The sequence below is a fragment of the Pyxicephalus adspersus genome, chromosome 11 (genome assembly GCF_032062135.1).
Source record: "Pyxicephalus adspersus chromosome 11, UCB_Pads_2.0, whole genome shotgun sequence".
NCBI lineage: Eukaryota > Metazoa > Chordata > Amphibia > Anura > Pyxicephalidae > Pyxicephalus > Pyxicephalus adspersus.
In genome coordinates this window covers 10,847,917-10,992,095 of record NC_092868.1, presented here as the reverse complement: position 1 = coordinate 10,992,095, position 144,179 = coordinate 10,847,917, and the positions used below count along the sequence as shown (strand labels likewise).

Sequence of the window (144,179 nt, the reverse complement as noted above, 5' to 3'; positions counted from 1 at the left end):
ACAGCAATATAAATTAACCATCTAGTTCTCTTGCTTTCATACATACTGCGTTTTATTGGGGTATCAGACAGAGAAGACAAACAGACAGGGTAATGTACACAAAATACAAGTATCATATAAAGGGAGTTTATCATACAAAGAAGGAAAAAAACATACAAACATAAAAAACAAACCAATATAAAAATACCATAGCTAACCAGGAGCTGAACCATGGAGAAATATTGTGGTGGCAAAGGTACACTGCATGAGTTATTTGTGTTTGTACCACAAGGAGTTTTTAAACCTTTCAATATTTGGTGACCTCTCTGGCTTGGGATAAAAGTTGAAGTTGAATGAAATTATACAACTTCTGGAGGCAACGGGTAATATAGGTGTCATCTTGCTGCTTTGCCTCCAGCATTACTCTAATAAAGATGAACAGGAGGCCGGAGATTACATGATCAATCACGGGTGAATAGGGGTGTATCCAGGAGGCAATTATTGCCCGTCGGGCAAACAGCAGGCTGATGTTAATACAGTCGTGTTTAGCTCTCAGAAGAGATGTGGGGATGTCTGCCTCTTATCAGTATTCAAGCAAGAGTAGCAGAGGCTAGAATGGTATTTCTACATTGGCTATGGAGCTAATAAAGGCAGTTATACTATTCCACAAATCATTAAAAAAGGGCAAAACCAGAGATGATGGAACTATGAGGCTGTGGAGTCTCAACATTTAGGGCATCCCAGGTGGCCCAGGTCATTTGGTTGTGTGGCCATACATACCCATGCAAAAAATTTAGAGAAGACAGGTTATTTATGGCAGAAGGGATATGCTATGTCTTTTATGCAATAAAATAAACTTACCTGCCTGTTTGAATGAATGAATGAATTCCCCTGCTTATACATGAGAGGCAAAGCTTTCTGTTCTGACCATTCAAGATGGCTGAGGATCCCAAACCCAGAAAAGCTCCAGGTAAAGATGTCAGCACCACCAAGGGAGTTAGGTGATGCGGAGAGAAAGAGAAAAGGGTGAGCAGACCTGTAGAACTCCACTCTATTAAAATTTCTGCAGAAACACTGAAAACTCTGCAAGTACATGGGCAATATTAGGCAAAAGGTATTATTGGCGAACTGTCAAAAAAGTGTTAGGATCCGTTACTGCATGGGGGGAATGTACCAGTGCAAAAAATATTAATAAAAAAAAACCTTAGTCGGGAGAGAGTCTTTAAGGTGAGTCTTTGAGGGCCACACTGAAAATTAAGAAACATGTTTACACTATAAAAATTTGGCTGGGGCAACACACACTTTTAATGTCTCATACTGGGAGACAATTGGCTACGTAAAAATGTCTGAAGATATCTATATATGCAATGACACATGGGCATACTCAATCGGCTGACAAACATTGTGGACTTCATTGAGGCAATTTTGTAGAAAAGCCACATACACATACTTTGGAATGGATTTGATGGAAATGTGCCGCCCCTCAATACAGATCACATAAATGTGAGAGAAGAAGTTATCAGTGTTTCCTCTCCTTTAACTGTCTAATCAATGGCTGGTAATATCATGTAGACGCAAAGATGCAAAGAATACTCAGGTCTTCTGATTTGGCAGACAGGGCTGTGTGATGTGTAATCTAAAGGATTGGAAAGACAATATTACAAATCTTTTGGCAGCTCCCTTATATGTACTTAATCTATGTATTTAGCTGTTTGCCTGGAGCCAACTTTAAAGGCAACCCGAGAGAGACACAGAGGAGACCATTATTGAACCTCATAATTTAAAAGCCTAAGTTGCATGAAAAAATAATAGGGATTTTGATATTCCTGTGATCTGAACACAGTGACTGTAAAGCGAACAGAATAAAGGAATTTAGCCATGTCCCAAATAATGGTACCAGATTTACACACACAGCACTTAGCTGGATCCATTACCAACGTAACAGCTGGTAGAAGCATTATTATATGTAAAAACCCCAATATTAGTGTCAACAGTTCTCTTTTTGCTTTGTAAATGTCAAGGTGATCACCATGTGCTGGTGCAAGGTCCACCCAATGCTGTAATAGTATGGTCACTCTCCTCTTCTTCCCATGAACTACAGACAGTTGTTCTTTTATCCAATCCACTGCACTGAATATCTCCTGCTGGTTGATTGACAGCCACTCCTACATCTAAAATATTGTTTTTGCAAGATTTCCTGGAAGTGCTCCAGAGTACAGCCCTCATTATAAACAGATGGTCTATTTATGCTGTGGTTTTACCAAGTATAATGGTTATATACTTCCACTCTCAATCAAATATGTGTAGCACCCTACAAGAAATTCAACTGTAGACATGTTGAACATTGAAGTCACACACCATGTTTTATGTAATATGCAAAGGAACTTGATGTTCAGGAACCAAAGTTACTTTACACTGTTAGGACTGGGGTTTGGTGTGTTAGAGAAGCAGTCCTGGTGTGGGGAAGATGGTGCTCCTGTGTCTGGAAGGAGTGCAGAATCCCAGCAACTGGCAAGATTGTCTGTGAAATCGTTTACGGGGAGAATAAAGGCCCCTTTCCTCCATTGTAATAATGTTTTTCCTCTTTTCCTGTCAGTATCCTGTCTTGAGGGTTTTCTACAAGCCAGCCTTCTTTGCCCAGTTACAGAGGTGGGCAGAGCTTTAAAAGTCAGGCAAAAACACAGGCATTTGCAAACTCTAATATAGGTGGTTTAGATGTTTTTTTAAAGCCTAGTTTAAAAAAAAATAGGCATTAAAAAAAGAAAAAAACCTACAATGTCTGTGCAGGCAGTTGCAAATGCATGTAAAAGCCTTTTTAAGCCTTTTTAAACATTTCACATTCAGGTCTATGGAGGTGGCAGAGGTGGCAAACCACCCCAGATGCTGCACTGAACATCCAAAAAACCGCATGAAAATTGCTGTGCTGTGTTAAAAGTGCTGAAACCTGAAATTTACCTGTACAGTATTATATAATATATATATTTATTATAATATAATTATATATAAAATAATCATTGCTTTGTATTGGATTCAATACAGTTTTTTTGTAATGAATCCAATATAAAATAATTTGAATTTCCTGCCCCGCCTCCCGCACCCACCAGCGTCACCGAGACCTCCTCGGTAACGTCTGTGCACACGCCGGCTGAAGATCAGAAGAAGGGGACGCGGCCAAAGGACGGGCACCGTCGCGCAGGACATCGTAGGACGCCGTTGGGACCAGGTAAGTGGGGTTTTTTATGTTTTTAGCTACCCCGAGTGTGGATCGGGGTTACTGCTTTCAACATGTTTTTTTTATCCCGAGCCACACTCGGGAATACCGCTAAGGGGGTTATGAGTTGACAGAAGGGACTGCAGGAGGGTTTTTTTTCAGTATATCAATTATGCTACTACAAGTGATTAATGAGTTGCAATAAAAGGGTCGTGGACAGTTAGAGCATATTACAAAGATGATGAAAAACAGTGCATACTAAAGGGGGAATCATTACAAAATTGAAACAAAGTTTACTGGGGTGATAGAAAGTGCCCACAATTATAGGGGGCATTACTAGATATATCTGGCACAAAACAACCAGAACACTAAAATTGATTTGTGTTGCTCTGTCCACTTTTTGGCGACAGGTTCCCTCCACCTGGCTCAATTAAATATCTGGGAAAAACACATTTATAGTTCTGTAGTATTTATGTCCATTTGTACACATGTTGTATTTGAAAAAGCGCCTCCTTTTTCCATTAACTGTTCTAATTTCCTTACTTTACAGAACGCCCGGATACTCAAAATATTGTTTGTGGTACAATATCTTCCCCTGGCTATGCGCTGCTCATCTGAGCTTGGACAGGAGGACAACCTGCAGGCTGACATTGAGCTGTCATTTAATGGTATAGTTGATAAGGGAAAAAACAAGGTGACCCGAGATGTGAAGGTGGGTGTGGATGACCAACAACTAGAATTTACTTGTCAAGGAACTCAAGGGGGAAAGACATCCAAGTGTAAACACGTTTTTCAGTAAGATAAATACTATACAATTACATTACTGTATTCATCCACTGATCAATATTGCTTCCTTGTACATTTTATACATTACATTTACTGAGTGTAAGTCAATAAACCCAGAATCAAAAGTGTTCACATAGCTGAGAATAGCTTTCTAAGGTTGGGCAATCAGAAAAAACTGTCAGTGTGTCCCACACAGGAAGGATGACAAAATATTCAATAAACTCTGATTAAAAATTCCCTCCCTAGATCAATATTTTAGCCAGTATATCCCATCAATACAAAATGTACACAATGCTTTATGCAGAGCTGTTTTTTTTTTTACTTTTCTCCTGTAGGCCTGCTACCCTTTGCTGACCCTCTCTCCAAACCCCTCGATAGAAGGCTTTTATAGCTATGTTCACAGTGGCTGTGAGGTTGGGGTTACTCATGTAGGGAACTCATGGGTGGCAGGTTTGAACCTACTGAATCTGAATTCCAAAAATGTATCCCCAAAGGCAAACGGGAGAGAGACAGAAAAAGAAAAAGAGAAAAAGAGGGAGAAAGAAGAAGAGTGAAGGAATGAAGAGGAAGAAAAAAAAGAAATAGAAAGAGAAAAGAGATAGGAGATATAATATATAGAAACATGTAATTTTTCAGGCTATACCATTTGGTAAAGTTGAGAGATTTAAAAGAATGACTGAACATGTTTTCACATATTTGTATTGTAATTGTGCTTTACAGAGTTCTAAATGTAAGGATTACTGTTGAAATTTTGAGGAATAATTGCTAAAAAATGTCAATATATAGATCATGAGTGGATAGAAATAAGTGAAATGTTATGCCAAGTATAATTCATACATAATAAACAAACATTTTTTATTATATTTTTTAGAAATGGGCACTGGAAATCATCGCGAATCTGAACTAATGTTTACACAAAAACCTGTGTGAATTAGACACAGATCTCTGGCTGTCTTATAAAAAATATAATGCTTAACTTTACAACAGCATCTATTTTGCTTTGCCTATAGCAGCCAAACATTTTTCATTGTCCTGCTTTAAATCTGATTGGTGGAAATATAATGTTGCACGTTGTTTTTACTAAATTAATCAATATATGTGCAATAAAACAAATCAGTAATTAAGTTTATTTATAAAATTGTGGGAAAAAAATTGTAGGTAATTTTTATATCTAAATATTAAATGGGAAGGGAGGATTGTGCATATATTTTAGGCTTCACATTTACCGGTGAGCTTTAAGGATACTGGTGGTAGTGAAATAAGTCAATCCCCAATTTCTTACATGTAGTTCTCCCTCATATAATTTAAACAAAAATAGGAAGAGTAGGAACTCCTTTGTAATGACTACAGTACATGAACACACAATGCATATGCACAGAACAGGACTTTTAAGGCATCCAATTAACAAACATCATTATAGAATTTAAATGCCAACAAACTTTATTTTACATCCGATGGAATATATTAAGTATATTAAAAACTTTAAATATCATGCATAGTGAAGAAACTTGAAACCCTATAGTCTCAAAAAGTTTTTACGCATTTCGCAGATAGACAGGTCTGCTTCCCCAGAAGTTTAGTTTGAGACCTAAGTTTAACCATAGTGAAAAAAGCAGTGCTTATTGTTCATTAATGTATACAACGTTTAAAAAGTCAAATGTTTTCTTCTTACCCACACATTAAATGGAATTATCCTATGCATTTCACTTTTGACCATACACAAGGGATACTGAGTATCTGAAACAATGCTCACTGAAAACATCATGAACTCGGAAAGTCACTATTAATAATTGATACCTATGATGGGGCATTGCTTACACTGTCCCATATCCCAGAGGTATTTAATTCCTTCTGACTAACTGATCCTTAGTTTACAAGTAAAGCAGTGTTGACTTTTAGGACCACTAAGGCACACTGGATTACCACACCTTTTGGGTCATGCTCACTAAAAGCTAAACATTACTGAGTACTTTAAAGCAGCGGTTGCCAACCGGTGGTCCACGAGAAAATTGTGGTGGTCCACGGTTCTAGTCGGTGCAACCCCGAGCGGGGGCACACAGGCCTGAGCCGCAGACCACATTCTCAGTACAGTTCCCAGGCTCAGGGAAGTGGGCAGACTGTATCTCTGGACACAACCCGCCCTCTCTCCCATTGCAGGCTCAGACCAGTGATGAGATAATGGGCGGGGTTATGTCATAATGACATCACTCTGGGGGAGGTTTCTCCCACTTTGAGTGACACCCGGCATGCCTGGTCAGGAGCCGGTGATTTTAGTGGTATACGGGACAAAAAAGGGTGGCAGCCACTGCTTTAAAGTACCCCTAAACATCCCACTCTCTCCTCTCCTATTTAGTATCCCTTGGTAAGGGCCAGGATAGCACAGATGGGGAGGAGTGGACTAGGTGGTCCTTGAAGTCTATCAGACGAGACATTTTTTGTGGGCTTAGAATACCTGTTGTAGTTTCTAATGCTTGATGTGTGGAAACCACACTGTGCAGTGAAAAGGGACTAATCATTTTTTATCACATCAGAGGACTACAGAACTATCCATGTATGTGCAAATAGAAAGCTATGGCTGAAAATCAGCTTTAAAAAAGCCAGGACCACATTTTAAATGTCACAACACCACTACATTCAATTTTTACAAAGTGGACGCTCTATAGTTTACAGGTAGTCCCCGGATAAAATATGAGATAGGTACTGTAGGTTTGTTCCTAAATTGAATTTGTATGTAAGTCAGGACAAGTACATTTTTTAAATGAATTCAATTAGGACAGATGTTTATCTCATCATATTATTAGGCAGCGTGGTGTCAGTTACTGTATAAAATCTTCACTATGAGTTAATCACAAACAAAGCAAGAAAAAAGCAAACTTTACAGAGCCTAGACATTTATTAACTTCTGGAGCAAGCTCTGCTTTGATATGCAAAAAGAAACAGTTTGCCTGGGTCATTAAAGAATTACAACCAAAAGACGTCTTCTGCAAGTCATGCAAACCGCCCCTCCCCCCCATCCAGCCTCCGTCCTGCACACAAGTGAGCAGGGAAGCCCCGTTCGTATCTAGGAGTCGTCAGTATGTCAGATGTCCTTAACTCGGGGACTACCTGTATTGATATTTCCTGGGAAACTGTTTGGTCATTGATTGCCGGAGTGATACTTTTAGGCCAAAATACTGCTGAATTAAAGATAAGGGGTGTAATAGTTCAAGGTTTATCATCACAAACTATGAATCAGGCTTATGGATTATTCCAGGATCACTGTGTTATTAAGCTATGAAAGGTCGATAGAAGAAATACCACTGGCAGGGTCACTGGTAATTAAAAGAAATGTGATAGAGAAAACAAAAAAACATAGGGGGTCCCAGGATACTTTTATGATAGCCAGTGCATGGTTTTCTCATTTTAAACAAATCATAAGATGAAGGTCGATGACAGAAGGTTGCTTACGATTTGTGGAACTGTGAACTTTAAGTTTCACCAATATTTCTCATTTTGTGAAACTTTTGAAAGTCAATTTTATTTTAAAAGTAGGTTAGTTAAAGCTTAACAGAAAAAAGGTTCAATATCACTGGTAAATATAGGTTGGGTTAATGATGATACTAAAGTTTGGAGATGAATTAAATTGTGTGAATACCACAATGGATCTCTGTTCATGACCCAGGCAGAGCTGAATCAAAATAAAACTTACGGACCCAGAAAAGACATACCACACATCAACCACACGTCTGATCTACCCATAACCCATCAGAACTCCCCCAAAAAAATGTAATCTCATGCTGGATTTTTTTTAGATTGCATTATTATATTAGAAATTGGATTAGAAGTGAAAATTCACTAGACCTTAGATGGAGAAGCCATCACTAAAATACTGTTACTGATATCTTAAAGAAGAAGGGTTTGCTCTTAATCATACTTTTCTAAAATTATAACGAATTCACTTTAGGTATATATGTTATTTCATTATTTCCTGCATTGTGACTCAAATATATATTCTAACTTGTGTTTCCCTACATCAAACAATTCAATAAAAGCTATCTTTCCATCAATTTTTAGAAATGATATGAGTCTTGGTTGATATTTGGCAATACCCAATTGCTAGTTTGGTAACTGAGGCCACTAGGTGTCAGGCAATACATGTCTAGTGTCCAGGGAACAAAAGCAAGAAAAACTTCTCCTAAACTTTGTTTCCTTTTAATAAGCATGCACAATTCAGTTTTAGCCATATCAACCTAAGTAAGAAGGAACACAAGCAAATAAATTAGGATAAAAACATGCAATGTATCTTCTGCAATAAAACAAACTTACCTGCCTGTTTTCAGTCTTTCATAAAATGTACACTGAATTGCATATTCACAGCTCAATGTACATTCACTGCATACCTCAATGCCAGGATGAATACATTACCTTCACATGTATGGGAGGTGCAGAGTGCCTGATTTACTAAAGCTCTCCAAGGCTGGGGATAATGCACTTTCATCAGTCAAGCTGAGTGACCCAGCAAACCTGGAATGGATTTCTTAAAAGTCATTTGCTATTTGTCTGTAAATGTTTTTGATTCTGGACCAGATACATTCCAGGTTTTTTAGACCACCCACTGAAGAAAGTATATTCTCTCCAGCCTTGGAGAGTTTTGATAAATCAGGGCCATTATTCTAATCTGGCCAATCAAGGACAGAAAATCCCAAACCCAGAAAAGCCCAAGATGAAGATGTCACCACACCAAGGGAGGGAAGTGAGATGATGAGTGGAACTATAGAACTCCATGCCATGAAAATTTTATGGAATTTATGGAATTTTATGGAAATGCTTGTTTCAGCTGAGACATGAAAATCTCAGAATACAAGCATGGCTAAATTTTAGTGGTTTTCAAGGGAGTATTGGCAAGTACTCAATATCAAGATGTAAAATGTGTATCTTTACTTAATTTAAAATGTATACAGAAAGATGAAAAGGCAAGCAAGCACCAAAGAAACAAAAAGAAAATGGTAGTTTCTAGTAAAATCTAAAGATTAATAACTTACTGCCAACATCCCTACTTTATTATATAAAAACAAATATTGCAAAGAACTTTTTGTGTTGGACTTTTAAGGCAGTACACGTAAAAAAATACAAATATAAAGTTCTTTTATTAATAACATCTTTTTTAAAACACTTACACAAGAAAATAAACAGGGAAAAATGGAGCTTCCATGTTTCAATGGTTTTAGTTTCAGTATATAGTTTGTGGCTGAATATACAGGTTGCACTGATAAGTATAGACTATAGCAGCCTAATAAAGAATTGGATAACAATCTTGAACATTCTGTCCCGTTTCCCAGATTAAATTTGCTTTATTAGGGAATAGTTATGTACAAAACGATTGAATGGAGTATACTAAAACAAAATACAAACAGACATTATTTTAACATATGATATATGCACGCAATAATAATAATGAATCGGAGAAAAGAAGTACACATACTACCAAGTTGAAATGATGCAACTTAAATCTGGCCAGGAAACAGCTGGAAGGCTATCACGACAGGAAACCAGACTCAAACAGAGGGTCTCAAGAGAGACCCTCAAACATAGCTAAGTCAGGTGTAGATTTATCAAGCAAAAGCAACGGAGAACCCCTGCAAAGATATAAAGAGATAAATATATATAAATATATATATATACTGTATAAATATCTACTAGATTGTAAGCTCTTCGGGGCAGGGTCCTCTCCTCCTGTATCACTGTCTGTATTAGTCTGTCATTTGCAACCCCTATTTAATGTACAGCGCTGCGTAATATCTTGGCGCTATATAAATCCTGTTTAATAATAAATATATATATATATATATTGTGTATTTATATATATATATATATATATATATCCATGTATCGAAAAAAGTTGTAATGGCATTATAAATGATTGCTAGTACAGAATATGCTGGTATATAATTCCAATATAATATGTATATCATTCATAGGGCGTTCCATATTGTCTAATCTTACCCATCATCTATTCTGTCCCAATCAACAATTTTTCATTTTCTTTGTTTATATGGTTCTTTTCGTCTGTTATATTAATTTTCCATACTTTTCTCCTCTGTCCTCTCACCTGTATTTCTGTTTTATTTTGTATCAATTTATATAACAACTGGAAATCAGTGTGTCCAGGCAGACCAGTTCATTTACCGGTACATGTCAGACAAGGACTGAACATTGAAATTCAACCTAAAACTGTAACTAAGCTCTAACTAAAAGATGTAGCTATAAAATCATAAAAATAACCATAGCAACACAAATGCTCGCATGAGTTATTTCAGGCCCAGTTGCCCCAGGGGATGCTGGGATATCTGGCACATTCCTGGCAGTGTCTGCCTTTTCTCCAGTGATAGGCAGGTATAAAGGTTTTATTGCAGAAGGGATATCACCTGCGCCTCTTTGCAATACAGACCTGCCTGATCTTCCATTCATAAAGTGGAATATAGTTCTGCTTGAGAGGTCAAAGTCACACAAGACCTTTGCGTGCTAATTTTCTGCCTGAGCTAACGATATACTCTCCCAGGAATGCTCTCATCCTCCCAGGAATTTATTTTTTTTCAGAAGTCATTCTAAGCTTATTGGATAACAGAAAGTCACTGGCTTGAAACACACTAAGGTGATGATAACCTAGTGGAAAAGGAGACTTATTCTCCTAGCACCTGTCAGGAACTGAGAAAATGGTATATAAAGTAAACTATTCCTGAGGAGCACTTATACCAATCATAACCTAGTCTAGCTGGTGACGCAAACAAATGTGAAGCAATTGCTGGTACTGTTGGACAGCTTTTGGTCCCCCCAATATCTGCCCCACCCATTCCCAATTTGAATAATCCCAGTAACACGTTTTTTACTCACCTACATGTTCCATCTCATGAACCTCTGCAAAATGGCTTTTCTTAAAGCGAAGACCAGTGGTTCATTCCCAGCACCAACTGGTCATGTGACTTCTAAACAGGATAGGCCACATAACTACGTATTTCGGTTGGTTTCTATTTTTTTATATTATTATGTTAATTATATTATAATAATTAATGTTCTCTTCCAATACTTACTCCTCTGCTACAAAGAGTTCCCCATCTACTATTTTTACCAATCGATGTGGCACTGTTTAAACAAGGATTTCTAAAGGAAAGGTTGACAATCGAAAATCCAACTATTGATAATCCATTTTCTTCAGTTTTCAGGTATGAATTTCAGATCACATTTTTAATACAAGGACTGTAGTACACTATTTGGCCACCTGTGTTTTGATGGCACTGTTCTGCAGAAACAGCTGTTAGGTCTTGCTTGCTATACTAAATACACGTTGAGATGTCCCTGCTGCCTGCTCCCTGGAACTGTTCCAGATGTCTACAGGTGCTGCAAGAGGAAGGTTGGCCTGTGTGTGGAGGTAAGTAAAACTTTAAAAAATCCGGAATTTTCGAAAATCTAACATTCTTCAGGTCCGGAGGTTGCAGGATTTTTGAATGTCAACTGTACTATCATCAATCTGTGAGCACTGCTATTCTCAAGCTGGCTTTAACCTTAGATAGCCAGTTCTTTTTAATTCTTAAAGGTACACTGTTGCGGTATTTAAAAGTAAGACAAATGTTCTCCTTGAGATAAAGTATGGTATACTTACCACCCATGTTGCCAATCATCTGCTGCAACTGTAAAAGAATCCCATTTATCTGATACACTTCGCAATTCCTTTGTTCTTCGGAGATATGCCAACACTGCATGCACCAAGTCCAAGGCTCTTCACTTATCCTCTGGAGTAAAAGCTGTGTGGAATCCCCCAGCTGATATGGAACTTTGTTGCTACTTTGGGCAAGGAAGCAGGCTTGGGTTAAAGGACTACTCAGTATGGGTGAAGGACACAGTACAGATTACTGGACAAGCAGGTATGCAATTCTGATATCCATCTTGCAGAAGCTAAGGTCACCAGAAACATTGTTTTAAAGTGAGATAATATAGGGAGAACAAGACAGATGAAGATAGAACTGAAGGCTTCCATTACCAAAGTAAGATCCTACACTGGAAAAACTGGTATCACCAGAAGATGAATATTACATACCACCTTAAGAAATGAAAAAATTAAAAGGCTGCATAGCCATTTGAACTTGGATATGGCCAAACCACTGTGAATGAACTCCAGTACCTGCAAATTTCACAAATTTTAAACATGAGAATAAAAAGTAGGAAGCTCCTTCTTAAGGTTAAGTATTTCCTATGCTTCTCAGGAGAAACTTCTTCCAATATAATTGCTTCCTTGTTCCCTTTTACAAACAGACTCCTTGTTAAAAAATCAACTTTGGCGAACTTCTGTATGGTCTATAAAAATGCCTATTGAATATATCATTTGACTTTTCTAGTGTTTGGTAAATCAGCTCCTTGGGCAAAGCTGGTGCACCACTGAACCATCATTACTTAACCTGGACTTCTGCTATAAAAAATACCTTGAGATAATGGCTGAAAAAGCCTTCCTGGGGCTGAAAAAAAATTCTGCTTGTAGGACATTTCTCTGTGTTGGCTGGGTCTGTGTGCCAACAATATTTAATAATCAAATGTGATCTGATGGCTGATGGTTCTTTAACCCGTACCAAGCTGGCTTCAGAACAAAGAGGAGTTTTCTTTTATTATTAGAGACAGAAAAACTATCACTGCTACCATTCGGAATGTTTTTTGGTGCTTTAGGTGGAGTAAGTTTGACATAGGTGGAAGTTGGAAGCACCTCTTAAGCCTTAAGCTGCGTACACACTTACAATAATTATCATTGAAAATGAACGACTAACGACCAATCATCCTATATTCGTTAACAACAAAAGTGCACAGCGATACTGACGAACGAGGATTGACGCTGGAAACGAACAACCATCCCGGCCGATCTGATTGAGCGATGAACGTTCACTATCTATTGTGTGAACGGTTGTTCAGTGATCATGGATGGTTCTGCAGTACACTTTTCTTTACATGTCACTTTCTTAATTGTTCAAATGATCGTATCTAGCGTGTGTACACTATTGCTGGATTATCTTTGAACGATCGTATTGTTATGATCTAATATTGCTATCGTGAAGTCTAATATTATTTAGAGCATGGAAATAATATTGCCAGCACATTGATGGGACTATAATTTAAGTACAGAATGTCTTTTTGCATTATTTTTATATATATTTATTTTTGTATTTTTTTAAGCATTCTTGAATACTCATCTGTTTCTTTAGGTTCTACACAACATGTACCCATATCTGAGTGGTGGAACGATAGTTGGCATTGTGATTGGATTGCTGTGTTATTTCTTGTAAAGTAAGTATACATGTCAGATGGCTTGTAATCATACTTTGTATCATGGTGTGCAGTATTTTGTGCCTGAAGATAAGGAAATATACCTAAGGAAAATGTTTTTGTACAGTAAAAACAATTGTTAGCAAAAGAAATTTGAGAAACGAAAAAATAATAAAATTTTTAAAGATGATAAAAGATAAAGAATAAACCATGACAAAAGGTGGCATGAGTACATAGAATGAGAAGATAATGCTGCTCATGTATGATAAACAGGAATACAAATGGCCATAAATGGAGGGTAAATACTTATAGAGGACTCTATGGGATAGTTGATGACAGCTGATCATTATTAAAAAAAGGATTAAAGATCTAAGACCTACTGTAAATGGTCCCAGTTAACCCCCTGTGCAGTACTCTTTTCTGTATTATCAGCAAATTCTATACCTAGGACAGAAGGTGACATGGGATGAGCAAGCGAGAATTTAAGTCGATCTCGCGGCAAATTCGGCCGTTCACTCTTACCGAATTTTAAGCGAGAACGGCCGGTGTAAATTCGCATATCAAGATTGAATTTAAATAAAAAAAATAAGAAAATAAAAAAATAAGAAAATACCCCCAGTTTTTTAGAACAGTGTGCGATCTGTGGCACTAGAGATTAATTAACCTCTAGTGCCAGGTATCGCACACTGTTTTCAATTAATGCAGCTGCGGCACATACTACAAGGCGGCAACAGCAATTAGGGGAGCGGAGAAGCTCTGCTCCATTGACTGCTGTTGCAGTCCCGTACTATGTGTTACTGGATAGAGTTTCTCTATCCAGGAACACAGTGTGAGTCTCACTGGCTGCTCATGAGTGAATGCAGTGTGGGAAAAATCAAAGGATAGAGTTTCTCTACCCAGGAACAAAGTGTAAGTCTTGCTGGCTGCTCACGAATGAATGCAGCGTGGGAAAAATCCTCTGATTTTTCCCACGGCCACGTTCATTCATAAACGCAAGCTGCATGACTCACTCTGGGAGGAGGAGTATCACGGCTGCACTTATGAATAGAGCCGTGAGAATCCTCCTCTCAGTGAAAGATCCCCGGGCACTACAGGTCAGAATGAGGGCTTGTTCACTGACAGGAAGATTCACATGGCTGTACTTATGAATGCAGCCGCGATTAAACTCCTAAAGCGATTTCCGATGGTTTTGCGGAATTTCGCAAACCCGTTGGAACTTCGAGGAAATTTTCGCTCATCCCTAAAGGTGACATTAAAGTAGAAGTACAGGAGAGAGCTGAGTAAAGTTGTCATCCCTTCTTACGGTTTGCATGCCTTGCTACACAGACAGGTAATTTTTTTATTTCCTGATTTAGCTTTCTAGGCCTTCAGTCTACCAATTAATTGGACTATGAAAAGGACTGTAATTTATTTCCAACAAGGTGACATAAAAAGCTATAAAACTCAGGAGATGTAATATGGAATATTATAATAATGTTCAAGGAACTTACAAGAAAATTCTGGTTAAGAAACTGTCATAGAGTATACATTATAATATACAGCTGTAAATTCAGATGACAAGGAGGGCAAATCTTTATGTTTCTCTTTATGGTTAATGCCTGCTGATATAAACAAATAACATGCATGCAACTTTTTATTTATGCAACGTATATTCCATAAAGCAATGAACAAATGAACAATGAACAAAAACATTTTCTTTATTTTTCAGAGGTCTGCACTGAAAACCGTCACCAATCTGAGCTATCATTTACACAGAAAAATGTAACTGGGCACATAACAGATCCCTGGCTGTCTTGTTAAAATTATAATCATGATCATCACAATGCCAGTTTTATTTTGTAATACCAACGTGCTCTACCTATAGCAGCCAAACATTTTCTGTAGCTCTTCATCTCTAAACTTGACTGGTATATATATATATATATATATATATATATATATATATATATGTAATGGTGCCAGGTGGGGCAAGGTCATTGGGCACTCAGGCCATTTAAGGAGAACCTGTCCTGAACACCATTGCCTGCTATAAGCCTCTGTGAGTACAGTGTGCTTGAGTGCGTTCTCTATGTCGGTTTATATTAACCTGTTTTGGCCATTACCATGGCGACCTGGTCTGATACCTGACTCTGCTTGAACTCTGCCAGCCCTGACCTTGGATTGTTTATGACCACTCTTGCCTGCTGCCTGCTCTGACCTCGGATTGTTCCTGACCTGTCTCTGCTTTACCCCTCGGTGCCACGCTTATTGGACTGATCACCTGTGATTAACCCTGTCTTGTTTTATGACTACTAATAAAGCTTGACAAAGGATTTTTGGAGTTGGTTGTGATTTGTGTGCCCAGGCGCATTACAAATATGTTGTATTTTCTTTGTTGTGTTTCTCTTCGACTTTTCTTTGGTAAATCTTTTTTTTTAACCTTTTTTGAAAAAATGTATTTTTGTTTTAATGGTGACTGTGGTCTTTTGAAGTGATAAGCAAAACTATTTTTCCTTTGTTAACACAGAACACCAGGCAAACCTATAAAAGTTTTTCACCAACCTTTATTATCAACTTTGAAATCTTCTTCTACTGCCAGACATATTAAATCACAAACCTTAGCTATTATGTATTGTGTCTGGGTGTCTTTCATTGACTAAACATGGCTATTTCTAGGGAAACTGTTGAGTCCTAGATTGTGGAAGTGTTATTTTTGAAGTAAATATAAGGGGTGTGCTATTTCAAAGTCTATCATCACAAACCAGGGATCAGACTCAGTATTTCCAGGACCACAGAATATAGTTAAGCTATAAAAGTGTGTGTGTTACCAGGGATAACTGGTAATTAAAGAAAGGGTGATATAGAGAAAACAGCAAAGCCATAGAGGGTCACCAGCACATTTTCCATCTAGCCAGCTCATTTTAAGCAAATCAAGAGATATAGGGAAATTTCACAATCTGTGGACTTATATTTCCCAATATTTCTGATTAGGGTTAAAAGTTTGAAAGACTATTTTATTTTTAAAAAATAGTAGGTCGCTAAAAGCTCTACAGGTAAAAGGTTCAGCATCACTGCTAAATGTAGGTTGGGCTTATGAGGATATTAAAATTTGGAGGTGAATTACCTTGTGTGAATTCTGTTATCGTTCTTTGTCCCCCTGGGGAAAGCTGAACAGAACAAACAAGCTTTTTACACAGTTTTTAGCTTCAATAATGTCAGACAGTTTTCAGACATCCTCATAAGAAATATAATAAACAAAAACGCGTTAGACGTTTACAATTAGTAAAAAGAGGTCCTTGAGATGTTAAAACTCAATGAAAACCCATTCTACTCACAATTACCCCACTAATCAACAATGCCACACCAATACCCCAACGATCCTTTTAATTTGGCACCATCAAGGACTTGCCACTTAGTATGACAACATTCAGTCCACAACACCATTGGTTTGACCAAAAAAGAAAGACAAATTACTAACCCTGTGCCACAACATCATAAGAACTATGGAAGGGAAGAACTAATTTTCTATCTCCAAAATGATAATACCATTATGAACCCCATATATTGCTAAGCTATATCGTCTCCCTCTTTTTTTTAGTCCAGCAGAGTCATGTGCCTTCTTTCTAGCTGTGCCCCTAGATACACCTATTTAGATTTCATTTCTGGGGCAATACAGTGGTTCCCACTGGGGTCTCAGCTTCAAATCTTATCTTTGTATGTTTTCTAATCCAGGAATTCTGGTTTGCTTCCACATTCCAACACAAACTGGTAGGTTCCCCCAAAATAGGTATGGACTTACACTATGACTATGGTGGGAATATTCCATTCCATTGCATGTGAGCTCCTCTTAGAGTCAGTTAGGGCCTTATTTATTAAAGCTCTCCTAGACTGGAGAAAATAGATTACCTTGGGAAAACCTGGGTAATCTAGCAAACCTGAAATGAATGTATTAAAAAAAAAACAAAAAAAATATTTTTTGGCAATTATTTTTAATTCTGGACCAGATCCACTCCAGGTTTGCTGGTTCACCCGGGTTCTTCCATGATAGTCTATCTAGTCTTGGACAGCTTCAATAAATCAGGTCCTTAGTGACATGATTATGTACTTTGATTTGCTGATTAGTAGTGCTATATTAAAAAAATAATTACACATTGAAATATCACTTGACGGAGTACAACTACTTTTTAAAATATAAAGTATTAAAATATATTTAGATTTGAACAGACCTTTTGACATAACCTGAATTCACCTGGTAAAATGACAGACTCTCTTTAAGATAAACAGAGCTTATTTTAATTTTAATATGCCTCGTAATCATTGTCCTAAGATTTTATCAAAAGCATTGACCTGTGAACAATAATCTATTACTTTCTAAAGCAACATTGCCTTCTGCATGTTGTGCACATGTAACTTCCTTATGCTACTTTCACATTTAATAGCTGAAGATTGTTTACTGGAAGAATGAAAAATAATTTGGGAGACTTTTCACTCCTAGCCATTGAACCAAATCCAGAGATAATAACACAGCCCCTGCTGTATATCCATGTCTTAAAGTATATCTGGCATAAAGTATATCTAAGGCAGGGGTCAGCAAACTTTTTTGGCTACTAAGCCATTTTAGGAGGTCAAGAAGCCACACTCTCTCCGGACTCTCTCTCAAACCGCCGGACTCTCTCTCGAATCAATGCATACGGAGGAGAGGGAATGTAGTAGTGACGGTTTTAAAAGTCAAAAGAAGATGGGTAGGCAACTTTGAAAAAATGTTTTTTGAGGGCTCTTTTAAAGGAGCAGAGAGTACAAACAAGTCAAATAGGATGAGAAAGACCATTCCAGAGAGTTGGGGCACCTTTAGAAAAGTCTTGGAACCGTGCATGTGATGGGATTATGAGTGAGGAAGTCATTAGTAGGTTATTGGAGGAGCGAAGAGAGCGGCTAGGGGAGTATTTTTCCATCAGGTCAGAAATGTAAGTGGGACAAGAACTGTGGAGGTATTTGAGGACAAGAGCACAGGAGCTTGAATTTGATCTTGAAGGTGAAATAAGAGATGTCAATTAAGAAACTACAAAGGGATGCAGCAGAAGAGGAGTGGTGGGAAGGATGGATAAGTCTGGCTGTAGCATTCATAGAAGATTGTAAATGAGAGAGTTAGTTTAGTGGAATACCAGAGAGGAGTGATGACAGTAGTTCAGTCGAGTGATGATAAGAGGAGTTTGGTGGTTTCAGGGGACAGGTAGAGACCGAATTTGGAGATGTTGTAGAGGGGAAAGTGACAGGACCTGGAAATGTTCTGAATATGAGGGGTAAATGGGAGGGCAGAGTTGAAGGTGATGCCAAGACAACATAGCTGAGGAGAGGGACGAATAAGAGTGTTGTTAACAGTTAGGAATATGTTGGGGGGGATTTGGAATTTGAGGGGGGAAGATGATGAGTTCAGTTTTATCCAGGTTGAGTTTCAGGAATCGCTCAGACATCCATGATGAGATGGCTGACAGGCAGCATGAGACCTTATACAGGACTGAGGGAGACAAGTCAGGGGTGGACAGATAAATGTGGGTGTCATCAGCATACAGATGGTACTGTAAGCCAAAGGAGGATAAGAGACTATCGAGAGAGGAGGTGTACTGAGAAAAAAGGACCGGTCCAAGGACTTGACCACACACAGGGAGGAGAATAGGAGAGGAGGAATTACCATTAAAAGAAACTTGAAAGGAGCAGATAGACAGGTAGTAAGCAAACCAGAGAGATCAGTGTCCCTGATATCAATAGAGTTCATGATTTGGATTAGAAGGGAGAGTTCAACAGTGTCAAAAGCAGAGAAAAGATCTAGAAGAAGGAGGAGGGAAAAAATGGGCAGCTCAAAAGCCAGACTAGAGCAGGTCAAGGAGAGACTTCGTGTTCAGATTGCTTGAGTCTTTTATAGACAGGGCGCTCAAGAAATTTGGAGGCATATGGGACAAGGGGGATAAAATGGTAGCTAAAAAGTAGAGAGGGGTCTAGTGAGGGTTTCTTCAGGATAGGGATAATGATGGCATGTTTGAAAGTGGAGGGGAGTGGAAAGAGAAAGATTGAATAGTTTGGTTATTGCAGTGGCCATGGTGGAAGAATGGGCATGGAGTAGATCAGAGAGATTTTGGTCAAGCTGACTGGTAGTAGATGGAGATGATGAGAGAAAAGAGGAAACTTTATCTAGAGTAACAGGGCTGAGGGAGGTCAGTGATGATTTACAGGTGGAAGGGGTGGGTATGGTTGGGGTGGCCCATTGAACAGAGACATCATTATGATCATATTTATCTCTAAAGTAGATGGCTATGTCTTGGGCAGAGAAGTTAGTTGTGTGTGGGAATAGGTGTGGGGGTTTAGGAGGGAGTGAATTGTTTAGAAGAGGCTGTGAGGGTTGGAATCTTGAGAGGATATGACAGCGGAGAAATAGATTTGCTTGACGATAGTGGGTGCGGTGTTAAAGTTTTGTAGCTTGTCTTTGTAGTCCATGAATTGGCCAAGGCTGAGGGGGGTTGCAGGTGAGAAGGTTGTGGTCACAAAAAGGAAATGGTAAGTTGTGAAGGTGGGTAAAAGTGCAGAGTTTGGAAAAATAGCACGTCTAAAGTGTGTCTGGCAATGTGTGTGGGGTTGTTTATATTCTGTGTCCAGAAGGAGGAGGTAATGGAGAGCAGTTTGACTGAAGAAGGATGTTTAGGGTCTTCCATCGCAACATTAAAGTCACCGAGGATGAGCGTGGGCAGGTCATAGGGGAGAATATGTGGCAGCCAAGAGCAGAAGTTCTCCAAAAATTGTGAATAATAGACAACCGAAACAATAAAGGGTAGCGTGCAGAAAAGACGGACGAAATGCACTTAAAAAGAAGTGAAAAGAAGAGAGGGTGGAGTGGGAAGGACGCTGTATGTATGGTTGGCGAAGAGAATGAGACCCACACCACCACCTACTCTGTTGCCAGGTTTAGGAGTATGTGTAAAGTGCAGGCCTCCATAGGTATGAATAACAGCAGAGGCGGAGTCTAAGGAGGAAAGCCAGGTTTCAGTGAGATCCAGGAAGTTTAGAGAATAAGAGAGAAGATTGTGGATTGAGTTTATTTCCAATAGATCTGGCATTACATATGCAGCCAGAGAAAGGGGGTAAGAACTTATGGGTAGGGTAAATGGGAATGAGGTTAGGAGGAGGGTGTATCTTGGTGAATAGGTAGGGAAAAGAGAGGGTGCGGGGGGACCAGGGTTGGGTGAGATATCACCAGCACGTAACAGTACAGAAAAAATGGTACGGGACCAAAGACAGAGAAAGTAGGAGAGTAAAGGAGCGGGGGGACAAGGAGTTAACAGACTGAGGAGAGGGAATAGAGCCAGCAGAGTGCTTAAAGGGTGAATGAAACATGGTAACAAATAGTGGTGAATCCCAGGAATACATTAGACAATGTGGCAAACTGTAGTAAAGGTTTTAGTGAGGCTTGTCAGCTTGTTGAGTTTCAGGTGTGGATAGGAAAAATTGGTCAGAGAGGTGGCTTGATGAAAAAGCAGTTCAGGATGGCAGTAAGTATGTTTTATTGCTGAAGGGCCATCACTTGTCCCTTTCTGCAATAATGTCCTGTCTGATCACTAATTTTGTAAAGTGATACTATAGTTTATCTTTAAGGATCAAAGTCACACAATATTTTTGTCTGCCAGTTTTTTTATAATTGCAAAACAAGTAATACCGCTTCCTGCCTGAGATAACAGTATGAGCATAATCTTATTGTAATGGTTAGCAGGAAATGCTCTCATCTTCCCAAGAATTCATTATTTTGTTTTAGAAGTTCTTCTAAGTTCACGGGCTCACAGAAAGGAAGTCACAGGCTTGAAAAACACCTATCTCATGTTAGTCTAGTGGAAAAGGGGACTTGTTATTGAAGCACCCCCCAGGAATTGAAAAATAGTAATATAAAGTTAAGTAAATATTCCAGAGGAGCACTAATACCAATCATAACTTGGTCTATGATAATACTGCTGGTGACCCAAAAGAACTTAAAGATGATGACCTTGAAGACATTGCTGGCATCGCTGGACAGATATTGGTTCTCCCATTCACTAGTTCAAAAATCCCAGTAACACACTTTTTTACTCACCTACCCATGCCATGGACCTCTGCATTGGTTATTCTTAAAGTGATAACCATTGTCCAGTGTTTGGAGACTGAGCCCACCACCAACTGGCAATGTAACTTCAAAGCTGGGTATGTCACATTGTTTGCAGGGCTTTTATTAATATACAGTATTTATATAGTACCATCATATTACACAGCACTGTACAAAGTCCATAGTCATGTCACTAACTGTCCCTCAAAGGAGCTCACAATCTAATGTCCCTACCATAGTCATATGTCATTACCGTAGTCTAAGGTCAATTTAGGGGGAAACCAATTAGTCTAACTGCATGTTTTTGGGATGTGGGAGGAAACCGGAGTACCCAGAGGAAACCCACACGGACACGGGGAGAACCGGCAAACTCCATGCAGACAGTGTCCTGGTTGGGATTTGAACCTAGGACCTAGTTCTGCAAAGGCCAAAGTGCTAACCCCTGAGCTACCATGCTACCTGGGCTTTCATATGATTAACATGGCTTTGCAATATATTCCCGCCTCTGCACATGAAACTGGGTTTGATGAAGCAGTTCATTATTGCTATGCCAGCTGAAGGAGACTGTTTCATATACCTCATTTTGGCATTTCCTGGCCTGTCATTTGAAAAAAAAAGTCCGGTGTGTTTGATGGTCCACAGATTCGGCAGCTCATCAAAAATGAACATTTTATCAGGACAATGTCAGAAGTCGAAAAGAATGCTTGGTTAGTATTCATAGCCATTGTCAAGGACTTTCTTGGAAACACACAAGCAAATAATTACACAGAAATTGTCCAGAAACTCTTGGAGAGCTACAAAATGCTTGGTTGCAATATGAGTATCAAGGTGCATTTTCTGCATAGCCATTTTTCTAACTTCCCAGAAAACCTTGGTGCAGTCAGTGATGAGCAAGGTGAACAATTCTATCAAGATTTGAAGGTCATGGAATGACGGTATCAGGGTAGATGGGATGTACATATGACTGACTATTGTTGGGGCATCCGGCGGGATTGTCCTAACACTGAACACTCCAGGAAAAGCTATTAGCGTAAATTTTTACCTTCACCACTTACCCAAATAATTTTCAAAGGTTTACTGTAAAAAAAAAGTCATAGAGTAACAATAAATCCTTTGTATAAGCAATATAAATTTAAATAAACAGTACATTCAAGTTATTTTTTCATTATTTTTTTTTTTTACTGTATGTAAAATTTGTATGTTTTAAAAAAAATGGAGGCTACCCTGTATCGTAAAAACTGGATGTGATAGCAAACAAATGGGGTCATTTCTGGATTCACCACCCAAAAATTAGTAAAAAACAAGTGTAGCATTAGCCACTGTAATCATCTCTCGTGTTTGCTTAGCTTAAGGGTAGAAAACAGATAAGAATAAAACAATTCAGCAGCAATGAACATCTTGGCAAAATAATCACAAGAGGAAAAAAAAGCTGCAATAAGCAAGATACAGTAAAAATATGTCGTTTTTGCAGCACACAGCAGACCTCATCAGTTTATGCTGGAAAACATTACAGACCAGCACCCATGGGAGCTTTACAACCCAATAGGTATCTTATACACAGAAGAGGCTGAACCGTGTGGGCAGACAAACAGAAGCACAGTCTAAACATCAAATAAAAGCTTAAATAAAATATCGATCAGGTCAAAAATGAAACAAGGACATTGGACTTGAATAAGGTTTGTCTTTTATGAGGTTGTTGGGGGGATCCTAAGAGGGGTTCAGAGGTTGGAACTGACATGTGATAGGCTGACATGAGGAGACCCAGGAAAATTATATTATGCTTACTCAAAGGTTTGGAAAAATCTGTGATAATCAACTTGTCATATCCTTACAGTCAGTTTACAGTCTACATCTTTTTTCACAGGAACTGCCTAGAGGAAAAAAAGGATTCAGCTATTTAGGCAGGTTATTGCGTAACCAACAGGGGTAAAAGACGCCTTATAAAAGCATCCAGAAGATCAGAATACACCCAGATCAGGGAAAACTACAAACATGGATCTTAGTCCCATTCTGTGCATCTGCATCCTTTTGTCCATCACATTAGGTGAGTATAAAAATAATTTTGCCAAATAAAATTTAAAAGCAAAGATGAGGTATATGATTAGTTGACTCTATCCAGCAATGGCATTGATCTTTAAAGTTGGCAATTCACAGCATCATGCTAACAAACACTTTAATAAATATTAAAACCATCAGGATATTACTAACGGAAAAGCTACTTCAGTAGGCATAATACTTTTGGACCTTGGACTCAAAATCATCAGTTGGACACTGTAAATTTGACCCAAAATGTCCCCTTTATGTATTTGGAGTTGCATCACCAGATACATTATAACTCATGGTAGATTCTTTTTTTACCCAGCATGGTGCTTGGATCCAGTGCCTCACATCAACAAATCCACACAAAGTGATACAACACTTGCAGGACTTTCAACTCTGTCCAGAATTGAAAAAAAACAAGTTTTGAGTTTAAATATATTTTAAAGTACTCCTGCAAGAGAGGACAGCATTAATGCCATACAGCTGGTATTATATGTAGACAGATCAGCAATGCCAGAATTTGTGTTTTTTTCATGAATCTTTTTATGGTAAACGTGCAACATGAAAATTAGCAAATGTTTTGTTTACATTGTAACACACAATTGCATTTTTTTCACACTCAGGAGCAGAATCACATTTTTATTGAATCTTTTCCAATTCTTTACTGTACGGTCTGTGAAAATGTGGAATCGGTCCTCTCAGGAGGTAGTTTTAGCAACTGCTATAGATTGCTTTTCTAGAAGCACAGAATAAAACTGGGTAATTAAGTTTAAAAGTAAAGATATCATAGACTGTTAACCCAGGGAACATTTGGATTGCTAGTTTGTGCACCAGTGTTGAGACTTTCTAATTCTAACATTAAAAAGTAATTAAAATTGTTTAGTGAACTTTCATGCAGAGTCTGCTAACACTTTGGTGATTATTCAGGTACATGCTTTAGTTTTAAACCGTAGAAGTTTTTGCTATAATTAAATCTTCTCTTTTGATTTGTAGCTCCGGCCTCTGCAACAGAACTTACCAAAAGCTCAAGAGGATGGGTCTGGGAGGGGAAATCTGTGTCTCTTCAGTGTTCAACACAAGTTGTGAATGCTACTTTTTCCTGGAAGGTTAATGAAAATGTATTACCTACAAGTGATCGATATCATTTTTTTAAAAACAAAGCGGGAACTAACTCTACTCTGACTATCAGTCCTGTTTTCAGAAATGACACAGGATCTTATACTTGTGAAGTCTTCAACACAACCGTGAAGGAGATCAGTAATGCCCAGAACATCAGTGTGGCCAGTAAGAAATATTGAATTTTTCTTTTTGTGCACATTGCAAATAGGAATCAAACTGTTATATATCATCAGTGACAGGGGTTGTTCTGGATTTTTTAAGCTTGTGGTTGTTTCTGGTGGGTGGTTGTTTTAAGGGAGGTTCATTGCTACATTGTGGTGATGCACGAGTAGTGTTATACTGTGTTTTTATTGTAAGGGGAATCCCCTTGTCTGATTTGGATGTGAGGCAATCATATATGTTCTTGGACACGAAGAGAACAAATGTTAGGCATTAACCGAGGGGCACGTCGGGTCAGAACTGTCTGTTGGATCACAGGAGTGTTGTGGAGTGGTAGGACCCCGGATAGGCCTCTGGATATCTTGGTTATTCATCCTGGAGGCCAACCCTGGTAGATTGAGTCCAGAGCCCCAAAACAAACAGCAACCCTGAATTGCATGCAACTATTTTTGGATTCCTTTCAATGCACACATTGTTTTAAGGATTCTGTGATCTTTATCTCCTATAAAAATATCTCCTGTCCAGGACCCAGGATATTTGTAATGTAAATTCTCATTTGTATACATTTTAGTTTTGAAAAAGCACCTTCTTTCTATTTTAACTGCTCTATTTCTTTTTTTACAGAACCTACAGATAGTTTAGCTATTGGTTGTATTGCACGATCTGGCACTGGTGGTGTTCTGCTCACCTGTTCCTGGATAGGAGGACAACCTGCAGCTATCATTGAATTATCATTTAATGGTACAATTGAGACAGGACTAAATAAAGTAGACCGAAGTGTACATCTGGATTATGATGCCCAACAGCCAGAATTTATTTGTCTAGGAAATCACGTGGGGAAGACAACTAAGTGTAAAATGACTTTTGGTGAGATAACAACCTCAACCCACTATACAGTTACTATACTACGTTTATCTACTTATCAGTCCCCTAAAGTACTCATTGCTGATCGCCTTGCACATAAAATTGTACATAAATTTAAAACTGTAGCTCAATACACCGAGAACCAAAAAAGAATGGCTTGACAGGGTTGGGCTATCAGAATATATTTTCAATTTGTCCTAAATTAGGAAGATGACAACATTTTCAGTAAATCGAGATTAAAATTCCCCAAATCATTACATTAGCCAGTATATCCTAAAGTGGAGCTAAATTCAGAGCTAATATTAGATATCTATTCTCATTTTCTTGCACAGGAATGTCAGTCCCCTCAGTGGCGCTGGCTGTGTCAGCTGGAATCCATGAAGCTGCCATCTTGTGTGTGGCAAATTGCCATGCCATCCTGTTCATGACTTTCTTCTAGCACACAGTCCTCCCTCCCTGTTCAAGCCCCGCCCACACTCTCTAATTAATCAGTCAGTGTGTTGTTTTCTGTGATTGGTTGGTGCTGATGTCATAGATACAGATCAGGTCCACCAACACAAAACGAAGATCAGGGACCCCATCCCACCGCCATATCAGACCCCTACACAGTATCATCAGTAACATCCTCATATGTGTATCCCCCTGTCACCCTAATCCAGGGGTCGTCAAACTCTGGCCTTTAGTTCGTTCCGGCATAACGCCCCCTGGAGCCACGGGTTGGCAAGCAGACCGGCCGGGGGGTCGTTAGGAACTACTGGAGCCAGAGCCGCTGTTGCTCCCCTATTTACCGTGGCCGGCGTTGATACTTCAGCTGGCGCGCTAAATAGGGAAGGCTCCCTGAAGGGAAATCCCTGTCCTCCGCAACGCATATGGAGAAGAGGGATTTCACTTCAGGGGGCGTTCCCTGGTAGTGGGCGGGCCATTGGGGCAGGACTCAGAGTCCGGCCTACTGTGTTCCCACCCACCCCTAAAATGGCCTAGTGGCCATAAAAGTTTGCCGGCCCCTGCCCTAATCAATAATGTTATTCCAATCTGAGTTGTCACCCTAATCTGTGTTGTCACCCTAATCAGCCTTGTCACCTCCAATTGTGGACCCCATTATCACCCTAATCTGTGTTGTCACCTGAATCCACATTGTTACCCTAATCCACCTTGTCATTCTAATCTATTCCCGTCACCCTAATCTATTCCCGTCACCCTAATCTGTGTTGTTACCATAATCTGCATTGTCACCTTCATCCACAATATTATCCTAATCTGTGTTGTTGCCCCCATCTGTGATTTCATGTGACCCCAATAAAAAACCTTCCATTCAGATGTACAGTCTCCCTACTGAGGAGCTGAGCTGACACCCCTCTGATCAATAAGCAATGGGAGTGGTGGTTTTAAATAACAACTTCCATTTTCTGACAGTTTGGGGGTTCAGCAATTTTAAACAAAAGTAAAACCTGGACATATCAGTATATAGTAGAATTACATCATCCATAAACCCAAGTTCAAAATGTGAGTTTAGGTCCACTTTATTACAAAATATACACAGAACTTTGAAACTGCCTTAAGTAATACTATACATAGCTATTTTCAATGTTTAGGAAGCTTAAACTAGAAGACAGCAACATTTTGTTAGAAATCCCTACCGCTAGTTAATGTACCATTCGTTTTACATCATTGCTGTCCTACCTGCATTCCAGATATACACGAGGCAATATATTATTAGTTCTTATAGGCTTCAGTGGTGATCATGATACCAACTAACATTGCTGTCACCTGGCCTGTTCCTGTTCCTGGCCTTTATTGAAATAGACAACAGCATATAGTGATTATGTGACCTGATTTTAGTGTACCATTTCATGGTACACAATTTATCATTGAAGGTCTTATATGCCAATGTTTGAGGGTTTTTTTTACTGCCATGTGCTTTAGATTTCATTAAAAGCTAAACTGGGTAGTTCACTATCCGCATTGCTTTTTTGCTAACAAACCATAAAGCTTGATTTGATTAGCTTGAAGATGGAGTGTTAGAATAGAATTAACACTCCATGGTTAGAAATGCCAATTCTCATGTGTGATGGAATCTTGTGACGCCAGAAATAAATGAACATTTATTTACAGAATTTCTTTTAATGTCTTCCCATCAGAACGCCCAGCCTCTGCGACTCATGACAACAACGCAATAACTTCAGTAAAAGAAGGAGAAAATATAAAGCTGACAGTGAGCCTGACATCTAAAAACTCTCTAATTCCTGAGTTCACCTGGGTCCGTCTCAATCCAGATACTGTCATCGAAAACAGCCAAAAAATCAAAGTAGAATCTAGGAGCTCTGAGTCTACACTTCTCATTTCCAGTGCAACTAGAAGTGAGAGTGGGACCTATGAATGCAGAGCTAGGAATGTCATTGGAACCACAATCTTTAAGTTCAATGTGAAAGTCAAATCAAAAGGTAAGAAAAAATATGGTGCAAAAAATATAAGTGCAAAATATATAAAACATCATTGAAGCACAGCTTATATTGAATATTGCATTTCTCTTTGGAAATTGTTAAAGCCCATTATTATGTCAGCACATTGATAGGACTTAATCAAAATCACAGTATTTTTATTATTTCAAAATTTCCTAACATAATTTGCTTCTGTTACAGGTTCTAATGTGTGATTGGATAACTTTCGTGTAAAGAAAATGAAGATAAGTAAGTGTACACATAAACACACTTTATACCATGATGTATTTTGTGCCTGTAGATAATTTAATAAACCTAAGAAAAATATTTAAAGATTAATAAAGAAGGATAGTGACACAATGACCATGAATGATAAAAAAGAACAAAAGCAGATATAAATGGAGGGCTGATAAGTATAAGGGACTTCATGGGAGAGCTGAATACACATCAATATGATAATGAGGATTAAAGATCTAGCACCTAAATGGTCCCAGTTAAACGCCTGAACTGTACTCTTTGCACTATTATTAGCAAAATCAATACCTAGAACAGGAGGTGAAAAGGTACAGCCAACAGCAAAGTATAGTTGTCATCCCTTCTTGTGGTTTGCATACCTCTGCCTTTCTACACAGCCAGGTAATACTTTTATTTCCTGGTCCAGCTTTGCCGGTCTCTAGTCAAAAGTAGTAATATTCTATAGCTAGCCGGACATCAATTACTTAGTATAGGTGTATTGTCCCAATCAATTGGTTTGGGTGCCAAAACCTTTGGTGTCCAGAAATTGGACATACCTAGAAGAAAAAGGGGAAAAGATAGGCTTCTCAAAAGACACCATAGACTTTAGGTAGTTATATATTAAAAGTGTGTAATTTTTATTATTATTAAGGTACAAAAGACTTTAAAACAATGATAGAGTTATGTTACAAGTTGGCATGATAAGGGACTTTATCCACACTATATTAGCTGCTAAGTAGGTTTACAGACTTGCATATATATCTTTTTTCTTCTTCGTCTAAGGTCTCTACTCTACTAGTCGGATTATGAAAGGGACTGTGATTCACATCCAATAAGATGTGTTGAAAAATGTAAATCTTAGAAGATATCATACATAGAAAAATGTAACTTTTCTAGCTATACAATTTGGTAGAGTTGTGTGAATCACAAGAATGACTAAATATATTTGACATATTTGTATATGCATTGTATTTGTGACTGTGTATTACACTTCTTGACTAATATTAAATTCTAATCTTATACATTGCTGTTGAGCACACTTGACTTGGGTTGTATTCCACAAATATTGTATTCTACTGCAACACAGTGCTGAGGAGCATCTTCACAATGAGATATGGAGCACGATGAAGCCGATAAAAGGTATAGGGTGGCAGTATCTCCTAGACGGTTTTTCCATTAAAGGGTTCCAGATCTCTTCCTGTCTCTGTGACATCTCAAAGGTTTTGGATTTCCCATGTTCTGTACAAGGAGAATTGTCCAAAAAAGATAACCAAAAGAGAAGGGTAGTAATCAAACCTGATAGCGGTTCTAACAGAACAAGGAAAGATGCTGCTATATAAATAAATAATAAGTTGAACCTGTCACATTCTATCCAAAATCTAAGCATTTCTACTTTATCCTAAACTACAAAATATAGACCACAGGCTGATAAAAATAAGTAAGCAGAATAAAGAAAGTTTATGCAAAGTATATTTCTTACAAAATTAAAAAACATTTTGTTTATTTTTCAGAGATGGCCACTGGAAACCATCACCAATCTGAGCTATCGTTTACACAAAAATCTGCATGATATGTTTGAAGAATTGGACAGATCTCTGGCTGTCTTTTTAAAATGATAATGCCTATTATTAAAATATTTGCTTTATTTTGTGATAGCAATGCGCTCTACCTATAGCCACCAATCATATTTTATAGTCCTCCTGCTCTAAACCGATCAGTAGAAGGCACTGCACTACTTGTTGTCTGCCTTACTAAATAAACCTATTTGCAATGTGAAATATCACTAATTGTGTCTTTATAACATTCATGACAATGAAACCGATTTCTAGGGTTGAGCGAGAATGCCTCTGGCATTCTCGTGAAAATTTCCTCAAACACGAAATTTCAGCAAACCAATTTCGCGAAACCATCAGATGAGGAAATAAAACAGGAGGATTCCCAGAGCTGCAGGAAATCTTCCTGTTCGGCGAGAGCTCAACCTGTCGGAGAAATAGAAGGCCGCTCTCGCTTACATTTTCAGTTAGCGGAAAAAAGTCACAGGATGACAACTAAAAAAGCCTTTCTAGGGCTGGAGAATGCCTGCAAGACGTTTGTCTGTGTTGTTTGGGTCCGTGCTGCGGCCATGCCTGGTTATCCGATACGGTTCTTTAACTTGTTCTAAGCTCTTCCTTCTGAACAAACAGGGTGATCTTTTAATATTTGATAGAGAGAAAAAAATCCTTACACTGTTACTACTACTTTTCTGAAGATTTTGCTGCTTTAGGGGGTGGAAGTTGGATTCTCAGCAACTCCTAAACCCTGTACAGATGTCAGATTTCTGTTGCTAGAAATTATGTTTTGTGATTATGTTCAGTGACAGGAGAATAAACAAGCGCAGTAAACATAGTGCTGTTCTGTTCTATGAAGAAGGGAGGAAGGATGAGCAAGTAGCACCTTCTTCCGTTTTTTTCCATAGGAACATACAGAAATCATCACTTGGTCGTTCATGAATCAATCAGGGCAAATAGATGAACAACAATGAGGAAACACTGTACACATTCCTGACAATCATCCAGCATTTGTATGTAGCTTTATTGAACATAAGCGATAAGAAACAGGTCAAAAATACAGCAGCAGCGAAAATCTTGGAAAGAAGTCTGGCAGAATAAATGAAAAGGACTCAAAGGATAGGAGAACAAGATTGCATTAAGCTACGTACACACTTCCAATTTTTATCGTTGTTAAACGAACGACGAACGATCCTGCACGATATCTACGAACGATCGTATAGCACCGATTCTGCACATACAGATAACGACACGATCGTTCGTAGATATTGTACACACAATACATACGATCGTTTGAGCGATACAGGGAATGAGGTGCACGACAGGAAGTGAACGAACGATCGTACACACAAACGATTGTCAACGATCGTCGTCCAATCCGATCCGCCGGTCTGGTCGTTCGTTTCCAACGACTTTCCTCGTTCGTTGGTGTCGTTGGTTACTTTTTTTACGAACGATTTTTGCCCAATCGATTGTTCGTCGTTCATTTTGAACGACAAAAATTGGAAGTGTGTACGCAGCTTTAGACAGACAAGATACACAGGCAACACTGCTGATGTGCACACTGGAACACGTGCTGCTGCACACAACATAGCTCCATGACAGGACCCCAATGCCAAATATTGGGGAAAACAGAGGTAAGACGTAGCATGCACCAGTCCTAACCTCCAAATCTGAGCAAAGGAAAAGCCCCCAGCTGCCTGGGCTGTGAAAATTTAAAGGGGAACCACAAGTCCCCAGAACACCCGATGGTATAAGGCAGGGGTCAGCAAACTCCGGCCTTTAGGCCAGATACGACCTAGCCAGTAGTTCGTTCTGGCCTAACGCCCCCTGCCTGATATGGCCTAATGCCGGCCAGATCTGCTAGGGGGTGTTAGGAACTACTGGAGCCGGAGTCGCCGGAGCTCCAGTGCCACCCCCTTGCTGTTGCTTCCCTACAGAGGAGAGGGATTTCACTTCAGGGGACGTCCCCTGGTGGTGGGCAGAGCCATTAGGGTGGGACTCAGAGTCCGGCCTAATGTACTCCTCCCCCCCCTGAAATGGCCTAGTGGCCATAAAAGTTTGCCTACTTCTGGTATAAGGCATTACTCTTGCACAAAAGCAGAGCCTATTCACACACCATGGGAGCTTTACAACCTCATTGGGGTCTTCCAAACAGGAGCCTACATTGAACCTGTGTGGGCAGACTAAAAGGAGCCCAGTCTAAACATGAAATAAATAAATAAAAAATAAATAAAAAAGATGGGAGTAATATTGTCTTTTATGAGTTTACTAGAGGTGTTCCTATGTTGGAGGGTCAGAGAGTGGAACTGAATAGTGGTAGGCTGACATGGGAGATTCAGGGACATATAGGCCTATGAAACGTGTTGGCATCTGTGATAAAAGTGAACAATATATTATTGTATTATATTACCATTATTTTGGACTCAACATCATAATGGAGCTTTGTTGTTTTCTAGAAATTTGACCCAAAGTTCCGCCCTTTATGTATTTAAAGCTGTGTCTCAAGAAATATTATAACCCACCGTAGATTCTTTTATCCAACATGGTGTTTGAATCTAGTGCCTCCCATTTACACGTTTACACAAAGTGTATGACATGGATTGATGTAGGAATCATAAAATATACTTTATACAAGGTTTTTGGCTCATACCAATAAATGACAATTGTATATTGTTACTTGAAAACACCCTTAAATAGGCATATTTATGTAAATAGGTTCCTAGAAAAAAGGTTCTATAGGGTGCTAAATGTATTCATTTTATTGATTGGTTTGAAAGGTAGAAAGTCCCATCCTGGATTGTTGCTTTTTATTTATTCTAAAATTTTTGCTGTTATAAAGTTAGAACAATAGCCACATTAGATTGTTCTCACACATGTGATAATAAAAGTTCCATCTATAGCAAGAATTCTCTTTTCCTTTAGAAGGGAAATACATTCAGCTTGGACATGATAAATATCGGACAGGACTTTCAACTCTGTTCAGTCTTTAAGAAAAAAAAGAAAAATGTTTGGTGTATACATATACATATAAACTAGAATTTATTGTAGAAGAATGAGCAATGGCACCATCTATGTTTGTTTTATGACATGTTTTTTATGGTAGGCTTGCTAAATAAAATTAGAAAATGTATTGCTTACATCAAATATGTGTTCTAATGTTTGTAATGAATGTTTTCTAATGCTATGGCAATGCTTATTATGCAGTTATAATGCAATTCTAATGCTAATTGTTCAGTCCAATCAAAAAGTGATGATAAAACTTTTTATAAATGCCACAGAATTTCTCTGCCTAACAAAATCAATGTAATCCCCAAATTTTACTTTGGGGACTGCATTGATAAAATTTCTAGCTTGCAGAATCTGGGTATACACAGTTTACATGTGTATGCTGCACTGTACATTCAGCAGAACTTGAATCACACACAAAGGAGGCTAAGAGCCAAGGAACTGCAAGGTGGGCAAGGAAATAGAATGTATGGAAGGGAGAATTCGATTTTTGAGATCATAGTTCATAGGGATCTCGAAACCAGTCAAATCTACTTTTCTGTCTGAGCTATGTGTGGATACCACCCCCCAGATGTGGGGTCTAAGGACCGGCTGCAAGGTGGAAAAAGACTATCGCCAAGGTCCTCTGTGTGATGATCCCACCGAGACTGGTGATCATATGCTACTTGGATTATATGGACAGATCCCAAATTCTTTAATTCATTTGTTCCCACCAACTGCAAGTGGATCTTCGCTGACTACTTGGTGGAAGTGTCCAAAAAGACGAGGAAGTTCCACAAGTTTGCTCCCCGCTTTTCCTGGCTCAAGATCCAATTCACTCTGGCATAACTTTTCACCTGTCAGATCGCCAGGGCCAATGCCATACATTCATCACAGTTCATGCTCCTGGACTTACTCACCTCTCCTTCTAGCTCTGGTGTAGGACTCCTTTGTTTGGCATTGCTTATTACTTGCTGTACCATGTTGCTTTTTTGATTCTTCTACTGCCTCCTTGTGGATGGCTGCACCCATTCAATTTTCAATGGTTTAAATACTTACGTTGTTTAGCTTTACCAACTGTATTACCCCTAATGGCATTTAATGTCCTGTGGGTCTACTGAAATGTGAAGGGTTCATGCTTTATTATTAAGCATCTGGTAGTGTTAAGACATCTTAAGCAACTTAAAACTGATATAGCCCTACTGCAGGAGAGTTACCTAGACAGAAAGGATATTCCCCGCACATGACTGGGTCCGAAGACCTTGGGTTCTCCACAATCTCAGTACACCTCAGTCGTGCATTTACAGGTTTTGTAAATGCAATGCACATTCATGATATTTGCCACCAAAAATATCCTTTAGAGCAGCAGTCGCCAACCAGTGGTACATACAAATCCCAAGCTCACGGAAGTGACTCTCCCACTCTCCCATCGCAGGTTTAGATCTGCCACGGGAAAGTGGGTGGGGTTATGTCATGAAGTCACTCACCGATCTCCATTGCAGTGAGAGTCGGAAAGCTCCAAGGTGATTTTGTTGATTCTAGATTACCTCTTTTTTGCAAAACGACCCTAAATGTAAACATTGTCTGGAATCTGCATGGCTGGAGTATACTTCCACAAATGCTGTTCATAGAAATGACCCTATTTTATTCTGGCAAGCAGGCAAGGCTTACCCGAGGGGTCAGACACTTTTTTATATATCCTCCAAATAGAAAGCTACACAGACCCAAAAATTTCAGGCTTTACAGGATCTGCATCAAGCCCAGCAAATCTTAACGGATAACCCCAGGCAAGCAACAAAACAAGACTAGTATGCAGAAAAATGCCAGTTTGATAGCTGGGCTGCAAGGTATGATCAATTGAAGTCACAAGGACCTAGCTTCCTATCATTTCGGGAATAAGTACCTACTCATGTTCAAACCCTATTCGCTACAAATGGCATCAGACATCTGATACCAAAGACCTAAATTACCATTTGGCTCCAAACCTCACCGATCTCACATTCTGAGGTTCTGGCAGCTATCTCAAACAAGTCAAATGGGCTTCATAGATGAATTTTGTAAGATGATGAGGGAGGACATTGCTGATGATTTATGTGTATTATATACTACCATGTGGGACAAAGGAGACTACTTCCCTTTTGGGTCAGGTCACATTTAGGTAATTCTCAAAAAGGGAGAACACCAGATGCCCCCAGCCCTATCTTACCCTATCCATAGCCCTATCTTACTAATTACCCTGCATGTTAAGGTTCTTTCTAAAATCCTGGCAGATTGTCTGGCCTCCTTTTTATCCCCTAAGTGGGTAGATTTGTGTGAGGTCTGCTGTTACCAATATCCGTAGAGTACTTTATATTTCCCCATAAAGGTACCAGAGTAGAGGCTAGAGTCCGACTTAGGGTCTTTGTCTAAAAGTATGGACACAGGAACATAAATAGTCCCTTATTAGATATCCACTTCTCTGTCATCAGATAAACCACCAGCACATCCTGCCAGATCCACTATTTTACAATGTAAAAGTTGGGCTATTGTGGCGTAGTGAAGGGTAGTGAAGTGACCTCATCTGATCTATGAGGTGTAATATATAACACAATAATTAATAACCTACATATTTCCATCACAGAACTCCATACAAAGTGGTAGATTGCTGATTCATAGCCAGATTATGGTGAGCATTTTGAAACCATGAATTCCTCTCCTAGGCTTCAGAAAAGCCTTGAAACCCTTTGTAGCCTGTCCTGGTGAACGATAAGCCCCAGATTTGCCTAGCCTGGTCTAACTTAACTTCATATTTTCGGCTAACTAAAATTCTGGTGGTTGGCAGTTCCTAAAACCTGAACCTGTAGGATTATGAATCAACCTAAAATAAGAGCATCCTAGGTTTGCATCATCAACTATGTTAACACATCCTTCCTATACTTTGCTCCCATTGGATGGGCCTACTAGTGACTCCTCTGGGTATTGACATAGAAAGGGCTGTGTAAATCTAACATGGGGATGCTTTCAAATATACTATTGTGATGATAGAGGACAACGTCATTGACAGATTAAGTGCTGCAGAGAGCCCAGTGACTCTTACTAATAATATAAACTTTATAAAAGCAATTTGCGCCAACGCAAAAAAATGTTCCCTTCATTCCCTTTTATTTTACACTGTTGCTATTGTTCATCTATTGTTCTTTGATTAGTCTTTATTTTTCTATTTAGTCTATGCACATGTGTTTGTTGTCTTTTACTTGACTATGGTAGCCCTGATGCCCCTTCCTCCAACCCCAACCCCCTCACCTTTTCAGCTGTCTAGCCCCAATAACTGCACACACCACTGTTGGAGAAACACTGGCTGAAACAGCTGATCTTTATTATACAAAACTTTAAATATTTCCTAATACCTTTACTTTTTTTTGCATAACATAAATAACAATAACTTAACAAATAACTTAACCATATTAACAATTTAACACCCAAATCTTTTTGGCTGCCTTTACTGGAAGGCCTCAAATCACCAAAAATGTTATGCCAACAAGGTCTGCCAGGGCCAGATATTTTTGGCTCCCATCCACCAAACATTGCTCAGGTGCCAATATCCGCCATATGCAGACCCCTCCCCTCTACACCTAATAACCTCTTGACCACCTTTTTACCACCTTCGAGGACACCAATACCACTGATTCTTCCCACATTCTTCACTGCTTTCCAAACCACCGCCTTCCAGAAACCCAGTCACCCTCTATTCCCAAACTTAAATCCATACCCTCTCCCAATACCAATAACCCTAAAACATAGTGGTGGGGGAGTGGCAAACTTTTTCCCTACCAGTCCTCAACTGCCTTGCCCCAGCCCTCACATTGGCCTTTTTAAACTCTCCTAACCCCTTCTTCCTCCCACCTCTCCTTCCAGCATTTTCTTTAACACTTTCACTACCAAGGGGCCTTTGACACCCTGTCATGCAGTCCCTGCGCCTAACTTTTCTTGTCTCAGGCTTTATTAAATTCTATAAAATGGTGTAAGCTGAATCTCTAAATGGTCTAAGTAGGAGTGTAAACTGCTCTCCTGAACACTACTATAAAAAGTGAATTCTGAATAATCCTTGTCTGGAGTGGCAGTGGTTGAGACAGACAGTACTAAATGAAGCAGAAACATAACTGGGGTTGTCAAGGGTAACGGTTCGTGCTTCTGTCTACTCACATGGTTGCAGTCTACCTGTGAGTGTGTGTTAAGCAATGGTTGAAGATTGGTTAACCTTGCCCAGTGATGGCCCTGCTTAGCCTACTGGTGTGTAGATTGTTGCTGAGGGTGCTGGAAAATCTATGTGCAGGGTGTGAGCAGAGAGGGTGATAGTTATAGTACTGGCTGTGCTGAGTATGCCAAGCTGCACCACACTCAGGATCTGGCTGTCATGCTGAGAAGGCCTTTGATAATGTCAACATATAATGGCAACATACATGGTACTCCATCATATCTGCTTAAAGGGTCAGTTTACACAACTCCCTGTTGCTAAAGTCCCAACCCCTGGGTATCTTTCTTCCCCAATACCCCATTACCATGGTACCAGACAGGGATGCCCTGTGTCCCCCGTTTTGTACCTTAGTGTGAGGCATTGCTTCATCTACATCCACGAGATGCAAATGCATGACCAGGGGGTCCGTTCTGCTTTTTTTGCAGATGACATCCTGCTTTTTACACCAGACCTGAGTCGTGACATTCCTGCCATACAAGCTCACTTGGCCTTGTTTGGGACCTTTTTGGGTCTAAAAGTACATTTTCATAAAAGTGAGATTCTCACGCTCACACTTCTGAGATCCAGGGCTTGGTTATCTACCTCACCCTTGCCATGGTTAAAATCATCACTTGCCTAGGTATCCATATAAGAAAACTCCCCACCTCCCTGTAACATAAAAACTATTTCCCACTGGTTCTGAAAATCCAACAAGAATTACAGCTTTGAGAACACCTTCACTTAACTTTTCTTGGCCGGTGTCACCCTATAAAAATTATGTATTTTTCAAAGTTACTATATCCAATGCAATTATACAAATGTGAATTGCTTGAATTCACCCTACTCACCCAAATTTGATCATGTAATTTCTGCCCTTTAAATGATCTTAGGGAATGTGCTGCTTATGCTTATCATAGGGAAATGCTGCAGGCAGAGCAGCAGGTTGACTCCTATGTTACCCACTCCCTCCAGAAGTTTATTCCAGCCATGTCGAGCTTGAGCCAGAGGGATTATTGAAAGGTTTAATTATTCCTACTAATACATAATTAATGTAAGCAACTGATGCACTATACTGCTCTTCTCTCTTCATCAAATGTTTCTTTATGGTTTAGCTTTGAATCGTTTGCCATGCATTTAAATGTATGTATATTTTTTTATATTGATGTGTCTCATCCAATTTTTTTCAAATGATCTTTTAATTTTATATGCATTACTATACACTGTGTTTGTTATACTTGTCTAAAACCCAATAAAACATATTTTTTAAAAAAAGTGTTGACATTAGTGGGTAATCTTTAATGCAGAGTTTGCTAACACGTTGAGATTTTTCAGGTATATGTGTTCGTTGTAAACTTATCAAGTCTTTGCGTAATAAAATCTCTTTTGATTAGTAGCTCTGGCCTTTACAACAGAGCTGACCAGTAGCTTGACAGTTGGCCTGGGAAGGAGAATCAAAGAACTTCCACTGTTTAACACCAATTGGAGATTCTTTACCCGCAAGTGATCGACTCCCAATTTTCAATAGGAAAATTTTGAAAACTTACTTTACTTTGATCATCAGTCCTGTCTACAGTCCCTAAACGATATCAAGATTTCCTACAAAACAGAGTGCACAGGATAGGAGAGCCGCGTTGATTACACTGGGAGAGATAATTTTTAGTTTAAAATTTTAAAGTATATAGAAAAGGGATTGATGGGATGTCCAGGACAATACAACTTCAAGAAAAGAAGTGTGATGTGCAGTTTCTAGAAACCAGGCAGCCAGCACCTTGCTAGCTGCTCGACTACCCCTACCTCTACACTGGTTCTTATTCAACCAGCATTTGAACATTTTACAGTAAGTCGCAGCAGGAGATACTGAACAACTCCCAATCACCCCCATTTATTCCTTATGGGTGGTATTGGTTCATGGTGTGAGGAAACAGTAACCGCACTGCAACCTGTCTGAACGAGCAATTAGTGTGAACACTGAATAAGAGGGAAATGTACTCAGCTTGGGCGTTTGACCACATTGTTTATTTAGGTAGAAACAGCCTCTGAGCACTGCTATTCTCTTGTGTTGGCCATAGTGCCAACTGCATTGTGTTGGCAGGTTTCCCCTAAATATCCAATGCATAATAACCTTTTAAATTTGCAGTGTTTCTAAATTTAAAGTAACATGAATGTTTTAGAACATGAGAAGAAGAGATGGCATTCCTATTTGTCTCACCATCCATGTTGCCAAAATCTGCTACAACTGTAAACAAATCCCCTATATCTTATATACTTCTGATCTCTGCCAACCTGGACTTAGCCTGGCAGGCTCCACACATTTCTGTTGCTGAGAATTTTATGGCTGTTATCTACCCAACACCCAGGAATCTTCTGATTATTAGTCTGTGATTGCTCATATACCTGTCATGTATATACTACGCAATCTAAATGTTATGTTTCTTTGATTCACTAAAATTATGTAATATGAGCAAAACACTAAACAATTTTAGTTGTATTCATTTTAGTGTTTTGCTCATATTACATGATTTTAGTAAATCCAAAATACATTACATTTAGATTGTGTAGTACATGACAGGTGTATGAGGGCTGGGCAGAAGTAGCTCCATCCGACACAGTAGGACTCACGCACGCGTATTTATCTAATCAGTTAGACTTCTCAACTCATTTAAGGACGAGCTGTAGGCAACGCGAGTCCTGGTTTGGACAGCTGCCACCAGCTCTTCCTCCTTTCCCTTCCACTTACGAGTAAGCATTGTTTATCCCTACCATAATACTAAACTTAAGCCATTATTCATCGCAATAAATATATATTTTTTTTTTATCTGGTCCAGGACTACCTGGGATATTCTTGTTATACTGAAAAAAATTTCCCAAATTTTCCATAAAACTGGATACTAACTATACGTTTTTTATTAATTTCTTCAATCAATTACACACTATCATGCATTAAATTTGCAAACCTATATTGATTATTATGTATTAATACTATCAAAATTAATCTTATTATAGAAAAAAAATATATATAAAAAATCAGTCAACCTTTTTCATCTCCATTACCGTAGGTAGGCCATCTTGTGGATTAATTACATATTACACCATTTTGGTTTAGGAAATTCAAACAACAATGTACAATGTAAAATTTTGGCATTTAGGTTCAGCGTAAACTTAGACCTCCTTCTCCATCATCGAACAGATTTATTTTTCCTGTATTAATTATTGATTATATTTTGTCTTTATTAAAATCAAAGAGTAACCCTTATTACCCCTAATTAATTTTTACTTTTTATCCCTTACCTACAGAATAATCAAGAAACTCAAGATACCACTTTCTTCACTTTCCGTTTATTATTCTTGGTGAGACCATATTCATTCGGCAATAATTGGTCAATAATCACTTTTATATCTTACAAGACAACCGTTCAAGTAAAATTGAACTGTTAACCCTATACTTTTCTTCTGTTCTGTTCTTTTCTCTCATAATAACTATCATTTTTTACAATCATATGTTATATTTATTCATAAAGCATTCAACTGCACCATTCCCAGTGTTTGAAATTTGGGTTGAATCCACTCTCTCATTTCCTCTCCCTGAGGTCAATAAACTAGGTGAGCCAACACTATATAAATATATATATATATATATATATATATATATATACATACATCTTTGCCTTAAGATTGTGGGATAATTTCTTTTCATTAGATTTACCAGTATAAACCTATATCTATATGGTCTCTTCAGGGTCTCAAAAATCCTCTGAGGAAGCCCACTCGGGGCGAAGCGCGTCAGTTGAGACATGAAGTGTATTTATTGACCCACTTTTGGATGTTTTACTTATGAGAATGTTTTAGCAATCTATGGCTAAACTGTCATAGACGTTTTATAATTGATGTTTTGTATAAATATATTTTAGTGAACAAAATAAAGTATTTTAAATAACGTTAGATTCCCTTGCCTTAAAGAGCCGCTTTTCCTCTATCTCTCTTTCTCCTGTTTTTGGACTATTAGATTTTGGCTCAGCAACCACTTCAGTGGTACTCTCTAACCATACCACTGTGGGATTAGTTTTCCTTGATATAGCTATTGGTATTCTTTGATATAGCTAAGCTATTTTAGATTTTTTTGTTTTCATGGTGGAGGTTTTCTTAAAGAATCAGTCAACTTAACAGTTATTTTTTAGGATATTGGTGGAGCCTAATGAGTTGAGTCAATCCCCAATTTCTTACATATAGTTGTCCCTGTTAAAGTTCTTCAAACAAAAAAAGAGATTAGAACCCCTTTGTAATGACCACAGTAGGTGTGCAGACACAGTGGCCCACTTTCATCAGTGAACCTGGACGAACCAGAAAACCACTTTTTAGTGGTTTGAGTCCTTGGGAAGCTTCAACCTCTCTACCTGTCCAGGTGCTGGCCATTACTGGAACAAAATGATAGGCAATCCATATAATATATACTATATCAAAATCTCCTCAAGAAAACATTCAAACTCATGCGGATTTTACTTGAAATCCTATCAGAAGTGCAAATCTACCCCTAGGTATATACTAGCACTAGAGCAGCCATTACTAAAAAAACTGAGACTGAGATATTAAAGAAAAAGAAAGTGCCGTTCTGAACTATACTTCTCTATAACTAAATTAATTTGCCTTAGTTATACACCTTTCATTATAGCCCTTCATTATGTCACTTGTCCTCATTGATAGAAATGAGCAAGCAAGATTTTTAAGTTCGATTACAGTCACAGGCAAAGTCGAGTTCACAGGCAAACTGAACTCATATGACCTCTCAATGGAGAGTCTCCATTGAGAGGTAATATGGGTTCATTAGTATGCCTGCGGTCACAGCTGATTGGAGGCACGCGCCTCCAATCATCTTTGACTGTCCAGGGGTTTCCACGCTCCCTGGGCCGTACTTATCAATGATAATTACACCCCAGGGATCATGGGAACCTGGATGGTGACAGCTGATTGGAGGCACGTGCCTCGTATTTCTTAATATGTGACAATACGATTTGATAAATGAGGCCACTAGGTGTCAGGCAATACATGTCTAGTGTCTATAGGCCAAAGGCTGGAGACAGTTTCCTTAACTTTCTAAGGGTGCACATACAGTGTCTGCTATGTCAAACTGAGGGAAAAGGGATATAAGCAACTAATTAATTATAAATATCTAAATATATATTTATATAGGCATATTCTTTATTCCATAGACATGCTTTTTATCTTCTTGCAATAAAACAAACGCACCTGCCTGGTTGCAATTGTAGAATGAACACAGACTTGCACATGCACACCTCAGTGCATATTCTCTGCATACCTTATTTCCCAAAATAATTAAATACTCTATGCCCATGCATGGAGGTACATTATTCCGGTCTGCCCAATCAGGATAAAGGAAGATCCCAAACCCAGAAAAGCCCTGGGTGAAGATGTCAGCACAACCAAGGGAATAAAGTGATGTTGATAGAAAGAGGGAATGAGCAGAACTGCGTCCCTCATCAATTGTACAGAAAATGCTTATTTCTGCAGAAACATTGAAATTTCTCAACAATACATGGGGGTTATTAGACACAGCGGAAACTGTTTTTCAGGGCTAATAGAAAAATATTTTTTTAAAAAAAGGTAAGGGGATGCAGCACTGCCAGGAGGGATATCTTTTTTCAATGATTTGATAGGAATATTAAAAAACTAAGAGAAGCAAAAATCATGCATCATTTATCTATTATAAGGCTTTGGTGTCAGTAGAACTCATGGAATATATATACATATATACACATGACCAGGGTAGCTCGGACCTTCTAGCCCATCCTTTATAAACACCGTTGTCATAACTACCGCCTACTTCCAAACCTCCCCCTGCTTACCAGCCACTCCCCCCCATTAAATACCCCAACACAAAATCTTGGATTTTAAATTGGCTGGCAAGCAGCCGTTTATTTAAAACACCATTAAATAAAGTTAACTTTCCAAATAATTAACAAACAAATATCCAAATAAAATAAATGCCAAATAAAATTACATTTTACACATTGATAAGCATACATTAACATAAATTAACACAACACTCCATTATTAATATAATTATTATTAAAACGGGATTATATAATGTTAACATATTACATTGAATATAGCTTAATGAACCAACAACTTAATTCCCCTTTTAATAATACATAACCATTACAACAGTATCCATAATGTTATCAAACTCCCAATTATACACCCAAACAACCAAGCTGCAGGTCTCAGAAGGCAAAATCCCACCCAACAAGAATTTAACTCTTCCAACATCTCCACCTTGGCCCCTAGCTGCCCAGCACTGCCTTCAGGAGCCATAATCATCCGTTCACCATAAAGGGGGAGACCCCACCAAAGGGGATCCCCCCTGCCAAAATCCACCACTTTTCCAATACACTGAATCCCTGCCTTCCAAGACCCCAACCGCTAAAACGAACCCACCTCTCAACTCTACCTAAACATAAGAGGGAGGGTGGGTGGGAAACTTTTTCTTTCCAAAAGAGGGCCTCTCTCTATCATCCAGCCCTTTTAACATCTCCCATTCCTAATCTCCTCCTCTCCCACGTTGTATACTAGCCCAGCCCCCTCTAGCAACACTACCTTTTTCTTAACCCCTTAAAAGCTCTGGGCTAGGCCTAGCACCCGGTCATGTGGCCCTGCGCCTAATTCTTATGGCTACGGTCCTCTCTCACACCCTGTATATAGAGGGCTGGATTTCTCATACAGCCACCTAGAACATGGCCTATGATGCCAAGGTAACTTGGCATATGTTCTGTCTGGGTCCCCACAGCTTCCCCTCCTTACCTGCATGACAGCATGGGGACAAAATGAAACAAAGCTTCCACCTGACATCTAGCTATGAGAGAGACATGTACACGTTAATGTATATATCCGCGAGAGACGTGTACAATAACATCAGCAGTAGCACAGTGTGATAGCTGTGTGACTCTAAAGGCTGCTTGCCATATTCTGCAGCCTAACAACCCGATGTGTTCAAACTTTCATATTACCATTGGGGCTAACAACTTGGATTTTCAGGGTACACTGAGTACCCTATTAGCACCCAAAATGTCAGATATCACAAGTATAAAAACATTGCTGTTTGAAAATCCCACCCTGTAAAAGCCATTAAATGCCCAGGGCCCTTAAATCGGACATGCTAATTGGGGACCCCCAGGGCCACCTACATAGCAAGGAACATTGGGGTGGAACCCTTAAATTAATACCCTCTTACTCACAAATGTATACCTATCAAATCATGCTACCCGGTCCGCTTCTCTTCCCTGAATCCAAATTTCTGTAGATTGGGGAGGTGTAGTAATCCAAAACTGTAGGTGTGAGTGTAGGATACCTGCAGCTAACTCTCTTTATTTTTGTTCGGACATTTATCAACTTCTCGTTTTAACTTTCAATAACAACATCTAGAATTTGTAGAATGCCAATCTCTGGTTTCATTATATACTGCCATCCTTTAGGTTTGTATTATACCTCTATATCTCTAATGTCAGTATATACTGCTAGTCTCTTAAATATGTATTATACTTGCCTCTAGTGTCACCTCTCTATTTGTATATTTGTGTATCATACATGTGTATATATTTATGTATTATATATTGTATATTTGTGTACAATAGATTTATATATATCTTCTGTCTCTCACAAGTGTATTAAACCTGCCTTGTGTGTCATTATACACTTCCTGTCATTAAATTTATATTTTCTCTGCTTCTGGTATCAGTATATGATGCAAACCTTTGGAATTTGTACTGTGGAAGGCTCAGTTTCTAGAATATTGCATGTCTCTGGTATAAATGTATGGTCAGCTTCCAGTTTTAGAAAAAGATAACAAAAGCAATATTTATCACCCCGTCAGAGGTTTATTGTATAATAAAAATAACCTCTGATGTCAGAATACACTGTCCATTCTTGGTTTTCAGGTCTAAAGCATTCTATTGGAGAGTCAGCACCCCAGCAGTATTATTAGATGCTCACCTATCAGTGACAACAAATTTATAGTTATTGTACATAGATATTTAGAGCCATATGCTAGGATGGTGTTTCATTAAAAACTGACCTTCAAGCTTCAGTCTAACACAGGTTCCTTCCGGAATTAAATCGATTGTTTCAATTTCACTGCACACTGTCAGTTTCTCACAGTATGCATTAGAAGCTGCAACAAGTCACATCCCATTTACAATACACCACACTCACATCACAAGCAAGCCATCACATTTCCTAGGCTGAGGATATCCAGCATTATCTAACCAAGGGGTAGGCAAACTTTTTTGGCCATTAGGCCATTTCAGGGGTCGGCGGGAGCACAGTAGGCCAGACTTTGGGTCCCGCCCTAATGGTTCCGCCTACCACCATGGAACGCCCCCTGAAGTGACATCCCTCTCCTCTGTATGCATTGCGGAGGAGAGGGATTTCCCTTTAGGGAACTTTCACTATTTACCTCGCCAGGAGCAACAGCAAGGTGAAAACTGCAACCTGCCTAAGAATGCCAACTCCTTCATACCTACACCCACCCAGGAGGGCATTTTAACATCACCTCTCAAGAGCCAGCCAAGTCAGGACTGAGGGCATTTGAAAAGAATACTGAGTGCTGTGATATTTTTATGAAGCTATGTATATCACTGCTGGTTTCTCCTAACTGCCATGATCTGTGCCAATTGTATAGAGAAGGGAGACCCAATTATTACTGAGAATAAAATAGCGAAAGTAATTAAAACAAAGAGGTTGTATATAAAAATGACATTGGTATTTCTATATATAAAATAGATTGTCATTATTATTATTATATTGTTAATATTGTTATAAATTATCTACCCCAGCTGTCACTAACTGGTGATCCACTGCTCTGACCGGTCTGCCCCCGCAGAGTCATAAGGAGGGTCCCGCTTGGGGGGGCGCACCAGCCAGAGCTGCAGACCATGTCCCCAGTACAAATTGCAGGCTCAGGGAAGTGGACGGGTTATCTCTCTGGACACAACCCGTCAATTCTCTCATCAGAGGCTCACACCAGGGATGGGGGAGTGGGCAAATTCTGGCACCATGACTTCAATATGGGGGAAGTTTTTTACCCTTTGAGTGACACATTATTGGTAAATTTAGTGCTCCGTGGGTCCGAAAAGTTTGACGACCACTGATCTACCCTATGACTAATGAATTGGTGCTTTCAGAAAATTGTGATCCATAAACAAGCAATCTATATATATAAAATTGGATGTATGTGTGTGTGTGTGTATATATATATATATATATATATATATATAAATATATATATGTTCCGCCATCACTCCCATGACGTATGGAGACATTTCAACCAAACTTGCTATACAAATGACTGAGACTCATGTGAGTGCACCAGTCATCTTTGTACAACGCTGTGTATACGTCAGAGCTTTATTGTATATACGGTATGTATGTGTGTATGGCATCACTAGGAAACGCATCGAGACATTTAAACCAAAAATGCTAGACATATGACTCAGACTCATGTCAGTGCACCGTTGATCTTTATGCAGCGCTGTGGTATATGTCAGAGCTATATTTGGTGATCACTAGGAAACGCATGGAGACATTTCAACCACACTTGCTATGTTCCACCATCACTCGGAAACGCATAGAGACATTTAAACCAAACTTGCTGGACATATGACATGATCATTGTACAGCACTGTGGTATATGTCAGACGTATATAAATATATAATAATAGTGTGTGACTGTGGGGGGACATTAGAGTGTCAGCTCCTCTGTACTGTCTGATGGGTTCTGCTCAGTGTTTCATTGTACAGCACTATGGTATATGTCAGATCTATATAAATCTATATATAAAATTGGATGTATGTACTGTATGTATGTGTGTATGTCATCACTTGGAAACGCATCAAAACATTTAAACCAAACTTGCTAGACATATGACTCAGACTCATGTGAGTGCACGGCTGATCTTTGTACAGTGTTGTGGTATATGTCAGAGGTATATTTACATGTATGTATGTGTGTGTGTATTGCTCAGTGACAGTGTGCCTTTTGCTTATATTTTTACTACTTTTTTTTGGACTGTAATAATGCCTTAGAGAAAATGTAAGGCATATGGCCCAGTGCAATCAAAGGCAAAAAAATTAAACAACACCATGGATAAGAAAATCACTATAGCTTTATTTGATTCCTTTTCCTTTAAAATATGAGATTACAGTAAATAAATACCCAGGCAAGGCCGGGTTATCAGCTAGTAAGGAATAACTGTTGCATGCCGTTACAGAATGCAGCTGATACATTAAAAGTAAAACTTAAAAAAAAAAATTCTGAAGTTCTGCGTTCAAACTCTTCAATCCAATCCCCACTACGTCTATATAAACTACTGTAGTGCCTTGGCACCCCTCCCATTTATCTTGCAATTCAATGGCAAACCACGGTGACTAAATAAACAATTAAATAGCAAGACAATCATTTTTTTTTGGACTGATTTTTATTATTTTTCACCCATGCTTGCATAGGTTCCTAAAGAAGCAATTCTTTGTAAAACATATTGAAAGTTATTATGATGAAATATGTTACAAGAAAGTTTGGACAATTTTAGGATATGGATATAAAAAAAATGTATTCCTAGACTCCTGCGTCTACCTTTATTTGTACTGTTTTTTATAAGGGTTGTATAAAGATTTATGGTTATTGCCATCTGGTATTATTGATAATTAATACATACTATTATCAAAGTGTTCTTTCGTTGTTGTCAGTCATATCCCTAAGTGTCTATAGTTACACAACTAAAATATTTTGTTTGCTGCCAATGAACAAATTTATATTTCTGATTAAATCTATTAAGCATTATTCTGCTGCTCAGATCTGATCTTTCCACACCTATCTTTAGTCACATAGCCTCTTATAGTAAACAATGAATGGTGCCAATGTGTGTACTTTTAGTTGTATGCAGACAATACCAATTAAACTTTTGCGTATTGATGCTTTTTTTTTTTAAATGAAGCAAAGATCAATCCAACCACTAACATCAAGAAGTAAACATGACATGGGTGCTAGTAATGTGCGGTAATGTCAGCTACAGAGAAGCAGCTACTAGACCTCTCAGAAAGTAAGACAGCTTTATGGGGCCATTTCTCACAACCAGAACAGGCAATGAAAAAGACTTTATAGCTGATGATTAAGGTACGTAGTACTTTGTGCTGGCCCAATACCAGAAAAAAATAGAATTGTTTTCAACAGTTGGGTAGGTGAGCAATTTTTTTAGTTAGCTTGTGTGTGGTGGGCTGACCCTTCTAGAATAACTCCAGCCCAGAGTTTTTGAATCAGGCATGACATGATAAGCAATGGGTTAGACCATCTGTAAATTATTTTTCAAAGGCTACCTGCTGATTGGGAAGATTGCACCTCAATTCCTTTACCAATAATCACCCTGAACATAAAGAGGAACCTCCAGAATAGGGATGCAAACAGCAGTATAATAAAACGGTGTGGCTAACCATTGCCCACACTACTGATAATTCTACAGCTAAAACACCTTACTAGAAATGTAACTTTATTGCAGATACTGTATGCATTTTACTTTGAATACTTCCCCTTCAGACAGCACAAACATTCCAATAAAAAAAAAAAAAGAATCTACATATAGACAAGGCTACAAGGTATGGACTTTTAACTTCTACATGAAACTGTCATTATTTTACTTTTGGTTTTTGTATATCATGATACAATTACTAAATCTACTAATACTGAAAAAAGCTACCTAGAATAAAAAAAAAAGTCCAGGGCTGAAAAAAATATGTCATACAGATGTTTAACTGTTTAAAGTCATTCTTTCTTACAACCCCCCAACTAACCATATACATTAGACTTTCTAGTCCCACGTCCTATTTTCTTTATGGAGCAAGAGGAGTTGTTCTTTGAGTGTCTAAATCATTGTCTGCCTGACATGGTCACTAGCTTTTGGCTGTCTAGCAGCAGGATTCTCTTAGGATCCAGATGAGAAGCGGGCAGTGAAATCAACGAAATTTCACATCTGCAACACTGGATAATCAATTTAATGGACCAAAGAATAGCAATGGTAAGATAAATGGTGAATTAAAATGAGTATATCATGTTAACACGGTAAAAAGGAAAAGTGGAAAAACTGCAGAGTGGACCTATTATCACATTTTCAACAATATGTAAAAGGGTAGCTTGTCTTTTTACAGGATGAACAAGATATCCCAGGAGGCCTTGGGATGCTCACATTTGAAAAAAGTCATACTACCTAATCACAATGCAAGATCAGAAGGCTTTAGAAAAAAACAGGAAAATGGAAGAAGATGAAGATGGCGGCTTTGGATAGAACGGTGAGTCCTAGAAAGAAGAGAGAAACCCTGGATGCAGCATGTACATTTGTAAGTGCTGTCATCCTTGGTGTGTTATTGTCAGCATTAGCAGATTAGAAAAAGAAAAAAAATGCAGCCACCATATTTACAACCGGACTTTGCAGACATCACTCTCCATATGCTTGTTTCTGATTTTTGGAATGTACCGATGGCCAGGATCACAATCACAAGCCTGAAGCTTCCATACCTAGTGGCCATGTCACAACAGGGTCACTGAAAAACTAAGCACGCCCTGTAAAAGAATAATATCTATGTCTACCTTTCCCTTAGCCCATGTTATGAAACTCTGCTACTTCCCTTCTCCCTGGAATACCTGATTGAATACTTGTTTCCCAAATCTTATGTTGTATGTCCTATCCTACAGGTAAAAAAAAAAAAAAGTTAAGAGCGAAAAGAAGCCAGGAGTTCATTTGGTTCTGTTGAGCGATGAAGGATCAATTTTTAGAAGGACTGACGCCTTGATTCAGTTAATCTTTGCACATATCAGCACATTTCTACTTTTTCTACTTTACACACAACAGATGCAAATGAAGTATTGGTGTTGTAAATATGTTATTGGTGGTTCCATGGCATACACACACAAAAAATGAATCACCTTCCTCATTGCTATCTTTATTACCTGTTAGCCTGGATACTATCACACAGGCACACAAACTGCCACAGCTTGGGAGAACTGTCCCAAGATCCCTCTACTGCTGGATTGAATAATGTTCTTCCTCTGGACCCTTATCTTCTCAGCAGGTAAGGTGACCACCTATGGAGGTTCTGCTTGTTGGAGTATATAAAGCTGCATTATTAATACTCCTATAATAATTATTATTATTATAATAGCTATATTAATATTATTTAATTAATAATAATATTATAATATCCCCATATTATGGAAATTGTTTTATAGGATTCAATTTATAAAGCATTAAATCTAACATACATAACACATTCTCTGGGGAAAACCTGGAAGAGTCTCCACCAGAGATTGTTTAATAAATGTCAGATTCCCTGCTTTATAAATAGACCCCTTAAAATAAGTGTAAACCAAAACTGAATGATAAGTAGCTTTCTATATCACTATTCATCTTTACCTAGTGCCAAATGTTTGCTGGCAGAAAATACTATTTTCACCTTTTTGCATACCAGTTTTTATCTAAATGCATGTATTCCACCAGCTGCTTTATAATACTATGCAGAGTAGGTTACCTAACCCACAATGGCAAAACTGGTCTACACAACTAGTGTCATCATGGTAGATTCCAGTGCTGGTTTTTGGGTATGGCAAACTCAGAAATTGTCCAGCATCCTCACTTTCTCTGGGGGCCTAATTGACGGAACACAGGTGTACGAGCTGCTAGAATGATGTGCCCCACTTCATATTATCCCAGAGCCCCATTTTGTCTATGCTTACCAACTGAAGGTCATGCAACACAAAAAAAGCAGATGGGGGACCGGGACATAGCATTGCCACAAAATAGTAAAAATGTGTTCCAAAATGACATGTTAAAGATTATATGAAATCTTAGTGGATGACTTACATATACTTAGCTTTTGAAAAGAATGTAATCAAACATTTTAATTTTTTATTCTACTACTTGTCACTGGTGTTAGCACTGTATTTCTATTATTTTATGTTGTATTATGTTATGTCTGCATTCTAGGCAGGTAATTAAAGCACAGACTGATCTAATTACATACACACACTTGTGATTAAACACACATCAGTGCATGTGCGCAGCTTTCCAATTGTTCTTAAACAGAACACCTTAAAATACATTAATAAGACATGAATAAACACATGCACAAAATACATATAAACCAATATGTGGGTCCCAACCTGTATTGTAACTAGTGTGAAAATAAATTTACCTGAGATTACCCCCTGTAATCACCTTTCTGGTATGTGTACTGGTTATTACTTGTAATAGTAGCATTCAGAATATTGATTTCTTCTTTAATTTTACATTTTTATTTCTATTTCCTCTCTATTTGTATATAGACTGTGTGGTCAATTAAATGCAAACGATACAGCTTGTAATAGCCTCCAATATGTTTCTGCTTTTTTATCACCTTAAGCTTTTTCTCATTTATACCCACATTAACTGGCGAGTTTATTCCATAAAATCATATTTTGAATGAGCCAGCATTTGAGCTTCAATTATATTTCTAATCCTTTATCTGGGGACATACCTAGAAATCAGTGGCCTTCTGGCAAATCATAGTAATAGTAATATAGTGTATCCTCTCCATTCTTGGTGAGCTTTAGTTATTCAGGCTCATTGGGCCCAATTTATTAAAGCTCTCCAAGGCTGGGGAAGATACACTTTAATCAGTGAAGCTAGGTAATCCTGCAAACCTGCAATGGATCTGGTCCAGGATTGAAAACATTTGCTAACAAATAGCAAATGACTTTTAAGAAATCTATTCCATGTTTGCTGGATCACCCAGCTTCACTGCTGAAAGTGTATCCTCTCCGGCCTTGGAGAGCTTTAATAAATCAGCCCCATTGTGTCTCTGCTGTCTCCATTGCTGCTTAAGCCCGGTTTCCCCAATGGATTGAAAACCTTTGCCAAATATTAGCAATTTATTTTTTAAGAAATGGATTCCAGGTGTGTTGGATTACTCAGGTTCTCCCTAATAGTCTGTTGTCTCCAGTGTTGGGAATCTTTAATAAATCAGGCCTTAAGTATCTAGGAGCCACTGTTGTACAATGAACACCCAATTAGAAATTTAGAAAGACATATGTATTGTTTTGATTTTACAGATGTGCTATCAGTATTGGCTCAATTTAATTCACATGTTGGTGGATCGGCTTATCTGTATGCAAAAAATACAGAAGTGACTTTACAACATTATATAACCTGGAAGGTAGAGGGTGTTACAGCGGCAATTGCAAGTCTTTCCCCTGGTTTGACTGCATCATACAGTGGCAGATGCACTGCAGGAAAATGTCAACTTTTTTCCAATGGGACACTCAGAGTTGACCAGCTGACAACCGCAGATAACAAAACGTTCATCATAACCACCAAGCTCGGGAATGTAGAAGTAAACGAACAGGTCAAGCTTGACATATACAGTAAGTAATTATTATTTTCTTAGAGAACTTTTTTTTTTTTCACTGCATTAAAGAGAATATATACTGTATTTTCCTATTAATATTAGCTAACATTTATAATATTATTATTAATATTAATAATAATATTAATAAAAAACAGGATTTTTATAGCGCCAACATATTACGCAGCGTTGTACATTGTAATTAGGGTTTGCAAATGACAGACAAATACTGACAGTGATACAGGAAGAGAGGACCCTGTGCCAAAGAGCTTATAATCTCGGAGGTGGGGGAATTTCACACACAATAGGAGGAGCGATATGTAGTGGTGGGAAGTAGTGACGGCTTCAAAAGACAGAAGAAGGTGGGTTGGCAAGTTTGAAAAAATAGGTTTTGAGTGCTCTTTTAAAAGAGCAGAAAGTAAGAACAAGCTGAGTAGGACGAGGAAGACCATTCCAGAGAGTTGGGGCAGCTCCAGAAAAGTCTTGGAGCCATGTGTGTGATGAGGTTATGAGTGAGGAAGTCATTAGTAGGTCATCGGAGGAGCGAAGAGAGCGGCTGGGGGGGATTTTTTTTACCAGGTCAGAAAGGTAAGTAGGACAAGAACTGTCGAGGAATTTGAAGGCAAATCACAGGAGCTTGAATTTGATTCAAGGTGAAATGGAAGCCAATCAAAAGAACTGCAAAGAGATGCAGTGGAAGAGGAGGGGAGGGAAGGATAGATGAGTCTGGCTGCAGCATTCATGATAGATAGTAGAGGAGAGAGTCGGGTTAGTGGAATACCAGAGAGAAGGATGTTACAGTAGTCCAGACGAGAGACGATACGAGCAAGCAAGGAGTTTGGTGGTCTCAGGGGACAGGTAGGGACGGATTTTCGAGATGTTGCATAGGTGAAATGACAGGACCTGGAAATGTTCTGAATATGGGGGGTAAATGAGAGGGCAGAATAAAAGGTGATACCAAGACAACATGCCTGAGGGGAGGGCCAAATAACATGTATATAGTGCCGACATATTACGTAGCACTTTACAAAGTCCATATTCATGTCACTGGCTGTCCCTAAAGGGGCTCACAATCTAATGTCATGGCCTTAAAATATTTTAAGGACAATTTTGGAAGGAAAGTCAAAGAACCCAAGTACATGTATTTTTTTGGATGTGGGAAGAAACCGCAGTACCTGGAGGAAACCTATGCAGACACAGGGAGAACAATCAAGCTCCATACAATCCATACAATAGTGCTACAATGTCAAGAGTGCTAACCACTTGACCTCTTTAGGAGTCAACTGTGCTGTAACATTGCAGTGTTTGCCTTCAAGGAAAGCTAAAGTTGTTTGGAATCAATCTATATATCTGAATAAATCCTCCTAATTATCTGTCTGGGAAAGTAATTAACTGCTCTAAACCTTTTACCCCTTGGGTATAAATATCAGTTTGAGCTACTGAGCTTTATATATATATATATATTATAATACAAGGTAAAGAGACGGAGGAAAACATGAAAAAAGCAGCTGGGAGCTCCTCATGTTTACTAAAGAAAAGATAACATAATATTTCATATAGGTTTTTTGTTGTATTTTATTTATACATTTTTATTTTGTTAGCCCTGTTTATAAAAAGCAAAAAAAAAAATACACAAAAATACACATATTATATACTATCTGGCCAATCATTTATTTACATTTTTCACTTTTTTGTTCATTTACACTGTTTTTCACCTACAGCTTCAAAAGTTAGTAAGGCTCCTAAATTATATATATTTTTCAAAAGGACAGAACCTGGAGATTATAGGATGGTGCTTTTTTGTTTGTGTCAGAGAAGGCACACTGTTGTTTGTTGATTAGTTTTTGACTGGAGGCGTGCACTGCATTTCAGAGCACTGACTTTAACACCTTCTTTCACATTGCGCCGGATACTGAAGAGACAAGGCCATATTTATCAAAGGGGATCTGCCAGAGGAAAGTTTTCAGCTCAGCCCATTCATAAAAGTGGCAGCAGACCAGAATATCACTTTTATGTGTGGGTTCCTAGTGGAAACCCTTTATAGAGGAATATTATAGTTGGAAACAAGGCGTCAACTCTGTTTTGATGGCCATAGTTTTGGAATAGTTTGTGCAACAAATTCATGTGTGATTGGTCTGGTGTCTATAAGTAGCAGAAATTTCCAGAACTTGCTAATGGCAAGGTTGAGAAGTGGCTAGCTTTCAGGTTAAAAGTAACAATAAGAAATGAGGCCATGCTGAGTGTATTATTGCCAGAATTACCATGTGTAAAAAAAAAACATAAAAAGAGAAACCCAATACAAACACCCTGTATATAGCTTGTAAAGTTTTGCAAATCATAAATGTTTCCTTGGGCAACAATTATACATCATATGTTTGTAACTTAAATATCTGAATTCAACTTTATCAAACTTGTAGCCTATACAGCAAGAACTTTATTGGGTATGGGGAGTGGCAGAAATTGGAGTGGGAGGTAATCAGGTTTGCTGCATGCATGTATACTGGCAAGGAATGTGTTGATAAAAGAAGAGAGAATATTGAGCAGAGATAAACTTGTCAGTCAGCTGCACCTCTTTAACTGTCAATCAGCAAATTTGGGGTAGAGAGAGGGAATCATTGTATGTTTGTATAGTACGTAATGCCCCCTGGCTGCCCTGCGTGGCAGGGATTTGTATTTCCCAAGAATTGTCGTTCAGAAAGGCAAGTATTTAGCGTAGGCAAAACAGCTACCATAAGTAGATTTTATCTAAGTGTTTAGTCTTTTCTGAGTGTTTAGTCTTTGTTGTATACACAATATGGTTAACCACTTCAAAGATTTCTGTTTACGTAAGTAAACAAGGGGGAAACAATCAAGAATGTTTTGAATCTTTTGAATTAAATTGAATTTATTTAAGTTCTCCAAACCTGCATCTATTCCAGGTTTGCTGGATCACCCAGGTTCTCACATGATAGTCTCAGACAGCTTTATTAAGTCAGACCCTATATGTTTTAATCCGGTGAGGTTTGTTAGCTTGGCAATTTGTAAATGTTTTATTTTTAAAGCATGCGGTCCTAAAGTCACCTGAGTCTTTAATAGTATCAGTACACTTAGTGATATATAAAGTTCCAAGTATCTAGGTTCTGTGAAATTTTGAACTTCCTTGTACTGATATCTAACTGTTTTTAAATTATCTGAGCTTAGTGTTTGGAATTTGAACTGATCAAGCCCGTTTTTCATTGAGATTGCTCTTCCTACTTCCTTGTATTACTTTTTCATTTGTTATTACACATAGAGAAATGTTTAATACTCCTTGGTAATAAAATGATTAATTTTCACCCAATATGACCTCTCTTCCAATAATAAAAGGGCAACATCTTTATATAGTTTGTTCTTCCTCTGTCTCTGTCCTCTTGACTTTCCGAACAAAGTATTGCTACTTTGGTTATCCCAAGTGTGTGCATGGGATAAGTATAGGGATTGCATTGTGAGATTGTTTAACCGACAGAGATTGGTATTAATGCCCCCTATACTCTGTTAAGCACACTGTAATTAAATTGTTGCTTTATACATACAAGAAAAACATAAACATGTGCAAACACAGTACTTCTACACAATATATACAATGTAAACCTGAACTCCAGTCTTACCCAGAGTCCTACAGGGTCGTGCAGTCTCCTGTCCTGTACTACAATTGTGTACTCTTGGGTAGCATGGTGGCTCAGTGGTTAGCACTCTGGCCTTTGCAGTCCTAGGTTCGAGTCCCAGCCAGAACACTATGGAGGGTTTCCTCCAGGTACTCAAGGTTTAATTGGCTTCCCCCCAAAAAAATTTACCTTAGACTGTATAAATGACATATGACCACTGTAGGGACATTAGACTGTGGGCTCCTTTGAGGGACAGTTAGTGACATGACTATGGACTTTGTACAGCGCTGCGTAATATGATGGCGCTATATAAATACTGTGTAATAATACTCTAATTTTAAGGCACATTGCAAGCATCTAATTGTTTGTCTTATCAGCTACAGCAAGTCAGATAGATATATTTCCTCATCCTGATGCTGTAGGACATTTGGGATCATCTAGCTTTATCTTCTCAGCACTACTATCCATAGCCCATCTTTGTTATAGAAATTCAGCTTCACAAATAGGCATACCACAGGTCCCATTTTCCAGAAAGTTGTGTTCAACACCCTGCTGGCTCCTCCTAGCATCTATGATCTGTCAGTATTGCAAAAAAGACCCAATTAATGTGTCTATAATAATGCACATAATTAAAAGAAAAAGGTAAACATAAAGTTTTGTTAGTATGTTGATAGAAGAATAACCAAAAGAAGCAAAAATTATGTAGAATAAACTGTAGCTGTAAATACCAGGTTTACTCAAAATTCATATCTTTATATTTGATGGACATTGGTGAGTTAACTCATCAATCTGGTTTGTATAAGTCCTGGTGACTTGGGTGGGTAGATCTAGCCATAAAGATTCAGTTTTTTTTTTCCTGACTGCTAAAGCCATAACTGTTGAAAATGTCAAGCAAAGAACTTGAATTGCTCCAAGATGTTTCATGAATTCTTATGGAACATCCCTATTTAATGTACACGGCTGCATAATATGTTGGCACTTTATAAATTGTGTATAATAATAATATTAAGTTAATAAAAATACCATTTCATGTGGGGAAAATGTGCAAGAAATATTGCTGGGAAACCAGCTGAGCCCTGGTCCCATAAATAGACTATTTAAATTTATAAAACCTTGAATATGTTCATCACTGATTATTTAAAAAGAAGTTCTGTTTAGGCCTTTGATGATGCGGATTAATACCATTATGACCACAAATAGAGAACAATAGGAGCCCAATAGGCAAGAGAGCATTTCCAATACTTGAAATAAATGTCCCCCCACCAGGAGTCTCTCATGAAATGATAAGTGTCAAAGTGACGTAATTGTCAAAATAAAGGCACAAACACAATGTTCTATAGAATACACTCTATGTTTTGGCCATGGTCATGTAACATGACAATATTGAACTGCTTATTGACCATTCTTAGAAATCTTCTCACCATGCGTCTAGAAACAAATACCACAGTGTACAGGTTATCATACTTTGGTGTTCTTTGTGATGATCAGCAAAAAAAAAAAATTTAAATCAAAATATGTACTGAAAGTAAAGGAAGGAATAAACTGGGCGTGCTAGACTGCAATGCCTTACAGCGCCAGCCAGAAAAGCATATCCAAACAGCAGTGTGAAGTTCTAGAAATATTGTCCTATCTCTTCCTCATGTTACAAGGTATACAATTTCCTATTATTTTAATATTTGCTAACTTGTTATTTCTTTACTTTTACACAGACCTACTCACTCCCCCAACTCTCACTTCTTCTTCCTCCATTCGACCAGTAAATGGTACCACCCTAAGGCTAACATGCAATGCGGGTGCTCAGACGGTGCACAATGTCTACTTCTATGTAAATAGCCAACTGGTAAATTGCAGCATGCCTCATCTGTCCTGCAACGATTCCAGCCCCATCCTGAATTTCAGTCCAATCCTGGATATTGACACTGGAAACTACAGCTGTGTTATCCGGAATCCAGTAAGCCAGAACAGCAGCACACATCTATTTGTAAATGTTGCAGGTGAGACACTAGGAGAAACGTCAGCTTAGGCAGCTAAAACAAACCATATTTCTGTAAGCTAATGCAGCTTGGTCCCAGACCTGAAATTTTGGATACTGGTCTGCATGCTGTACATCTGCTAGTGAGCGAAAAACTCAAAATTGTTGACTGCTGTGTCAGGAATTAAGGGAAATCTTCCAGCTAAATCTTTGCTTTGTTGAGAATTGTCAAAACATAGATATACTTCATGTAATTGTAAAAGATTTCTGGTTAATACAGTTGTAAGATTTGCTGAATTAGGGGAAGTTTATTATATTTATTCACTGTAAATGTTATACTTTTTTTCTGATTGACAGTGCAAGTTTCTGAAGTGACTCTTCGTAATAATGCAACACGTCCCATCACTGTGGAGAAGGATTCTGTGGCTCTGACATGTTCATCATATGGAACAGATGTCAGCTACAATTGGACCTTCATGGGATCACCATTGCCACAGAACAGCCGATATCGCCTTACCAATGATAATTCCACCCTCATCATCAGTCCTGTGACCAGGAATGATCAGGGGGCTTTTACTTGTGGAGTCACCAACTATTTAAATGGTGGCATCAGCAATGAACTCAGCCTAACCTGTAAGTGCTCATTAGCTTTACTAAAGAATTCCTGTTGGCTAGGTTAATAAATTACTATTTATCTGTTTTTAAAACTGTTGTTCCAGCACTAGGAAGCACTGTAATTCTTAGCTGATGCTGGACTGGAAGGATATGTAGAAGCATTTTATTGATCCTTTTGTCTTCTGCATTGCAAGTTCTGCTTGTGCAATTAATGAGGGTCTTGTGATTTGCTCCCTAGGGATGTAACTGACAGCCTTTGCCCGTTTCAGGGTGTGGTGTTCTTTATCGTAAAGTGAATTATCTTTTCGGTCCAATGAACTTCACATAGGAGTCGAGAGAGAACAAGTACCTGTGGTCTGTTACACAGGGATAGATCAATGGAAATGTCATTATGACAGCCAGCCTAAATGATTCCATGATTTTGGTATTCAGTTGGTTGGATGTTATGGCACACATGTCCACTATATTCTGCCCTTCCAACTGTTGGGTGTATGAATGAGGTGAACCACAGGATCATGCTGAAAATTAAATCTCTTGTTCTTTTTTTACTTTAGATTATTTTGCAATCCAAAAGTTTTATTGAATGAGTGATTTGATCAAAAGTGTAAATCGGTCTGTGTGAAATATGCTTTTGGTCATTGAATTTTTTCTTAATAAAGTGGAAGAATAATCATTATTATAAGTATTTCTTTCAGAAAGAACTAATGCCCCCTGTGAGAAAAAAGTAGGGTACAATAAACCTATTAAATCACCCAAATATATCCTGCATAATTATTTTATTTTTGACATTACCTCATTGATCATTAGTTCAAGCAAACATTCTACCTCCTGTTGAATATAATCTACCCCATAGTATCAGTGTGCTAGCCAAAAAAAAACAAAGCTTTACCTGACTCACAGGGGTATTATTTCTTTATTGAAATGCATTTCTTCCTTTGACCCTGGATCCTCTCATTCCATCCTATTGATCCTAGTGGTCGAGAAAAAATTGAGAATAATGTTTAAAATCACTTTACTTCTTGTATTTAAACAGTTTTTTTTATTATTTTGTGGTTAATAAAATAATTGTTTTTTTATAAAGTTATTTGTTATCCAGAAATCAATTGAATGTTTAAAAGGTGTCTTTAAAGTCCCCTTTTCTTTCCTTCCTTCTTTTGCATTGTATGTTTAACTAATGGGATGTAGCACCTTAATATAGTATGTAATCGCCGTACTTTAAAAAATATAATTATCTTGTATTTTGGTCAATGGGACAACTGCAACCAAATGACCCTTTCATGGTAAAGATACAGTGCACCTAAAATAGTGCTATGCAAAGTATGCCATGAAATGATGGGCATGGTGAATGATAGGTGTTCCTGAAGGACATGGTTTATTGTGTCAAGTATTTTCACTACTTTCAACATTAGCTTTCTTTGGCTTTCAAAGCACCTTTGGGGTGCATAAAACATTGGATATGGAACAATTCCCTTTACCAGATGCTGTGTTCACAGGTTTCAGTGGCTGGAAAGGTAGCTATATGTATGTGTCACTGGTTGAGGTTCCAGTCTGATTCCAATCTGATTGATCTCTAAATGGTGTTTCTTTGTGCTGCTTTTTCCTCTCCCAGCCTAAGCTGAGTTGGTTACCCAAAGGTTGGTTATCGTGTAACCTTAATCTTCTAGCTACTGCAAAGAATGTTTTTTTGTGCTGCTTCTTTTTTTCCTCATGCCTCATTGTCTTTTGTTTGTAATTACAGGGCTACCAGATGGGCAGATTACATGTGATGGTCAGAGATCAGACCAAAGCATTTGGCTGCACTGCCTCTGGCCTGGAGGGTATCCACCTGCTCAAGTTCAAATGATATACCAAAGTCTAAACATAACACAGGTTGATGAAGTTAGAACTAACGTACCAGTTTTCCAATTCCCCCTTGGAATGCCCCTGTCTTGTACTGGAACACATCAGGGATCAAGTCAAAGCTGCTTGTTGGTTATCGGTAAGACATTTAGGAAACATGTAGGAAACGTATAAATCCTACTCTAAGGATTATTAGAAAAGGTATTGCCAGTAGTAGCCAATAGTTTTCTAGCAGTTTTCTTACACAAAATTTAACACAATTTTAAAATATGTAAAGTTTCACACCTACGCATTTTACCATTCATTACGTGAATTCATGTGATTCAGTGCCATTCATATATAATAGCAATGTAAATATTAGTAGCTTCCAACACATCTGGGCAACAGCTCATCACAATGTACATTGTATAATCTCAAAACATCCTCACATGAGTGTTTTGAGATTATACAGTTAGCAAGTAAAATATAAAAGAACTTTCAGAAGTCTGCTAACTATTGTCTATTATGTGTGCACGGCCTAGGTAAAAAACTTAGACACTTTAAAAATGATGGAGTTGATTAGTCAGATTTTGGAATGAAAGTAAACCTTAATCAGTACTCAGTGTCACGCTAGGAGGGCCTGAGCCTGTAGTTCAAGGTGAGCAGGATAATGCATGGTACCAAACCAAGTCACTCGCCAGGAAAATAGTCAAAGAAGGCCAGGGTCGAGGCAGGTAGCAAGCAAGAGTGGTCAGGAACTAGGGGTCAAAGACTAGAAATTTAGGAGACACCAGTGACACGGGGATCACCACAGACAAAGGAGACAGAAAGAAGCGACGGGAGGCACAGGTGACACAGGATACACAGGGGTCACTGCAGAGACAGAGGAACACTGGAACAATCAGGGAAATAACAGACTGTGCAACAAGGGGTTAACACGGGAGCTGGATTTGGAAAGCACTTGATTAACAGACAGTTGTAGAGGAAATGTTTAGCAGAGCTAGGGGTCTCGGCACATAGTGGAGACATGTTGCACGAACACTGATTGGTGTGTATAATCCAGCTAAAAAGCCAAGGGCAATTATAAGGCTATTTCCTGATTGGCTGGTGGGGGGACGATACTGATGAAATCTGAAAGAGCACACAGGCCTGGGCTCATAACTCTCTGCATTTGCAGGAGAGAGGCGCCGGCACAGGAGGTAAGTGCGACACCCAAATTTTCTTTTTAGTTTCTTTCAAAAGTATACGGTATATTTAAATATGTGGAAAACATAAATAGAGTTGCATAAAAGAACATCTGTTAAGTGGGTGTCCTATCAGAGCCCCCAATTTGGGCCATGTTGCCATGTAGCAAACCGATGTGGATTTTGGGGCTGTCTGGTAGTAGATTGGGGCAACAAGGTATTGCTTTTTATTAAAAACTCATTCTATTTACTATCTTTTTTATCACTTTATTATTTCTCACAGGCATTACACTACTGCTGTGAGTTATGCTAACCATATAAACTACAGTCTGACTGAACAACTTCTTTAGGACCTACCAACAACTATGTAATGCAAAAACCTGTCTGAATGGGTAAAGAATAATTAAACAGTTGATATTGGTCTCCTTAGTACATAGCTTTGGTACATCTAAAGTTTTTTTATTAAAGGGTAAAGGATAAATTGTAAGGTGTAATATACAATATCATATTAAGTCATACAGGACCATTTCACTGAAAGTAAAGTTGTTACTTTTCTTTTAACAGTTTCTAGGAAGTGTATACCTTCAACTTGTTTTATTTATCTTTCAGATACTCCACAATATCCAGGGTTCATCAATGACAGCACAAGAGCTGGAAAAAAGGGTAGCAGTGTCTTTCTCCCTGTTACCTTAGGCAGCGGAAAGGCAGTCCAAGTCTTCCCATCAAAATTTTCTTGGTTTAAGCTGGAACCAAACTTAACCGAGCTGTTTAATGGAAAAAATATCTCTGTTATTTCTGACGATTATTCATCATTTCTGATTGTGCATTCCATGACAAAAGAGATTACTGGTCATTATATGTGTAAGGCTGTGAATGCCATTGGAACCAATTCTTTTACCTTTAAGGTGGAGGTAGAAAAAGGTGAGCTTTTTATAAAGGGCAAGAGAATATTTTTACCAGTAAAATCTGGGGTTGTGGTACTCTGTGTAATATGTAGCAGGAGATTATATTAAAGGTAGCTCAGGTGGGTAATAGAGCCTTCCTCACTATTATGAAATATTGCTAGTGAAAGTTATAAAAAAACACTACAGTGGGGGCATCAAAGCGATGTCTGACAGATACCAATTCATCCTTTCTGGGTGCCTCTATTTACAAAACAGCACAGTGATTACACCATGCAAGAAATGGATTGTGATCTTTAAGCAATCTGTCTGCGTGTCAATTAGGGCCGCTACACATGGGCTAAATATTTTACTTTCAAACTATTTTTTATCTGATGAAAAGACCAAATCTGAAGTGAATCAAAAGTAAGATATATTTCCAACCTATTGTAACTTACTGGTTTATTGACAGACATGTTGATAAACCTTGATTGATAGTACACGTTCTGTGTGGACAAATAAACAAAATTCAAAAAGGTAAAAAAAAAGATTAAAATGGCAAATTTTTGTACATATGTGTTCCGTCTTTAAAAGCTTCTGACTGATTGGTTACTGAGGAATCGGATTGGAGTAGTTGGTTATTCACAAAATTGTGTAATGTGACTGAATTTCTCAAGCAAACCCATTCATTTCTACATTCAGTTTACATCAGTTTGCAATGACACCTGGGAACACTCATTTGGCTGATGTAACTGATGTAAACTGAATGGTAAAAATATTTCATATTAGTGAGGAAGACTGCACTAAAATGCAGAACTTTTTTTTAAGGTCAATATAATTTTTAAAAATATCACTTAAGATTCCCAGCGCTTTTGCTGGTGCATCAATATGTGCATCAACTGCCGTTGTCATTGCAATTGGGACACATAATTAGCTTAAAACAATTAGATACCAAATTGGGAACCATAGGGAGGAAGACTTTTGCATATCGTTTTATTATTGGTCCTTTACAATAAATAAGGTTGTTTAGGTTGTATACTTTCCTCCTTTGCTCTTTTAAAGGAGAAAAATGTTGTCAGGCGAATTTTCTAAATAGTAAAGTTAAGGCTCTGGTCCAGCACCAGCGGTCACCAGACCCCAATCCCCCTATCTACCTCCGCACTCTTCACCTATAATAAGCCTCTCTCAGCCTCAGGAGGCTAGCTGCACCATTCCAGTAAAAGGTTGCCCTCAGGACTTCTGTGCGCAAGGGTGGCATCCAGGGAAGGATCGTCAGAAGACCAGGAGCTCACAATAGAAAGACAGGGGACATAATGGAAAATCGGACAGTCCAGGGTTAGTGACCAGGTGATCCATAGATAGTACAGTACAGAAGAGTCCAGCAGTAAAGGGTCAAGGAAACAGAGCCAGAGGTCATACAAAGGTACTCCACCAAACAAAGTATCCAAGGATAAGTCAAAGCAGAGCCACAGACAAAGGTGGGTCCAGGCAGTAACTAATCACAGTATCAGGAAACAGGCACAGTCAGTAACAAGTAATGCAAACAGTCGCAATAATAGCAGGTCGGCTACACTAAATGCTGCAAAGGTAACTAGTGACTGGGAGCCGAGAAGCTTTAAAGGAAACGAATCCAATGACAGGGCAAGATCATAGCCAGGAACTTTTCTGCTTATTGGCTGTAGCACAATGTCTCAGTTTATGTGCAGGGGATGCTGAGATTGGTACACACATCTCTGAGAGCAAAGGACAGACAGCTAATTGCCTGATCTCTTTTGATGCTGCAAGTAAAGAATAAACAGGGCATGCTGGACTGTGGTGGATTAGGGTGCAGGATCACGGGTCAGATAATCATCTCCTAACAGTAAGGAAATATTTCTTGTACACTAGCTAGTGTTGACTTCTATCCTTAGCTAGTCAGTAAATAATATATCTCACATGTGCTTGATAAAGGACTCCATAGCATAAAGCAATGGTACAAAGTGGTCCTTATAGCCACCATGGCTTATATTCAACATATCAAATGGGAAAATGTGGGTTGCTGTGTATTATGTCATAATAATACATAGAAAAGTGGACTTAATAACATTTGCTTTGTTCATTCTTTGCTTACAGAAAATGCACTTTCCGGAGGAGCCATAGCCGGAATAGTGATTGGCTGTTTTGCTGTTTTGGCATTGATCGCCATTGCTGTCATCCTTGTTAAGAACCTGAAAGGTACATGGAGACCATAATGTACTGTAAAAGTATAAACTATCTACAAGGCAGTAAGGTGATATTCACTAAAACATTTACAACGAATAAATGTATTACCATAATTTTAAACACATCTACTTGAAGGATACACTTGCTGTAAATGTTTACTGAATGTCATAGTTATTGTTTTTCTATATACCCTTTAGGGAGGAGGAGTTAAATGATACGCACCAAATGTTTAGGCAGATATTTTGTTTCTGTTTCTTAGTTTGCCTTATAGCTAGTTGTGCATTAAATTGTAAGCTACCAAGATTGTATTGAATGTCTTGGCCAGTTTCTTTTATTTCACCTCAGAATCAAATTCAAACTATAGTTGTTTGATCTAAATCAATCTGCTTTTCTTATCTCATTTCTGGCTACATACAGTAAATATACCTCTAGCTGCCCTATCAATTTTCTCAATCATAACCTCTTTCCCCCCACAGCTCTAAGACTTCTCCAGGATTAATCCTATTCCTTTGAATCTCCACCCTCATCTTATTGGGATTGTTCCTACCTTATTTCCCCCCTCTTCATACTTAGTCACTCATCCTCCTCTCTCCCCAAACCATCACTAATTATCCACAGTTCCATTCACCCTACCTATTGTATATTAAGTACCCCCCCTTTTTATGGTAAATGAAGAAACGAGAAAAGACAGGGTATTTAAGGTGCAGAAATATACTGAAAAACCAATGGTGGATCGAACACATACAATGTTATACTTCACATTTGTATACATGTGTAAATTAATCCTAAATTTCCTTCCCCACTGGACAAAATGCAGTGAGGGTGCAAAAACTAGACAATGATTACTTAGCGAGCAGAAATTAGGTAAAAGGAGAGGTAAATGTTGTGTCTGACACGTTTCACCTATTTTGGCTTCCTCAGGGGACTTGTGGACATCGGAGTGCAGCTGTGTACAGAAAATAATAAAACATATGTTGACTGTCTACATACATGCAAAAAATAAATAAATAGATGAACATTCACAATGTTGAAAGATAACACTGTAATAGCAAGTTCTAAGTACAATATAGATGGTTTTCTAGGGAACATATGCTATTTACTATGAAGAATAATTTTGTATACAACCGTAGTAGTAATAAAGTTATGAATATTGTACATGAACTTTGGGTTGACTCAAATTGTTGGTAATAAACCATACTATAAAACTGTGCAAGTCTTATTGTATGCACGCATGATTCATATAGTAATTAGAGTAACAGTTCCTTATGATGATGGTACACATTTACAGATGCAAGGTAATACAGTACTTACGATTAGAAGCAGGGAGATTCAAAAAGAATCATTGCTGTGATTAAATGATGAGAAGACATCAAATCAGATGCTGGGAATCATAGATATTGGGTAAAAATAAAAACATTTTTTAATTGTATACAAAATTATTCTTCATAGTAAATAGCATATGTACCCTAGAAAACCATCTTTATTGTACTTAAACCTTGCTAATACAGTGTTATCTTTCAACATTGTGAAATGTTCATCTATTCATTTTATGCATGTATGTAGACAGTTATTATATGTAATATTATTTTCTGTACACAGTTGTACTCTGATGTCCACAAGTCCCCTGAGGAAGCCAATATAGGTGAAATGCGTTGGGACACAACATTTACCCCATTTACCTCACCTGGTCTTTGATCCACCATTGGTTTTTCAATGCATTGCTGCACCTTAAATACCCTGTCTTTTCTCATTTTTTCATTTACCATATACTTATTAGGGTATGCATTACAGTATTTATTAGAGGAGGTGAATTGGTGTAAAACACTATATTTATATCCCATACCCCCTCTTTATATTGTACAACTGATTGGGCAGGATCCTCATTTCCTCTAGTTTCATTGTTTATTCCCTATTTTATTGGTAATTATATGTCATATATGAAGGTTTACCATCTTTAGTCTTTTTATTTATTTCTCAGGCAATAGTCGTACTTCACAGACGGTATGTAATGTATCTGTGTTTGTATGTGTGTGTGTGTGTGGGGGGGGGGGGTGTTGAAGTCATAATAAACCACTAAAAACAAGTAAATTGGAATATAGAAAAAAAAATTACACATAGATGAAGATAAAAAAGAAAAAGGAAAGGCTTTTAGGAATTTCTCATTTTCACTAACAGGCTGTAAAGAGAAGGCACCACACAAAGCCAGGGGCACTTGAATCGGGTATTAATATGATCCATTATTCCACCCCAAACAGCAAAAAAAAAATCTTAGTGTGTATGTTGCCCCAAACAAATTTGGGCTGATTTATTATCTCCAAGACTGGAGAAGATGCTGTTATGGGAGAACCTGGGTTACCTAATCCTTAGGTATTAGTTGGCAAATGTTTTCATTCCTGAGCCAGATTCATTTCAGGTTGCTGAATCACCCAGGATCTCCAATATTAGAGTATCGTCATTCTTCCCATATTTACCACAATATGCATGCAAATTATACATTCTTTATTATCAATGCAATTGCTCATGGGGAACCCAAGCACACTATAGCTCTAAATATTCTTCAGCTTAACATGTTTAAATGTTGCTCCTACAGCAACTAAGAATGACATTAAATCTCATTTCTTTTTTACTTAGCAGACACTTTCTCAAAATTGTCAAGCTGAACAGTCTCAACATATTTATGAGGTATGACACTGGTATATACTATGTTAAGTGTATAATGCTTTACAGCTACACTGCTCACAGTCCCCTTTTGACTCACCTCTATATAGATAATTTAATATTAGGAAGTCCAGCTTTTTGCAGTACTACGCTTCAGGCTCATACAACTTTATCTGTGCAGTCTGTTGGTGAGCACATGCTTATAGTGACTATTACTTAATGACACTGTGCAGTCCCTTCTCCCCACCCTTCCACTGACTAAATACTATCCCTTGATTAAATATGACATATATACATAGCTTGTCCAAAATATATAAAACAGATTCTCCTACTACCTGCACAAATAAATGGGTTTCAGGACTCCAGTCTCCCATGTCCATAATGTACAGCGCTGCGTAATATGATGGCGCTATATAAATACTGTGTAGTACCGGTAATATTAATATTAATAATAACAATGGATATTGTCACTTCAACCAGGCAGCTTGAAGCTTATTGATGCAAGAAACCCAATTGGTCTGTTGACCTTGCCTTAGTGGCAAAGTGGTTAATGACTTGGTAACAGAAGGAATGTCTGGAGACCCTTGGTAATGTGTGGGCAATTTCCCTTGCATTTGTAAGAATAAATACAGGCGTGACTGGCTCCATGCAATACAAATCTAGTAAATTGTTAATGAGTAAACTGCACAATGTGAGTGTAACTTTTCTTTTACTTAGTGCATCTGTACATCCCCTCTTTTGACATCCAAAAATCCATGTCCCTGAACCAAACACAGTTTTTGTGTATACTTCATCCTTGTGATCTAAATACTGTCTTGAAAGTTAACATTCCTGGAAACCGCTTACTTTGGCTCTAATAACTTAAAAGTTGAGCTAAACTCCAACATCAGAGCTAATATTAGATATTCATTCTCACTTACTTGCATTGGAATATCAGTCCCCTTAGTGGCGCTGGCTGTGTCAGTTTGCATCCCCTAAAAATGTAATTATCAGTTACATGTATTGAAGTGGCAATCTTGTGTTTGGCTAATTGGCTTGCAATCCACTCCTGACCATTTTCTCCACCCACTCCCCTTCCTCACTGCTAAAGCTCTCTGCCCAGGCTTTCCAACCAATCAAAAAGTCAGTGTAATGTCTTCTGTGATTGGTTGGTGCTGATGTCATAGATGTTACTACAAATCGGGTCCCCACATTCATCTGCCATATGAGACCCCTGTACAGTATGATCACCCACCATCTTCCTCTGTGAAGCCTGTTGTCATGTTCATCTCCATTGTCACTGTCATCTGTGCTGTCACCCTAACTTGTGTTGTCACCCCCATCGCTGAAGCCCCTCGTCACCCTCATCTATAACACCTGTTGTAACCCTAATACACATTGTCACCCCATCCATGGAACATTTTGTTACTCTAAACTGTCTTGTCATTCCTATCCATGTCTGGTGACCCTAATATTTTCTTTCAGGTGTGAAATCTCCTTGCTGAGGAGCTCTGTTTGACAGTTTAGGAAGTAAAGAAGAGTTAAATAAAAGTAAAACCCGGACAGATCAGTATAACATGGGCTCAAATCATCTATAAACCCAAATTTAAAATGTGAGTTTAGGTCCGCTTTAATGGATAGCCACGATCTACTCCAGACAGCAGTTGTATAATCCCTTATACCTGAAATCATTATTTCTTCTGGCTATGCCTGCTCAGTGAGCTCTCATTGATTTGTGTTGGTGGGCCATACATGAGTGTGCCTGTATTTGGGGGGCCACCAAATACATGTCTGAAAGGGGTCACTGTGCAGACAGCTATGAAAGTAAGCTGCCATGGTGAAGTGTTTCTAATATACCAAAATAGTAGATCAGAATAGCTAAGGAAGGATGAGTAAGATTTTTTTTTAAGTTTATGTAAAAGCAAACTTTTAGTTTTAGATATAGTGAGGATTGTGATGTATATAATACTGAGAATATGATGATATATAATATTTTGAAATATAAAGTAATATATTTTTTAAAAAATGTTTGCATTATGCATATATTATAAACATTTTCTAACCTAATTCTATTTTACTTATATTGCAGAGAAACCTTTCATCAAATAATACTAATACTTATTCATAAACAGGTTGTCAAGACATCTGCCTGCTTGTCGTGCTGCAGGCACTGAACACCTGGGCTGTCATGAACTTCCATCCAGCTCCATATTTAAGGACATATTTAAGGACTCTTCCCTCCACCAGCCCTTGCCATATTGTCTGCTCTGATTATCCTGCTCTCATTCTCGTTCATGTTGCTTATAGCAAAAATCCAGCCCTGCTGCCTGCACAGTGCTGGCAGTAGAATCTGGCCACAAACTGATCGATGAGATGCTGAGATTTGTGATTTGATGTTCGAGATGTGCACATTTGAATTCTGCCTAGAGAAGTATCACAATCAGGTGTTGACATAAAGGAGTATGGAGACATACTGGGCCTGATTTATTAAAGCTCTCCAAGACCAAGTGTGCTGGATCATCCAGGTTCACCCATAATAGTCTATCATCTCCATTTTTAAAGCACCTTTATAAGTCAGGCCCATTATGTATGAGAATGTATTCTCCGATCACACTAAAGAATTTTTGCCAGACTTATTTAACCAGGTGCATGATTTTGTGGCTCAAGATCAAGATCAGGGCAGATCTACCACTGCAGATCTACCACCATAGGTGTTCCACTAATTAATTAAATGTCCAATCTATTTACCAGAGGATCATGAGATACATATATATCTATCTATCTCTCTCTCTCTACATATATATACATATATATATATATATATATATATATATAAATTTTTAAATCCTTAAAAAGGATATAAAAACTATGTTGGATTGCACTGATTGGCTTAGAGCAAGGTGTTGCACTTAAAAAAACACAAACATAATTTTTTACCCTACATAAAAGCGTTGTCTACCCTTTTATGTAAAGTGAAAATTCTGAGTTTAGGTACACTTTAAACACAGATAGGGGGCCTGACACAAGTATTAAGACAGTTCTCCAACACTGGACACTGTGTCTGAGCTAAATAGCCAGTGTCTATCAAGAATTATCTCCTAATTGGCAGCAGGAACGGCAAAGCAAATTAAACCTGGAAGAGCAGGCGATACTATGTTCAGAACTGATTGCACATGCAGGAGAGAGGAGCCAACAATAGCGAGGAAAGGATAAGTGTGACACAGACCAGGGTCCACTCAAGAGTAGCACTATAATGTAAAAACTCAAAAAACTGATTTTTTTGTACACTGCCCTGTCTGTAGCCTCTTCATCCACTGTCCAGTCTCCTGCCTTGTCTCCTGGCTCTCCAGCTGCTGCCCAGCCAACATCCACATTGTCACAGTCTACCTCCCAAATTACTTTGACCCTGCAATGTTCCAGTATGTTATTTTCTACAAAACTAAATATTGTGGCAGCCTGCTGCCTGACAACACCCTGCAATGTTTCCACCTGTTGTCCACAGGCACTCTGCTATGCTCCAGCATGTTGGCCAGGGAGACTCCAGATCTCCTATCCAGGTGACTCCTGCCAATCATGAATGGATGTTCCTTGGATTTTTGTGAGCAATTAGGAGTGTCTGGAGCGTAATAGGTAGTCAGGGGTTCTGTCTACTTTTCCTGGTGGTGGTACTGAATACCCAGACTATCAATAAGTTCTTCCAGCTACAAGTTAGTGGCCTTCTGCAGGACAAATTGATTATGCATTCAGCTGGGAGCTCCCTATTAACGGAAAAGCCCTTCCACGAGTCCCTGCCAAATCCCCTGCTCTATTTGGCCTATTTGATCCCTGGTTCCTGACCCTGTTCCTGACATTATTATGGACCCATTTTGATCCCAAACTGCTGTCCCACCTAGCATGTATTTTGTTGTTTATTGATATCTGTATTTACAAGTGTGGTGTTTTGGTTGTGCTTGAGTTTCTGGGTTTAATCAATGTGTTTTTCTGGTATACTTTTAAGTGTTTAATGTACAGCGCTGCGTAGTATGTTGGCACTATACAAAATCCTGTTTATTATTATTATTAATAATAATAATAATAATATTAACAACAAGTGTATATATATGAACCTTTTTCTCAAATAAACACTCGTTGCACCTTCCGCTGTGTCATGTTTCATCATTCTATTAGAAACAAATACATGCTTATATGCAAAATGAAAAAAGGGCAGGATGTATGTATATAAAAATATGGAAAGCATTTGTTTCCTTCTCATTCAATGAGATTTTACTGTAAAACAGACATAGAACAGCTGTTTCCGACAGTTATTGAGTTTTATAGTGTTTATGGTAAATTAATTTACATCTGTGCTAAGGGAATTTGTAAGTTTGAATTTATTATCAGGATTTTAAATGTATGTGGTGTGAGTTCTAGACAGATAGTGTCCCGCATGCTATGTAGCAATGACGCTAGATGCCACCTCCAGTATCACTAGGGAACTAGCCTACAAGTTATTGTAAAGCCGGGTTTGTTTACATTGTCCGTTTATTTGAAGTTATGTTCAAGTTTATTTGCTATTGATGGTATTGTGTCAAAATGTGTTTCAAACTGGGAAACACAGCAGCAGGCACTCACCAAATGTTGAAATAAACATTTGGGGACAAAGCTTTGGGTCACACTCAAACTTACAAGTATTTAAGTGGTAAGCAGCAGTTCCATTGCTCAAGGAAAATGACGCTCCAGGAAAAATGAGCTGAAATTAAATTAGGAGCATAACACTAAAGGAAATGGCAGAAAATTACTTCATGGGTGCTTCCATGGATTAAAATTGCTCAGGGACTGGTGCATCAATGCATTGTACATTTTTTAATGAATAAGTTCCAGCAACTTTTGCCTTGCACCTCTTATATGAAACATAACTGTGTATGACATTTAGTTAATGGATTATTTAAAAAAAAAAACACCTTTGATATAGCAGGTAAAATCAGGGCTTCGGAGTTGGGACAATTTTAGGGTATCTGGAGTCTGAGACGGCAAAAAACTCTACTGACTTCAATTCCTTTTAAATGTAAAGCTGGGTACCCTCGTCCAATGGTTCTCGCCCGATAATCAGCTCAGAGCCCATATTGGAAGAGAATATGGCATGTGTACAGCGCGCACAGCAGGGTGCCACTCCGTCTTTCTCCCCCTCCCCTCTCCATAGAGAAAAACGGTGCTGTATGTACAACACTCGTTCATGCATTGTGCAGTCCTTAGTTATGACAATAATTGCACATGTGTATGTATTTTAAGTTGTTCTGAAAACAGTATTAAAAAGTTGTAAACACAAAATCATTTCAAAATAATAAATTAAATAAATTTAATATATATATATATATATATATATATATATATATATACTTATAATATACTTATAATAAAATATTATACTGTAAAATAAATGTTCTTGAAAGACAATGTACTGCTTTTACACATATAAATCCAGTGTGTTGCATTCAATATAGTTATTTTGTATTAAATGCAATACTAATGGATTTTGAATTTCCCGCCCTGCCGGCAACATACGCACACACCAACATCACTGGGAACTCCCCGGTGACTCATCAACTGCTGAAGACAGCGAAGGAAGGAGACAGAACACGGGAAGGAAGAGAGTGAAAGACGACGCGGGACGCCGGCAGATCAGGTAAGACTCGATTCACTATTTTTTCCCATAGGTTTCCCAACCCCGAGTGTGACTCGGGGTTACCGCTTTTAGCATCTTTTTTCTAACCCTTTTTTCTACACTCGGGGTTACTGCTTAGGGGTAACTCCCCTAAGCAGACTCGGAGTGGATTTTCCATGCAAAAATCAGTATTCGCAAGTCACACTCGGGATACCTAAAAACATAATAAAACCCCATTTACTTTGCTCCGTCAGCATCCCCCATCAACCTGCTGGTCCCCGCAGGTCCTGGGGATATGTCCTTCTTCTCCGATCTTCAGCCGCAAACTGCAAAGACAATCCCCAGAGTTTCCCCGATGACATTGGTGCAGGCCGGAAATTTAAATATTTTTGTATAGGATTCAATACAAAATAGCTGTGTTGAGACCAATACAAAGAAATCTTCATATTTTATATATATATTTATATTATTTATATTATAAATGCTGCTGTACAGTTATATTACGTTTACCTTTTTTTAATTTTTTAATATATTTTTGCTTTTTTTAAAGTTTATTATTAAATTGAATTTATTACCTATTGGACATGTTTCCGTGAGTTATGCCTAAGAAATATAAGCCTACATGTAAAATAAATTTCCATGCAAAAAATTGTACCGCTTTTTGCATGAAAATACAGACAGTATTAGACTGCTAGGGGGGTTAATGTATACAACACACAGGGCTCAGAAAGTATTTAGACCCCACTTATTCCACTTTGGTTAAGCTCTGTCAAATAAAGGGGAACTGTCGGTGAACAGTCATTCAACAGGATGGATGTTATGAAGCTTTCATCCTAGGTAGCCATCTTGGATACTAGCTGGAATTGCATTCCTAGGTATAGTTATTTTATTTTGTTATGAACCCATGGGGATTAAAATTTAGGTAGTGTTAGCCAACAGTGTACTCATACCTACATTTTCAGTTTCCTTTATTCCCCTGTTCAGAAGAAAATAGGGTTCAAGGAGGGAAGTGGAAAGTTATGTGTAACAAGCCATGGCAGCACATATAAATGTATTAAAATTGTTCTTGATTCTTTTATTCCTTTTTATGTTCCTGAAAAAAACAATTGTTCTGCCATCTTGTCTGCTGTAGTATTTATGACTATTATGCCTGCTTCTCCTGCTGTCATCAGGCATGGAACATTCCCAAAGCTGAAGGGAATGGGGTGGTGCAAGGGGGGAACCGAATAAATGTTGTCAATTGCTATCCTCGCCCCCTAGACCAAATCCTAAGTGGCCTTATGGGAATTCCAGCCCTGTTTATATCAGTGTTCATTTGATAAATGATGCTCTTTATATTGGTGTTATTAGGATGAATAATGTACCTTTTACTGGTGTTATTGGATAGATATTTAGTCCCTTAAAAAGTGTTAAAAACAGTCCTTTATACTGTTGTAAATGCCATAAATAGGATTCCTCGTTTTGGGGTAGTTAGAAATATTATTGTCGATTATTTCTAATGTCTATTGTTACTGGGACATGTATTAACCCTTTTACATTGGCATTATTGGTGTACATAATGTTTCTTACTATTCAGGGGAAAAATGGACCAAAGAATGTTGATGACCTGGCTTTCCATTATTACTGGCACTATCCAATCAGCTCCATCCTCCCATTATGTCACATGACCTGGCTTTCAAAATAATGCCACTTGCCAACCAGCATCCAGTCAGCACCTTCTTCCTATTATGTCACGTGGCATGGGTTTCAAAATAACTGTCACTTCCCAACCAGTATTCAGTCTGCACCATCCACCCATTATGTCGCATGTCCTGGCTTTCAAAATAAGTGACACTTGCCAACCACTCACAACTTGCCAACCAGTTACCAACTTACTTCTATTATGTTAAATTCCATCAGTCTCATTAGCCAATCAGCATTCAGTCGACAACATCCTCCCAATATGTCACATGACCTGGCTTTCCATAATTACTGGCACTATCCAATCAGCTCCATCCTCCCATTATGTCACATGACCTGGCTTTCAAAATAACTGCCACTTTGCCAACCATTTGCTACTTGCCAACCACCATCCAGTCAGCACCTTCTTCCTATTAATGTCACGTCCTGGCTTTCAAAATAACTGTCACTTGCCAACCAGTACCCAGTCTGCACCATCCCACCCATTATGTCACATGTCCTGGCATTCAAAGTAAGTGACACTTGCCAACCACTCGAAACTTGCCAACCAGCTTCAGTCACAACCTTCCTCCTATTATGTCACATGACATGGCTTTTAAAATAACTGTCACTTGCCAACCACTTGCCACTTGCCAGTCAGCATCCATAAGCACCCTCCGTCTATTATGTCATATGATCTAGCTTTTTATAATTACTGGTACTTGCAGAAAAGCACCATCTACCCATTATGTCACATGATGCACTTTTCAAAACAACAATAATAACCTTGCCGACCAGCCCCAGAAGTTTGCTTTCAATAAGCCAATCAACGCCATCCTCCCGATATGTCACATGACCTGGCCTTTAACACTGCTGTCTCACTAGCCAATCAGCACTGAAAGAACGTTTGTGCTTAAGCTGTGATGTCATAGCACAGAGCATATATAAAGGGCGAGCTCAGCTTTGACCTCATCATTAGCACTTGTGCTTGCTCGCTTGCAGGGTGTTTCTGAAATTTTCACAGCGTTCTTTAAGAATGGATTTTACATTGCAATTGTGTTTTGCTCTAGTTGTTCTACTTGGAACAATTGTTCGATGTTCATATGCGGCACCAGGTAAGTCATTTTTTACCTATTAAACCTATGAACCTGTGTCCAGATTATGGATAGCCTGAAAGGGCCACAGCATAGGCCAAAACCTCTGTGGCACACCTCTGCTGTGTGTTTCCATTAGAGGTCCAGCAATGAGATGCTGAGATCTCCATGCCAGTAATGACAAAGGGCTATCAGGGAGCACAGCAGCCCTCAGCTAACTGCCATTACTGGTAAGGAGATATCAGCTATTGCTGGACCTCTATGGGGACACTCAGCAGCTATTCCTAATCTGAAAGCTCTCTTTACAGGCTATGTTGTGATGTTTGAGAATGAATAGCTTCACAGTGCCAGCAGCTAGAGAGACTTTGAGGGCTTATTTTAAAGCTCTTTTATTGATCCTTAAATTTGTGTTTGAAAAATTACTTAAAAGGAGTAAAGTATAAAAGTGTGATATATTTCTGTAACTATATAAAACACATGCAATGTAGAGACTAGAGAACAAAACTATAGTCATAAGAAACAAAATAACTCTTGTATCTCATTACCTTTTAGTTTTTGTCATTTGATCTGGAGTTAACAATTATACACTGATCTTGTCTGGTGTAAACTGGGTATATTTGTATTACATTACAGGTTTCCTGGGTATTTAGACCTAAGTTGGAAAGTTACTTTGAGGAGTAAAAAGCATGAAAGCATGGACATGTGATATATGTATGTATATATGTAAAAACATGCAATGCAGAAAACTGCACCAGGAAAGTTTTTAGAAAAACTAAATAGCACTGGAAGCTCATAAGAAGGCTACATTACAACAGTATGGCCATTTTATCATCCTTTATTACATAAGTAGGCTCCATCTCTAACACAAAGGCTCCCAATTTAAGTCTTGTAACTCTCATTTTCAGTGGTTGTGTTTTAAATACCAAACTTTCTCCAAAAGGGCAATAAAATAGTCATGTGCATAGCCATCATTAATTGTCCCGATGATTGCTTATTACTGATTGGGTGTAGCAAAGGTGTATGCCATCATTCAGGGTTCATTCAGGGTTTTATTACAGCCCTCGCTGTGGAGATGTAGCAGTTTATGAGTGATGAGTGATGAGTAAGCCCCAACTACCTTTACAATTAGAATTTATGTCCCGAGCTACACGGTCTAGAACCATTTGTGCTTAGAAGTTATACCAGTCTTAGTGAAAATGCTCCCTATTATGAAAATATGAGAACAACGCTCAATTTATGCTTTTTTATTAACCATACTTTTTATTTGATCTTTTTTAGTTGCCGTATCGAACCCTCCTGAGGATCAAACTCAGGATTTTCCATCTAATAATTTTCCATCAATTTTGGAAGAAATTTATACAGCTGCCACTGCTATAGACATGTATGATGACAACACACGGGGGATGAAGAAAGGCAGCAATTCACTTAACTCTCTTGAAATGGATGAAGGTAAGTGTTTAAAAAAACAAAAATCCTCGTGTATTGTGTGTAGTTCTGTGTACAAAACTGGTCATTTGTATGAGTAACAGTGGCACAAATGAAAATAAAATAGCTCTTTTGGCACCTCTAGAAGCTATAGGTATAGCTTCCATTTTGCTAGAAAAGACTGGAAAGTATTGTTTAGCCAGAGGTGAAGACGAAGAATTGTATACACATTAGATTACCGATCTTTACTGCCTACTAACCTATATTCTATATATTTTTCTTTAGATATGAAAGAGATTATTAGTGAAAATATAGGTCCTCATTCTATGAAGCGTATGCTGGAGTCCTTAACAACAGAAGAATGCGACCGTTTGTTGAGATACCTCTCCAGACCTTCTAGAAAGAATCGGATCTTGACCACAGACCAATGCTACAAGAAAATGATGCACTGGTATATAACAAAGGCTGATAACACTGACGTGGACTATTTGTATAATGGTTTCCATTATATCAATCGAAAAGATCTTGCTAACGCTCTAGATGAAGAGCTTGATGAAAATATTTTAGAACAGTATGATAAAATGAAAGAAAAATTACCAAAGACAGAAGAAGAATCCTCTGCAGAAAATAGCAAGAATGATGATTTGGATGAGGATAATAGTTTGAGAAATCTACAACACCCGCAAGATTTACTGCCCATTGGAAACATGAGTTTAGTATTTTTTCTGCGTCTGCTAGTAATAGCTTTAATTATATTTATTATTGTAGTTTCATGTACATGTTGTGTACTCAAACTTAAAGATAATATAGGCAGACGCACTTCTGAATCAAATGAGGGACAATGCACAAGCATATCAGATGTTGCAACTATCCCCTGATACTACGCTTGTGATGTCCAACTGTGGGAAAAAACTTACACAGTTAGCATGGGCTCCAGGACAATATTGTCAGAAAAAGAAGAACTAGACAACATTCAAATCAAGACGAAAGGATGGTGACATCAGCCTTGCTGTGGTCGAAAGCTGAAAGGATGAAATTAAGGACAAAAAATAAGAGAAATACGTCACCCCCCTATAAAGAAAAATACTGCAGCTCACATCAATGACTACATGGATAAATTCTTTGTCCAGGGACAATGTCTGATCGCCCTTTTGGGGGTCAAAAGGGAATTTTCTCCCCCTATAATATTTATGGGGGGTTTTTCGCCCTTTTCTGGACAAATACTTAAAGCTGCTATATTTTTTTCAATCCCTTCAATAAAAATATCCTTATACCCCTTAAATTGTGTGTGTGTATATATATTTACATTGCCTTTATAAACTGTTGTATTAACCACCTGTAATTACACTGAGGTCTAGATTTCTGTACCAAAAGTGATCCACTGTTTTTCATGAATTTTTTTTTTTAAATTGTAGACCTGTAACTTACAGAAATATGTCCGAACAGGGGTTCTAGTAGATAATATGAATATAAAAAATGTATTTACTTTTATTTTATTTTTTTGTATTGGATTGGATACTGGAGTTTGTATTCAATCCAATACAAAATGAGCGTTTGAATTTACCAGTTATGTACTTTGTATTAATTTTATATTATTTTGTATTGGATTGGATACGCAAGTTTGTATCCAATCAAATACAAAATATAAATTTGAATTTCCAAGTTATTTACTTTTATTTTATTTTATTTTTTGTATTGGATTGGATAGGGAGTTTGTATTCAATCCAATACAAAATGACAGTTTGAATTTACCAGTTATATACTTTGTAATTATTTTGTATTGGATTGGATACAGGAGTTTGGCTTAGTCTACACGGACTGTTTCCCCAGCGTTTAACCTGAGGCTTTTAAAGCCCATGTTTGAAGTCCCCATGCATTCCAATGGGCTAATCTACACCAGGACGTTTCCTTCAGGCACGTTTTTGAGCTTTATTTTAAACGTTGCTTGCAACGTTTAAAAAATTAAAACGCTGGTAAATCGCAGGAAAACGCGGGAAATCGCGGGAAAACGCGTCCATTGATTTTAATGGGAGCGTTTTCCTGCGTTTATGCATGCTAGAAATTGTCAATAAAAAAGCTTCCATTGATTTCAATGGAGGCTTTTACAAACGTTTTAACAATATTGCCTGTGTCCTGTGTCACTATTCCATGTGTCATGCATGATTAATTACATGTACTATGCTGTGATAAATTAACACCTATGCCTGGCACGTGTGAAGATTGTCTGCCATTGTGTTTGCTTTTGGTGCTATTCACACCTGCAAATGATGTCATTCATTATCACTTGTGTGTAGTCATTGTCTTTAATTGTGCTTCACTTTGCACTCTTTTCACTCTTTTCTGTGTATACTGTTACATTTATCACTGTACGCTTGCATGATCACATTAGCACATGTATGCAGTGATGTATGTACTTCCTGTACTTGCAGAAATCACTGCCCAGGGTCACAGTTTGCATTTCTACCAAGTGCTAAAACGCTTGTAGAATCGCGGTAAAACGCGGATAAACGCGGCATAGACGTTTTTCAGCTTTTTCCAGCATTTTAAAAAAAGTTTTAAAACGTTAGAATAAGTGCATAAAAACGCTTATAAATGCAGTAGGAACGTTTACATGCCTTTTTACAAAACGTCCATGTAGACCCAGCCTTTGTATTGAATCCAATACAAAATGTTTAAATGAGTTTCAATTTGAATTTCCTGCACACGAGCCGACGTCATCACGCACGCAGGGAGAAGCCGTCCGTTTTCTTTTTCTCCGCTGGACGGGTTCTCGTTTCAGAGATCATCCGGCGCTGGAAGAAGAAGGACGTGGACGATCAGCGGGACCAGGTAAGAAGCCAGCCGGCACCTTGTGTTCCGCCGGCCGGCCGGCATCTTGTGTTCCGCTGGCCGGCTTCTTACCCGTCCCGCTGGCACCCGACGAAGGCACCCGACGAAGGCACGCTGGAGAGGGAGATCGACGGATGACGATCGACTGAGGACGACGCTGGAACACGAACATAACGCTGGATGAGCACAGCGGGACCAGGTAAGTAAGGATGGGAAAAAACTCGGGGTTAACCATCCTAGCCATTTTTTTTTGCCCCTACGAAGGTCGGGCTTAACGGCTAGGAGGTTAATAAAACAATAATACTTATTAAAGACAAACAATTTTGTTGATTAACGAAAAGAATGTGGGATGTTCATCTAGCAATGGCAATTATCTCCTTGCAAGGAAAGTTTGTGCTTGCACATGATTGGATAGCTTATCCAATTTTCTCAAATTTAGCATTTTCTCACATTTTACTTATGAAATGCTCTAACATGTTCAGTGGAAATAAAGTTTTACAAAACTCTTGTAACAAATTTTTTGTAAGGGCAGGCTTGTTTCCATTGGTTTCAATGAATAATCTTGGGAATTTTAATAAACTAGAAGGTGATGTTGTTTTTTTTAATAGGGGCGGTTGCTATGATGCTATAATGGTTACTAAGGTAAACAATAATAATCTTAACAACAATAGTAAAAATACTAACATTTTCATGTTAGTATTTGTATTATTGTTGTTAATATTATTATTGTTTACCTTAGTAACCATTATAGCATCATAGCAACCGCCCCTATTAAAAAAAACAACATCACCTTCTAGTTTATTAAAATTCCCAAGATTAGTCATCCCAAGAAAAACAGCTAAATGTAAAAGCTTTTAGGTTCTGCTGTCATGTCTGCTGTAGGATCTATGGCTGATATGCCCGCTCCTCCTGTTATCATCATGGAACATCCCCAAAACTAAATTGTCATGCAGGTGAGAAGGGGGAGTTGGGGGGTTGCCAGGGGTAACTAAATAAATGCTGTCTATTGTTACCATGGCACCCTTGGCCATGGCCTAGGTGGCCTTATGGGAAATCCAGGCCTGTTTATGTCAATGTTAATTTGATAAATAATGCTCTTTATATTGGTGTTATTGGGATAGACAGCATTCCCTATACCAATGTTAATGGGAAGATATTTAATATCCCCAATAAAGTGTAAAAAACAGTTTTTATACTGTTGTTAATGCCATTAATAGGATTCCTTATATTGGAGTAATTAGAACTAATGTTATCCCCTTTATACTAATATTAATTTCCTGCAGTTACTGGTACATGTATTGCCTCTTACATTGGCATTATTAGTGTACATTACTATTCAGATATTTAATGATCATTATATCGGTGTTAATAGGATAAATAATATCCCTTGTTTTAGTTTTATTGGAATAAATGATTTACCTTATATTGGTATTAGGAGTTTTATTAATTAACATTTTTTAATGCTTATAAAAGCGTGAAAACACAGGACAATGCCCCCCATTGAAATCAATGGGCACATTTCCCTAATTTTCAATTTTTTAAACATTGCAAGAAGCGTTATCTATAAGGCTCAAAAACATGGCTCAAGGAAACGCCCTGGTGTAGATTAGCTCATTGGAATGCATAGGAATTTTCAAATATGGGCCTTAAAACGCTGGGGAAACATATAGATTTAACCTTAAGGAGCATTTTTTAGTCCATTATTTATTCTATTAACATGGATATCGGGGTTATTAACCTCTACAGCGGTAACCCCGAGTGTGACTTGGGGTAGAAAAAAGATGCCGGAAGCGGTAACCCTGAGTCACACTTGAAGTATGTAAACCTATGGAAAACAAAAGTCCTTTGCGTCTTCTTTCTTCCTCCGGCCGGCGTTTTCTGCACCTGATGAGTCACCAGGAGTTCCCGCTGATGTCGGTGCGTGGGGACATTCCAGGCAGGGCGGGAAATTCAAATCTATTTTTATTGCATCCAATACAAAATAACTGTGTAACTGTATTGAATGCAATACAGTTGATTGATATATGTAAAAGCAGTACATTGTTAAAAAAAAAAAAAACATTTTTATTATTATTTAGATGATGATTTTGTGTTTCAAACTTTATTATACTCATACTATTATATTATACTGTAAAATAAATTTTCATGAAAAACATGTCTAGCTTTTAGACATAAATCCGGACAGAAATGAACTGCTGAGAGGACATAAATAAGCAAGATGTAGACAGAATTGTCCTATGTAGCACATTAAAATGCATTGGTTAAAGTAGCTCGTTCAATATGTATAGGCTGCCTGGGCTCCCTAATGTGCAAACACAAGAAATTTTCCTTTTTTTTCTCAATTTAACACAAAGCATTATTGTACATTGAGTTGTCAAGTTTGATGCTCGCTATGCTAATGCAGATTATCACAACACATTCACATCTTCTTTATCTTACTTAAAGATATGAAATTCACAAATAATACATCATCCTGTGCAAGGAAAAAGGAGACAAGATTGTTGCCCTCACATTGGGACTGATTTATCAAAGCTCTCCAGGACTTGAGACTAACATGGGGAAAACACTGGCTAACTTTTTAGGTCTCTCCAGAGGTATTTGATAGGGTTCAAGTCAGGGCTATGGCTGTGCATCCACAGAGTTATCCCTAAACCACCTCTGTGTGGTCCCCGCTGTGTGTGCTTTGGGTATGGCCTGCCTGATTGTGGCAACTTTGAACAGTCCCTGCTGCTGAAAAACATCCCCACAGCATGATTCTACCACCACCATGTTTCACTGTTGGGATGGTAATAGGCAGGTGATGAGCAGGGCCTGGTTTACCCCTGACATAAAGTTTAGAATTGAGACCAAACAGCTCAATCTTGGCTTCCCCAAACCAGAGAATCTTGTTCCTCATAGTCCGAGGGTACTTTGGGTACGTCTTTTGCAAACTCCAAGTCAGTATTCATGTGTTTTGCACTAAGGAGAAGCTTTCTTTTGGCCACTCTGCCATACAGGTGTGTTTACTTTCTAAAGCCACTGTATATCAAAACATGCTGTGTATCTTAATTGGGAGCCAAAGAGAACATTGTCAAGGTGACAGAGAACAAAGAGGGTAAAAAAGGGGGGCAAGATCTGACATAAAGTTCCCTAGACAGCTCATTAAAAAAAGGGCAGGATGAGTACTCAGGCCTCCAAGTCTAAATTCACACCCGCTGTGAGGTTAGGGTGTTATTACCTCTTCCTTTTCCAGGAACAGCTGCCTCTGGGGTATGCTACATGTTGCATCCCCCTTAGCCAGCCCCTAAGCAAATGAATTGGGGTATGTCTATACCTGCTTCTACATACAACTTGTCACTCGCATTTATTAAACAAACATCTGTTCATGTGACAGCTGGCAGGCGTAAGCCGTACTAGTACCTCTCACTGCTGCCCCTATTCATTCGCTATGGGGCTGCCGCAGGGAGTTGTTACCATGTAGCATCGAGTGAGATCAGTTCCCCACCGCTTGTGTGACCCTAGCCTGTGCTGGGGGACCACCATATGTACCCCATCTGCCCTCTTTGTCCTCAAACTCTAAAGCAAGGTCCAGAAGGTATTCAGATAATGATTCCTGTACATTATGGTAAACATGGCTTTCAGAGGGTGAATTTCTTTTATTTAGTGGAAGATGTGTACCCAATACTGATTTTTTTTATGTATTCTGGTGAACACAGAGGCTTCATACCACCCAACAAATGAAAGTGGCAAAAAGGGACAAAGACAGACGGAGCGTGGTCCAATGGGTGGAGCAATGTTTAACTACTTAAATAAAACCTAGTTTACAACATTATTAAACGTTGGTTCTTCATATGTTTATCAGAAAGGATAAAGAAATCAGATGTCTTTCTTAAAAGTGACTCGTTTTACAGACTTTCTTCACACTTTTTACATCATCTACTATGCAAGTCTAATGAAGCCGATGTTTCTGTGAAACGCGCCACTTTATTAAACTGCAGCAATTTAACCGCCATTACTATATACATTCTGACCAACATATGAAGTAGCTTTCCTTAAAAAATGTTATAAACTGTGTTTTGTTTGTTCTTTTAAATAAATCCAAAACGTTGTTCTACTTTTTCTGCTACTCTTAAAATGAAGATCAGGGCATTTCCATAAACCCTTGTTTGGGGATCACTGTAGTATTGTCATTACAAAGAAGACACACAGTGGCCATTTAGGGAACTGCAACTACAATTACCTACAGTTCTTCTCTATGTGTGTATTGTTGCCATCTAGTGGTAGTTTACAGAATTGCATCCGTGTGGAATCAGCTTTTGCAAAAGCTCTCAGGAACAATGAGACTGACAGCTAGAAAGTTGCACTTGTCCCGACGAAACCGGAATAAATGGGAACTGTGCACAAACACAAAAGTTTAAAACTAGAATCAATCAGAATGTCTTTTTGAAATAATTTTATTGCATCAAAGAACGTTTTTAGAATTTTTAAATGTGCTTTAGATTTACACATAAACCACTCAGCAATATGTAACATTTGTTCTCTTTGCTTATTTTATTGTATTGGGAGTGGTTTTACCTTATATTTACCAGTAGGTGGCAGCATGACACCACCGCGCCCTGTCTGTAGTTTCTATCTTGCAGTCACCTCTCTCTGCCAGGACGAGAAGGGGGCGGGGCGTGTCCTGCTGTCAGAAGCTGGATGACGGCTCGGCAACATGGCGCCGGGCGGGGAGGGGGAGGAAGGATCCGCTACAGGGCAACATGCAAGTAAGTGTGTATTATAAGGAGTTGTCGGTGGTGGCTGAGGGAGGCCGGGAGGGGTCTGTGTGCCTTCTATGACTTATACCCAGCCCCGTGTATGTATAATGCCATTGTGTCCTGTAAACAGTCCTGACAGGGCGGCTGTGTGCTCTGTACAAGGGGGGCCCCAGGTGTTGGCCCCCATTCATGTGTACAGGGGCTGGCCATACATAGAAACCTCCCATGGTCGCAGTCGTAATGGAGCTCTCTACAAATCGTGAAAGCTTTCTGGCGATCGTACGTTGGCAGTCATGTGATCGAGGCGGCGGTGGAAGAACCGCTGGTAAATGCCAATGATCACCCAATGTGGCGATGGTGTCAGCTGGTCACATGACCTAGGTGATCCGCACAGGTAGTGAAAACTGCGCTTTGCTGGCGTTCATTCCGCTCCTCCTCTTTATAAATGGACCTTTATCATGTTAGCTGGTTTGTAGTGTGAGCTGTACTCCAGCCTGACTGCGCTACGGAATATGATAGCGCTATACAAACATTGGAACAGATTTGGGCACTTGCCGTGGTACTTGCCTTCCGCAAACACATGACAGGTCCTCTTGTATAAGAACCCTCCGCCCAAGGCTAACAATCACTTTCCCTGTTTCCTCTCCTCTCTGTTCCTTTGTCGGGGCCCTTGGTAAATACCACACACTGCCCAATTTGTGCCTCTTAGGTCAATATAAGTGACGCCAGTGATCTTTTTGGCTATCCGTAAGGGTGACATTCATCCCACTGACCACCATGTTATTTTACTGGAAGCTGTGGGTATAACCATGTTATTTTACTGGAAGCTGTGGGTATAATCGTAGAATAGGTTCCCTGAAGACCTGAATGTTATTTCATAGGCTTCCTCCAAGATCAATAAACGTTACTGTTGCACCCCATACCTGACAATATCCGCTGCCCCTTCTATTTGTTTACTTCTATAGGAACATTAAAATTCCACATATCTCTATAAAGAGGGGAAACTCAAATCATCCATCTGCCTGCCCTATAGAAATCAGTGGGGCTGTACTGCACGAGTGACCCCGGATGTAAACAAAGAGAAGGGGTCACTGGGATCTACCTGAACATTATCCCTAAAACTTTCAGAACATGTGCCTAGGAGGAGTTGCTACAAGCTGGCAGCCCCATAGAATCCATGGGGGGGGGGGGGGGGGGCAATTCAGTTTAGTACTCCTCGCTGTCACATCTTTATATATATTGCAGTGTTCTCTCTAGGTGCTTTTAGCTGGGCGCACCACCCGGCACTTTTCAGTAACCACCTGGCTGTTTTTGGTTGGTTACAGAAAAGTTGGGTCAACTGCCAACAGCTTCTTCCCACCCAGCTTAAGAAAAGCCCTTATTTTCCCCTAGCTGATTGCGTTTACACATATCTTTGCTGGCACCACGTACGTGTTATAAATTGCTGCCTGTTTATCAGGTATTCCACCCTCCTGTGTATAGAAAAGCAATGTATGCATAGTTCAGTGACAAATCACTACCATATCCTGTTCAGCTCTACATCCGGCTATCTCTGACCTGCCAGCCGCTGTGTGTCATTGTATGGTGTGGCCGCCAGCATGGAATGCGGGAGAAGGGTGAGATTGTTACAGGTGACAGGTATGACCAGTAATACTATATTCTTCTCATAGTAATACAATGACTGTCTGCTTGGCACTGAACAGACCTAGGCTGTAAACAAAAGTTTGTGCTAAATGCAATGTGTGCAAGGTATCTTATTTACCAGATTTAGCAAAAAAAAAGCCGTTGATCTCACAGTCACCGAATCTATATTAGGTGGGAACTGTGTCCCCGGCATTACATTGGGAGAGGTAAATCAGTGTTTAACCCAGAATTCCTTTTAAGCTGGTTGGGAAGAAATGAAGGCGGGTGACAGCCATTGTGACCCAACTCATCAGTAACCACCCACAAACAGCCGGGTGGTCACTGAAATGTGCTGGGTGGTGCACCCGGCTGGTAGGATCTGAGGAGTTAACAAAAAAGTTGGTTTGTGCTTTGAGGGAAGCTGTTGCTTTATCCTAAAACTAGGTGAAGTAATAAACCTAACTCCAGGCAATAAGAAAAAAAATCTATCATGGGTCTTCCCCTGCACAGTGAGAATAATTAATGCTCATTGATGTCTCGTATACCTGCAATAAGCACTTTTATTTACCAAATTCCCTGGCTCCTGCAGTCTCTTTGTTGTGGGACCAGGCACCTGAAGTCTCATCCTTGAGATATCTTGTGCTTCGGTCGTCATCCCCTACAACTCAGGACTAATATTTCTGGATTGCAAATGGGTCCCACACATAACCCAGATCATCACGAAGAGATGATGATGTAACCAAAAGTGAATAATTAAAAAGTTCCCTTGCAAGAGACGACACTGCAAGGGTTAAATAAACTTTATATATTGAGGTGAGATTGTAATGGGGGCATTTTCTTGCCTTATCCCCTGCTCCCCTCCCTTGGACACTTCAGGTTGTTCCTGCAGCATCCTCTTGCATTGTAGGCAATGATTTCAGATCTTGTGATCACAACATAGAGCAACTTAGGCAAGGAACTTGTTGCACAGAGAAGGAGCCTGCATGTCCGTCTAGGCCCAGAGCCCACCAACCCATAAAAATAAGTATTGATGGGAACTTCAAGGACTGCTAAAGTCATTTTTAAATTTCTCCTTAAGTTCAGCTTTAATGATTTTAGAATCTAGAGTCTAAAAAAACTCCCAAACATCTCTACCTAAGGCTGCCTTCTAACCTCTCCTTCTGCCTGCAGTGCTGAACATGGCTCTATTTGTGAGAAATTCCCTGCAGAATTCCACTTGTAAGCAGACATGTGGAAGTCCCTGCAATGCTCACTGGTTCTTCCCACCAACCTCCTATCAGTACAGGATACAGAAATGATCTACAGAACTAAACCCATTTATACTCACTTGTCCATGTACTGTCGGGGGTATGGCCATCTTCTTCCTTCCTCTCTTCCACATTCTGAGCTTTGTCTATATTGATTGGTCGGGCTGGGATAAAGTAACTCAACCGCATGTGTTCGGAAGTTCCTCCAGTCCCATCACCTGCAAGGTATGCCAGGATTCCCGGTTATTTCTTGCAACAAAATTAAATTTTACAGCTAAGCAGTGACCATGATGGTAAGAGCAATTATTACAGAAGGGACATCGCCTTCCCCTTTCTGCAATAACCACCTGCCTGATCCACAATTTTCAAAGTGGGACTTGAATTTCATTTTATTGGACAGCCTGGTAGCTCAATGATTAGCACTCTGGCTTCTGCAGCACTATTACCGAGGTTCGAATTTCGTCCAGGACATCCACATGGAGTTTGAATGTTCTCCTCGTGTTTGCGTGAGTTTGCTCCGGATAGTCCAGTTTCCCCCCACATCCAAGAAACATGCAGTTAGGTAAATAGGGATCTCCACATATTAAACCTAAACTGTATTAATGACGTATAGGACTATGGTAGGGACAATAGATTGTGAGCCGCTCTGAGGGACAGCTAGTGACATGACTATGGACTTTGTACAGCACTGCATATTATGTTGGCGCTATATAAATACTAGATAATAATTGGGAGAAACCTGTGAGGGCTGCAAGGAACCAAGAAGTGAAGTCCTTGTGCATTTTAGAACCTTGTATGTATTGTTTCCTATTAATGTGTCTGTAAGTCAAAATGCTACAAGTACAGTACATCAGTATGTTTCTTTAGAATACTCATGTGACTTAAATATATAAAAATGATATCTTCTAGAAACGGGCAAGCCTTGAGAAAATATATAGTATAATTTAAAAAAAAAACGTTTGAAATATTGATTTACATTTGCCTTTATTTGTGACCTGATCTGAGGCATTTTACATTCATAGCTGACTCATTAGTCATTCTGTGATCGTTACGTCACTGGTTGTTGTATGTCAACAGATTAAACGTGTCTGTCAGTTTACGAGTTGTTTGTCTGTGAGGTGGATGATGATCAGCAGGATTGCCTATGGATCAGGATAATAGCTGGAGCCTTGCTTTAAGACGTGCACTACTGATATTTGTCCACCAGGTGGCGATCAATAAATGACATATGTGATTGATGACCATAAGTTATAAAATATGTGAATATCTAAGTTTCTCAGCCTGGGGTTCTTCCAGAAGTTGCTAGGGGTTCCTTGAGCAATTTGTGCCTCTGTCAGTTAGCCAGAAGATCATTGGTGTTAATGATATATGTAAGCGTGACATTCTTCCCACTGGGCAGCAATGTAGGAGGCATTCTTCCTACTAAGCACCACACTAAGGCTGTGGGTCTAGTAATTATGGAAAGGGTTTCCTGAAGAGCTGAATGTTATCTCACAGGTTTACCCATGTATGTTGGAGAATACTGGTGTAAATATATATATTCTGATCAGTAGTGAAGGGTTGTATCCCTTCTCTGATTTATAATACTGAGACACTTTCACAGAATATAAACCAAAATAAAGTACATAACTAGATTTTTGTTTATCATTTTTGTATTTTGCAGAAATTGTAGTTAGAAGTACCCCCTATAATGTGCAAGGGTAGTTGTTGTGTCTAGTTAGATGTTTTCACATTTACATTTTATCTTTCAGCGTTTTGCATGAACACACTAGATAAGGAATTGCAAACATTCAGCATCACACAGGAGTGAAATGTGACAGGATCCTTAAAGTGGAATCATACTCCTGACACTCATCTGCCCCCATTCCCTCATAGAGCGCTGCCACCTCCTTCTTTTTCTTCCTATAGACAATCTTTGGGCTGTCTTGATTGGCTAGGGTGAGATGATGTAACTTCTGCGCAGACGTGTGGGATTTTGTTCATTCCCAACACGTACAGAGTTATTCTAACAACCAAAGCTGAAGATACACCTGTGCAGCTCAGACAGGTAGGAGTGATCGTTGCAGGGGGGACATTGCCTGGCCCTTGTCTGCATTATTGACCGGCCTGATCCTGGATTCCTAAACATGGAACTTTAGTTCCACTTTAAATTGAGTCTGTTCCTTTGTACCTTTGTTGATCATTGCCTGCGTTTTGTGACACATTTTTTAGATGAATTTTGTGGCATGGTCATTAAAGTGTATGTATGGGCTCCTTCGACCCTCCCTACATATGTAGGCACCAGGGTATATGTTTAAGAGGGAATAATGAGAGAAGGTTATGGCTCTGAGTCTGTTGCAGCTGCTGATATCATATCCAAGAGGGCAGCATTCATAAGCAAATTCAGGGCATTTATATGTATACCCAAGGGAGATTTCTATAGGTAAATAACATGCCTAAAACAGGCTAATGCAAAAATAATCTTATGAGACTGATGACCAGGTCTCTTTAACCACAACCTCTGCAGAATTGAGAGTGAAAGCACCCTCATAGTATATATATATATATATATATATATATATATATATATATATATATATATATATATATACACAGAGAGGAGTGTGATATATAAACAGTGTACAGTTCACATTCCTGGAAATCTCCATTTTGTCATTCCTCCTGGATCACATGACTCATTCCTGGAATTCCATCCCTGTTGTGTAGCCAGATCTGCAGGTACAACAGCTGAAAACGTCTGCCTGCCTTTCCTTTCACTGACTGTACAGGGAAACCCCTTTCATGACCAGGGATATTTGGTAAATTCATAGGCAAAGTGATTACTTTTACAAGGTTTAGACTTTTTTATTTTTTCTTCCTGCATTTTATACACACTGACGGTTTGGAGACTTGAGACGACAGTTGGTCTTGGCCAGAGTGAAGAATGGTCTTTTGCCTAAAGCAGACCTAAATTGAGAATAAAAAATCACCCTTACCTCGATGGCACTGGACCTTCCCTGGATCTGGTCTCACGTCATCCTAGAATTCCTCTTCATCCCGTTGCAGAGGAAGCGCGTTGCCATCTTCAGTCTTCTCTGGTTTTCTTCTTGCTACGTCACCCGATCTCGCACTGTACTGCAAGAGATGCAAGAAATCTTGCTGCGCATGTGTGGGATCGGCATTTCTTTTCCCTTAGAAAAAAAATGCCCCTTCTGCACATGCCCAGGATCAGGCATGCGCAGAGGGAGCAGCCGGAGGCTCTGTGCTGGCAGTCATTCGGCGGCGGTGCTGCACCCTTTCTTTTTGTTTAAAGTGTTGCACTTAAAAATGTCAAAATTTTAAATTTAGGTCTACTTTAAACTCCCTAGCGGTTCATTTCTTTCTGGATTTATGTCAAAAAGCGGTACATTTTTTTCATTGTAGGCCTGTAATTCTTAGGCATAACTCACCAGAATATGTTCAAACAAGAATCTGAGTAAAATAAAGTTTGAAACACAAAATAATGTCATAATAATAGTAAAATTTAATAATAAACTTTAAATAAAAAACACAAAAATATGAGGTTTTTAGGATTTTTCTCATAAACTAATAAATGACTAATAAACATCCGGGGTGTGATATATTTTGAAACAAGGGAAACACAGAGTCCAAAATTACAATCTGGGCATTAGAACCGTGTTTCCTTTCTTATTTTTCTCCCAGTGTCATCACGCTTAGCACAACACACCACGCACATCCTCATTGGCGCTTCTTTTCTTGCGCTTGGTGGTATGTAGTCCATAAAGTGGCGACCAGTCAGGCGTTCTTGGTTCACCACCGTGGTATCATGGCGTCCAACGTCCAATACGTTTCTGCTCTTTGATATTTTAGACATAGGGCCTCACAAATTTGCCAGATAAAATCATGGTGAAGTACAGGCCTGCCATTCTTTGTTTTGAAAAGAATGAAAGCATTCCAAAGACATTGTTCCACCAGATGCCTAAACATTTTTTTTATAATATTTTCTCTGTTGTTTTCTAACAGCAGGATAAAAAGTCATCGCCTGGTCAGCTCTATTAACACCCCCCATGGTGCTGTTGTAGTCCAGAACAACCTGTGGGTTCAAAATGTCGTTCCCTTCTCTTGTTCTAGCCATAGCAGTGGCGGCGTTGTGTACAGTGCTCAAAAGGCACACATCCTTTTTGTCATGCCATCCCAGGGCCATCATTTTTCCTTTTTGCCAGGCAACTATTTCTCCAGTTTTCAGCTTTTGTTTGCTAAACATGGGTGGCATTTCTCGCCGATTTGCTCTAACGGTGCCATAGGCATCAGTTTTATGCTTGATCAGGAACTGGGGAGCTGTAAAAATGATCGGTGGTAACACAATATCCTTGATTCAGCAATGGCTCCATTAGTGACAGCACAGATGATGTCGCCACTCCATAGCTGCTGAATCTGGGGCTAAACTTTGTGCCTCTCCCAGTGTAAATGAGGGTGTTCCATATGTACCCTGTTGCTGATTCACATAGCATGAATGACTTGACTCCAAATCTGCCCCTTTTAGATGCAATATATTGGATCCAGCTGAGCCTCCTTTTGTAGGCCATTAGACTTTCGTCAATGCTTACTTCTCTTTGGGGGACATAGCTGTCTCTGAAGTTCTCCAACAATATCTGATACAACTCCCAAATTTTTTTCAGATTGGGCGCAGGATGTGTGGTCTCATCAAATGTTTCATTATTTTAAAAATGTAGAAACTTCATTATTCATTATTCATTATTCATTATTTCATTCATTATTAGGCAAAAATGGTACTCAGACATGACTGTTCCAAAAAAAAGGGGTAGCGATCAGCCTATTAGTGGACCAATACCACTTCTTCAGGGGCTTCCCCACCACTCCCTGCAGAATAGTTAGGCCCAGAAACAGCCAAATGTCCTTTTCAGTGACATGTTACCATTTTCTGGTCCTGGAAAACCTGCTGGATGTGGCAGCTAACTGTTGCTTGGCGTACCTGTTGGTTTCCTCAACAATTTTTGTATGACTTTGTCATTCAGAAATAGCTCCAGGTACGCCAGGGGGTTGTGCTCCACCTCTACTTTCAGACCAGGCTCCCCAGTGAATGGGAATCTTAGGAGTACCGGCTGAGGCTGACTGATATCAGTAGAGCACCAGATGCGGATGTCACTAACCTCAGTGTCCGAATCGCTGTCACTTTCTGTGTCCGATAACAGGTTTCCAGGGTAATCACTGTCACTTGACTCTACTTGCGATTCCAAGTCGCTCTCACTGTCTGCAAGTTGTTCATATGCAGCCTGACTTGAGAGACGCCTTTTGGATGCCATGGCAGAGGTCAGGGCTGGCAGCAGGCAAAAATGTCAGAATCCAGGCAGAGGTCAGGGCACGCGGCAGGCAGAGAAGTGGTCAAAGTCCAGGCAGAGGTCAGGGCAGGCGGCAGGCAGAGTCAAAAAATGGTCAAAAAATGGGAGGTTAAAGTGCAATCATAGACTCACCATGGGTGATTCAGACAAGCCGGTGTTGCATATGCAAATTTACCGGCCCTTACCTTTCCTGTACACAGCACCTATTTTGTTCTATGGAGAAGGGAGGGGTGAGCAAGCAGAACTGTGCCGTGTTCTATTCCATTGACATGCAAAGAGGTTATTCTCAATCAGATGTCCATGGATCCTCTAGAATCAATGAATGACATCAGGGGCAGCTGAACATTTGTCAGATTTTTGCCCAAGGCAAGCACAACTGTGCTGAGCAATGGTTATCACACATGCATTTGCAGCCTTACAATAACAATTGCTCTGTGTGTTCATATAGTTATCACTGCTCCCATTGGTTGCTGGAAGTCAGCAACATTTAATGATTTACATTATCTTGGCGGAGTAGAGCAGCAGTTGGACTGGTTAAAGGTGCATACACACTTCCAATTTTTATCGTTCAAAACGAACGATCGATTGGGCAAAAATCGTTCGTAAAAAAAGTAACCAACGACGCCGACGAACGAGGAAAGTCGTTGGAAACGAACGACCGGACCGGCGGATCGGATTGGACGACGATCGTTGAACATCGTTCGTGTGTACGATCGTTCGTTGATCGTCCATGGGCTGAGCATGCGTAATGAACGAACGTTCGTTCACTTTCCTGTCGTGCACATAGTTCCTCTATCGCTCAAACGATCGTATCTATTGTGTGTACAATATCTANGAACGATCGTGTCGTTATCTNTATGTGCAGGATCGGTGCTATACGATCGTTCGTAGATATCGTGCAGGATCGTTCGTCGTTCGTTTTCCAACGATAATAATTGGAAGTGTGTACGTAGCTTAAGGGTACATGGTGATTATGCCAGGTAACGATTAATTATAGGGCGATGGTTTGCATGCTCATTGACTAGTGTGTGGACACCTTTTAGTTACAATGATGTCAGCTGCTGTTATCTCAGAATAAGTAGCACTCATAATATCTCACCTTCTTCTCTTCCCTTCAATATTGTCATTTTTCATGGACCAGCTAGTAGACTAGAGAACCTGAAGGTAACCAATATGTTCTCATGTCCAACCACATTCTGATATTCATATCCATCGCTGGGCTCCGCTATCTTCCTTCTCTCCTGTCTTCCAGAGACGCCCATACCGGGATGGTTAATTCCTGTGCAGGCATGGTGGGAGTTCATTCATCCCTGGAACATACAAGGGAAGCTGTAATTGAGCAGCTCAGCTTTTTTGACATTTCAGGCAGGTAATACTAATTGTTGCAGAAGGGACATCACCTGTCTCTTTCTGCATTAATGATCTTGCCAGATTGTGGATTTTGTAAAGGGGGACTTCAGTTCCACTTTAAAACAAACCTTTATTTTGGCCATCCCCAATAGTATAAACTGACCTTTCACTGTATTGAGTGCTGGAAGCTGTAGGAAATACTGGACACATTTGGCTGTGCCTGTTTGCCTGGCCCATATGCCAAATACTTCCACAACCCAACCTTTGCTCAAGGATGGGGCTTCCTGATATTGGAGACCAATACACTTAACCCTGTTTGTGCCTTAATTTACCTTGTTGTCAAATATTGGCTTGCAATCTACAAGTGGCATTTAAAGGAAGTACTAATGAAAAAGGGAAATCTCTTGATTGCTGTAATAGAGTAGCCCCTTCTACAGTTAGGTCCATAAATATTTGGACAGAGACAACTTTTTTTTTCTAATTTTGGTTCTGTACATTACCACAATTTTTTTTTAATGAAAACGCAGATGCAGTTGACCTGCAAACTTTCAGCTTTAATTCAGTGGGTTGAACAAAAAGATTGCATAAAAATGTGGGGAACTAAATCCTTTTTTTTAACAAAATCACTTCATTTCAGGGGTTCAAAAGTAATTGGACAAATTAAAAGCTGATAATAAAATGTTCATTTCTAATACTTGGATGAAAACCCTTTGCTGGCACTGACAGCCTGTGGTCTTGAACTCATGGATATCACCAGATGCCGGGTTTCCTCCTTTTTAATGCTCTGCCAGGCCTTTACTGCAGCGGCTTTCAGTTGCTGTTTGTTTGTTGGCCTTTCTGTCCACAGTTTAGCCTTCAACAAGTGAAATGCATGCTTAGTTGGGTTCAGATCAGGTGACTGACTTGGCCATTCAAGAATATTCCACTTCTTTGCTTTAATAAACTCCTAGGTTACTTTGGATGTATGTTTTGGGTCATTGTCCATCTGTATTATGAAACGCCTCCCAATCAATGTGACTGCATTTAGTTGGATTTGAGCAGACAGTATGTCTCTGAACACCTCAGAATTCATTCGGCTGCTTCTGTCCTGTGTCACATCATGGATAAACACTAGTGTCCCAGTGCCACTGGCAGCCATGCACACCCAAGCCATCACACTGCCTCCGCCATGTTTTACAGATGATGTGGTATGCTTTGAATCATGAGCTGTTCCACACCTTCTCCATACTTTTTTCTTGCCATCATTCTGGTAAAGGTTGATCTTGGTTTCATCTGTCCAAAGAATGTTTTTCCAGAACTGTGCCGGCTTTTTTAGATGTTTTTGAGCAAAGTCCAATCTATCCTTTCTATTCTTGAGGCTTATGAATGGCTTGCCCCTTGCAGTGCACCCTCTGTATTTACTTTTATGCAGTCTTCTCTTTATGATAGACTTGGATATCGATACACCTACTTCCTGGAGAGTGTTGTTCACTTGGTTGGCTGTTATGAAGGGGTTTCTCTTCACCATGGAAATGATTCTGCGATCATCCACCACTGTTGTCTTCCGTAGATGTCCAGGTCTTTTGGCGTTGCTGAGTTCACCAGTGCTTTGTTTCTTTCTCATGATGTACCAAACTGTAGATTTTGCCACTTCTAATATTGTAGAAACTTCTCGGATGGGTTTTTCCGCTTTTGCAGCTTAGGGATGGCTTGTTTCACCTACATGGAGAGCTCCTCTGACCGCATGTTGTCAAAATCTTCCACATACAAGCACATGTGACATTTTCCTCCCGCTAGGACTGGGAATGTATGGTTGAACCAAGACTTCACTGATCATTTCACAACAGCTTAGATATGGAAGATGTCAGACCTTACCTTTGGCTCTTCTTTGCTGAGTACAGAGGTTGCCGGTGGGGCTTTTTCTTTTATCATAACCTCAAGGAATCGGCCCTCCATTCAGAAGTTGCTCCGTTTATTGCATTCAAACATTTATAAACTAAAGTGCAAAAAAAGTTGCTAAGTATTCCCAAAAGTATAGTATAATATTATTATACTGTACTTCTATAGTACCAACATATTTTGCAGCGCTGTACATTAATAGGGGTTGCAAATGACAAAACAATGATGCTTGAAGAGAAGAGAACCCTGTCCAAAGGAGCTTACAATCGATGAGATATATATATATAATACTTTCTAATATGCCTTTGACTTTGACACTTTTTTACCCATTTATCTAGCACAGCTTCCTCCCTATTTGCATGCTATATAGCCATTACTTCTAGGAAAGGCTAAGCACTCTTTATGCTTGTCCAGCTCCTTTACCCTTATTTTCAGCCTTTCATGTAGCTGTCAGAGAGGAAATACTTCAAAGTGCCGCCTGAGTGACAGCTCTGAGATCCAATATGGCCAGCAGTAGCCTCAAAACTCAGCTACACAGGGGAGGCTTTTAGTAAATGAGTTCTCCTATGATAGTTCATCTTCTCCAGTCTTGTAGAGCTTTAATAAATCAGACCCATTGTGGAGTGGCATTTTCACTATATAGTGTAGGGTGTTGCTACAATGCACTGCTGCATGCACCTCTCTGTGTTTTTGTGTACTGCACCATTCCATTGAATAGGGTCAGTGTCCTAGCAGACAGCAGCTCAGGTGGCTGTGCATTGAGGTTTAACACACGGCAAAGTACATTCCCATAGTGTGAGCGAGGCCACACAGCTAATTGTTTAATAAATAATGGGGTCCAACAGCCCATCCTACATGCCCGTACATTTCTATTCATGATCCACAAGTGCAGCCCCTCAGCAATTGTTCCAGGTACGGTGCACACCTAAGTATCAGAGCGTTCTGTCACATTGTTTCCCAGACACATTTTACAGTATAACTCGTACAACATGAGGTTCACTTTGACAGTGAATTTTAATATTAAATGTCCTTGCTGCACAGATCCCTGCCATACAGACCCGTGATAGTGAGATATCAGAGTAACACACAGGTAGCAGACACTTGATCTGTAGTGTTCAGTTCCAGTCTTCTATTTAATATTAATGAACCCAGATGCAGGCAAGAAGCTCAAGACTGCTACCAATGCTACATGGCTTCCCAAGGAGGTAATTTGTGAGGGTTTGTGGTGGGGTGGGTATACCTAATTGAATACAAATCTCAAAGTTTTTGCCTTATTCCAGAACGATCTTATCGATGGTGTGGTGCTAAAAAATGAGTACCATGTACTGAGGCTTATAGTTCCCATCTGCTAAAAATATGAAAGGCAAGATGGCTTGTTTGACTTGCTGGTTACACATGTCTATACCAAAAGATTTTTTAAATGCTTTATTAGCTGCAAAAACATCTAGATCCAGAGGACTGCTATCTGTACAATATTAAATTATATTCTGAATTGGGAAATGAGGAACTTGTTAAGGTAAGGAAGGTTGATTGTAAGGCTGGCTGTGAGATTGTGGTGTGGTTACTTCTTCCCCATGGCCGTGAACTGCTGCCTCGGTAAAGACGCTCCATGCAACTTCTACCGCAGCAGCCTAATTTAGAGTGAATAGGGGTGGCAGAGAGAAGTTCAGTACCTCTCCTTGATGCCCACTGTCAAAACTGCAAACACTTGGGTGACATAGCTGCTGTGAAGGGGAAAAAAAGAAAGCCGATCTCGCTGTCCATTTGGGAGATTAGCATCTCTTTCCCCTTGGTGGAAAAAATACCCTTCCGAGATCGGGCATAGCCAGAGCCTCCCGGGATGCATGATGTAGTTGTCCGAGAGGCTCTGCGCTTTTATCGCTTCGGGGATCAAGACTTAAAGTGTACCTAAACACAGAATTTTCACTTTACATAAAAGGGTAGACCACCCTTTTATGCAAGGTAAAAATTCTTTTTGTTTTTTTTTTACCTATGTCACACATCCCAGGAGGCTCTTCGGTGCCCCTCGCGCATGCAAAGAAGGAGCCCTTTTGTCAAAAAGGACATTGCCGATCTCACGCATGCACAGTTTTTCCACAAACTACGTCACTTGACGCAGGCGCTAGATTGGGTGACCTAGTTTGGGGAAAAACATGCCGATCTCGAAGAACAGAGCAAAGATGGTGGCGTCTAATTTTTAGGCATCGTATACATTAAAGTACTAAGTGTCTGAGGCTGTTGCTGAATATGGATATACAGATGAAAATTTGGCCTCCTTTTCCCTAATTAATGTCTTAAATGGACAGAATTGTCACCCTATTGAGCAGCAAGCCTTTGTCCAAGCCCCTTCATTTTCCAATTTCCATTGGGACCTTGCATGGCCATTATAACTCAAACATATTAGGAATAGAATCTGTGAACTGTGAGTGTTTTTCCCAATCATGCCTTTACTGATCCAGAAGGCCAAAGAGTATATTGATCCTGCCCCTCCCCAGAATGTTCATCATTTTGCTGCTGTGACATAGCAGAGACCTCTGATGATGGAAGCTGTAAAGTGTCCCCTTCCCCCTTCTATGGAGTGACCTGCAGCCCAGCCCATCACACCACTGCTGGCCTTCTGCCTATTGGCTGCCTCTGACCTTTCACTCTCTCCCAAAACACTGAATAGCTGTCATGCTGCAGCCTTGTGTCAATGCCTGCACACAGATCTTCACCAACACGGTAAGTAAATGTTTATCCCCGACTCAAATATTCCATTTTATTTTTTAAATATGTTTTACTACGAAAAAATGACACCTGAAATGACCTATCCTTAGACTCCCAGGAATGCACCACACACGGGAATCTGTAAAGTATCTCAGCCAGGGTTCCATAGAACCCTAGGGTTCCTTTAGAGGTTGTTAGGGGTTCCTTGAGCCATGGGTAGTTTGTGCGTCCGCCCACTTACCACCACACTAATGTACTGTGAGCTGTCTATATATCTCAAGGGTCCCCCATGTTAAAAAGGTTCGGAAAGACACCTGTACAGGGTCAAATACCAGATTCACTATATATCTGCTGCCATATTTATTATTCACATTTACTGTTTTTTTTTCTTACACATTGACCCTTCAAACAAGATTCACAAAGATCAAGATTTATTTCTTTGATCTGGTAAATTTCAATTAATTTGTTGCAGGATATTTACAACAAATTAATTCACTCAGCGCTGTCATGTTGAATATTCCTCTTCAGCCACAACTTGGTGTTAGGAGCCCAGACACCATCAAACTTCTGTTCTGATTGTTGGCATTTGTAAAAAGTAAGGCGTAAAGGTTAAGGCAGGGTACACACTGAGGATTTTGTTTCTGATAAAATTGTCAGGTGCAAAATGTATCCGTACTGAATTGGTAGTACAATCTTCTCTTCTATTTTCCTGTCCCCTTATGGGAATGGCACAGTGTTCTCTCCTGTTCCTTTTAGCTGGGCGCACCACCTGGCAAATTTCAGTAACCACCAGGATGTTTTTGGGTGGTTACTTGATCAGTTGGGTCACAACACAGGAGCCACTGCCAAATGTGGATGTTTGGCTTATACAGACAATGAATAACTTGTGGCAGGCATTAAACTAGTTTTCTTTCTGGAAACGTGTAGTGTAATTTAACCTACCTATTTATGTAAAATTAATCAGCTTGGTTGGTCAGATGCAAAATTGGCAGCAGATATGCCCATGTTTACCAACCATATGTGTGCTACAATATATGCAGAGAATCAACTGATACCTTTGTTGTACAGACTGCATTTGGTACTTTTTTTCATGGCCATTTAGCTAAAACAAAAATATAATTTATAGAAGATTAATAGGTCTAAAGCTAGGTACACACTTCCAATAATTATCGTTAGAAAACGAACGTTTACGACCGATCAACGATTATGCACGAATATACTTGAACAATCTTATTGAGCACATATCTGTGTATGCTGTAACAATACGATACGACCAATAGTGTCCACACCTTAGATGCAATCGTTTGAACAATGCAAGGAGGGACATGTAAAGGAGAAAGTGTACTGCAGAAACATGCACGATCACTCAACGACTGTACACACGATAAATAGTGAACAATGGGAGGCCAGTCAGATCTGCCGTGGCGGTTGTTCATTTCCAACGACAATCCTCGTTCTTCGGCGTCGTTGGTCACTTTTTTCAGAACGATTTTTGGCCAATCGTTTGTTCGTCGGTCCTTTCTAACGATAATTATTGGACCTGTGTACGCAGCTTAAGATGTGCTGGCTGTATTTGTTTTCTCTTTCATGCTGCTATTTTATTTGCCTAGTGAAGCTGTGTATCTGACATTCACTGACACATTTTCTGGTGCCATGGAATTCTTCAGTGAATGTCAGATTCACTGTTTTATGAAAAGACCTTCATGTGTAAAATAGTTTCAGTAGGATGACAGCAGTCATTTTCCCTTTCAGAATCAGACTGCAGAACCCCGCTGCTCCCTTATTCTTTATACCGTAAAGGCAGTGTTCTCCCCAGAGCTTTTTAGCTGGGTGCACCACCCGGCACTTTTCAGTAGGCACCGGCTGTTTTTTGGGTAGGTACTTAAGAGTTGGGTCACAATACAGGGCTGCCACCCATCTACAATTTCTTACCACCCGGCATAAAAAAAATTCTGGATCGAACACTGCTGTAAAGGCATGTGGTACAGCACTGTGTAATATGTTGGCGCTATATAAAGATATATATATATATATATATATATATATATATATATATATATATAATAATAACAATAGTAATAGTCTTAAGGAATAGCTGGGAACAAAATACCTGATAACAGTCATTGTATCCAGTATGTGCAGCGAGTTACCAGCTTATTAAATTTCTAATAAGGCTGTTAAATCGCTGTTCTTTCTTTCAGGGCTTTCTGGTCTGTCCAGCACTGCCATCTTTCTTCCTGGTACTTCCTGACCTCACCCAGCTCTTTGCACATGCGTAAATTCACGCACCTGGTGACGCATGCGCAGAAGGAGCAGCCCGCAGGCCCTGGGATATGTAATGCAAGTGGACCAGGAGGCTGAGGGTTTCTCTTTTATTCTTTGTGACGATGGAAGAGTAAAAGGGAGTGAGGACCTCTCCAAAAAAAGAAAAAAAAATCACCTTTTTTTTGTTATGTAATGCCAACCTTTTACATAATGTTAAACGTGATAATTGATCTGCTTTAAATACGGCTTTCAGTTTTTAGTGCCTGAATATCCCCAGAATGTTAGGTACATGTGACGGCTGCCTTGGTATAACATGGGATAAGTAAATGCAAACCTTTCTGTGTTCAGTAATTAGAAACTGAACAAATTTCCTTACTGTAACCCAACTCCCAGGCTGATGTTTAACTGGCCTATATCTGTTAGATAACATGGGCAACCCATGTGGCTTCATTCACCAGTGGTAATGAACAAGAATATGACATTTTAGACCTTGACTCCCAATAGATATCAGAGAAGTAGATACTGAGTTAAGCTACATACACACTTCCAATTATTATCGTTGGAAAACGAACGACGAACGTTCATGCACGATATATATGAACGATCGTATAGCACCGATCCTGCACATAGAGTTAACGACACGATCGTTCGTAGATATTGTACACACAATAGATACGATCGTTTGAGCGATAGAGGAACTATGTGCACGACAGGAAAGTGAACGGACGTTCGTTCATCACGCATGCTCTGAACATGAACGATCAACGAACGACCGTACACACGAACGATGTTCAACGATCGTCGTCCAATCCAATCCGTCGGTCCGGTCGTTCGTTTCCAGCGACTTTCCTCGTTCGTCGGCGTCGTTGGTTACTTTTTTACGAACGATTTTTTGCCCAATCGATCGTTCGTCGTTCGATTGGAACGATAAAAATTGGAAGTGTGTACGCACCTTTACAGTGTGCTCCCCAGCCCTTTTCTGCCGCCGGTAACCACCCGGCTGTTTTTGAGTGGTTACTGAAGAGTTGGGTCAGAATACAGGGGCTGCTACCCACCTACAATATATTCCCACCCAGCTTTAAAAATATTCTGGGCTACAAAAAAGGGTTCCAAACACTCCCATTGACTTGAATCAGAGTGGTTGGGACTGTGTTTGAGCTCACAGCTCATCACAAGTCTGAAATAGCCCTAATGGATCTGGTCAGACATATATCCCCTGCCCACTACAAGGGCTGCTGTGATGAGGGGCATAGCTGTCATTATAGAGCACTGGATTTGGCAAAATGAAGTGCAGTATACAATGGTAATAGAAAAAAACATACAATGGTAATAGAATATTCAGAGAAAAGAAAAATAAGATTTAATTTGGGCTCAACAGGTATCAACTTATTTAAAATCCTTTAATTAAATGCACCCTTTATTCATCATTGTCATTCTACTTGGAGACTTTTGCATCAGTTTTAATGTCTTTTTGTAACCAGTACAGTGTTTGTCCTCCCTTATGTCTTCTATTTGCTGTTGTTATTGTTGTCCATTCTCAAAGTGGCCTCACATTTCATGGTTAAAGTTGATGGTATACCATGTCCTCCTATTTCTATGAAGTCAACGTTGATCTTGCCAAGTGTTCCCGTGGTTCTGTTTTGTTCCGTGACTCATGGGCTCATGTTGTTCTCTTCCAGCTCATGCTTCTGTAGATTCCCATGTATTTCTTGCCATCTTTGGACAGAGATATCTGTACAGAGGACACAACTGGTTTTCTTGTTTACACATTTTGTAGATCCCCCAGGACACATTGAATAGGTCCATCATATTCAAAGTAAAAATGTCCTTCTGTAATTATTGGAAATGAAATGTAACGCCCTGCCAGGGAATTAGGACAAGGAGCAGTGAACTCAGAGATGCAAGCGTGATGGTGAAGTGGTCCATACCCCATACCCCGTGTATTGGCTATGCAGAGCAAAGTGACACGAAGTTACCTCTTCTTTCCAAATGGCACCATGTATCTCAGTTTGTCAGCAAACAGTGCTTACAGGTATGGCGGAGGGGATAGTTACTTTCTGGCTTCCTACAATGGTTCTTGATGGCCCAGCACATGGTGTTGGGTAGAATGTCCTCGGCCCATTGTAAGGTTCAGTTTGTGGCTTAGAACCTTCACAGATCTTCCTTATACTTACAGAGGCTAAAGGCAATGGTGGAAAAGTAAGGAAGATATGTGTGTTGCTAGAGGTGTGAAAAAGCTTAGATCACCTATTGCCGTATTACCTAAACTAAAATCAGGTTTATTTAAAAGTTGTCTTTAAGGAATATAAATCTAAAATAATGCTTAACATGGGAAAAATAATGTTCTGCTACCATGCATTGAGACCTTTTTATCCAAAAAATGCAACAATTCATAAAGTTTCAGGCTGCATGGAAGAATGGTCTTTAATTCAATCTAACCTTTGGTATTAGGATTTCAAGAATCCTTTTCTGAAGCTAATAGGTCTTGTGACCCGAAGAATGTTAGGAGAATTGAAATACTTAAAGGAGACAGTCATGTAATGGACATCCAATCCTTTGCTTGCTCGTTCCTAGCTGCTGTGGTCTAAAAATCCCAAGCTTTGTCCGAGGTCAGACACTTCATCATGTGTTTGGGCCCAACACTTGTTAGTCGACCATAGATCTGTCTTATGGGTGGAGGTCACTTGCTCCCCTATTCATGGAAACTCCTAATATTGTCACCAGCTTCAGTAGAGGCAGGGAAGCAAAAGCAAGGCAAGGTAAGCATTAGGGGTTTGGAGAGGTGAGGGGTGTGTTGCCTTTACACTATTACTTTTTCCTGAAACAAGGAGTTTGTTTCTCCTTAAGATGCCGAGGGGGTTTGATGATTCCACTGGTAGACAAGGCACATTCTTTGCCCAATCCACGTTACTCTTACTATACCACTTCCCCATCAACAGGGGGCACTCTCTAACACCAACAGTCAGTGGGAGCAATTTGAGTGATCAGGGGTGGAATGGAGCAGTATTGGATCGGACAGGTTAATTGGTGCAGCATGGAGTTGCCAAGAAGATGATCAATAGATGAGGGAGATAAAGCTTGTGTACCTGATCATTCACCCATTGGCCTGTGTATATAATGGTGTGTGTAACCAGAAAGGCAGGGAGATGATCAGGAGAAGATGATTTGGACAGAGACAGCTATAAACCTCAATAAGGACACTACAAACCCCCTTTCATACAAAGTGTTGGTAGGATTTTAATAACGGGTCCTCTTTAAAAAGCCTTTTTTGCTTCAAAGCTTGGCAGAGTGCATCCATGATTTCATGAGATTTCAGCTTTCCCAAGTGTCATCCGTTACGCCCGTTCCTATTACTGAAATGTTTTTGAATGGCTTACATATCTATTACAGTGTGAGAATGAAGTATAACTTTGCTGTGGTTAACCAAAGTAAAAGTCTGTTTTGCAAGTTTAGTGTGATGTTGTAATGATAGATTTGGCCGTGGCAGACAAGATGAGAAACCTTGTTGGGTATGAGAACTTTGTGCGGCAGCAATGTGTGGCTCCATGGTGCACGAAGAACAATCGCACATCAGCGGTCCTGTGATGATTGATGAAATAATGAATTCTGTGGTTGCTATGAGTTGCAATGTATTTATATGGCTGATAAAAGCAGCTAGATATAAGTGTACAATATTAAATGTGCTATTTTACAATGCAGATATAATGCCCCTTAGGTGCAGTCTGCTTCTGGGGGCAGCATGTTGAATCTTCCTGTAACTCAGAAATTCCAAACCCCCATCCCGAATAATATCCTGCAATATAGTGCTTCTGGAGAGGAGCCTGCATTGCACAGCGATCCTCAAACGGTCATCCTAAACTTACAGGAAAAACATGACATGGGGTAATTTTAAAGTAAGTGATAGGGCCCATTAATGCTTTTGTAACAATCCTGCTTCCCCTCCATGCTGGGGTGATGCCCGTGAATGGGCTACCAAACATAACAAGTCAGTACAAAAATCAGACCTGTACTATTTTTGCTATGTATTGCAGTGCTCTATATCCGTGTTTCTCATTCATGGTTCTTCCAGAGGTTACTGGGGGGTTTCTTAAACAATGAGTAGTTTGGCCCTCTCGGGTCAGTTACCACTGATATCATTGATTTTTGGCTAACTGTAAGGGTGACATTCTTCTCAGTGAGCAGCAATGTAAGACACATTCTTCCCACTGACCACCTCACTAATGTACTTTGAGCTATGGATATATTGATTATAAAGGAGGTTCCCTAAGATCTGAAAGTTATTTTTGGGGTTCCCCCATGTTTAAAATGTTGTAACGGCTGCTGTACAGTTGCCTTGTGGTGCATAGAAATCGCACCAGCACATGAGAAGTGTCTCACCTTATGGTAGCAGTAGCATGTGAATGGACCCTAAGTCTGTTCCTTCTCAACGCATGGGTTCCCACAGAGGTTTTTCGGGGTTCCTTAAGCAATGGTGGATTAAAATTCCTTCTACAATAATCATCAGTGTAAATGGACCAGTTATTTACTGATCTCTACAGCAGAGGTTCATGTCAGTATAAGGGTACTTTTCAACTTTCCAATATATGGGAGCGCTGCATCAATCAGCAAAGCAAAAAGGACATTTCCCCGATTATCACCAAGTAAGGGACCCTTATCCTCTGATCACTAGTGTAAGAGGGTGATATACTTTTCACAATACTGTTATTTTCTCATTATTATTATTATTAGGTATATTGGGATTATTTTTGTCTTATAAATTGCATGTTTCCAGTGTCAAATTGCATTTGAATCTGTAATATTTGTAATGCAAAGGATATAAAGCAATGTGTGTGTCCATTGCAGGACCTTTACCCGGTGTCATATCCTGTATGTTGTTGTGCAGCTATTCTAGCTAGGAAGATGCAGCTTCCTCAGATTTCTTCCGTCTTGTATTACAGTGTTTAGCTGTTTTTGTTGTCTAGAAAGAAGATCAGAAATAGCCTGGCTTGTTTCCTACTAGTGTGAATGTCTTTATCTGTGCAGAGGGCACTGTGTACATAGAACACTGATGGGAAATAAAAGAGCTTATAGTCACATGAGCCAGTGGTGCCAGGCAGGACCAGCACGGCCCAATACTGGACACGGGAGTCATTGTTTGGTCATTACCTACATCTACATCAAACAGTTCTGACCAGGGACTGATCTAAAATGGCTGTGCAGAAAGGTGAGTGAGCTAGGTACAGACTGGGTCCTGATAGAAAGTAGGGAGGGATTTCTTGAGCATTGAACAATTCATGACTCTCAGGTCAGATTAAGTGATACCAATGATCTTTTTTTGCTGTCATTTGGATACCTTTATTCTCACTGGCCAGCAATGTAAGAGGAATTCTTCCCACTGACCCACCACAGTATTGTACTGTGAGCTGTGGATATAGTAATTATAGAAAAATTCACCCATGTTAGAGGTTGAGGAAGGCTGATATACAGGTTTAGGTTACGAATGTTCTGATTATTATTTGTATCACAAGTCTGAAGATTAGGATGACAGCAAGGCAAAAGGTATCTCTGAAAGATCAGCCTTCATTGTTTTTTTTTCTTTGTTTTTTGTTTTTTTTATGCTGATTTCCTTTAATGAAAGCATGTATATTTAAAGAGGAGATAAGAGGAGATATGTATATAAGGGGTTCTTTCCTAAGCTGGGTGGGAAGAAGCTGTAGGTGGGTGGTAGCCCCTGTACCCAACTTTTCAGTAACCACCCAAAACAGCTGGGTGATTACTAAAAAGTGCTGGGCGGTGCACCGGGCTAAAAGTGGCTGGAGAGAACACTGGCATTTTATATAGACATCTAGATTTTTTCACATGTTAACTGCTTTACTTGAAAACCACGCTTACACAGTTCAGTATTTGAAGAGCAAATGACACATACTGAAAAGAAGGAATATCCTCCCCCAATTATTCCCCCGACTCTGTATGTCTTTGTTACCAGCTTTCAATTAGAGAGAGGCGGTCTGAAAATAAACAGCTCATCAATGCATTTTGAAAACCCACCATGTTCGACATTTACAAAACCTTATGTTACATTGGAACCATAAAGGAGCAGAAGAAAACTCGCTGAGCCAGATATCATATGATAGGAGCCAAGTTGGGTCAGATACAGCTATGCACCATCAGAGGGACATCTCGTATATCTCCAGAATCAGGGAGTCAAATACACAGAATGGAGAGATAAAACACATACTTCCTTCCACAAGCCGAATTGGAAAGAACTAATTCTCAGATCAGCTCTCCTAAAAAATGGACATGAATTGTGACAAGGACATTAGATTGTGACCCTCTTTAGTGAGGTGGCTAGGACTCTGTATGACAGATTTATAAAAGCTCTCCAGTGAAGCTGGGTCATCCAGAAAACCTGGAATGGATTTCTTAAATGTAATTTGCTATTGGCAAATATTTTCAATCCTGGATCAGTTCCATTCCAGGTTTGCTGGATCATCCAGCTTCACTGATGAAAGTGTATCCTCTCCAACCTTGGAGAACTTTTATAAATCAGGTCTTGTGTGTACAATAATGGATATCAAACCAATGACAATTGGGAAGACTGATAGAAGGACAAAGCACGGGGAAGAATTAGGAGAAAGGGGAAAGAAGGGTAGGTAAACAGAAAATAGAAAAATAGAAACTAAAACAGCTGGAATCTTTGACTTCTGAGCCCAGCCAAGTCCCATAGCAGCGTGCCAAGTAGATGTCACATACGTCACAATAATAAACAGGGCATCATCCTCTGGAGATGTCACTTTCTTTATGGGCTGGCTCCAGTTGCTGTGCCCTCCTCCAGCTGCTTTATAGCTCTGCAGGAGGAGCCTGGTGAGACATTTAGATGAAACTATCTGATCAAGCAAAGTCCTCCTAACAGGAAGCCCGGGGACAGCTGTGACTTCAGGTAGGAGACGGGCATATTGCAGCCCGTTTGCCATGTCTCCTTTTTTCTCCTCTTTTCTATATCTATACTGGATCTGTCCTCTCCTCTAGCCTGGTCCTTGTTGCTCTCCCCTTCCTGCTCTCTGATGACCTTTCCTCTCTTGTGACATTTCTCTTACACTGTGTTCTCAGCATTTACCAAAGTTGTATTCCTGATAAGAGATTTAGAAATTGCAGCTGCTCTCCAGATGTGTTGGGGGAGAATTGTTCTGCCGGTTCACTTCATATATTTTCTATAGGATGGGATCGGGCCTGTCACTTCTTGATCACCACATGATTTAATGTAGAAAGTCTGGAGATGTTGTATTCTGTGATTTAGATATAAGGAAAGAGAAATGTGCTTTATATCTGGTATATTATGATTACATATAGCAGCCTTTCATCCACTTTTCAACATGGGGAACCCTTAAAATTACTTTAAGATCTTCAGGGAACCCCTGACAATAAATACTATATCCACAGCTCACTGTATGTTAACTTTGTAATAAGTGAGAAAAATTACACTCTTACAGATAGCCAAAATAATCATTGGTGTCACTTGAACTGACCTGAGAAGCACAAATTGCTCAAGGAACCCTGATTGGAAAATATGGCTATAGATGAATGTAATACGTTAGTATTATTATTTACCTGGCCCTTTTTTTTTTAAACAATGCTCTCTGACTTGTAGAATATACAAGATGTTGGCTACCAGACCAGTCTGCTGGCTTACTAACATTACCATAATTTGTCCATATCTAAGTACTTCAATTTATATCAACCGTCACTGACCTCCCTGCAAAGATGATCAATTGATACTTTCTATACCTTCCTATGCCTGTCTGCTATAATGAACAGTAAAAATGTCATGATCTGACTTTTCTAGGGATTTGAGATTCCTGGCCCCCCACTGTGTTGATGTAAGGGCAGACGGATGACTGAAGTGCAGTAGGGAACCAGGAATCCAACACCAGTTGGGTTCTGAAGTTTTTTTTTTTTTGTCTGTGGTTTCTCCTTATTACAGCAGAGATTGGCTTTATGGGCTATGATAGAATTAAGTATTGTTTCTTTGCAGGTAAACATTTATTTTAGTATTTTTTTTTTTTTTAGCAACCTTCAACCATTTACCTTTTAATGTGCACTCTTTGTAGTCAAATACCTCTAAAAAGCCTTCACCCCGCTTACTTCAGTATGGCAGCCATGGTCCCCTCTACTGTCAACGTTTACGGGCTGAAAAAATGTTATGGACATTCAATTAACATGAGTTTTTATTAAAGCAAAGCTCAGTTGTGATTGGGGGTAACTGAGTACTTAACATAATATGTGCACAGTGTACCTAGACATTACAAGAGACTTGCCTTTCTCTAATGTTAACAGCTCTGCATTTTTTACCACTGCCGCCATCTTCTTCTTCACTTTATCTGGACTATTGTCTTCTTTCTTCAGCCACAGAGTGGCCACTAGTATGCAACTCCCCCTGCCTGCAGCTACATTATCCCACACAATTTACAGTGTTGTACAGGTGCCAAGAGTAAGAGAAAAGTGCACATTGCATTGATGATGTGCTGCAAGCAATGTACACACAAGTGTGTTTTTTTTTTTTTTTTTTTTTTAAGGAACCTACAAAGTCTCCAAACCTGTAACTTCTTGCAATTTTTTTCTGTTTAAGCACTGATGTTTAATTGGATTTTCCAATGACTGACCAATTGTCTGGCAAACCCAGGAATTATCTACACAGATGAGATTGTTGTAGATCCCACCAATGGCACTTAGTTGGGAACAATTTGCTTCCATCTAACGCCTATGAGTACCTATAGGTGGCAGTTGTCCTATTAGAGGCATTTTGTCAGCTGGAATCGAGTGAATTTGGGGATTCTTCATCTTTCAGTTTTTTTGCAGTATTAAAGAGGTTTAGAATTGGCATAGGTTAAGGTCCAACACGTTATTCAAGAAATAAGGAGAATAATTCAGAGAGTATTAGTCATTTCATTGTCATATTGATGCTTTAGCTCTGAATTGTTTTTTTTCATCATACAATTTTTCCTTTTTGCTCCCTTCCTTATTTTATGGAAATGAGAGAGTGTTCTGTAGTCCAGAGGAGAAGAACTAGGCAGGGCTGACTGAACTACTTGATTTCAGTTGAGCAGCAGCACTTTGTTGTCAGGTCAGACAGAAAGTTAGGACCACAGTGGGTTTCTTGCAGATCAACAGGTTTTTGGCCAGTTATATATTGTAATATCTAAAAGTGAACAATCCCTTTTAACTTGATATTTTGTTGCCTGAACATGTTTCCTGTGGTATCAGACATTAAGAACTGCTTTCTTTCTCGTTTTAGGAGTGGTGCTCGTGCCTCCCGAGCAGATGGACCCCCGGCCCCTGTTCCAGGCCGTGGACGCCTTGTGCCAGGATAACATTAAGCACTTTGGAGAGTCCAAATCTGAAGTTAGCTCTCGCCTGGTGCAAGCCTTCTCTCGGATCAAGGAACAGGCAAGTGGAGTTGAGCCGTCCCTACGTGCCCTGGCTGCAGTTTGTCCACTTTTTGACTTAGACCCCGAAACTCCAGCCAATGGATACCGAAGCCTACTGAAAGTGGTACTTGCCTGCACCCAGCACATCCTGCACAAGTGCCGCTACATCACCTCCAGCCGCCATAGCCTCTTCTTCCGAGCTGCCCACAACTGCGCAGAGCTAGAAGCGTACGGTTCCGCTCTCACTCAGCTCCGAGCCCTGCTCTGTTTTGCACAGCGGCTTCTCACTGCCAACCGCCATGGGGACCTCTTCTTCTGGCAGGAGCGTGGCCTCTCCGAAGAGTTCCTGCGGGAATACAGCACCATGCACAAAGGCTGCTTTTATGGACGTTGTATGGGGTTTCAGGTGAGGTTCTGCTGCTTGTTGTTTAATTATACAACTTTTCTTGTTTTTTGTTTTTTTCCCAAATATCTATTTGAGGTGCTTGAAATAATAAAAATCTATGATAAATTTATCCTGAAAAGTCTAAATGGTGCTGCTGCCTATGTCTGCCCTTTAATTGGAGCGTCTAGGTTAAAAGTATAATCAATTTGCATAAAGCTCCAAAACAGTCTAAGTTAGCTATATTTGGCTGATGAACCTTTCATCATCAGAATGTTTAAAGCTGATTTTTGCTCTTTTCTATGTACATTTTCATGATTTTTGAACACTTTCAGATGGATTGCCAACATTTCAAGGAGATCGGGATGGTGTGTTGCCTATAGCAGCCTTATATTAGCATTTTTTTCCCCCAATGAGCATTGGATGGGTTATGTATGGTTTCTGATTTCTTTTTATTTCTGTCCCATTATAAAAGGATAATTGATACCTTAACTGGCCTCTGTTTTTTCCCCATATCTCTGTGTCATTGTACCCTGTGACTCCTACGCACTTTATTTACCATCATGTTTCCACTGAACTTTTTCCTATTGCCGGCACTAAGCCATCTCTGTCCCTGACCTTCCGGAGAACCTTGAACTTCTCTTGGTATGTGTTACAATGACATCACTGTGCGTTATCAGTGCCAGAGATAAGATGTGACACAGATTTTATAAAGTGGATCCAGCTGTATGAGTTGTCTTCTGTGTACCTCATCCAATTAGGCCATGGCCGTGCTCACTGTCACTGTATTAGCCTACGTACACACGTCAGATGAGTCTCATCCAATATTCGCATACACACGTCTGATGAATCTCGTCCAATATTCGCCTCTAGGCTGATTGGATGGGAGATGATCAGATGGAAGATTAGAATCTGGCGTGTGTGCAGTGCTTGTCATTCATGGCTTTGTCCTGGCAGATCCACAAACAATGCACCATTCTTCCCCTTCTCCTCTCCATAGAGTAGAACAGTACTGTATGTACTGAGCTCATTCCTGCATTGTTCAGTCTTTTGTTGTTGGAAAGGATCATGAAAGATCCTTTCCAACAACAGTTATTGCCCGTGTGTACCCAGCTTTAGGTTTGTATGGTTGGCGGGGTATGATTGAGTTATCTTGGCCCACAAAGATACAGGTAGGTCCATTAATATTTGGAAAGAGAAAACTTTTTTTCGAATGTTGGTTCTGTACAATACCACAATTCATTTTAAATGAAACAACTGCTCTGCCAGGCCTTTACTGCAGTGGCTTTCGGTTGCTGTTTGTTTGTTTTTGGGCCTTTCTGTGTGAAGTTTAGTCTTCAACAAGTGAGATGCATGCTCAATTGGGTTTAGATCAGGTGACTGACTTGGCCATTCAAGAATATTCCACTTCTTTGCTTTAATAAACTCCTAGGTTGCTTTGGTTGTATGTTTTGGGTCATTGTCCACCTGTATTATGAAACGCCTCCCATCAATGTGACTGCATTTAGCTGGATTTGAGCAGACAGTATGTCTCTGAACACCTCAGAATTAATTCGGCTGCTTCTGTCCCGTGCCACATCATCGATAAACACGCCCAAGCCATCACACTGCCTCCGCCATGTTTTACAGATGATGGGGTATGCTTTGGATCATGAGCTGTTCCACGCCTTCTTCATACTTTTTTCTTGCCATCATTTTGGTAATGGTTGATCTTGGTTTCATCTGTCAAAAGAATGTTTTTTCAGAACTGTGCTGGCTTTTTTAGATGTTTTTGAGCAAAGTCCAATCTAGCCTTTCTATTCTTGAGGCTTATAAGTGGCTTGCCCCTTGCAGTGCACCCTCTGTATTTACTTTCATGCAGTCTTCTCTTTATGATAGACTTGGATATCGATACGCCTACTTCCTGGAGAGTGTTGGTCACTTGGTTGGCTGTTATGAAGCGGTTTCTCTTCACCATGGAAATGATTCTGCGATCATCCACCACTGTTGTCTTCCGTGGATGTCCAGGTCTTTTGGCGTTGCTGAGTTCACCAGTGCTTTGTTTCTTTCTCATGATGTACCAAACTGTAGATTTGGCCACTGCTAATATTGTAGCAACTTCTCGGATGGGTTTTTTCTGTTTTTGCAGCTTAGGGATGGCTTGTTTCACCTGCATGGAGAGCTCCTTTGACCGCATGTTGGTCTGTTCATAGCAAAATCTTTGCAGTTGGAATCGTCAATATAGCTAAGGAACTAGTGTGTTTAACCCCGAGTGTGACTCTGGATAGAAAAAAGATGCTGAAAGCGGTAACCTTGAGCCACACTCGGGGTAGCTAAAACAGTGAAATACAATAGTAAATATTGTATTTCACTGATCCACCGATGTCCTTCTCTGCGATCCCCCTCTTCTCACTTCCTCTTTATTATTCCTCATTATTTTGACATGATTTTGTTTCAGACTTTATTATACTCATACTATTTAATTATACTGTAAAATAAATTTTCATGAAAAACAATGTACCGCTTTTAGACATAAAAATCCAGACAGAAATGAACCGCCCAGGAGGTTAAATGGAAAGATCAACAGTTTCAGGCTATGTACTAACTCTCTACAGGTAACCTTTATCTAGCAAAGTGAAGACTTGCATTCTTCCAAGGAATATTCAGAAGGGTTGTTTAGCAGTTTGAGATCCTCTAAAGCCAGGTACACACAGGCAAATCCTCTGGATTGCACCTGAAACTGATACAATCTACCTCTACGTACACACTTCCAATTATTATCGTTGGAAGACGAACGATCCTGCACGATATCTACGAACGATCGTATAGCACCGATCCTGCACATAGAGATAACGACACGATCGTTCGTAGATATTGTACACACAATAGATACGATCGTTTGAGTGATAGAGGAACTATGTGCACGACAGGAAAGTGAACGAACGTTCGTTCATTACGCATGCTCAGACCATGGACGATCAACGAACGACCGTACACACGAACGATGTTCAACGATCGTCGCCCAATCCGATCCGCCGGTCCGGTCGTTTGTTTCCAACAACTTTCCTCGTTCGTCGGCGTCGTTGGTTACTTTTATGAACGATTTTTTGCCCAATCGATCGTTCGTCGTTCGATTGGAACGATAAAAATTGGAAGTGTGTACGCACCTTTAGGCTGTAAGCTCTTTTGGACTGTCATTTACTACCCCTATTTAATGTGCAGTGCCACGTAATATGTTGGCCATATATAAATACAGTTTATTAATAATAATCATAATCTATATATCAGTAATCAGTCTGTTGGAGGTCACAAAACATTGCATACACGTATATGATATATTTGTTTTCTCAAACAGAAAGTTAGATTTTGATCCCACTGTTTGAACACGCAGACACGTGCATGACGTGTACTTTCGATCAATATTTACCAAGAAATCTGATATATTCAGCATGGTGGCTCAGGAGGTTAGCACTATGGCCTTTGCTGTGCTAGGACCCCCGTTCAAATCTCAGCCAGGACACTATCTGCATGGAGTTTGCAGGTTCTCCCCGTGTTTGTGTGGGTTTCCTCCAGGTACTCCTCCGTTTTCCTCCCACATTCCAAAAACCTGCAGTTGTGTTATTTGGCTTTCGCCAAAATTGACCTTAGACTGTATTAAAGACATATGACTATGATAGGGACATTAGATTGTGAACTCCATTGTGGGACAACTAGTCACATGACTATGGACTTTGTACACCGCTGTCTAATATGTTGTTGCTAAATAAATACTTTGTAATAATCTCCCCCGATTGGAAACCCTAAAAATCATTTGTTTACAAATGATCAGTTGGCATTTAATTTCACTTTCAGATTCACTTCAGATCCGATTGTTTTTTTTTTTACTGAAATTCAGATTGGAAGTGAACAATTGAACAACTGTGTATTGTTGCCATTGACTGCTAATCTTCCCAGATTTGGAGTGAGATTTGCTAATATCATTACAGTGCTGACCACTGTTCTCCTTGCTGGAGTGTAAGCTGTACCAAAGGTTCTTCCCTGCAAGGATCTCCCTGAAGAACTCTTCATTAGTAGTTACTATTCATTATACATATGTTCTATTGGTAACTGGGAAAAGACCGTCTGCAGGGAGACAACAGGCCAGACTGGGATTATACCTATTTCCCACTTTTTCTGGCCAAACCTTCCATGGTCAAGGTCCTCTTTAAAATGAACCTGTGTTTTGTCCCTGTGGAATAAATTAACAAAGGGATTAGCTGTTTCTGATTAGAATGCAAATTCAGTTATAATGGAAAGAGAGAATTACCTTTTTTTAAACCACGTAAAGAGTGTGACAGCAGAAGTTACTCACCTGTCCCCATTCCCTTGCAGCACCATCCTCTTTATCTTTTCTTCCAATAGACAATATTCGGCCACCTTGATTGTCCAGGCCGGAATGATGTAACTCCCCCATATGGTAGTTTATTCATTCCTGGCACATGCAGAGGAAGCTGAGATTACCATGCGCAGATCAGCTATTTGCCAGAAACCTGCAGCGATCAGGCAGGTAGGAGGGATTATTGCAGAATATACATCTATCTATACTTACATCGCCTGGCCCTTTCTGCAACTTTAGTTCTGCCTTATCTTTATTTTATTTGCAAAAATGAAAAATGAAGGTCATCAGACCATACAAACATTATTCCTGACATTTTCATACTGAATTATTTGAATTGCAAAATAATTCCCATAATAAGAAACATCTGCTAGTTTGAAGATTTCCTGAATTTATAATTTGTGGTAATGTAATTCTGAAAGTTCTCCAATAATCAGATGCACTCTTTTCATTTTATGTTAATGGATGAGAGTATCAGAGGTATAACCTCCTTTTATCACAAATGTTTGTTTCCTTAGGTTTACATCTTATTGATATGACCCTTGGCACTCCCTTTGTCACCTGACTAACCTGTAACCTTTGCACCAGGTTCTAATCTCATTGTGATTTCTCCTTTTTTTCACCAGTTTTAAAGTGACCTGTGATTTCATCCCTGTTTTCTGTTTTGTGTTTGCAGTTCACTCCTTCCATCCGCCCGTTTCTGCAGACGATCGCCATTGGGTTAGTGTCATTTGGGGAGAATTACAAGCGGCATGAATCTGGGATAAGTAAGTGTTAAATGTATTCATTCTCCTGGCTTTTTAAAACTTGTATTGTTTGAACATATTTTTCCAAGTTGCAAAGAAAGTTACAAAGTTTTTGTAAAAGTTTGCTATGCATTGTATACTTGTAAATTATGTTGAGAATAAATTTCATCAGATACCTGGTTACTATAAAGTTATGGTAACTAGCGCCCCCTAATGTTGAGCATGTTGAAGCATTTTTTTAATTGCAGGTGTTCATTTAGTTTGTAGGGACTTGACTGTGCATGTCTGATACAATCCTTTATCTACGTATACACTGATTATCCCCAGCTATGTATGTAAATGATCTGCATTGATCCAGTGCATACAGACATTTATAGTCTTCTTCTGAAGTTTATTTGTGAAGCATTTTTGATTTTTGAACAGAGTTTGAATTGGGTCATATCAAAAAAATATATATTTTAATTTTATCAGCCTTCTCTCAAATAAACAGGCATGCATTATATTCTTCAGTATTTTTTCTTATCTTCCTGATCACTCCGGCCCTACAATTTGTTAGGAACATTAGATTGGGAACTCATCTGATGGACAGTAATAAGACCACAGTGCTATATAAATACATAATTACTGTCATGACATGTCAGTTGTGTTATTGAATGTATGTGTGTGAGAGGAGGATGCCATTTTTGCTGTAATGTGATGGTTTCACCTCTTCCTCCTCCCTATGCTCTCACTGACAGCTGAGGGTGCTCTTGCTACCTACTATGGTAAGTGTGCACAATGAAACTGAATGTAGATTTCTCTTCCCTCTGTGTTTTATCTGTTAAAGAAAGTTTTCAAGCATACTCTGTAGAATCCAATAGCTTTGATTACAAGCTGACAATGTCTAGTTGCAACCATTAGAAGAAATCTGCTCGTCTTATTCTCCTTATTGTAGTCTGAAATCATGACACTTCCCTGTTCTGATATATTTGTAAGGTTTGGGTGTAAGATGACAATCTCAATTCCTGACTTGTTGCTAAATTTATAGGCCAATCACTATCCTAAACCTAGGACTATAATTGTTTTGTTCTTGGCTAAGTATAGCGGTATCTGGCAGATGATTGGGTTTAACTGCTGAAATTTTACCATGTCTCACCTAATCTTGGTGAGTGAAATTCATCTGGTCGTTTTCCTATCCAGGTGTAGCTGCCAGCTCTATCTTTATAAGTGGAAGGTACGCCATTGACCCTGAGCTACGAGGAGCTGAATTTGAAAGGATAACACAGAACCTGGATGTCATCTTCTGGAAAACTTTTTGGAACATCACAGAGATGGAACTGCTTACAGTGAGTAAAGAAACAATGTCTAAGTGCTAGATATGAAGAATACATATTATGTATTTGCAAGATCTGAAAAGGCAGAAGTAGCTTTTAGAAGTCTATAAGCGGTATCATTTTATATTGTATTTGACTACTATATCAGCTAATTTTATATTTGATGTTTCTCCTCACAGTCTTTGGTTGGAATAGCTTCCACAACGGTTCGCATCAACAAGACACTCTCTGTGCCCCCTGAACCACTAGAAATGCCACTGTCCTCTGATCCTAAGCTCACGGTCGCCATCAACCCTCCTGTGGCTCATACTGGACCCGGTCCCGTTCACATGCGTCTCATCTCTTACCAGCTACGTGAAGGCCAGGTCAGTGGCTGGAAATCATCTTCTTTGAGCATGAAAGTATTTGCAGTGTAGAAAGCTGATGGGTTTTTTTAATGCATGCATGTATCTTCAACAAAATAGTTAATGTGCAAAGGTTTTTTTTGTTTGTTCTATAAAACATGTCCGGCTGCAGTACAGGCAATAGAAAAGCACCACAGCACTTTGTGTATGGAAGCAATAAGTCTTACCCAAAACTCTGTGATTAGCAGAGTCCATGTTACCTGCCTATTGCCCTATTCCAATAGGCAATGCTTGATTTTAGCAGTTCACCTGTTGTTGAAGGCACAGTTGGACTTTTTATGAAATCTAGAGTTAACTGTTTGCTCAGGTCTGTTGTCTTTTAAATAAGATAATGTAACTTGCTTCATTGCTGAAGGACTGTTGAGGTACAGTCACAAAGAGAGCCTGTTGTTTACAGTAAGTCACGGCAGAAAGCATTAAGAGAGTAAAACACAATGACTTGACAGCATGGATAGGCAAGAAGCATGGCCTTCGTATGTAATTACAAATAAGGCTGTTCAAAATAATTGCAGTTTATGCAGTTGAAACACGTTTTTGTACACTGAAGCCATTAACACTCAATATTAATTACATTTGCTCACATTTACAAGGGTTTGGAAAAGACATAAGACATAACCAGTTGTTGGTGGCATCAATTATGTAGCAGGCCTCCCCTTCCCACAGATGCTTTTCTTCATTTTTAGCTTTGTGTTCTAAGCTGTGCATGCGCAGCCCAGCATTACTTGCCAGCTTCCCCTGTGCATGCCAGGACTGAATGAAACATTGGCTGCCTGTGCAGGACTTTGGGATAGGTAAAGATCACAAGGAGATGGTGGTACCCTGCGCTGGAATAGGGTTAGGTGGGTATAGCAGGGTTTAGTTCCTTTGTGAGGGTCGCTAGCTGCCTGATGACTTGTACCTGTATCACTTAAAGGAATATGTTTGAATATGTTTGCAGTTAAATAAGAAATTCAAGTGTTCATTTGTATACATGAGTACAATGTAACTGAATTTGTACAATATTTTAACACGTTCTTCTTTGTTTCAGGAGAGTGAAGAATTAAATGCCTTTACAAAACCTGAAGGTCCTCTGAGCCTGGACCTTCGTCTCCGTTCTCGTCCAGCCCCTCTTTCTCCAGATCTGATCATCCATTTTCACGGTGGAGGATTTGTAGCCCAAACCTCAAAGTCCCATGAGCCCTATCTAAAGACTTGGGCTCAGGAGCTTGAAGCACCCATCTTGTCTGTGGATTATTCACTTGCTCCAGAGGCTCCATTTCCAAGGGCTCTTGAAGAATGTTTCTATGCTTACTGCTGGGCACTGAGGCACTGTCGGCTTCTGGGTCAGTACAATTTTTGTCAGTCAATTTTTCAGTCAAAATATCAGTTTTTTATTGTTTCTTTAAATTGGGTGAAGAAAGGTCCTGGTTCAATATTTTTTGTCTCTGGTCCCACTGGTGAAGTTTTCCCCACTTTCTCTCCAAGTAACTAATTTCCAGTCTTTGCATAGTTTTTTACCCCTGGAATTACTGCTCTTACATGGGCAAAAACAAACCCTCTCTTTCTTCTTCCTCTCTTAAGTCTATCTTGCATTTTTTCCTCACCTTCTGAAGGAAGATATACCTACCTAAAGTTCACATTAAAGAATAATTTTTTGAGTGCCACTGATTCAGCACTGCAGATGTGAAACCTGAATGTGAATATTTGGCCTATTCTTTATGCCTCATAAATGGTCAGTGAGGCTTTCCTTTACATTAAAGAACCAATAGGAGCCTGCTTTGTTGGAAAAACAAGAATATTGTAGGACATGGTTTTGCAAGCCCACTGAAATGCATTTTGAATTTATATACAGGACAAAAACGATGGTATAGATCTGTGGTCGCCAATCTTTTCGAACCCGTTGACCACTAAATTTACCAGACTATACATGCACGGGGAGCCGTTTGTCACTCAAAGGGGTTGGCAACCACTGGTATAAAAAGATAATTACATTTTTTTTTGTCTTTGTTTTTTCAGGTTCCACAGGTGAAAGGATCTGCCTGGCGGGTGATAGCGCTGGTGGTAACTTGTGTATCACTGTGGCACTCCGTGCTGCTTCTGTTGGAATCAGATTACCAGATGGGATCATGGTCGCCTATCCAGCTACATTATTACAGGCCACAGCATCCCCGTCCCGCCTTCTGACCCTGATGGACCCGCTGCTTCCGCTTAGTGTACTGTCAAAGTGTCTTAGTGCTTATGCAGGTGAAGATTTTTACTTGAGACAATGTAGAGACAAATGATGGCGCATAAAGTTCACTGATGCATGGCAGGCAGATTTTATCCCTCATTGCCCTATGATAGCTAAGCAATGAAAGATGATTTCTTATTTGTTACTATGGGTTACTTCATATTGCACTTTTTGTTTTTGTCCTGCTAGCAAAACGTGATGATTTCATCTTTTCTTTATCACGGTTTTGTTTTAATTTAGGCACAGAGCGGGTCCCAGTCGATGACCGAGCAGTTGAAAAGCAGAGTACAATGAATCAAGTAAAACGAGGGACTGCGTTGTTCCTCAGAGACATCCGACAAGGGGCAGCTTCCTGGCTGAGTAATCTAATGGAAGGGAGCAAAGACAGGGCCAATCCAGGTGAGACTCTCTGCTTAGAGCGATGGAAGGTACTGCAAGGTATCTGTTATTGAACTATTGTAATATGTGGTCAATTAGTCCACCAGAATCCTATATAAAAAAATCTGTGTGACTAAATGTTACCTAGCCTCTTTATGGATGTTAGATTTTCCACTCAGGCTGTCAATGCAAGCAGCCAGGCTCCCTGCTATAATGATACAAGGCAGGAAAAAGTGTTCACATCTTCTTCCCTCTTCATAAATCATTTCAAGCTTTTTTTTCTCTAAATTAAAGTCCCTAGATGCTTTTTAATGAGATTTTATGCTTTTTGCTGCAGACACAGTGAGAAAGAGCGTATCGGAGGCAGCACTGGCAGAAGATACCTCTCTTCTTAACCGTAAGGTGTCTTTAAAGAGCAAGACCTGCCAGGATCTGAACCATCATCAGTACGTTGAACAAAACAGTTTAGTGGTTGAAAATCCAAGCCAGCCGTTTGGACAAAGTGGAGCCCTGAACAAAGACGCACCCAGGGGAGCACAGTCCAACATCTCCTCTCCTGCAAATGGCAAGCTTTCACCATTTTCTCTGTCCGTCCACTCAGAAAACAACGATTTGTCTCCCGGCAGCCCCCATGAAGAGGTCAATTTTTTCTTAACAGAAAGCGAAAGTGAGGGAGACAACTCCTTTGACAGAGAACCTTCTACACATTCAAAAGAGAACATTCCCCCCTCACAGTGCAGCGAGGACAGATCATCCTCGCACTCCCCATCCACTTCTCATCTGCTGGGCTTCCCTGAAGGATTTCAGCCCTTGCGCTCTCAAAATGGTGTGGCTAACATGACCCTACAGACTTCTGCTATTGTACACAACCCCTATATGTCCCCGCTGCTGGCTCCTGACAATATGCTGCTAGGACTTCCACCCATTCACATTGTGGTGAGTACTAGGCAGTGATGGTAATCTGTTCAGGAAGACAATACAAATTCAAGTGTGCAAAGAGCAGATAAGTTAATGTCCATTCATTCCAAAAAGGATTGAGGAAGTATAGGAAGTATATAGGGTTGATGTGGTCTGCTTTTGTTTTGTAACTTGCTTGTGTTATGTATTTTACACGTTGATGGATAATTGTAAAATAGAGTCCTAAGCAAGGTTACCTCTTGCAGCACCAATCCCTTATTCTTGCCATTCCTTTAGGAGCACATTGGTTAGGATTGAAATAAGCACAGAGTAGCTCGTATTCATTGTCTGCACTAGCATAATCCCATCAGACACCAGTTGAGTCAAAGTGTATCCTTTCTTGAGAATCGACAGACAAATGCACACCTTCTAGGTTGATCAATACTGCCTGCTGATTGGAGAGCTCTGGCTTTATTTCAGCAGAGGAAATGTTAGAACTCTCCAAAAAGACCACTGATTTCCCTCGGAGTACAAGGGTCTCACTCTGCTGAATTCTCAGGGCACAACCTGTGTCTGTTTTAGAAAGACTTGAAAGATCTGAACTGACTTGTAAGATCTTTAACACATAGTTTTAATGTACATGGAATCTATTTACCTGATTTAAACTAAAGGTTCAAATAAGGTTTTAAATAAATAAATCTGATTTCATTTACAATACTGAGTGTTGTAGATCTTGTCTGATGCCCATTTTCAAGGATTTTTCTTGTTCATGCAGGCATGTGCTCTGGACCCGATGTTGGACGACTCAGTAATGTTTGCTAAGAGACTCCGTTCCCTCAACCGCCCAGTCACCTTGCAGGTAATAGAAGATCTCCCTCATGGATTCCTCAGCCTATCACAGCTGTCACCAGAGACCAGAAGCGCCACAGCAGCGTGCGTCAAACGAATCCGGCAAGTCCTGCGGGAAGAAGCACCAGCCCCGCCTCCTGTCGCTCCCCGCAAACATCGCAAACTTGAGAGGACACTGGGAAAGAGCCCAGTGACAGATCGCGAGATAGGAGCCTGAAAACCCAAATAACTCTCTCCATAAAGTGCAATAATCATCTACATTTAACACCACTGGTCACTCCACTTTCATGCTGCTTTCACTGTGTTAAATTTAAAGATGCCACCAGCAGTCATTCATGTAGTACTAAGAAATATGCTGCACATGCTGTGAATGAGTTTTGGTGTGAGACAAACCATAATGTGGTAAAGTGGACCTGTATTGTCCACAGGTGCTTTTGTATGAATCGCTCCCTGAGTCATCAGGTGGATCTCCAGCCACATTATTTTGTACAGAGCTTTGTCTAGCTTTAATTACGACGTGTGTGTGCATTGGGAAGATATCTCTGTACGTCCTGTCTTTGCATCATCCGCACAGGATGTGAGTGGAAATCTCTCCAGAAACCAGTAATGGCTTAATAAATATTTTGCACTTTTTGCAAAAAAAAAAATGAACTTAGCTGGAATTTCATTTAAAAACAAGAATTGGGGTGTGAAATATTTCCCTTCTGCAAAAATTCTACTCAGTTTTTTCTCTTTGGGAAGAAGGTCACATGACTAGAATCCAGGCATTAGTCACATGGTCTGTACTGGAGGTGCTTGCAGGAGTGACATTCGGGAAGAGAGCCAGTCAGATCCATCCTCGACTCCATTCTTTCCTTTTGGCAAATAATGTAGACAAATAATTGTATATCTGTACTTAAAATGTCTTCCCATTCTGTATGGGAGAAAGAACGATATATTATTTTCCAACTGCTCAGACTGTTTATGGCCTTTCCTTCTCAACACTTTATCTTTGATTGACAATCACTGTAAAAGGCTCCAAAATGTCTTCCTACAGTGTATTGTCAATATGACATGTGGTTGAAGTTACAAAATCCGCCTCCACTGTTCATATATTGGCTGACATAAATGATCGCCCAATTGCTCATATAAGAGCAGCGTTTTAGCGGTAGTAGTTTGACTTTGTTTATGTCTGTTTGTTGTATGTGACATGTATATATCCCGCTCTCATTGTCTATGTATTTATCATTTTACATTCCCTCTCTGTATTTATATCCATGTATGTGGTGTGTGTTCTGGTATTCCCAAATTTAACTTTTTATCAAATACAAAAGTACAGACTTTTATTTATAAGTTTTATGCATTAAGGTGTAGCAGACCTTTTATAATAAAACTTGTCTTGTGTCATGACTAGGGTGTAATAAAAAAAAAAACGTAGCAGCCAATCGGGTTTCACGTTGCTGTGGAAAACAGTCTGACCTTCCTCTAGTTTTCAGGAATTTGCTAATCTGTTGTATTGTCTCCTATGAAAAATTAAATTCAGTCAGCACTATCAATAAGATCTGTGACATGTTTACATACACAGATCCACATGTTTCCACCACAGATGTGTATATCACTTACCGTGTCTCCCTATCAAAAATCTTGTTTTAGGTACAATGTAAAAGGGTTAAGAGACCTTCATAAATTTTTATTTCCTGTGTAATAAATTATCAGTTATGAGGAAATTATGAGCGCTGAATAGGTACATGTATTGTCACAATGCAGTGAGGTATCAGATGGGGAATAAACAGGTAGCTATATTCAATGTGGGTTACCCTTGTGAGTATCAGGGAGGTGCCATAGCAATTCTTCATTTTCGATTGGACTTGAAAAGCCAACATATTTCGAAGGTCAAAAGTCCCTCTTCCTCAGGCATACAGATATGCAGGACAGAAATATAGCTATGTGTGTATATATGTGTGTATATATATATATATATATATATATATATATATATATATATAAATATATAAAATTTATGTAGCCCTGAAGAAAGGGGGCTTTCTTCCCTATAAAACATGTAAGTGTTTGGTGACCAATCCAAATAAATAATTGCTCTGGGTCCTATATACAATTTGTACTTTGTTATCTACCTGGTTCTCACACAATTTTAGGAAACAAAAAAGGTGACCCACATTGAATATATCTACCTACTTAACCCCCATCTTATGTTTATTCACAATATATAAAGCTATTGATTAATATCCATTGTTCCTCATAATTTCCTCAAAATTACCAGAATTTTTTATTGCTGTGTCCCCGTTAGAGAGATTTACAATATTTGACCTGATCACTGTATTTTTAAAAGCAAAAGTAATAAGAAAATCCAAAACTAAAAAAAAAAGTTTTAGCACTAAAATAACTTTATTTTCTTGGCCACAGTCTCCTGCAATTATACCCACATGATCAATAATTTGTAATGTAAAGATAACATCTGTCCAGTGTCAGCTTACTTATTTCTTAAAAACAGCTAAAATTATGTTTTCAGTAACAGTTGCCTCGTTCAGTGTTCGATTTTTTTTTTAAAGCCGGGTGGGAAGAAATTGTAAGTGGCTGGCAGACCCTGTATTATGACCCAACTAAAAGGGGCTGGGGAGAACATTGGCCTTGTTGTAGTCATGGAACCCCTTCCAGGAAAAGTAATTTCCTTCTTGTGTGATAAGAACACAGTTACTGATCCAATGATACCAGGCAGAACCCCTCCAATTCTTTCTGTTTCAACAGAACAGCCGCAGGCAAAACTTTTCAGAGAAGTTTGGTAAAATCCTTGCAATGTATAAGTGACCTGAAGTTATTTTTGTGAACAAAAAGTACAGTTCCCTGTACGGCAATAGCAGATCCTGTACTTCTCACAGGTATCCTAAAAGAACTTCATAATTGTATGCAAACATATCTAAGTATTCTAAATATCTGCCCTATTTATAATATATAATATTTGTGTGTTGAATTTAGATTTTTTTATTTATATTTGTAGATGTTTCTGTGTATACAGTCAGATGGACACCTCTCCATTACATATGTACGATCTTTTTGGAACTCAATTTTTAAATCCTAGCCATTGATATGATTTACCCCCATTCTGTGAACGTAACACCCTCACCCCTTCTAGGAAGGCTTTCCACAAAATTTTGAAGTGTGTCTGTAGGATTTTGTCCATTTAGAGTGGTTGTAAGGTCAGATGTTGATGTTGGGGGAAAAAGATGAAATTTATAGTCGCCATTCCAATTCATACCGAAGGTGTTCAGTAAGGTTGGAATCAGGGCTCTGTATAGGACATTCAAGTTCCTCCACAGCAAACTCAAGCCATGTCTTTCTGGAGCTGACTTTGTGAACAGGACCACAGTTGTAGTCGAACAGAAAAAGGTCTACCTCACATTTTGTAACAACGCTGTAAGCGCACAATTGTCTAATATCTCCGTGAAAATAATAACCTTCCCTTCTCTAGCGGATTGCTGCTGAAAAAATATTCCTTTTTTTGTCACCTAAAGGTCATATGATGTTATTAGAGCTCTCCAAGGCTGGAAAGAATACACTTTCATCAGTGAAGCTGGGTGATCAGCAAATCCGAAATGGATTTCCTAAAACTCATTTGATATTTGTTAGCAAATGTTGGCAATCCTAGACCAGATCCTTTGCTGGATCACCCAGCTTCACTAATAAAAGTGTATCCTCTCCAGCCTTGGAGAAGTTGTGTTTCGGTGTTTTTGTTACTTTATTTTTTTTTCCCATTGAGGACTCATTATTTAAATAGGCATGGAGGTTCTAACCTTTCACTACTCATCCTAAAATTGGTGCTTCCTAACAAACTTTACCCCTTTTATCTCCCCTTCTCCTTACTAACTTAACTCTGCCCCTTCCCCAAATGCAATTCTGCTACAACCCTCTACATCCAGATCTGCAAGTCTTTAGTGTCCTGTGCATTACGGCCATAGACTTCGATAGGGTTCAGAGTGAAACAAACTCAATCTGAATCTCACATGGATTTTAAATAATCTAAGATTCTGATTGGCTTGTCACAGCTAGTTCTCCTTTCAGGCTCTTCTATACACTCACCTGGTTTGGCATGCCCTGAGTATTTGTCTATGACGACTATAGGAGAGTATGTGCAGACGGATGTAGCTTGGTACAACATTGAGCAAAGCAGGTGTTTTATGTGTGCTCAGCGTATTTGTTTTATGTATCTCAAACAGGAACTCAGATGAAGGCCTTGCTATTTTTTTTAATCTTGCTTGTGGACATTCACCTACATCTTCCACACTTGGATTATTTCGTAGGCACTACCTCAGCAGTGTCCTAGTAATCTCAGTGGTCAAAATGGCCTCTTTCATTCTGTGCAGGAAGTAGGTGCATTTTAATGCAGCTTAACCCACCTATAGTTATTTAGTCCAGCGCTGTCAGATGATGTACTGATAAAGGGAAAACCACTAAAGAGTACCTGTCACTTCATCCTTGTGTTGCAGCAACATGCTATCTATATCGATCAAAATAGCTGCCCTACTGGAAGACAGGTCCTTTTATTGTAGTCCTTCCTAAGCCATCCTCATCAGCAGAGGGTTGGCAGGTCATTTTAATACGTTCTAAGCACTCTTTTATATTGTCTGTGTAAGCACACATGTATATTATTGTTCACCTATGTATATATAACAAATTGTTTTTTTTTAATATATATATAATATATGTATAATCTTTCATATGATTGTCTCTCTGTACGTAAACAATGCATTCATATGTGACTGCTTTGTTGTAAGCACACGAATATGGGGTGTAATTCCTAATGTAGGTGGAGTAGTGAGGGTAACCCATGGAAAGCCAATCAAAATTTAGTAAAAAATGGTTGCCATGGGGAGTGTAACCCATGGAAAGCCAATCAAAATTCAGTAAAAAATGGTTGCCATGGGGAGTGTAACCCATGGAAAGCCAATCAGGATTCAGTGTAAAATGGTTGCTATGGGTTATCATACTGCAGTACTCTTCACATTTCATTAGCCCATGTGAGTCAATGTGTATGCACCTATACAGACATGTACATAATATTACTTCTCTATTGCTGTGTATATAATCCCCAGATATCTGTATAGTAGCTGAGGGAGATGGAGGTGTCTGAGTTGTATAATCTGAGTGTGTGATGTGTGTTTAGATACATTGTACTCTGTGCTTCAGCTATTTTTCCCCAGGCTAAAAAAAATCTATTTTTGTCTTTTGGTTTATACCACTAATAAAATAAATGTGTAATAATCATGTCCACGTGTAATCTGGTATCACTAATGTATAGTCAATGATTGTGGTTGCCTGGCTCCCATTCTCTCTGTGCGTCAATGTAGCCATCTGATTCAGCAAACCTGCAATGGGTCTGGTCCAGGATTAAAAATATAGCAAATTATTTTTAGGGTTTGCTGGATCACCCAGGTTCTCCCAGGGTAGTCTATCTTTGTTATCGGTGAGCTTTAATAAATCAGACCAAATGTACAGTAACACACAGCCCCAATCCCAATATTCCGGTGCAGGGGGCAGAAAAAAAACAATCAGTGCATCACATTAGTGGGAACATCAGACATTTCTCTCAGTGGTTGGTATTGTTGTGTATCACTCACCATATATGTTGCATTGAAGTGCACACAACACATATGGTGTGAACAACCTCTAAATCCTTGTACTGACGATTGTCACTGAAAACAATCTTCTGTGATTGATTCCAGTGAATAAACGAGTGCCGTACACATACATGCTTTTCTATGGTGAGTGAAGATAGGAGGTGATGTGTGAACTGCACCCCCTGTGCTCTCTTCCCTAGGAATGCACGTTGGTTGTTCCCTACCATTCCTTCATCAATCCACCATGGCAGATTGATGAGACATCAGGGAAACCACTGTACATGTTAGATTTTAAAATCCAGTCATGCTCCCACTAGTACATTTGGCTAATTCATGTGTTTACATGACATTGGACTGTTGCACCGGGCTGACAATCATTCCTAATGGAGCCCCCATTAGGCTACGTATACACATCAGATGATTCTCGTCCTATATTCATCTCAGGGCTGATATTGGACGAAAATCTAGTGTGTGTAGAGCGCTCATCATCTGTCGTTCTTACGAATGATCCACGGACGATGGACGATCATAATTAAAGTGAAGGGAGAGAGAGCAGCGGAGGGGCCACCCATCGTTCTCCCTTCTTCCCTCTCCATTGAGCAGAATGGTGCTGTATGTACAGCGTTCGATCGTGCTTTGTGCAGTGAAAGATTCTTTCCAACGACAATTCTTGCACGTGTGTACGCAGCATTACACTTCAGAACAGCGCTATGCTGTTGGTTATCACAAACACAGCGTTCACTGTATTTCGATGCATTAGGCTGGCTTCCTATTTAAATGACCTGGCTGCTGAACGCATAGCAATGTGTGTGCTGTTTGGAAAAAATAGCGATTGTCAGATTGGCTTCTTATTGGCCTTAAAATATTTTTTGTTCAACTTCTGAAAATACTAGTTGCCTGGATGTTACGCTGACTTCACAATTTGGCTCTGTTACGAGAAAGTAAAAAAAAAGTTGATTGTCCCGATCTGTATACTTGTATCAGGGCACTGCCAGTGTTGCAGCTCTTGGGTCAGCTTTTTTAGCAAAGTTAACAAAATTTCCAGAAGTCAATATTGACAGCCCCCGGGTTTTCTCTTATTTTGCCCCAGTCTGTGAAACCATTAGGAGGGGCAGATAATATTAATATTATTATTACTATACAGTATTTATATAGCACTGACATTACGCAGCGATGTTCAAAGTCCATTGTCTTGTCACTAGCTGTCCCTCAAAGGTGCTCACAATCTAATGTCCCTACCATAGTCATATGTTATTATCACAGTCTAAGGTAAATTTTTTGGGGGAAGCCAATTAACCTCACTGCATGTTTTTTTGGGAGGAAACTGGAGTAGCCAGAGGAAACCCACACAGACACAGGGAGAATCTACATACTCCATGCAGATAGTGCCCTGGCCGAGATTCCAACCCTTGACCTAGCACTGCAAAGGAGTGTTAAGCTCTGAGCCACCATCATCAAATTCAGAAATTAGGGTCTGCATATTACAAATAGGCTGCTGGAGGGCCCAATGCACAACTCCAATATTAACTCTCGGTGCTCTCAGTTATCTGGAGCACATTTGTTTGCCTGTCCCTCTTGAAGATCCTTCTATAGAAATATTATGGGAGTGGTGCTGTCGTCAGACCCTGCAAAGCTCTAAAACTGTGTCAGGCTCATCCACAGATTGCAGTGTGATGTTGAGCCTTGACCCCTAAATCTCTGAATACGCTGACCTCTTGTTTCTATTAGTCAGCAGCTCACCTGCTATTCAGGCCAAGAGGCCGAGAACTCAGATGACCTACATAAAGGGAATGCTGCCACTACTCTTTATAAGGGTATGCTTAATATGTAATGTCTTATATTTTAATGTTTTACAAAATATGGATAAATACCATCCATGAACAGGCACTTGTTTATCCTCTATTAGTTCCCAGGTAGTCTGTATTTACTTTTTAAAACTTAGGGATCCATATACATAGTTTCATCTGCAGCATCTCAATCAGCTGGCATCCTCTGTAGGAGGGGCTGTGTGCAAATGACTGGTCTTGTCACCGCCCCCCCACATATAAATTCTCACACCAGCAATGTAATCTGCAGGACTGCGTATGTCATCATTTTGCAAGTAAACAGGCCGCGTCCAATTCATCAAGATACAATTAGGGAACTGACAAAATTATCTCGCAGCACTGCTCCCAATAAGAAGTCTGAAGATTGGCTGCCATAGTATTGTTAAGCTTCCCATTTTTTTGTTTCCTTTATTGAAATCCACACTGGACACATATCCCAAATATTGTATATATGATGTGTAAAGAAAGTACCTCTGTGCCATAAATCTCCATTGTGGAGGACAGATGAAAGGGTTGCTCCGGTGGGACTCCATGTGAACCTTGCAATTGATTGTAGCCACCCAAAAAAAGAAGAGGGAATATGTAGCAACTGAATGATCGGAAGGGGTGTCCCCATTACAACCACTTCCTGTTCCAGTTTCAGGTACGGGATATTGGATTTACATAGATAGATCATCCAGTTTGGTTAATTGGCTTCCCCAAAAATTGTCCTTAGACTGTATTCGAGACATATGATGATGGTAGGGACATTAGATTGTGAGCCCCTTTAGAGGGACAGCTGGTGACATGACTATGTAGTTGATGATATAGATATATAAATATATATATATATTCTGTAAACTAATAACTTCCCCATCCCTTATGTAAAAAAGCAAACACGGGAAACACAACTAGGATGGCAACCATAGCTCTATACATACATACATACATACATACATGAACTGAGTGTAGCCACCCATGGACAAGACCCAGGGTCAATGGGAATAATCCTGGAAAAAAAGAAAACTAATGCAGCTGTAACATCTAAGGTCTGATAATCTGCAATATATTACATTTTGGGTTTAATTACTCTTTATGGCCTCAGCAGCTGTGAGTTCTTTATATTTACTAGGTTTACTTGCAATAGTCATATTTAATTAGACCAGATTCAGTAATGTTGGACTGATTTATCAAATTTCCCCAACACTGGAGCAGGCAGATTATCATGGATGAACCTGGGTGATCCAACAAACCTGGAATGGATCTAGTCCAGGGTAGAAAACATTTGCTAATAGCAGATCTTGTCCGGATCCATTCCAGGTTTGCTGGGTCACCCAGCTTCTTTGATGAAAATGAATCTTCTCCAGCCTTGGAGAGCTTTAATAAATCATTTACATTGCCTGTCCCTTTTGCAATGGAGAACCTGCCTGGTCATAGTTTATTTATTTTTAGGTTTAATTCCAACTTTAACTTGCTAAATATGAAATCTGGATTAAAATGGGCAATCTAGAGCCTGTTTAAGTAAAAATCAATTTCAATGGTGGCTTCCTTAATCCGAAACCAAAGCCGCTATACTCACGCCTCCCCATTCCGTTGCAGGATGCCTCTTCTTTACCTGGAAAGATCTTGATTGGCTGAGCCGAGATGATGTAACTCCTGCACAGGTGAGCATGAGATTATTAATTCCTGGCATGTGCAGGGGAAACTTTGATAGCAGGTAGGAGATATTATTACAGAAAGGAAATCGCCTGTAGTTCCGCTTTAATTTTATCCCTTTTTAATAACAAAAAAGCATATACTGTACTAAAACATAAAGAGTGAACGCAGGAAAAGAATGACCTTCAGCTTTGCTGGGATGAAATATTTTCTCTTTAATTGGGGTTTCATCCTTGGTTGTCTCTATATATAGCAACCGGCTCCCCTTTAGGTGCCTTGATTCTAAGGGCCACAGCACAGTATTTTCCTTTGATTGCAGTCCAATTTTCCTTCCATCATTCTTTTTGAAGCTCTTTGAATCTCTAGCTTTTATTTTAGATTCACTGGCAGTGGCAAACGTAGCCAACAGTGGGCCCCTGTGCAGAAATGACTTGAGGGCCCCTTCCCCAGCTTTACAACTGCAAGTAGGACATCTGGGTAAGGTCTGCCTGCCATCCCCCTTGCATGCCAATTAATTCTGAAGTTAGGCCCTGGTTGTGGAGGGTCCTTGATAGCTCAGGGCCCCCATGCCGTGGCACACATTGCACCTCCCTATGTCCGCCCTAATCTCTGATGATCCTGGCAATAAGGTCCTTGTTTAGGCACTGCTGGTCAAGGGGGGCTTTTGTCCCAAAGTCCAGCCATGATGACTGTTTATAATAATATATATAATAATATATATTATACAATGGTCCACCATTGTCACTATCAAGAATATAGTGAAAAACAATGACTTACAGGAAACGAAAAATCTACATCTCTGAGATAAATAAATAATTATATATTACAGGGAAACGTGACCTTGGACTTCCTTGGGGAGTTTTACCTGCCCCTGTGACACCAAGACTAGAAATGGATGTTACCAGCAAAGAACGACTACTGTTGGTGTATGCTGGTGACTGAACCTTTGTGCATTTATAAAAGAATCTCTGTAACAAAAAATAGTTCTGATGGGTAAAAGACACCCCTATGCCACCAGCACCTTCCAGAGGCCTAATACTGGTGTGTAATGACAGGGCAACACTTAAGCTGCGTACACACTTGCAATTTTTGTCGTTGGAAAGGATCTTTCACGATCCTTTCCAACGACAAGGGAGTGCACGATGCATGAACGGTGCTGTACATACAGCACCGTTCATGCTCTATGGAGAGGGGAGGGGGAGAGCGACGGAGCGGCACCCTGCTGCGCGCTCTCCCCCTTCCCTTACATTAGGATCGGCTGTCGTCCATCGTCCGTGGATCCGGCAGGTCGGTCGTCCGGACGATGGACGACACCGACTGTACACACGGCAGATTTTTGCCCGATAATTGGCCGATGTCGATTATCGGGCGATAAAAATCTTACGTGTGTACGTAGCTTTAGACTTCCTAGCAATGGCAAAGCTTGCTGAAAGGCAAAGTCATACTCAAACTGTACAGTAGAGGGCGTCAGAGAGCCATTTTACAATATTGAATCACATCAGACACATGGAGCCTTTCCTGGGGTATCACCAATGAGATCACTATGAGGATTCCCTGAGCTTCATTACATATTATTATGCACAATGGTAAATACATATTTTCCATGTGCCTTCAGAAACAGCTCAGAGTCTGGTATTACAGTAATCATATAATATATAGTATACAGCTTTGTTATATTTAAAAATGTTGATTTATTTCCATGCACTCAATTCTTTTATGCTTGGGCACAGCTTTGGGTCCCTGTTATTAGCATCAAACAAGCAGAAATAATATACAGCCACTTGAATAAAAAGAGGTTCTTGTTATGCGGCTGCAGGACATATGTAATCTATATGGTGTTCTGGGGACTACAATCACCTTCTGTAAAATCCAGGGAAATCTGTAAAGCTTTTAAATTATATCATTTTTTTGCAGGTTTTAACATGTTTGGTAAGACTTAAGGCCCGGTCACATCTTACGCAAGTATGCAGCCACAGGCCCACTTAATGCTTTGTCCATTCATTTGATTCAGCGAAAGAAATCTTTGCAGCATTTTTTTATTTAAATCACATGGCAATACACAGAAGTTAATTATTTTGCAGTTTTTTGTAATGCAAACTGCAATATTCTTTTATAGATCTAATGGTGACTGTGCTTAGTACAAGCCATATGTAGCAGGCATGTTGGGGGCTGGTGGAGGGAACCCTGTGTTCTCCTATACCAGTGGTTGTGTATATAGAGTGATGCTGTTTGGTTTTCTATGAATCATTTACTATATAATAAAGGAAAATGTAACACATCACACAGACACTGTAAACACAACCATGGTGCAGAGTTAATTGAGTGTATCATTTCAGAAGTACAGATGGCTCCTATGTCCACATGTTCGGCAGAGCTATCTCGCTGTCTATTATCAGAGGTGTCATGTACTGTTTGGCCTCATTACCTATTGTGTACAAATTCTAAGAGCAGGCGGCTGGACTACATACAGGATACCATGAAAGCTGAGCTCCAACCTTCTGTTTAGCTTCGCATTATTTTATCAGCTCCTGTTCTGAAATTACTTGGATTTCACTGTACACTGTGGACCTCTATATGCCATAAATGAATCCTCTACTGCAGTGTTTCTCAATCTTTTTAACATGGGGAAACCATTTGAAATAATTTTCAGGTCCTCCGGGAACCCCTTTCTATAATTGCTATATCCACAGGTCATGGTATATTATTGTGGTGGTCAATGGGAAGGATTCCTCTTACATTGGTGGCCATTGGGGAGAATGTCACCCTACATTGAGCAATGAGCAGTTTGTGCCTCTCCTTTACTTTCTATCCTGGTTACTGCAATGAAGGACAGAAACAGAAATAAAAATCTAATCATGCTCCTTGAGAACTGGAGCCATGGCCGATCAGAGCCAGGATGAACCCTTCTCATTCATGCAAACAATAAGGGCGGTGCAGTAATGTGTCTCGGCTACACTAGTGTTGAACCCAATGCTGCAATGTCTTTTGACTTCATACTCCAAAGTGACCTGTATGCCTCTGTGGCTCTTGGGCTTCTTGCGCCTCCCAATACTCTTCTGTGTATCAGACCTTCTGAGAACCCTTGTGCTCCAGAGACATCTGTGTGCCAGACAATCATGAAGCCCCTTGTACTCTGTATCTGAGCTTCTAAAGTCTTTGTTCTCCACAGACTCCTGTATGCCAAACCTTCTGGGACCCCTTGTGCTCCAAAAACACGTGTACCTGAACTTCTGAAACTTCTTGTGCTCCAAAGACTCTTGTGATCTTGTTACCCCCCCTCCTTGTAATCTCCTGTGATTTGTGATCTCCTTTTATGTTGTGTGTTCCAGTAATGGAACCTTTGTAACTTCTTTTCTAGGCTCTGACTTTGCATTCCTATTTCCCACCTAGGAGCCACCTGCAGCAATAACCATCATTTTATAGTTGTTTTGGTGAACACTGGGTGGTTCTTTAGATTTTTCTCCCCAACCCCTTTTAGGGCTCACATCTTTTATAAGGAAGTACACTCAACACATGGACAAGCTGCTTCCCCTGCATTCTGACCCCTTTTCATTATATATCTTCTTTCCAAAAGGTGACACAATAAAAACATGGTGGATGCTTCTCGTGGTACATCTAATCCAATGATCCATGTGCTGGAGTTGTGATGTCAGCATGCAAAAAGCTTAATGTGGATTACATACCAAAGTTGAAAATAAACACTAATTCAGAAGAAGAAAAACCTAAAACTAAAATCTTGCTTGTACAGAGCAACATATATTTATTTGTTCCAGAAGGGAGCAAAAAACACCATTTAAAAGTGTAATCCATCTAAAATAAAGTTAAATATCCCGAAAGGCAACTGGATATTCCAAATACTAAAATTCTTTTATTTCTTTAAAACAATAATAGCCATTTTTTTTGTCCACCATAATCCACGGATGCTCCATGATTCACTGGTTGACTGTTTTTTAACAAGCCTATTGCATACTGTAATTTCCCCGCCACCTAATTAAAAAAGCTATTTAGCATGGATTTTAATTTAAAATGTTCCTGGAGCTTTTTTTTCACCCAACAGGCGTTATCTGTGAACAAGGTGTGTGAAAAGCTTGTAAATTTATTGACACAGGGACAGTGTTCAATAAGGAAAAAACATTGAGGACAATTGCCAGGTCGTTTTAGACTCCTCCGGCCAAGACTTTAGCTCACGTATCAGATCTTGTTTAGTTTTGGTATTCTTAAAGTGAACTGGTGCTTTACCCATCCAGAAACACACAATGGATTCTTGTATAGGTGACCACTCCAGGTTAGATTTTATAGATCGAATATAAATGCCTTTTTCTTCTGTATAGGTTTATATATGACGCCTCTTATTCCTCCCATGTAACAATGGAAGATTGACTTCAGCACCACTAATAAACCCAATGCCATCACATGGCGGCTGAGATGGGGTGGTAAATATATTACGTCGGTGGGGTATTCAAATGAACAATCCCATATGTTGCGTATTTATATGACTCAAATGTGTTGGAAGATTCTTATCCATATCATTGTATATCAAGTAGTAGTTAGTCAATGGATTTGTTCATGTAATGTTGAGGATGTTTTGCAACTTACCCAGATGTCTTTATCTCTTCCTGAAACTGGAATATTGCAAAATGTCTTTAATATTACAACAACAGGTACAAGAATGTGACCAGCTACTACTAGATATTAGACTCTGATGTACATTCTGGGTATTGCCCTTGTATTTATTTGACCATGAATCTTTTTTTGTAAAATTTACAATATTTCTAAATGAAACAGACGTCAAACAGTATCTAAGGACAAGCAAGAACCTTTGAAGCCCCATGCAGCTGTACATTATCATTCAACAAGAGAACACTTCTGCCATATTCAGTCCCAGGTTTCTTGTAGTGGGGTCCTGAGCCCAGATACAGAAAACATTGGGCCTGATTTATTAAAGCTCTCAAAGGCTGGGGAGGATACACATTTGTCAGTGAAACTGGGTGATCCAGCAAACCTGGAATGGATTTCCTCAAAGTTGTTTGCTATTTGCTAGCCACATTTTTGAATCCTGGACCAGATCCATTACAGGTTTGTTGCACAAACATTCTTTAATTTTGCATATTTTGTCTAGGCCTCAAAGTATGCAAGATTAAAGAATGAAAACAAACAAGTTTTTGTATTGGGCAATTTGAGCACTCTATGCTATAAAATTGCCCAACTGTGCTAAGTATTTACAAACGTGTATATTACCAATGTACAGTGCCACATGGGTCTGGTTCATATAAAAAAATACAATAACATGCAATTTTTATCTCGTATTTCTCGTCACGTTTCACCTAGTGGCTGCTTCAGGGGACTAAATATGGAGACTTTTTATATTGTGAGTTGATAGTGGATATGTGAAAGGAGTTTCCTTCAGAGTGACAGTAGGCGAGAACAAGTTTTTGTTCCTCTACCTGGCTGAGGTTCATAGTATTCTTTGTTATTTTAATATCGATGATGATAATTATATATTTACATATTGCCCGCTTTAGTTTTTAGTTTACGTGCACTGGCTCAGTATTGATGACATTAGAGTTGCAGATAAAGATGGAATTCCCATTATTAGGGAGTTATATGATATCCAAACCATAGGAATGGCTTATAGAAGATATTGAGTATTTCTATGAAGAGCACAGGATGATTTAAGATAAATTCCTGAAAAGAAGTTAAAGTTAAATATGTTTTTGCTCAGTTTGCCAGATAAGGGAGGAGTGCAGGATCACTGAAGCATCTGTAGACTCAAGAAGGGGAGTTTCCTGATATAAACCAGACCAATGTGACACTATACATTGGTAATATACACGTTCGTAAATACTTAGCACAACTGTGTTATGTATAGCATAGAGTGCTGAAATATCCCAATAAAATCACCTGTTTGTTACTGCTGCCACTAAAAAAGCCTCTTTTTAATTATTAATCGTTATTAGCCAGATAATTATATTCTATGTTCTTTAATCAAGTAACAGTAATCAAAGTTTTACCATTTTTTTTTACTTTAGGACACCTACCCCATGGGACACAGTGCTAAAAATAATAGGTCTCCAATACTTTAGAAAGTTGAAGCTGCCAGTCATAGTGATGGGTGAGCAATATGTAAGGATTGGGCTTAAGACAAGCTCTGATACTCCCCAAAAGTACCATAAGTTTTAAGCTCTTTGGGGCAGAGTCCTCCCCTCCTGTGTCACTATTCTGTGTCTGTATTCGTATGTATTCGTATGTCATTTGCAACCCCTATTTAATGTACAGTGCTGCGTAATATGTTGGCGCTATAAAAATCCTGTTTATTAATAATACTTTTGCCTTACAGTACAGCCCAGCATTCAGTTGTGGCCAGAAGATGTTGGGGTCTTGTATAGGTATGTATAGGTACCCCTAGTGCCCGCGATTCATACAAACAATCATTTTCCCACCAACATCTACAAGCAGTTCCAGCACGTTATCATCTGCGATGTCTTCTCCTATCTTATCTCATGTTGGTTTGTTTGCTAGATTGGACCTTGCTGTTTAGTGATTGAATCTTTTTCACAAAGTTTTAGGAATCTGTTGTTATTTTTTGCTCGGGAAGTTCTCCTCTCCCCCAGCGTTCTAATTCTGTCCAAATTTCCGTGCAAAAAGCGTTACAATTTTTTTGCATGGAAATTTATTTTACATTGTAGGATATAATTTTTAGGCATAACTGCCCAAAATATGTCCAATAGTAAAAAATTTAATAAATTTAGTAATAAACTTTAAAAATATATATATATATTATAATCATATATATTATATGAAGATTTCTTTGTATTGGACCTAATACAGCTATTTTGTATTGAATCCAATACAAAATAATTTGAATTTCTGCCGCTCCGCCTGCACGAACCAGCACCCACATCGACGTCACGGGAAACCCCTGAGATCTCCGCTCTTTATTTCGCGCCTAGAGATCGAGGGAGAAGACCTGTCCCCAGGACCCAGGATGTAGGCATCTTTTCTCCTGAAACTGTTCTAAAGAAGCTGATTTTTTATTTATTCCACGCATCAACAAACTATAACCTATTAATTTGGTGTTTAGTACAGGAGATATTGTTTTTATGATATGCTTTTATGTCGAAATATGGTTGTTATATGTTTGATATTGAAATAAAGTGTTTTAGGCTATATGTCATTTTTACCTAGTTCGGCCTTAGAAGTTCCAAAACCTTATTTCTTTTTTCTCTTCAATGTTTCAAGCAATCATTTTCACCCATTACCCCCAATAAAAAAGTTGTTTTTATGATACAGCATGAAGATTGGGGTTTATTTAGGTGTGGTGAAACTTCCAGATTTTCTATTCACTAACGCTGAAGGTATGTGAACTTATCATATTTAATATTATATAAATTGGTGGCTAACCCTTTTAAATAATGAAATATGTTTTTTTTAATTTTTCTTCTAAATACTTTTTTCATTTTTTGGAGGAGGACCCCTTCCCTTTCCGACCATGGCAGTAAAGACTGCAGGCTGGAAAGAGGAAATCCGGGAGGAGCGTAGGACCTACTGAACTCAATTTGTGGAGGGATCGAGGAGTCTTTAAAAGTATTATTTTTTTAGTGTTTTTTTTTTTTTTAATCCAGTTTAGGCTGGTATGTGACCACACTGCTGCAATACAGATCTTCAAATCTTCCTGTACTTTTCTGTGGCTGTTCAGAAAAGTAGCTGCAACTATAAGAAAACAGGAAGGCCATCTCCTACCAGCTCATCAAAGAAAAAGAAGTCAATGCTAATACAATGTATCTTGTACACAATGGGCCTAATTTTTTTAAAGCTCAGCAAGACTGGAGAAGATGGTTCATAGGGGAACCTGGGTGATCCAGCAAACTTGCTGAGTTGCCATTCGCTGTTATTTGGCAAATACTTTCAATCCTGTGCCAGATCGATTTCAAGTTTGCTAGATCACCCAAGTTCTCCCTTGGCAATCTATCTTCTCCAGTCTTGAAGAGCTTATAAATCAAGCTTATAATGTCATATAGGTTGAAATGCCAAGGTTTCAGGGCTTCAAAGAGTCCTCTTTCTTAGGGCGACACATTGGAAGGATACTACACAATGAAGCATCAAATGTGCAGTCAAAACAATTTGAAATTAATGGGTAAAGCCATATGAAATAAATGAAAAAAAGCCAATAAACGAATAAAGCCAATGTTTGCAAAACTTATTTCTCAAGGAATTGCTATCATTGTACTTGTATCTTAACCTTCATGCACACATCAGATGATTCTCACTCGGGGTTAACGGTCGTGTTTGACATGTGTACAGTGATCATCCCCTGCGACCTATTCACTGTAGCAAGTTCATGAAGAACCAATTATGAATGACCTCTTTGCATTTCTATAGAAAACATTGGGGTGCCGCTCGCTGGTCCTTCCTCCTCCCCCCTCTATAAAATAGCAATGTGTGTACAGCACTTGTTTGTTCACTGGAAATGATCACAAAAGATTGTTTCCAGTGACATTCATCTGATGTCTGTACGGACCTTTATTTACAATTCGTACTCAATATACAATTAATATTAAATGTCACTTTTTGTTCAGACCATAAATCAGTCTCAGGATTAATAAATGGAACTTAATAAATGATTATGGCCAGGCAACAGATAAAGACATCTGTTGTATGTGCAGGAGCAGATCTCTCGTTCTAGTGATCTGACAGGTCCCCCACCCAAAACTTAGCCCCATACAGACCTCACACCATACAGTACCCCCATACAGACCTCACATAGATGTCAGATTACGGACACTGGAAACAATCTATTGTGATCGTTTCCGGTGACAGGAGAGCTAAGGAGCATTGTACACATAAAGTTGTTCAGTTGTATGGAGATGGGCGGTAGGGTGAGCAATCAGCACCCCACTTGTTCCCAACTGGTCACCCATCAATCCACCAGGGCAGATTGATAAATGATATCTGGGACTACTGCACACATGCTAGACCACAGCCATTCGTCTTGGGGGACAATCATCTGATCATCTGTAAATCACTTTTTAGATTTGCCCCGATCCTTGAGTAAAGGACAGTTATCTAGGCTTTCGTACAAAAATGAATGTTAATAAATCTCAGATAGACAATTAAACCACCATGTACTGATTTTACATATATTGATATTTGAACCCCTAAAATGCATTGTATGCATAAAAGAACCTCTTGGACTTTACAAAATGTGTTTGGTGCCCTATTCAATGCACACCAGTCTATTGAAGAAATGGGACAAAAAAACGACTTTACCACTTGGGTAGAAGATTTTTACCTATAAAATACTTGGGATCACACCCAAGCTGCTACAGATGAAATGCTCTGGTAACTTTTTTGACCTTAGCTACCAGTAAAGTGAAGTAAATCAGAACTCATGATCTGCCTACTTGTTCCTGGTCACTATTTTGGTTCCTGGACGATAAAATAACATAATAGCGCCCAGCAACTTACTTTTTTAGAGGGGAGTTTAGCAATGATAACAGCTGATGAACTTAAGCTACGTACACACTTCCAATTATTATCGTCGGAAAACGAACGACGAACGTTCCTGCACGATATACACGAACGATCGTATAGCACCGATCCTGCACATAGAGATAACGACACGATCGTTCGTAGATATTGTACACACAATAGATACGATCGTTTAAGCGATAGAGGAACTATGTGCACGACAGGAAAGTGAACGGACGTTCGTTCATCACGCATGCTCTGAACATGGACGATCAACGAACGATCGTACACACGAACTATGTTCAACGATCGTCGTCCAATCCGATCCGCCGGTCCGGTCGTTCGTTTCCAGCGACTTTCCTCGTTCGTCGGCGTCGTTGGTTACTTTTTTACGAACGATTTTTTGCCCAATCGATCGTTCGTCGTTCCATTGGAACGATAAAAATTGGAAGTGTGTACGCACCTTTAGAAGGCTAGATTTGGAGATTCCACCACCATCATACATGATACTGATAAAACAGCTGACTTTTCTCCCATTTCTGCCGTCTTTTTCCTGACTCTTTCTATCAGTGTTGTCAGAACTTCCTTTTATTAATGTTGGGTTACTGTTGTGCCTTCTGGAACCTATTCTGCAAAAATTACGCACTTCATGTCAAAAAAATGATAAGCTTGGTTTTGAATTCTGACTTTTTGGATTCTTGGTGATAAATGGTGTTTCCAGTGCATTGACTGTCAACTTGCTTGAGAATCAGTTTCAGGATTGTTACAGTCATAACTTTTTGTCCACCTCAGCATGGCACCCTTTTTACTTTGGAGTAAAATTTTACTAAAAACCTCATATTGACACTTTGTTCAACTTTTAAACTTCTCATGATTTCACCACATGAGGGGAAACACAACTGCATTAAACGGTGACTGACAACAAACTAAATGGCAGAGAATGTTGTTTGTTGTGCATGTTTGGACAAGCCATTGGGTTTTAGTGCTTCTTCTCAGAGTTGAAATAGCACTATTAATAATCTGAACCTACAAATTTTAAACATGTCTGTAGTTACAGAATGTCATCATCTTCCAATCATTTTAGAGTGGATCTGTTTACTGCTTGCCCACAAAAACCAATTTCTGCATAATTGTAAATGATTTAGACAACAACAAAGACACGAAACAGGGCAGACTGGGACTGAAGGGGTGCAATATTATCTATGTCTTACATCTCTTACATCAGGTATTTTCATTTCCTTTAGAAAAGGTTTCCATTGTGGTCTAAAAAGACGTCGGTGTGGCTCCATGTTTATCACACTTCTAAACTACCTAATTGTATATGAATGATGAAAAGAAAAATGAATTTGCAAAGAAGGAGGTTTACTAGGATGGACTCCTATGTTAACGTGAGAATAATACTTGCCCAGCCTGAATAAATCTATATTAGAAGCACAGGAGGGGAATAAGCAAGCTTGTGCGGGCAAACATATAAAAAATATGTAGTTTATTCATACAATGTTTAATCCTATTTCCAACATAGGTCAACTGATTCTTGCTGTATGATACATAAATAACACAGATCGTACATAGTAATACGTAGATGTATATCAGGATGTCATAAATGAATTACCAAGTAAGATCTCAGACTCCCAACGCGTTTCGCCCCTTGGCTTCTTCAGGGGACAACAAGATCAAAAATATCTAAAAAGAACGAGCTTTTGTCACTAATTAAATTATGACCATGATATAACACAACCCATATTTATTTTTTCCTTTTTTCACAAAAAACAATTTAAATTAAAATTGTATTGAGTTTAAATTACCTACATTCTAAGTAATGCTGTGTGAATTAGTGGGAGACAGCTGGATTAGAATAATGTTATTAATGTAATACCCTAATGTTATTAGGTTTTAATATTTATGTCATGAAATATGTATAGTTTGATATAAATATACATATATATAAATATGTTGAAATTTTACCATGATATGGTATTAGATATCACATATGAATCCATGATGTCGCCCTCACCTGTTTTGGCATATGCCCATAAAGTGACGGGTCCTAGGTCAGAGGGGGTGAGATCTACTGGCCTAAATGGGGGGGAGGAAATTCTACCAGAAGGGTGAGGTAGAAGGTAAGTATTTTTTCTCCATGGTGGATCATGCTTTCATAATGTTCTGTTTGTTGTCTTCACCAGCCAAGTGAATAAAAGAGTGACAACACAGGAGCACAACTGGAAGAGTTCTATCCAAATAACCCCATAGCCCCTGGGGGTTACCAGATATTATTTTAATGAAAGCCACAGATATGAAAATATTTAAAAAAAACTTTTTATTATTTAATAAATATTTGTAAAATAGAAAATAATACAACTAATCAAATATAATATATTAAAAAACTGCAAACAACAAGCTTTCTCTCACAAATGACCCTTCCCTTCCCCTTTTGAGTTAATATTGGGTAATGCCAAAAGTAACAAGGCAGCTTTATCCACTTGTCATACGTTTAATATTTATGATAAACTGCGGGGTACCTGGGGCATTCGGCAGTATTTGTTTAGAGATGTTGTTATCTACCAGCAAAAATACAGCAGAACCTGGTTCTGGCTTGGGTCCTGCTTTACAGTTTCTGGGGATCCTTTACAATTTGGAGAAAAATAGAAGTCACAAAGTCAAGGTAGCCCTAAAATTCAGCTTTACCATTATCATAGCTGCATTTTTTTACTAGTAGCAGGGCCATTTTTAGGCCTAGGTGCCTAGGGTGCCACCTAATGATGGAGGCAAAGTTTTGGTTAACCTAATGCCTAACAAACTGCCTCTTCCCCTGTATAACAAAAGCCTGTGCTCCCAATTTCTTTAGCCCAAATTCAGAGCAGCACAGGGAAACACAATATAAATATACATGTTCCAGCACCCTTCAGATTCAGAAGTAAAAGATGCTATTACTTGAAATATGGCACCACATTACAAGAACCAGAATGGAACTTTATGGCTGAAGTTTGTGTTTAGTTATCACTATTTACCATGCTTCTCTGTGGTGCTCTGCATAAATGGGAACAAAGCGGGAGTAATATCTATTGTTAGGGTCAGGTGTGTGGGGGTATAAGGGACACTAGGGTACCAAAATGCCTAGAAATAGCCCTCTATTGGTAATAGCTGTAAATGTGCATTTTTACACCATCAGTGTCCCAAGTAAGGTCAATATGGGGAAATTATGGGAAAACATCATCTGGTGCACTAGAATCAACTGCTGACTTTGTACTGAATTCCAAGGAAGAAAATGGTTGAGCCTTAAGCTGCGTACACACACGCAATTTTTGTCGTTGGAAAGGATCTTTCACGATCCTTTCCAACGACAAGGGAGTGTACGATGCATGAACGATGCTGTACATACAGCACCGTTCATGCTCTATGGAGAGGGGAAGGGGAGAGCGACGGAGCGGCACCCTGCTGCGCGCTCTCCCCCTTCCCTTTCATTAGGATCAGCTGTCGTCCATCGTCCGTGGATCCGGCAGGTCGGTCGTCTGGACGATGGACCACACCGACTGTACACACGGCAGATTTTCGCCCAATAATCGGCCGATGTCGATTATCGGCCGATAA

At 39.3% G+C, this 144,179-nt stretch overlaps 4 protein-coding genes across 12 annotated transcripts; all 4 read left to right on the top strand.

Moving 5' to 3' along the window:
- Positions 1-23,244: 23,244 nt before the first annotated feature.
- On the top strand, positions 23,245-29,993 carry LOC140341112 (V-set and immunoglobulin domain-containing protein 10-like). Its single transcript, XM_072426653.1, has 6 exons — positions 23,245-23,400; positions 24,390-24,680; positions 25,299-25,541; positions 27,677-27,979; positions 28,178-28,225; positions 29,722-29,993. The coding sequence occupies exons 1-5, from the start codon at positions 23,349-23,351 to the stop codon at positions 28,189-28,191; spliced, it is 903 nt and encodes a 300-aa protein (XP_072282754.1). The 5' UTR covers positions 23,245-23,348; the 3' UTR covers positions 28,192-28,225; positions 29,722-29,993.
- A 19,984-nt stretch (positions 29,994-49,977) lies between these two features.
- On the top strand, positions 49,978-69,608 carry LOC140340923 (pregnancy-specific beta-1-glycoprotein 7-like). 7 transcript variants are annotated; one of them, XR_011922764.1, is made up of 11 exons: positions 49,978-50,083; positions 52,098-52,409; positions 57,723-58,007; positions 58,343-58,618; positions 60,339-60,578; positions 62,212-62,523; positions 64,596-64,697; positions 66,664-66,686; positions 67,320-67,367; positions 68,808-68,935; positions 69,455-69,608. XR_011922764.1 is itself a non-coding variant. In XM_072426372.1 (10 exons), exons 1-10 carry the CDS (start codon positions 50,050-50,052, stop codon positions 69,494-69,496), a joined length of 1,674 nt encoding a protein of 557 aa, XP_072282473.1. In that variant the 5' UTR covers positions 49,978-50,049; the 3' UTR covers positions 69,497-69,608. The 7 variants fall into 7 exon arrangements, 5 of the variants coding, with proteins under 5 accessions (XP_072282473.1, XP_072282475.1, XP_072282472.1 ...); XR_011922763.1 differs by having other exon boundaries at positions 67,317-67,367; XM_072426372.1 differs by lacking the exon at positions 68,808-68,935.
- A 5,806-nt stretch (positions 69,609-75,414) lies between these two features.
- LOC140341060 (uncharacterized) lies at positions 75,415-78,883 on the top strand. Of its 2 annotated transcripts, none has more exons than XM_072426579.1 (3): positions 75,415-75,737; positions 76,995-77,165; positions 77,427-78,883. In XM_072426579.1, exons 1-3 carry the CDS (start codon positions 75,659-75,661, stop codon positions 78,017-78,019), a joined length of 843 nt encoding a protein of 280 aa, XP_072282680.1. In that variant the 5' UTR covers positions 75,415-75,658; the 3' UTR covers positions 78,020-78,883. The 2 variants fall into 2 exon arrangements, with proteins under 2 accessions (XP_072282680.1, XP_072282682.1); XM_072426581.1 differs by lacking the exon at positions 75,415-75,737 and adding an exon at positions 75,758-76,427.
- Positions 78,884-84,627: 5,744 nt separating this feature from the next.
- Positions 84,628-127,311, top strand: LIPE (lipase E, hormone sensitive type). Of its 2 annotated transcripts, none has more exons than XM_072427229.1 (10): positions 84,628-84,715; positions 110,386-110,924; positions 115,931-116,021; positions 117,180-117,325; positions 117,493-117,678; positions 118,745-119,039; positions 119,713-119,940; positions 120,167-120,325; positions 120,642-121,240; positions 121,977-127,311. In XM_072427229.1, exons 1-10 carry the CDS (start codon positions 84,664-84,666, stop codon positions 122,265-122,267), a joined length of 2,586 nt encoding a protein of 861 aa, XP_072283330.1. In that variant the 5' UTR covers positions 84,628-84,663; the 3' UTR covers positions 122,268-127,311. The 2 variants fall into 2 exon arrangements, with proteins under 2 accessions (XP_072283330.1, XP_072283331.1); XM_072427230.1 differs by lacking the exon at positions 84,628-84,715 and adding an exon at positions 107,951-108,033.
- Positions 127,312-144,179: the final 16,868 nt, after the last annotated feature.

Excerpts from the sequence above, each read along its gene's own strand:
- LOC140341112 (XM_072426653.1), top strand. The coding sequence starts at position 23,349 with ATGGATCTTAGTCCCATTCTGTGCATCTGCATCCTTTTGTCCATCACA. Across the intron at positions 23,401-24,389 it reads CCTTTTGTCCATCACATTAG|CTCCGGCCTCTGCAACAGAA; the intron begins GTGAGTATAAAA and ends TTTGATTTGTAG. Across the intron at positions 25,542-27,676 it reads TAAGTGTAAAATGACTTTTG|AACGCCCAGCCTCTGCGACT; the intron begins GTGAGATAACAA and ends TCTTCCCATCAG.
- LOC140340923 (XM_072426371.1), top strand. The coding sequence starts at position 50,050 with ATGTTCTTCCTCTGGACCCTTATCTTCTCAGCAG. Across the intron at positions 66,687-67,316 it reads ATAGTCGTACTTCACAGACG|CAGACACTTTCTCAAAATTG; the intron begins GTATGTAATGTA and ends TTTTTTACTTAG. Across the intron at positions 67,368-69,454 it reads AGTCTCAACATATTTATGAG|GTTGTCAAGACATCTGCCTG; the intron begins GTATGACACTGG and ends ATTCATAAACAG.
- LOC140341060 (XM_072426579.1), top strand. The coding sequence starts at position 75,659 with ATGGATTTTACATTGCAATTGTGTTTTGCTCTAGTTGTTCTACTTGGA. Across the intron at positions 75,738-76,994 it reads ATGTTCATATGCGGCACCAG|TTGCCGTATCGAACCCTCCT; the intron begins GTAAGTCATTTT and ends GATCTTTTTTAG. Across the intron at positions 77,166-77,426 it reads CTCTCTTGAAATGGATGAAG|ATATGAAAGAGATTATTAGT; the intron begins GTAAGTGTTTAA and ends ATTTTTCTTTAG.
- LIPE (XM_072427229.1), top strand. The coding sequence starts at position 84,664 with ATGGCGCCGGGCGGGGAGGGGGAGGAAGGATCCGCTACAGGGCAACAT. Across the intron at positions 84,716-110,385 it reads CGCTACAGGGCAACATGCAA|GAGTGGTGCTCGTGCCTCCC; the intron begins GTAAGTGTGTAT and ends TTCTCGTTTTAG. Across the intron at positions 117,679-118,744 it reads ACCAGCTACGTGAAGGCCAG|GAGAGTGAAGAATTAAATGC; the intron begins GTCAGTGGCTGG and ends TCTTTGTTTCAG.